The 113,197-nt window shown below is 36.9% G+C and overlaps 4 protein-coding genes across 7 annotated transcripts; 3 read left to right on the forward strand and 1 right to left on the reverse strand.

Annotated features, from left to right (window-relative positions):
- Positions 1 to 18,952: 18,952 nt before the first annotated feature.
- chga (chromogranin A) lies at positions 18,953 to 29,216 on the forward strand. Of its 3 annotated transcripts, none has more exons than XM_041264959.1 (8): positions 18,953 to 19,240; positions 19,782 to 19,831; positions 21,871 to 21,964; positions 23,133 to 23,201; positions 23,447 to 23,539; positions 26,562 to 26,939; positions 27,300 to 27,790; positions 28,951 to 29,216. In XM_041264959.1, exons 1-8 carry the CDS (start codon positions 19,195 to 19,197, stop codon positions 29,029 to 29,031), a joined length of 1,302 nt encoding a protein of 433 aa, XP_041120893.1. In that variant the 5' UTR covers positions 18,953 to 19,194; the 3' UTR covers positions 29,032 to 29,216. The 3 variants fall into 3 exon arrangements, with proteins under 3 accessions (XP_041120893.1, XP_041120895.1, XP_041120892.1); XM_041264958.1 differs by having other exon boundaries at positions 18,957 to 19,240; positions 26,559 to 26,939; positions 28,951 to 29,215; XM_041264961.1 differs by lacking the exons at positions 23,133 to 23,201; positions 23,447 to 23,539 and having other exon boundaries at positions 18,956 to 19,240; positions 26,559 to 26,939; positions 28,951 to 29,215.
- A 6,652-nt stretch (positions 29,217 to 35,868) lies between these two features.
- LOC121324402 (inositol-tetrakisphosphate 1-kinase-like) lies at positions 35,869 to 90,586 on the reverse strand. 2 transcript variants are annotated; one of them, XM_041266231.1, is made up of 11 exons: positions 90,308 to 90,586; positions 89,586 to 89,769; positions 73,957 to 73,981; positions 56,794 to 56,919; positions 54,052 to 54,169; positions 43,113 to 43,211; positions 42,579 to 42,619; positions 41,412 to 41,577; positions 40,125 to 40,192; positions 38,412 to 38,574; positions 35,869 to 36,420 (listed from the first exon to the last, which is right to left on the reverse strand). In XM_041266231.1, the coding sequence occupies exons 2-11, from the start codon at positions 89,678 to 89,680 to the stop codon at positions 36,089 to 36,091; spliced, it is 1,233 nt and encodes a 410-aa protein (XP_041122165.1). In that variant the 5' UTR covers positions 89,681 to 89,769; positions 90,308 to 90,586; the 3' UTR covers positions 35,869 to 36,088. The 2 variants fall into 2 exon arrangements, with proteins under 2 accessions (XP_041122165.1, XP_041122166.1); XM_041266232.1 differs by lacking the exon at positions 90,308 to 90,586 and adding an exon at positions 90,012 to 90,030.
- Positions 90,587 to 93,331: 2,745 nt separating this feature from the next.
- Positions 93,332 to 95,464, forward strand: tmem251 (transmembrane protein 251). The gene is made up of 2 exons (XM_041266645.1): positions 93,332 to 93,479; positions 94,845 to 95,464. Exon 2 carries the CDS (start codon positions 94,860 to 94,862, stop codon positions 95,259 to 95,261), a length of 402 nt encoding a protein of 133 aa, XP_041122579.1. The 5' UTR covers positions 93,332 to 93,479; positions 94,845 to 94,859; the 3' UTR covers positions 95,262 to 95,464.
- Positions 95,465 to 99,400: 3,936 nt separating this feature from the next.
- ubr7 (ubiquitin protein ligase E3 component n-recognin 7) lies at positions 99,401 to 108,809 on the forward strand. Its single transcript, XM_041266549.1, has 12 exons — positions 99,401 to 99,563; positions 100,602 to 100,731; positions 101,354 to 101,487; positions 102,172 to 102,232; positions 102,469 to 102,564; positions 103,034 to 103,087; positions 103,746 to 103,851; positions 104,314 to 104,498; positions 104,849 to 105,013; positions 105,137 to 105,305; positions 107,230 to 107,291; positions 107,732 to 108,809. The coding sequence occupies exons 2-12, from the start codon at positions 100,603 to 100,605 to the stop codon at positions 107,822 to 107,824; spliced, it is 1,254 nt and encodes a 417-aa protein (XP_041122483.1). The 5' UTR covers positions 99,401 to 99,563; position 100,602; the 3' UTR covers positions 107,825 to 108,809.
- The last annotated feature ends 4,388 nt before the right edge of the window (positions 108,810 to 113,197 follow it).

A 113,197-nucleotide genomic window follows, 5' to 3' on the forward strand; every position in this document is an offset into this window, starting at 1 on the left:
CCTGCAGCAGGAACAGGAGGAGGATCACCATCCACATCACAGCTGACACCACTGGAGAGGCAAGCTGAGCACTAGTTAAAGTGTTACCCTTAATCCTAACCATGGAGCACAATTTTACTCCAAACCTTTAATTTAGGGGAATTTAAGATACTATTGCTGCCTGAAATTAACTTCTGCAAAAAGTGCAGCTGAAACATAGTCTGTTCACACTCTCCAACCTAGCTTCACACGAACTGAAACACCAATAAATCTCCCAGTAAGGTATTTTATCTACTACAGCACAATCCCATCTCTGAACATTGAACAGATTAAGTTTTGTAGACCTGTTTTTATCATCTGGCATGAAGATACCATTTTAAGAAGCTTAGTTTGTCCTCATTGGGTATGAAATATCACAGGTGACTCTAGTGACTATGTACAGTATAATGTAGATGGTAAGATGAGAATGACCCAGCCAGTGCAATACAATTCAATTCAGTTTCAGACCCTTGGGAGTCTCATCTCATTTACTATTCAATGGAGTCAAGGGAAGACTGCAGTACCGAAAGGACACCTGCTAACTGGGTTACACGTTCAAAGAATTCAAATTACCATACAATGGAAAACACTGCATATATTTTCCAATATACGGATACATATCTCAACATGTTTTCCCAATATATACTCCAATATATTTCATTTCCTTAAGGGTCCTTATCAATAAAGTTGGGCCCTTACAAAGCCTTTATTTCAAACTGGTCTGAGCATTCACATCTGTACAGTGTTCCTTTTTTATTCTGTTTATTTTTTTCCCTTGCATAAAAGGAGAGCTAGCGTCTGTACAACCTTGAAATCGGGTTTCTAAAACAAACAGGAACCCAGCCTCTTGAACATATTTAATTTTGTGCAAATAAAACAAGCGGCTGACGCAAACCTTTTTTTGAATTATTATTTCAGGAAGCATGCACAGATATCAATCTGTGTTGCAGGGTGGAAAGGAAATTGTAGCTTACAGACATTAATAAACCATCTCTCTGGGTTTCCTTAATTCCATTCTCTTTCATCTGTCTAATTAAAGGCCCAGGTTGGGTTAACCTGCTTTTTATTAAGGGGACAGTTGTGATGTTATTTATTTATTTATTTTTTAATGTTATTCTACTGAATAACTGAGTAAATATTGATTTTGATTAAATGTTTTAACTGGGGTGGAAACACCAAGGTTCTTGGTCCGTATATTTTATTTTTTATGTAAATAGAAGGATAAATTGTTTCTGGTGAAAGTGGGACAGTGCAGCTACAGGCTGTCCCACAGCTGAAGTTCATTGTAACGTTCAGCTCATTTAATACAATGTCACTGCATTGAAATAATGAAACCTCTACTTCATTCAAATAACATATTTTTTAAACCATGTAAACCCTATTTTTCCTAATCAAAACATCTCATATTATGGCAATAATGAAGCCTGTTTTGAAACGGGGCACTTTGTTTTAAAGAGACACTATTTTCTTAAAGCAACAGTCACTTTTAGTACTTCAGTGTCACCTGTGGCCTGACAAGTAAATTATTTCCAGAATGTTTTCTGTGTTTCTGAACTACAGTACTTAAATTTTGAATTACTTACTGTAACAGAAACAATACGTTTTGCTTTGGGCCCTATTACCACCCAAGACAGTTTTTAATGCCTGGTAATGCCCTTTGTATTAGTCCATACTGCTTAATAAAACTGTTAAATACATGGCCCAGTAGGCTGTACCACCAGAGAACAATAGCAGATATCCTTGGCTACATTTAGCTGAAACCATCTGCCATCAAAATTTCACCTGCTGTTTTATAAAATTATTTACATTTTAAAATACCAATTTAATCTCTATCCTGTACCCATATTTGCTTACTGTGATTGTTATTTTGCACCATCATCTTGAATTACAGTAAAAACTACATTCTAGGCTTAAGGCAGGATATGGGCAACTATAGGCAACAAAGCTGTTTTGTTATACATAATAATACTGTATGAACAACCAGTGGTGTTTTTAGCAGGGACCAAACCAAAAAAAAAAACATCGATCCCCCTCGTATTTTTATTGAAAACAGTAATGCAATATATTTTGTCAAATGTTGATTATTTTTATTATAGTTAAAAATTGCATCCTCTTCATTTTTTTCCACAATTGAAGATAATCCCTTACCACGACTTTTATACCACTGAAATTTGCAGATGTCCCCTTTATGGGTAGTAAGGTCACTTGGTACCCGACCAGAGACCCTAGACCAAAAATGTACAACATAAAATAATCAAACTAGGCTATTGGTGTGTGTGCATTTGTCAGAGCACAAATAAATTAGTACTGAAAATTGAAATAGATGCACTGCCCTGTTAGTGGTCTGCAATGCCAACTGACACCATATAGAATAAAACAATAATCAAGCTACTCCAAACTTGGACTCTCTGCTTTTGTGCCCTTTGCCAAACCAAAGGACTGCTGGTAAGAAACAGGGGTATTTAATTATTCACTACTAAAGTTAATATTTTTCTCCATCAAAAGGGTATTCTGCATTCTGTGCAGGAGCAGTGAGGACTTTGTGCCTCTTTAGGAGGGCTTTTATGTCAAACAAAAGCACTTTCTTGAAACCATGTAGCCACTGTGCCAATAGAGAATTATTTTGTTCTTTGATTGTAATGTCATACTCTCCTTCAATGTCTGCTTAAACGCCTGCTATGCAATCAAAATGGTTATTATGTGCTATAGTTGTCTTGTTTGTGCAAGCCTGGCAAAAAAAAAAAAGAAGAAATTGATTTATTTTTTTTTTGTGAACAAAACAAAGCATCTCTGGTAGCATACTCAGGGATTCCCAAACCGTGCGCCACAGCACACTAATGGAGTAATGACTTCTGTATCTCTAAAAGCACTCTATAGTGTGCCTGGAGAAGAAAATCAGCTAGTACTGTTTATTTTCACCTTAATGGCCAGATGAGCTGGCATTCATCCTACAGGGGACAGTAGCTCTGGGTGTAAAAGTCAATTGGCTTGGTCGTGGTAAAATTTAATGGTAACATTTAACAAAAACATTTAACAAAATGGATAAAAAGGAGTAAATGAATTGAAGCATTTTTTTTTTAAAAGATACACTCGAAATATTAGTAAGGGAAAGCACGTAATCTTGGCTTTGTTTTATTACCTATAAATCAGCAACAGCTTTCCTACACAATTGTCGAAGTCTGTAAAAATCAGCTACCAGAAGAGTGAGCTTTGCGCAGTCCAGTTTCTGCCCGCAATGTAATAATATGCTGAAGCTATTGGATATTTCTTGAACATGTTTCCTCTTAGTGGGAAATCTTGGAAGCTTGCCATAGCTCTTTGTTTACCTGACCCAGAAAGCTGCTCCATGCTGCGCGTGCCTTTTCCAGCATATTCACGAGTGTCATGTAAGATGTAATTTATCAACCCTAAAAAAGAGAGATTATGTGTTAGTGTTTTCAGTATTATAATATGAAGTCATATGAGGTATCAGTATTTGTAAAGTGAACCAGTATAACAGTGAAACGACCTTGCCAAACATACAGTATGCTTGCATATACAGAGTATTTGTGTTTCTGTGGACTTTTTCCCCCCTTTTACTTTAAAACTAGGCCAGGCACTTATACAATCCAGGAATGATGTCATCCTCCAACAAGCGCTCAGCTTGATAAAAGGATATGCCGTCAGCATCACTTTCACTTTGTGACCTTTGATTAGTAATATTTTTAATTCATATTTTAATGGGATAAATTAGAATGTATGGACTGTAACCTAAATATTCTAATCAAGTTATTATTAAAAATAATCTTGCTGGGGCTTTTCTTGTACTTTATTAATAGTTGCAATATTATTATAAACAATATTTTTACTGTCAGCAGAAAAGAACAATCTGTAAAAGGCGTAGCCTCGACCAATATAAGTGATTCTTATGCAGAAAAGCAAAGGACAGTTGCCTAGGCCCTCGTTTTTTGGTTCAAAGGGAACCCCACGCAATTCAAGTATGACCTTTGTGATAGAGGATAGAAAAAGAGATTGAAGGAAGGATGGAAGAAAGGAAGGAGGAGAGGAGAAGAGAAGAGAGATAGAGGGAGAGAATCTTAAGAACATTAAGAATATTTTTGAAAAGGCAAACTATATTAAAGCAATATTGTGGTCCTTAGAATTGTAAGAAGCTCCCCATTCACAATGATGACTAACCTATTGTTTAAAGTTCAAAGTCAAGTAGACTAATGAGGGTGCTAAGCAGTATGGTTGGCTTTTGGATACACCCTGTACTATACACTACTACAACATTACCAGTTACGTACCTTGTAACTGATGTCAGCACACACATATCCAACCCTATAGAATTGTGACTTCAGTGAGGTTAAGCGAGCGTGACGCATATCTGATTATTTCATTTTGGCCCGTTCCAACCCTTGTCTATTTTTTCAGGGCACACAAAAAAGATACAATGTTAAGAATACATAGCTGAAAGGACTTTGTTTTAAAATAAGTAGGCTTCCATTTAGATGTAGTTGGTTTTGATGGTACAGTACTATATTTGCAACAGAAGAATTATTTGAATTCAGAACAATAGGACTCTGAAAATAACACTTGCCAAAAGAGAAGACTCATGGACTGTAATTCAATACATACTTTTAAATCTGTTACGTTTTGATGCAGTATGTGAAATTCCCCATTAACGACCCAACAGCAAAAGTAAATCAAAATGTTACCCATGCACAAAACTGCACACAGCATAAAAGGTAATGCAATTTAACAAAAGATTAATAATAATAATTTAAAAAAAATCAGTTTACAGAATTAAAACAGTATCCAAAGTCAGTATTTAAAATTGCAGAAAACAGTGCAGACAAAACATTTGTTAACCCCTTAGAATTTTCACATATTTCAAACCTAAAATATTATTAGATCTTAATCTAAGTCCGAATAAAGATAACCTGATTAAACAAATGACACAAAAACATAACACTTTTTCAACATTTATTTATCCACAAATGATTCAACATTCAATATCCATGTGTGAAAAAGTATGTGAACCTTTAGATTCAGTAACTGGTGGCACCCCCTTGAGCAGCAATGACTTCAACTAAGCATTTCCTGTAACTGTTGGTCAGTCTCTCACATTGGTTTTGAGGAATTTTGGCCCATTCCTCCTTACAGAACTGCTTCAACACGATGACATTTGAGGGCTTCCTTGCATGGACAGCTTGCTTCAGGTCCTGCCACAACATTTCAATGAGGTTTAGGTCCAGACTTTGACTATGCCATTCTAAAACGTGGAATTTCTTCTTCTGCAGTCATACTTTTGTAGATCTCCTTGTATGTTTAGGATCATTGCCTTGCTGCATGACCCTCACAGACATTCAGCTCACAGACGAATGGACTGACATTCTCCTCTAGAATCTGATACAATGCAGAATTCATGGTTGTGTCAATGATGGCAAGCCGTCCAGGTCCTGAGAAGAAGCCCCAAACCATCACACTCCCACCACCATGCTTGATGGCCTGCAGATCCTTGGATGTTACTCTGAGGTTCTTTGTGACTTCCTTGATGATTTTCCAGTTTGTTCTTGGAGAGATTTTGGTAGGATGACCGCTCCTGGGTAGAGTGACTGTGGTCTTGAACTTTCTCCATTTGTAGACTGTCAGACAAATAGTCTACAAATGGAGTGGATTGGTGGAGCATCAAATCTTTAGAAATGGTTTTGTAACCATTTTTAGACTGATGAGCATCAATAACTGTTTTACTGAGGTCCTCAGAGATTTCTTTTGATCGTGGCATGACGTGTTTCCACACACCTGTATGGTGAAGACTAAACTCACAAAGTTTCTGATATTTATATAGAGTGGGGCCTTCCAAACTCACCCCTAAAGATCTACTTAATTATTTAAACACCTGATTCTAATTATCCTCTTAATTAAGCTGATAAAACCATTCATCATTTTGTTTCAAAAGACATGGAATTGGTTAATATAAGCCCTATTGGTTATTTAAGAAAAGATTCTGATTCAAGAAGGCTATCATGGTAAAACTATGGAATTTCCATAATTATCATTGGGGTTCACACACTTCTTTCTCTCTGCACTGTATAGTGCTCAATAAGGCCCTAATACCACAGTTCACTCGCAAATAAAAATGCACAAAAGCAACTAAAGATCACAGATTTTAAAAAATGCATCACAGTTTCTAAAACTGCAATGATTAACTGTTACATTACAGCAGCTTGTCTCTTTGGCTTTGTTTTTGCTGTATTTTTGTCATGTGGAATTGGAGGAAGCACTGTGTAACTGCACAATAAAGACAGACTGATTTAGAATGTGTAAAAAAGAAAAAAACATAGGCTGTGATGGAAAAAACAAATACACTGTAACAAAGAGATGTGTTTTGTATCAACAAACTGGTGATGGAGTCAGAAATCATGTGTGAGATTTATATATTATGGTTTATGGAATATAACTATAAAAATGGACTGTGTACCTAGTATACTAGTAAGCAGTTCTACATAAATGTAATATTTTCCAATGATGAAAACATAAATGGCCTCAAAAGCTACAGCTTTTGTGGGAAAGCTCAGCTCATTACATATAACCGTGGAGACTGTTATGTGAAGCTGTTGTCTATATTGCCATCGATAGGGAGCATGTAATGCCATGCTATGAAATTAAACATTCAATCTTGACATTTAATAATAATACATACATTTTGGTTAGCGGCTGCCCTGTTTTTTTAAGAGCGAACCTTAGACAGCAAAATTCACTTGGACAAAGCCATCCTTTGCATTAGGTCAATAACACTTCCTATAATGTCAGTGGATTAAAATGAAGCCCTTATGAGCTGGGCTGCCTTTAATTGTATTGAACCATATTAGATTGCTATGGTTGTTACTGAAGCAAACCCTTTCACTGCTTTTCTGGCACCATGACAATTAATCTGGTTTGTTCACTTTGATATTGTATTTATTGAATCTGCATCCCTGCATTTGTTGAATGATATATGTAGAGTTTTTGATGAATACAAATGAGCATGAGTTTATTGATTCTTTCTGAAGAAGAATGATGAGAGTGTGACTGTGAATGTCCCTATGGAAACTCTTGGTAAGCCATTAAAACTGACTGTTTGGCTCAAATTAGTTTTTTTTAACTTTTATATTACCATAGAGACTACCTTCACTACACACAATTACTGTATGCTGGTCAGCACCTCTTCAATATCAAGCATTGTTAAATGACTCTGTACACAATACAGTATAAATATAGTGCTGTACTTACTGTTTTCTTATTTAGATCAGGTAGTGTTTGTTACCCTGAACGTCTTAAACCAGGTTCCATTAAACCTGGTTGACTACGTCATCTCATAGGACAGGGTGTTATTTTACATAGATCACACCTATTGCTTTGTAGGTTGCAGTCTGTTGCAACCTTTATGTTGAAAAATATATTTATGATGAGACCTCTCATCATTGGCACATTAAGAGACACGGTAATATAGCGAGACCTCTCATCAGAGGCACTGAAAAGACTTTGAAGACTCTGAGAAATTTGTGCCACTTCTGCCAGAACTTTTAGAAATCACATGAAAGCTTGTTGAAATTTAAAAAAGGACAAAATGTAGCGGCTTTATACTATAGAAATACAAAGTGCCAAAGCTGTACAGTTGCTATAAGGATATCAGTGCAATAATTAAAACAGGGTTCATTGTCTCCTGTATCCATGACCTTGACAATTAAGCTCCCAGGAGGAAAAAACTTTTAACAAATATACAGTAAATTCAATATCTGGATAATTGTTTATGAAAAATATACACTATAATTGTTTAATATCCCAGTCTGTTCCCTCCAGGTCTGAGGTAATTAAATTTTATATAACTAAATCCAGATTATTGTTTGACGTGGTTGCTGGGCAATTTAATTTAATTTATTTATTTATTTATTTATTTTCTAGTAAGGATGGGAAGTTTCAATCTGGACCTTCAAACCAGTTTGTAAAAGTTTATCTCATCTCCTTCCAAAATCAATATCAATATAAAATATCACTATCAAAGCTACCAATTCAGTCCAGTCTACTATAGACATAAAAAAGTGTGCCTATATTTTAATCAAGTTTTTGGTATAATTCCAATTTATAATTTCTGTCATCTAACTATAATATTTGCATAAGAGCAGGTGCTTTTACGTGAAACACGGAGGAAATTAGCTTGACGTTCTCTATAGTAGCTTTAGTAATACTATAATTTGCGCTACCTGTGTTCTGATCTATGGAAAGGTCTTCCATTGGCTGTCTGTAAACTAATGCCTTTAATACACAACAGCAGCTACCTTTCCAACCCCGTCACAAAGCTTGTTGAGTGCAATGTCTCTGATCACTATTAAAATCTATTAGTAACAGTGTTGGGGAAGTTACTTTTAAAAAAATAATCCATTACAGTTATAAGTTACTTCAACAAAATTGTAACTAGCTGATGTTCTTACGTGCAACACAAAGAGCATTGCAACTCTGCCATGGCCTGAACAATCACTGGACATGAACCCCATTATCCTCAACCAATACCTGTGAGGCGTCTCTAGACTCACTTCCCAGGTCTCCCTAATACAGACTGTTCCAGGAACTGGCTGCAATCATGCAACCAGGATTGCTGATCCTGGCAACGCAATGTGTGAGCGCATTGCTGCCTTGCATAATAAGGCAAAGGGCTGCACTACAAAGCAATAAATCTCAATCATATTTTGCCAGTGTTAAGTATGGGTCCATAAAACAGGTGTTCTTTCAAACTTGGTTGTCTATTTACTTATGTCAAGTCTCTGTAGTAACCTACAATAAACTATATAAGTTTCTATACAAACTGGAGGTATAACCAATAAGAACCCAATAAACACTTTTAATTTCCTCAACCACTGCTGGTTACTAAAAATACAGCAGTTTCTGGAATTTCTAGCACCCAATAAAACATCCCACTGAATCAACTCAAATAACTGTTTTTCAATGCAAATTATTTCAACAGGCTCATTTTTCTGTTATATACTCACACGTAACTGCATCTGTCGACTTAAAGGCAAAACTGGTCAAAGTACGTAAAAGCAAACATGGAAAAGTAATAACTTGAGTTTAATTAGTGGTTTCCAAGCGATGTTTCCTGTTAATATAAAAGTTAATCTTTAAGTAAACAAAGCTGTGTCACAAAATAAAATTGATCAGCCTTTGTTCTGTTAAACATTTCTAAAAATGAGGCAACTGAAACCATTGACTGTGTAAGAACATCAACAGATAGGATCAAATAAATGTTACAAAGGGTTAGTCACCGACCGCATGAAAACAAGAGCTATGACTCCAACAATATCGCTCCCCTGAGCAAACAATTACATTTCCCATAACTGTAATTTATTATGAATGAAAACACCCTCTGTGCTTTCAAACCATTTCAATTATGAGCATAAGAACCTGATACATTCTAGCAACAGTAAAAAAAAAAAAAAAAATCACACATCGGATAGGTGTCAGCTTTATATATGAAGTGATTAAAGCAAACAAACTTCTATAGATGATACAGGTCTCAAGTCCATGGTGGTTAAAGGAAAGGGCTTGTAAGCAGGAGGACCCCGGTTCAAATCCCAGCTCACTCACTGACCCACTGTGTGACCCTTAGCAAGTCACTTCACCTAACCTCCAGATGAAATGTTGTTATAAATGACTCTGCAGCTGATGCATAGTTCACACACCCTTGTCTCTGTAAGTTGCCTTTGATAACGGTGTCTGGCAAATAATAAAATGTGTTGTGTTTAAAGAAACACATGTTCTTATAAACAAGTGTTTTTATTTCAAACATCAGAACTTTCTTTAAACGACTGTAGTACCAGATATTATAAAATTACATGTACACATTTGCAAAGCAGGCAAGTAAAAGTGCTTGGAATTGAAATGTTAAGTACAGTCATTTTAGGAGTGTACTTCTCCATTTTATTAGTATATTGAGAAATATACTAATTGGGAAATTTAAGAGCATTTTTATTACGACATGCATGAGAAGAGTAGGAATACGCAAGAGGTAAGAGGCAGATGTGACCAGGTAATTAACTAGTAGAACACTGGCATAGCGGAGGGACTAGGCATTAGGCCAAAACAGCATGTTAAGAATTTTTGACTTGCAATCTAGCTAAGCATCCCTACTTTTTTTTACCCACATCACTCAAGAGATCTTTTGATCACATTTCAAGTATTTATTATTAAAAACTTCTTACCTCTACCCAGCAAATGTTGTGTTTCTGTCTTCCATTTTCACATATGAATGGAGGAAACATCAAGAGAAATGTATTTAGTGAATGTAGTTTTAAACCTTGCAACTATCACTATAAAGGCTTCATATGTCAATGTGGAGGTACTGAGTTGGCAGAACCCCCCTCAGTAGCCAGTCTGTGGTACATATGACAGAACAGTCAGACAGCTGCCTCCTGAGTGTGCTGTGTACTGGCCCCATGCTGTGCCCTCACCTGGCAGTGAAAAGTCATTTGGAGGGAGTCAGCGAGGTGCTGGACAGGGTATTTCTCAGATGAGAGATTGCTGTTATAAATATGAAAAACAGCATGGATTAACATCCCTCAAAACCTTCCTCACCTTGTGGAATCGATGCCATGTTGTGGCAAGGCTGTGATCAGGGCAAAATGTGGCCCAACTACATATTGGTTACATGTCCTAATGAAAATACCTGACAGTGTATCACCAATAAGAAGGCCAGGGGCTTATAAACATGCATTATATGTAAAAAACATGTAAAACAATAAACTGGCAAAGATATAGCTATTAAATGTATCCAATGTGGTGTATGGCACTGAATAAAACTGCCATTTCTAATCATAATACATTATCGACAGTAAAGGCCAGGCCTTGAAATTTGACACCCTAATTTGATCATATCTGTCTGAGCTGCACAACTTGTTACCCAAACATGAAACCTATTATTCCAAAGGGAACGGCTTGACATTCTGTACTGATGGAGAGCGATTCTCGTTTGTCATTGAAATTACATACAAAAGGGTATGAGAAAGAGGAACAAAAAAGAGACAAAACATGATAGGAGAAAAGAGAAACGGGTACAAGGTGCAACTATAAGGATCCATTCAGAAAACATTGTAGGATATAGACCGAGGAGTGAGGAGGTTTTATCAGGGAAAAAAACAATTTTGTATTCACCTGTACAGCTCACCTTGTAGCAAACAGGTGAATATTTTTCTTCTTTAAGAGGAGTCAAGATACAGAACACAGTTTATCAAAAGCTGATTTATATGTCACCAAAGTCTCTGTTATGTACAGTTGTGTGTTAAGTAGAGATCTCTGTTATGTACAGTTTCTTATTTAATTGTATCCTATATATATATACATAATACAACAAAGCAAAGAAGCATTGTGAAAACTGACAAATGTTTTATGTTTTGACATTAAATCTAAAAACTATGATTTTGTTTTCTTTCTCTCAGGCAGTGAAATATAAGTGGGTTTGGTTATTTGTTTTGCTCCATCTCCACTCTATCATTTCAGTTTCAAGAGGAGCTCTTTCCCGTCTTTAGCCCTCAAGCTATTTCTGTGTGGGAATTCACACTGAGCAAGTCTGCTGCCAGTGCTTGTCCAGCCAGATCATGTGCAAACTCTCCTGAGCCAAGTTTTCTAAACAAATCATCTCTTTATAGCACAGAGCAATACTGTAGATATGCAGTGATGCTAAGAATGTGTCAGACAATACATTTTACACAAGGTGGGAAAAAAGGAATATCTTTGATAACCAAAAGAATAGAGTTATCAACATATGTGAATTACTTTATATAAGCATGCATAGCAGTGGATATTTATATGCAGTTTTATTATTGCTGTTGTCTTTTGTTTCCACAGCAACGGATGTCAAATGATGTTGTATAAAAAGAGTGGAGATCAACTACATCGTCGCCATCCATACAATTGTAGAGAGAAACAATTGAATTGCTCAGGACCATGAACCACTACTAAATGAGATTAACACAGCATTGTGTATCTCTATATCACATTTAAATGACAGTATGTGGGAAACAGGAGGCTGTTTTCCATTTACCAAACAATGGTTCTACTCCTTCTAAAAATAAAATAAATAAATAAATAAATTAGAAAAAACTCAACCTCAGTTATTTGAAAATCAAAGCCAACACAATGACTTGATATAGCAATGTCAGCAAAGTTCTTTGATATAACATTATTATAGTTGTAGGAGCCAACTTTTCACCTCTGGAGGCCTGGGTTCAAAACTGGCTCAGTTTACAAGTGAAGTGAAACCCAATATAAATGTTAAACCACCACACATTTTCAGCATATTAGATTCACTTAGGACACTGGATAAAATTAGCACAATTAGTAAAAAAATATATACCTCTTCATAAACCCTTAATGCATGTTTTTTTTGGGCTCAAAAATGAAAAAGAATCAGTTAATTTAGTTATGAAGATCAAACAGTTCCATGGTTGTGTTGCATGGGATACAGTAGATTGTTCAATTAGCAGAAAATAAGCCAATAAATAGCAACTAGATGAAACTAACGGCATGCCACAGCCACTAAAAGAGGGTTTACAGTATTATCCATGTACATTAAACACTCAACAGTGACGGATTTAGAAATACTAGAAGAAAGTAAAATTCAATGACGAACATTTAGACTAGAAGTCTTTTTTTATTGTTTCAATTGACAGCATTCCTACGCAAATAGTAAGCTTTCCATCAAGCCCTGGCCAGCAACAGCTTTCCATCAAGCCCTGGCCAGCAACAGTTTATTAGGGCACCCCCTGCCCTGCATGGTGTGGTATTTTATAATTCAGTACTGAAATTGTATTATCTTGACCCAAATGTCTGTTTCTCACCCAGACCCTTTGTTAGGCTTGCCACATACAGTCAGTCACATGCAGTTCTTCACTATGCAATCCTGGATATTTCATGCTCCTTTGTTTTCTGCATTATTGCTGCCTAGGCATTATTTCTCTCTCTCTCTCTCTCTCTCTCTCTCTCTCTCTCTCTCTCTCTCTCTCTCTCTCTCTCTCTCTTTTTTTAAATGATTGCTAGAGTGTTTCCTGTATAGGTATTACATGTATATTATCGTATTGGGACTGGATCAAGTTTCTAGATCATTCTGAGCTTTTTCATTTATTTTCATTATGTAAATTGTGCTTTTTGTCTCCTGTCTGATATCACATTCTGGTCCCAAATCCTATTGTTCCTTTGAGGTTCCAGCTTAGTGCTTGAGATAATTATGACAGAAACGAATGCCAGGGCTGTTAGTCTGGACAAGAAACATGTTTTTAATTACTATCCACAATGAGTGAATGAGTGAGTCAATTAAAAAGAATCATACCTTTACTTTAAAAACTCAAGTTGTCACGTTTCACCTAAAGAATATAGTTTGCTAAATGGAGATGAATGTGTGTATCTCATAGTACAATACATTATTGATTTATTCAGCACCCTTAACAGTCATGACCTCCAATCACTCTACAGTAAAAACAAAATTAAACCTGGTTTGTAAACAGGTCCTAAAATGTCCCACAATGTTCAATTTTATCCAAATAGTTTTCATCACTTACTTGCTGCAACTTCCAGCTTGTTGAAAAATACTTGGGGTAACAACTATCTCAGTCTAATAAGTGCATTTGATTGAACAATTTGATGAACTTCCATTTCATGAATAGGCATACAAACAAACCTCTCGTATGGTCTATCTACATGTTTATTGAGAAAAGCAAGGTGCTTCATGTTATGGATTTTCTCCTTGTTTCCTTAAGATAAGAGCATAGTGAACCTCTACAGAGGCCTGCCGCTGCTTTCAGGTAGCTTTGTATCGCAATGTGAGGATCTCACTCATGTTAATGGCTGACAGATTTTCTATGAACTAGAAAGGCTGAGGGAGAAACCATTGAAAACAGATGTGAGCTCAGCAAAAGAGAGGCAGCTGTGTTTTCTGTGGCTGTTCATTCATCTCCCAAACCACTTTGACTGCTATGCTTTCTTGGCCTCACTAACTACAACTTAGCCACTGACTTGCTTTCTTACCTATGAAGAAAATTATTGGACTGTCAGTACCCCAAATGTAAAATCAAGTACTCTTATCAGTAAGGCTTACCACAGATTTCACAATAAATGTACCCATTGCCATGTAATATGTAGTTTCCTGTGAAAATTCCCATTTCTGAAAGTATAGTGTAAATATGCAAAAAAAATGTATCAATTAAAAATAAATACAGCACATTTGCCTTATTGACATTCTACCTGTTACACCTCATTCAGGATACTGGCAGCTGGTTTAGTTTGCTTCCAGTAAATGATTGAACACACGGCATAGAGCAGTCCTACTTATCAGTGTTGCCATTGATGCTAATGCTGTGGTCTGATGATGTTTCTTCAGGAGTACACACTGATATTAATATGCCAGCAGTGTTTTTTGTAAAATGTTAAAGGGCTTGTGGAAAAAAAAATGCTAACCCTCAACTTGGCTAAAGTTGTGATATGTACAGAGCTTATGAAGGATTCTAAATGGAGAATGTTCTGTTCATCCTATAGTCCTAGACCCGGAAAGCTGGTTTATTCTAGATGTAGTCTCAGACATTTTAATTCTGTAAAGGGTAAAATATAAATCCCAGAGTACAACTTGTAGCACAGCAAGGCTGCCAAGGCATACCACTCTATTTAATTCACCTATTTATGCATTTATTGAGAAAAGCAAAAAGCTACACGTTATAGATTCTCTGATTTTTTCTCTGGCGGATAATGAATTTAATTATCCTTTACAAAACAGATCTGTCCTATTTTTATCAGTTATATAATCCCCCTCCCCCCACGTTTGTTATTTAATCTTCTGAGAATAAAGGCCATTCATACATACAGTATGTATTAGCTGTGCTTGCAGGCAACCCATCTGGTGCTTTCTCCACAGATTGTACTTCAAACAGGCCTATCAGATAGAAAAGGCATTTTAACTGTGTGTACGTGTGGCTCTGTCTGTGCCTTTCCTTAACCTGACAAAACACAATGGAAGCCTAACAATAAAAATGATGTTTCTGAAGGCCTATGCAAAAAAGGGAAAATAGCACACAGGGACAATATTGTGTGGAACTGCTAGGAAGATTCGACTGAGTATTAGACTCCAATCCCATAGTCATAAACCAACCAGGTCCTATTCAACAGCTCTACAAAGCTGATCTGTATAATTCCACAATAACTTTTATTAAATCAGCCTTTTGTGTACCAGCAGTAGGAAAATCAACAGAGCATTTGAGTCTTTAGTGTATTTTCCATCAGTAAAACTAAATTAAAAAAAAAAAAAAAGAGAGGGTGCTATTTTAAGGATTTAAACAGTATAAATCTGATTATGATTTTCTTAAACTGCACCAGCAAAATACTGGAGTTACCTAGGCTTCAGGGAACAACACAACCCTAATATATAGACATAAAAATTACTGTGGGGAATTTGGACTCCATAACCCTATTAGTATATTACATGGTAAAACTGGCATATTTAGATCCAATCCCAAATACAGAACCTACATCCGAAATGAGATCTTTTTCACAGCACACAATGCCAGCTGGAGAGATGGTTTTCTCTTTTTTTTCTGTTGCGTGCTGAAGATTAACATGACTGGAAAACTGGGACATGTTCTCTAATCTGAGATTGATGTCTGCAGGCTTTCTGTAAGTAACATTTTTGATTTCCCTTACTATCAATTGCTTCTACCATTATATCTGCCCAGGGGTTAGTACAATAGCAGTAATATTTTACCATAAAAAATAACTTGGTAAAGACTACTGGGACAGTACAGAGTATAGTCTCATCTAAAATGAATTATATACTGTGGCTCTGGTATTAATTAATGGTACATACAGTAAGGAAATACACTTTAGAAATCTTTTCATCTGATTTATTTTATTTTTTCTTAAAAGGTTTTTCTGGTACATTTTCGAAAATGATATTTCATATTTCTCGATGATGCACTTTAGAAAACAATCATACAGTGTCAAGTCCAGACTGGAAGAGCATTCGCTTCAAGCATTAAATGTGCTGCTGCTGTAGTACACATTCTCAAGCTCTGTTCATTTATACTGTGTTGAAAGGGTGGCAGCAAATGAGGATAGAATAATTCCATGATGGGTATAGCTGATGATTTCAGAATATGGCATCTTAGCGGTAGATTCAATCACAAAAAGCATTGCTTTATAATCCATATTGGGTAACAAGTTCAGATAAATGTAATTTGATAAATTCAACATATTTTCATATACATTTTGTCTGTATGTGATAACATTACTTGTGTTCATAATGAATTAATGTAACATTTATATGAATTCAATATGTATCAATTATGTATGTATGCACTATTAATTTATTATACTACTTAATTACTCCCCTGCATTGTTTCCGGAGACTTTAGAGACTTCTGTATTCAGATTAAAGTCCTTTAATTTGATTCAGAAATAATATAAAAGAGAAACTACATAGTCTATGGGATAAACCAAATAACCAGTCCTGTGCTCTGAACATGGGGAGAGATGATCTTTTATTGTATGTTCAGTAAAAAGCTACTTCTTCATGCAATAATACACAATGTCCTTTCATGTCACGTTCAGTGCAATAATATTTGTATTTATTTGTCCTTTGAAGCTGTAAATATTTATCTCATAAAAAGTGATATTTCTGAAATCCCATTGTAATTGTATTATATTATTTAGGGTGCTGCAGTAAACAAGTTGATATCTACCACACTCGAGTGGCTGGCTATGACTGCTGTGACCTTGAATCAGGTAAAAATCAGCTTGTATCTTACAAAGCACCAAATATTATATTCTTATACTATGTAGTTTTAAAAAGTATTGCAATTAAATAAAATAGTTAATCCTAATGAGAAACCATTTCCATCTGATACAAAGACATTATACATACACTGTCTATTGCATACTGTAATACATGGTATCTCTTACATACTGGCTGGAATGGTGCCATTAAAACTAGGAAGCAGTGTCATTTTTTTTTTTGTTAGAATCTCTTAGTAAAGTTAAGATGATGTAGACACATACAAAAACTAGACATATTAATAGAAAAGGTCTGGGGAGATAAGTGTATGATTTGTGAATTTGAATGTAAATGTTAATAAGTCAGATGGTGGGTACAGTGAAAGAGCAATAACACCCAGCTAACACAATTGCTTCCTTTTGTTTTTTTCATTGGATAACCACAATGGTCAGTTATGAATGAGCAGTTTGTATAATTAAAATTGAAGTGATTGGGTTTTTAAAGAACACGGGGCTCTGAATCTGCACAACAGTTCTACAGTTTTTACAGGCTTTTCTCATGGTTATATTACCTCTTTACTGTCATTTACTATGATTTGCCAATGTTTTTTAATATGCTTTCTCTTTGCTTTTCCATTTTTGTCTATTGTATGCTTTACCATGCTTCACTAAGCTTTATTACATTTTACAATGTTGTGGTAACATTTTATAAGGGTGTATTGATGTTGTAATATTATACAAAACCATCTCCACTCTAACCATAATATACTGTACTCTCATATGCTTTTTATAACATTTTAATTACTGTACCAACAAAACATGTTAAATGTCTTCCTGTTAAATGAGTTTCCTTTTAAATTACTTTGAATACAACTATGCAAAACTATAATAGCCTGTGCAATTATTATTATTATTATTATTATTAGTAGTAGTAGTAGTAGTAGTCGTCCTATTTAATAGTCAATATGCAGACTACACCAGCTGCCCACTGACAGCTGGTGTGCAACGGCTGCTCAAAGGCAACTGGTGAAAACATTCAGTTTAGCACCCCCTAAACAAAAGGGGTTGCTAACAAAGACTGGCCATTAACTAATTTAACAGAAAATCCAATTCAGAGGACTGTAAATTAAATATTCAAAACAAAAGGTGTGGGGGGGGGGGTGGTGGTGGTACAGGGCACACCACCCAGAGACCACTGGTCGATAAAGGCCAATATGTCGCCGGCAGACTCTGCGTGGGCGCGCTCCAAATTAATCTGGGAACAGACCAGGGCCCTGAACATGGTTCTGCAGTCAAAGAGACCCTCCCCGGTGATTTTACACTTCCTGACCTTGTAGATGGTCAGTCTAGCAAGAGCCAGGAGCAGATTCACCAGGAGGTCTCTCGCAGGGTGCCCAAAAATAAGGAGGGTAGGTGAAAAATGCAGCCAGAACTACAGAGTAGTAGTAGTAGTAGTTAATGATTTATTAATAATTCATTGTAATCATGTACTGTTACTACATTCATTTTGCCTAAATCTGCATTCTTATAAAATAAAAACACACTGGACAGAATGATGAGATACATGATTTTGATTTTGTCACAGCACTTTCAATTCAATACAATACAAAATCAAATGGAAACAATGTATGTAATCTAGTTATTGTCCAAAAGACAGCTATCCTTAAAACAGGCCCCCTCTTGTTATGATAACTGGTAATCCAAAAGCATGTATTCTGAAGTTACACCTTTTGAATTCCCGCTTGCAAATTAAAAAGTCACATACACTGTTCAAGACAATGACCCAAAATGTAACAATTAAAGAAACAGCACCATCTGTTTGGACACATGCCTGGCATGACATCCAAACATTAATGCTATGCCTAAGTGAAAACTATTGTACTAGGTGATGGACTTTTATAATAGCAATGTGTAGTGGAAAACAACAGCTATATAATGAAAAGCGGGTGACAATTGTCATTGGAAAAAAAAAAATCATTATGGTACGGTTATAAAGGGAAAAACATGGAATTGCCTGCAACGTCACACAAAAGACTAGGGATAACCTACGCATCGCTATCAGGTTCCTGTATGTCCACCACTAGCCACCTTTAACCACAAAATAGTTATTGAGACTAATACTGTTTCATTTATTGCATTGTTTGCTCCAGCCAATGCCTGATGTCACATCCTCCTCTATAGCTGCCATATAAAGCAGGTGTTGCTGCATTAAGCTCAGCCAGACCTTCACGAGAGGCACAGGGAAACGTACTGCTGCATATCTGGTTAAAAGAAACCGCGACCTCCTAGCATAAACAGCAGCAACAACAAAACATAATATTATCTCAACAGATTTACTGAAGATATTTGAACATTACAAGCGACTCAGAACCAGAATCACACCAGCTTTTGTAAAACATATTCCGTTGCAAAATGTTAACAAGAGGCTGTTTGATCTTGACCTTCTTTGTCTACCACGGTAAGGGAAATATATTTGTTTTACTTGTTGTGAGCATGTGAGATTAAATAATGTATGTGATTTAAACAGAAAAAAAAAAAAAAAAAAAAAACGATTTACAATTTAAATTGCCGTGCATAGAGGAGGTCGTGCCAACCGTCCTTCAGCACCAAGGACAGCAACGCTCATCCTAATGCGAAAATATTGATGGGAGATCAAATCAATTACTGTATTTAATATGTATACATAATGCACAGGTAACGTTAGGATACACTGATCCTTATTAAGATAATACACAGTGTTCTAAATATATTTTTTAATGCAAATCAAATGTTTACACCGATCAAATTACTCGCAATAAAATTCTCACTAAATCAGCATTCAAGGTCATCCTGCAGAGCATATTTATTTTAAAAGGGTTTCTACTTGAAGTGCTGATTTCGGGTCCTTGACAAAGCAAAGTCTCTGAAGTGAATATACAATGTACTTAGAAATGTCCAGGGAATACGCGATAGGTTGATGAACATAATTTGATGCATGCATTTGTTTTTTTCACTTACAGCATTTTCTCTACCCATATCCTCCGATCATGAGGATAAAGAGAAAGCAAAGGTAAGCTTTGTATTTTATGTGTGTGTGTATATATATATATTGCTATTGCATCCACATCTTAAAAATATAAAGGTTATAGTCCGTGTATTTTCGATTAAAAATTAACAACGTGAAAACATTAATTGAGTGTTGTGGATTGATCAAATTAAAAAAAATTTAGGGACATAATTGTCACCGATATGGTTTACTAATCATTATTCAGTTTAACGAGGTTCAGTGCAATTGCCATGTTAATCGCACTTAAACACACACACAAATACGAAGTAATTCGCGTATTACTTTTCAAAGTAAAACCACCCAAAGAGACCGGCAAAATCGTCTTTATAGCTAGAATACAGCAGTGTTCTTTACATTCCAGTGATGTGCGAAGGGAAATAAGCACGCAGAGTTTAACCAGTGGTCGCTGTACAGGGTTGAATGTAGAATGGAATGAAATATATATAAAAAAAAAACTTTTAAATAGGATTTATTATTAAGATATAAGCTGCACATGTTAATCTAGTTATTTATTCTTCTAAAATGACCATGTCAATGACTTTTATTTCTGTTTGTTTTGCTCACTGCAGTATTGTGACTATTTGACAATGTTTATTATTTTACTCAGCTCAAACTGAAACTAAAGAACATGAATCACTCCAAAACGTAATTTTAACAAGTGTTCAGGGCTGTTTGGACATGCTGAAAAGGTGAAACAGTACATGATACAAGATATAGTAAACTAACTTTCTCTCAAGTGCAGCTAAACTTCCTTTTAAAACCGTGGTCTTCATTTAATTGTGATTGCTCTGGTTGTCGATTAAGGTCATCTGTTACAGGCGAAAAGAAGCAGATGTTAAATTCAATTCCACCTTTGAGAAAATAACATCTATCAGTAGGTGACTGTGATTAATATCCCAGTAATCACATTTATTATGAGTGCTGGTGGCTCAGTTTCTGGATTAATAACAGCTGTACAGTATCTCATTGGCTTTTTTCAGATGGTTTACAAGACTGTGTGATTTAAGCATTGCTTATTTTTTAAGAGGTTACACATTTTATTTAATTATTTTCTAGGTGGTTACACGTCTCATTTAGTACTTCTGGGGACATTGCATATATCTATACCATGTGCACTATAAGATAAGCCTCCACACTCACTTGTCATAGAGGTTTCTAGATAGATCTCTTGATTAAGAGAGTATTATTTTAAGGAGTAAGGAACTAAATGTTAGGAGTTGTGGTAAGACAATCCTGAGCCTGTGCCATGATAAACATTTATACATTCCACTTTGTCAATGCACACAAATTAGCATAAGAAAGCCTGTTAACCTTTTGCCTGAAGAATAGCTTAAGAAAATTGAAACATACTCAGCAAATCAGTTTTATAGCTTTCATTAAAGCTTTTATATACCCCTGACCTACCATTCTGTTATAACATGGCTTCATTCACTGTTTCTTGAGCTCCAATTAATCTAATAGAGAAAGCATGTGATACACTAGCTGTTACAAACTCGATGCAAATTGAATTGCAGGTTGACACACAATTCAATTTAGTATAGCCAAGTATTTTTCATTAAACCATTCGAATCAATTTCTTAGTTACAAAAGACGACACTTCTTGAAAGTAGTATTTTAACTTAAAACAACATTCTTGCATCAATAGCTGCAATTGAGGGTAGGGGCATGTTTTTCTGGACGTTAATTTCCTGGTTGTTGGAATCATGTAAAGATTGTAATATCACATAAGTAATTAAGAGGAGACACAGCAATTGTAACTAAGGATACTGTGTTCTTTCAGTCTTGAAAACAACGAGAAATTGTCCCTTTTGAGTCACAATGTTACAGTGTCCACTGGGGATAGGCTGAGACCACCAAACTCACTTACTGTTTGACCTGAGCTGGATTCGACATGGAAATATCAGGTTCTGAAAAGTCAAGATACTAATAAAAGTCAGATAAAACATTTCAGCTTCTACTTCTCAGTCTCTGTTTGGCAAGAGGAAACAGCTACACTGTAGAATTCAAAGTCTCTCATATACTATTGTGTTCTTATCATGCAGGTGATGAAGTGCATTGTGGAGGTTATTGCAGACACACTGTCCAAGCCCAGTCCTTTACCAGTCAGTCAGGAGTGTTTGGATGCTCTCAGGGGAGGTAAACATATTTTAAGATGTGTGTTTATTTAACTGAGGAACCTGATTCTACTGGCAACATGCAACCTATTGTACCATAAGTAATCCGATACATCTTGGTTTTCACTGAATCTTTCATTTACTTTTGAGTCATGGGATTGTTTAGAGTGACTCATGTATCCCTTTTATGGTGTGATTTTACTTTTATAGGAAATCTGAAATACAAAAAAAATGTGCATACCAAAACACACATTTAACAGGCTTTGTGGTCCAGTGGTTAAAGAAACGAGCTTATAACCAGGAAGTCCACGGTTCAAATCCCAGCTCAGCCACGGACTCATTGTGCGATTCAGAGCAGTTCACTTAAACTCCTTGTGCTCTGTCTTTCGGGTGAGATGTTGTTGTAAGTGACTCTGCAGCTGATTCATAGTTCACACACCCTAGTCTTGTATCTTGTAAAGAGCTTTGTGATGGTGGTCCAATTATAATAACATTTGTTCAATATATATATATATAATATATATATAATTATTAATTAAAATGCTCCTATGTAAAAAATGAATCTCCTAATTTCACAAGTAAAAGAACCTAATGGAAGGTGGGAGATACCAATGTCACTGGTCACAGGCCTGGGAATCTAATAAACACGTGGAAACTGACAATTGTTCCCTGGAACAGGAGCCTGACATTAGAATTAGCCTAGAAGAAAATCTTGTCTATTTCACAGATACTGTCGTTTCTTTGGTATTTCTTTGCGATGGTGGCTACTCTACAACAAGTTAAGACTTAAGGCCTTCAGAGGTGAAAAGCTGGTTTCAATTCCTTCAGTTGGGCGAGCTATCATGGAAGACATTTCTTGAATACATTAAGAGCAAACTGCCTCTAATATTCTCTTACACATTTATATAAAATGTATGTTCACCTATCGCTGGGTCAGCAGAAAAAAAATGCTTACTTTTCCCAAATTTATAGAAACTCCATTCCTATTCCCTGATTAATTGTCAGTCTGCATTAGACCGGGACAGGTTCCACAATACAATCTGGGCAATTAGCTCTGGGAAAAAAAAAGGAAAACAGCTGAACCAACTGAAATCCAAGATGTGCTTCACAGAGCAGCCCCAATCATTAGAAAGATCTGAAGACATTTTTTGACGAATATTAAAAAAATAATAATAATCTGTTTGTTTCAGACGACAGAATAATTTCAATAATTCGCCACCAAAATCTTCTTAAAGAACTGCAGGAGCTTGCTGCTGAAGGTAAAGCAGACTTTTCTTACGATTAAATATCTATATTGTGGCACTTTTTAGTTAAAACACATTTCAGATTAAGGACACACAACAACATAGGACCAAGAGCCAAAACCATGCTGTAATGAGTGGCATGTCTACAGAGTTGTATCAAAGAGTCACTCTTTAGATGCGTATTTTGTTGTACCCAAATGCATGTTTGTTGTGCAGAAAGCATCTTTCTCTCATTTGCTATGGACTCGATATATTTACAGGTACTAGCGAAAGAGCCCAGAAACAGAAGAAAAGCAGCAACTTGGCCGATCACATTTCTGGCGTCCTTCACAATGACAAGGATGCTGAAGCAGGTAGGTGTCAGGATGACCAGGAGTATCATATTACACTCTTCAGAACACTGAACACCTCCTCAACAGCCTTGTCATTTCTAAATGGATTTCAGCAGGAAAAATGCTTATCATAAACAACCATAGTATATATATATATATATATATATATATTATATATTATATATTATATATATATATATTATATATACTATAATATACATCCCAGGACACAACATATATCACACAAGAAGAAGTTAAACTTGTTACATAAACAGAATACGCTAAGAACATTTATAGAGAGCTGTTGGTTATTTCATGAGCATAGCCAGAGACAACACCTTCAGTTATCCTCATCAATGGAATAATTACGGTACTCCAGAAACATCTTTGTAATGGCAGAATACAGGGTGTGTTTTTGCTTGAATATTCATACCATGTTCATCACTTCATAGTGACATGCTTTGTATTGGTTTGGTATTAGGGGTCCTGGTTTTACTAGCTCATGTTTGGGTAGCCAGTCTCTCTGGTGTCTGGTTTAATTTATTATGATTATGTCTGTTAAGATGATTTGTTTGCTTGAGTACATTCAACACACCACAATCACATCAGAGAACAATCTACACATGGTAGGCTATATTCACCAGTATAAATTTGCACATATGCTTTAATAAATCCTTTTATACAGCAATGTAATCTTTCAAATACTACATGCTTTTTGCATTGGAATTTTTTTTATTACTTTTAAGTTAACAATTTAGATTAAATTAACAGTACAGCCCTATTTATTAAAGCTTTGTATTTCTTTAGAAGGAAAACATACATGGTGAGGTATATACAGTAAGGACAATGTGTTGAGAGCATGTGGTAAGGACCAGCACAGAGCAACATCTCCACATCTACTCAACACAGCATCAGTCGCCATCTAGGCATGTTCCTGAGGTGATGATAATCACACAGTATTATTTTTTAAAGCCAAACTTGAACGATAAAACAGACAATTTAAGCAAGTAAAAGTAGTGTATTTATTAAAATGAATTGTTTTAATAGTACCATAGTAAATATTGTATGATCATTGTTTTATCTCAGGGGTGGGTCTTCCAGTCCAGTCCACTACTTTGTTCCAACCAGGTCTTCATTATTTAATTAACCGGGACTTGAAGAGTCAAAGACACCTACCCCTGTGCTGTAGCATAGCAACAGGGGATACAAAACCAGAGCCTGTTGCTGAGGACCTTTAGGACTAAGGCACACTTTCACGAGTCTCATTTTAGTGTTTAATAACCCCTGAGGGAGAATCACAAAGACACATTGGGAAGTTCCTAGTAAAATCTTCTTTAAATACTGCTAATCTTGAATTGGACTGCTGTAAAGTAACGCTAGGTTGTGGTTAGAGTTCAGGCACTGTTGTTTTTGAATAATTATTCTGTTGGCTAGATTAAATCTGCAGCCCAGATTAAAGAGAAACTAAGAAATTTCTGAATTGAATCTTTAGTGAACCCTGACTAATAGCTGCTAAAATACAAAGATTACCGTGAAATCTGCCATCCATTTCCATAACATTATCCATTTTTTCCATTACAAATAATTATTTATATCCTCCTTCACCGACCCCGACAGGAGTGATTCAGATGTAGATTTCTTAAAGGAAAATTAATGTAATATTCTCCCAAAAAACAGATGATGCAAAATAAACAAAACCAAACATCCCCATGGAAACCATTATTGTCGTGCATATTCTGCATCTTTGTTGAGATGAATAACTGCTGGTACAAAAACAAGACCATGGGTTGAATTGTGCATCATGCATGGGTATATTATTCGTGATGTTGCAACAGACTACATCAATAATTTGTGCTACTATAATGACAAAGCAATATACAACAGTAGTTTATAAGATAATGCACCAGGATTTTGGTTCCAAGCATCCATATTAGTGCTTTCTTTTTTAGTTTCGCAGAGTGCCTCAAGGTAGGACAAGAAGTTTTGTCTTTCTAATGGGTGGCGTTGTAATATCCAATGTGTCAGAATAAGAACAGTTGTCTAAGTTCTGCTTCTTAATGTAATGAGGTATCCCTTGTGAAAATTTAACATAGTAGGAGCATAGCAAAGTGTAATAAAGAAAAGTGAAAACATTGTAAAGCCAAGAGCATATTTAAAAACATGACAAACCATGGCAAACTGTGGTAAATTTGAAGTATAATCATGGAAAAAGCATGAGAAAACCACATAACTACAGTGCAAATTTACCATAGTAAACTTTTATAATAATAATCTTTATTTTATATAGCGCCTTTCATAGTGGACTTCCATCACAAAGCACTTTACAAGATACGAGACAAGGGTGTGTGAACTATGCATCAGCTGCAGAGTCACTTCCAACAACATCTCACCTGAAAGGCAGAGAACAAGGAGGTTAAGTGACTTGCTCAGGGTCACACAATGAGTCAGTGGCTGAGCTGGGATTTGAACGGGGGACGGCCTGGTTACAGGCCCCGTTCTTTAACCACTGGAACACACAGCCTCCTTTTGACAGATCCCTTTTGATATAAGGGATATGTCAAAAGCCACCATTTAGAGGTTTAGCTTTTACAGATTCAGCAGGTACTATTATAGAACTGTTTTTTGTTCTGATCAAATTGTGAGGGATTATTGTGTCCCTGTCCAGCTCTAGCACCGACACTGTGACTTAGAGCTGGAGTGACTTTTACTGCATGTGAACAATCCTATTTTAAAACTAGACTGTATGCTGTCATTTTTTTTTTGCACTGTTAATTTTTATTGTATGACTTTTATAATACTTTAGTATTTGAATACAGTCTATGGTTGAGAAAATAATTTAAGTACAATAATTTAAGTACATTTTCACAAAAAAAATGCAAAAAAACACATGGTCAGCATCAGCAGACGTTATTTCGTAATATATTGTCCTTGAAATTGTATTCACTCTTCTCTGTATCAGAATTTACAACCCAGAGAGCACATTAACCAGAATAGCCCTTTTTGTTTCCAAAGCTTACATTTCCTCTATTGATTTCCCCAGCAGATCAATCCATGCTGGCTGTGCTGGGGCTGCCAAAGTCATCTGTGGACAAGGAGGAGAAGAGAGACGAGTCGCAGGAAGAAGAGAAGAAAGACACACAGCTAGTCAAAGACCTCACTCAAGACAGTGCCGAGTCTCTGCAGGACAATGAGCTTGAGCAGAGCGAGAAGGATCAGAAGAGAGAAGATACTCCTGACAACCACATCACAGACTCTGTGAGCAAGGAGGTCTCAGTTTCTGAGGAGAAGGACAGCACACAAGAAGAGCCTGAGGACACCAGGGAAGAACCATCCAAACCCGACAAAGAAAGAGAACGCTCTTCCCAAGAGGAAGAAGAGACAGAGAATGAGACCAAAGAGGAGCAAAGATTACATAAAGACAGTAAGAGATTCCCTCAATTATCTTTATTGAATAATCACAGCATTGTTATTCACTGCATGTATTGATTTTGAATGATGAACCACAGGTAACACTGGTAAAATGCATTAGCTTTGATGTATTTTTAAACATGTAATTCCTGATTGTCATCAGTCATCAAACTCTTATTCTATATAACCACCTGCTGGCCACTAAATGCATTACACCTGTATTATATATTGGTCCAAGTCAAATGCTGGATAATGAACACATTGCTTTAGTTTTCTTGGTTGATCTCACAACGATAGCTTTGTGGATCTTTGTATCTCGGGTGCAGGTAAGAAAAAAGGAACACAAATAAGCTTTGTTTGATTCTGTCTAAAGGTTCTGAGAGTGACTATTCCAAGAACATTTCTGAGGAAGACAAAGACGAGAAGATCTCCAAGAAAGAAGATTCAGAAGAAGATAAGAAATCCTCAGAGGACAAAATGGAAAGTCTCAAAGCAGGGGAAGAGAGTCTCCATGGCAACGTGGCCGAACGAGAGGAGAAGAGCAGCAAGGCCGAGGTTGAAGGAGAGTCCAAATGGCTGAACAAAATGGATGAGTTGGCTGAGCAACTGTCCTCAAAGAAACGCTTTAGGGAGGAAGAGAAGGAAGAGAACTCCACTGAAAGATTGCAGGCCCCCCTTCCCAATAGCCCACTCCTCGATGGAGACCTGCGGAGACATCTGACAGCTGAGAAGCACTATTCAAAGGAGGCCAGTGTGGAAGAAGATGGCGCCAGATCCTTTGAGCCTACAGAGCTCCAGATGATGCACCATCCCGACGTGGAGGAGAAAAGGGAAGAAGAAGGCAGCGCTAACAGGAAACCTGAGGTGGGTATTTTTTATCAGTACTGGCTTGATGATAAAACTGCTGAAACTATCCTGTTTATTAAACATCATTGCTGATTGCAGAGTCCCAGTTGGTTGAAATCACCAGCAGAATCTATGGGGACTTTTCCATTTCAATTATAAGAAGTGTGTATATTAATCAAAGTAATCTGTAGTATACTAAAATGGTGTTTATTAAAAGGGAACTAAAAATGTTACAATAAAAAAAAACAAACAAACATGTATTTAAAGGCTTTGTTCCAGTGCAAAGTTTGGAAAATGGTAAAGAAAATTGCACCTACCATTGCTTGGAAAATAGTACATTGTTAAACATGTGACTTCCCTCTCAAAAAAGTGGGGAATGTACATTAATTAAGAAATACTCTCCGTCTTTTAAAATAGTAAAGGAAAAAAAGGTTATAATACTTCAAACACCAAACACTGCTAAGGGAAACCAAACTAAACCTCTTATCCTCATTGACAAATGGTTTCTACAATACCCTCTACACTACCAGCCTGAAATTAAACCTCAGTTAGTGGCTTTTTGTGTTAATTCCTTTTTTTATGGGTATGACCTTTCTGGTTTCTACCAAAATGTCTCGTTATGCCCAAGAGCAAAGTCTTAATTAAAAGTACTCTCACCAGAGCCTATAATGGCTCTACTTGAATTCTGTTTACAGCCACAGGGAGACTCATAAAAAGAGTTTTATTAGCCAATAGCGGTTGCCTTTTCAGACACCCTGCTTGGTTAATAGCAGTAGAACTGATCAGCATCATCACAATCTACAATCACTAACAGTCGTGTACAGCCCATGGTGTTTGGGGTGGTCCTAGACAGGTAGAGATAAGAGGTGTTGCAGATTAATGACAATACTCTGTGTACATTGCAATTTGACATTATTTTTAGTGTTCTATTGAGGACACATGGGCGGTTTAAATTTCACCACAATGAGTTGACTAACAGAAAATTAAGCTAAACAAGAACAATATAGCGAAGGAAACTCAGATATTACACACTCACACCAAGTTACTCTAAGATAAACTGCAAAATAGGGAATTGACTTGATATATTTTTTATATGTACTTCATCGTATTTTTCTTCTGAATGGGACTGTACCTGAAACATAAACTTCAGTAGCAGATGCTTGTTTCTATTTTTTCAGGAGGATATTGAAAGCCTGGCTGCGATTGAGACGGAGCTGGAGGACGTGGCCCAGAAACTCCATGAGATCCAGAGAGGCTAACCTCCAAGAACATCTCATCCAAAAGAACTTTGACTTCCCATTTATCTGACACCCCGTCTCCTCCCCCTTATTTTGAGCTTTGCTATTTGCCCGCTTATGAAATCCTTTTGCACTCTGTAATAATAATAATAATACAAATAAAGATTACAATGATACTACTACCGTTAGTAATAATAATAAAAAAAAAAAAAATCAGGTGATGTATTCTTGATGTATTACTTTAAAAAAAATACTTTCTAGAATATTGTACCTATAAAAACTTATTCTATACTTATGTTCTCAAAGACAAAAAAAAACATGCAATAAATGTAATAATTTTTAAAAGGTGACTGATTTTACTGTAATATATACTGTATGGCATTTATCTAAGAAAAAAAATAAAGTGGTTGGTGATGTCTAATTGTCTTTTGAAAGTTGTTCATGCATTTCTATAAAATAACTGTATTGAAGAAATAAGACCAAGCTCTGAAAGAAAGCTTGGTGCTTCCCAGTACTGTATTTGCCTGTAGCCAGTATAACCGTTCCTCCCTACAGTGTTACTATTAGATCCAGCTCAGATATCCTTGTGTCCACAATTGTTTTTATCGTCAGGACTCAGGTTGACAGCTGCTTAAATGACAAACACTAGCAACAGAATAACTGCTTGACAAAGACAAGGCAATTAGTTTTCTTCATAAAAAAATTAGAGAATACAAAAAATACAGTAAACAATAAATGACAGGAGTATGAACAATATGGAATATCTAAATCCTGTTATAAAGCACCAGAAATACAACTGAGCCTTTAGGTGATCCTATCAGATCCCTGCTGCGCCTCCCCTCTATCTCGACATTTCAGTTGGTGTTCCAGCCTTCCAAACATTGCCTGATAAAAAAAAAAAAAAAAAAAAATGAAACCAATCTATAACTCTAGCTGGACCAACCCTACATGCATGCTAAGCCAATCTAGATTAAAAAAAAACAAGTATTGCCAGTTAAGGGAATTTACAATAATAACGTGACTGTCAATACAGCTATTGAATGACTACTGTTGAGGTCAATATTTAATTAGGATGATGATCAGACAGTGACAGTAAATATATAGGATGGAGTTTGTACCAGCGATCTCCAGGCTATAGGGCGCATCCTGCACTCCAGGTGGAGTGCCTTTACTGGATGTGTCACTCAGGAGCCACTAAGAGGGGTTATTAATAAAAATGTATATTAATAAAAATAATGTTTTGCATTGTGAAGGCTGAAAGAAATTCAAATTTGGAGTATGCAGAAATTAAAGAGTACACACACAGAGTGGATAACCACATGTAAACTATTCTACCTGAATGCAGGACTAGAGACATAATAAATAAAATATAATCATAAAAAAGTACAACTGGAAGTGGAAGTGAACTTGACGAGCACAGAGACTGAACCACTCCCTCACCTGAGGCATGCTCATAGTGTCTGTGCCAGACATACACTAGACAGCACTTTAGTCTCCAACACTTTACAAGCACCAAAATACATCACATTACAAAAATCCTAAACTAAATCCTGTGCTAAATGACATGAAGGAACACATTGCTTAGGAGTGTCTATCCCTAAATATTCAAAAAGCCAGAATTGCTCATCAATAAATGACTCAGTCCACTACGAAACAAGTTTGCTGGTCCCAACTTAGAGCCTACATCACAGGCACCAAACAATTTGCAGCTTGAAAGACTCAGGACTGAATAGCAAGGGTCCTGCTTTTTATCCCTTAATAATAATAATAATAATAATAATAATAATAATAATAATAATAATACACTAAACAATAAAAAAAATACAGATAAAATGTGCACAATAAAACAATTGCATGAATCTTTTTCTAGCCAGGGAGACGGCTAAAACATTTATTTGAGAATATAATCTTGAAACATAAAATGTGGAAAGATAAAAAGATTATCAGATGTAAACTGATCATAATGCAAGGACAGGTAAGTGGCACAGAGCTTTTTGTTTTTAACAGAAGGGTTAGTGTATGGATTTATTCTGATTCCATTCATTGTACCCAAATCACACTTAAACACGTTGAGTTATCAAGTGACAAAACTGCCCCCGAATGTAACAACGGAAACAGTGGCAATGGTATCACAAGGGCAGCTACACGGGCATGCATCATTGGTAGACTGGTACCACAGTATTACAGCCTACCAATGGTATCACCATGGTACCATGTCAACACCAGTGTGCCGTATTTCTTCCAGATCTATTGTGGCATTTGACACAGTTTCACTGTAATAAGAGGCAATCCCCAGGAAATATCCTGACAAACCACAAAGCACAAGGGACCCAAGGACTGGAAGGATTGTATGTGAGTTGAATGTCTCTGCATGGCTCATGTGTTATCAGATCCTTTTATTTAATTTAAATACCCCTGTATACATGTGTCACTATCAATTTATTTTACTTATATATATATATATATATATATATATATATATATATATATATATATATATATATATATATATATACACACACACACACACACCCTACCCCACAACTTCCAAAGAGAAAAAAATATTCTAGGAATTTATAGAAAATTAATTAAAAATAAAAACTGAAATAGCTTGGTTGGATAAGTGTCCACCCCCCTTGTAATAGCAATCCTAAATTAGCTCAGGTGTAACCAATCACCTTCAAAATCACACATCAAGTTAAGTGGCCTCCACCTGTGTTAAACTGTAGTGATTCACGATTTCAGGATAAATTCAGCAGTTCCTGTAGGTTCTCAACCATGAGCACCAAGGCACTTTCAAAAGAACTCCGGGACAAATTTGTTGAAAGGCACAAATCAGGGGATTGGTATAAAAAAAAAAAAATATCAAAAGGTCTTGAATATCCCTTGGAGCACGGTCAAGACGATTAAGAAGTGGAAGGTGTATGGCACCACCAAGACCCTGCCTAGATCAGACCGTCCCTCCAAACTGGATGACCGAGCAAGGAGGAGACTGATCAGAGAGGCTACCAACAAGCCAATGGCAACTTAGCAAGACCTACAGGCTTTTATGGCCAAGACTGGTCAAAGTGTGCATGTGACAACAATATCCCAAGCACTCCACAAATCTGGCCTGTATGTTGGGGTGGCAAGAAGGAAGCCATTACTCAAGAAAGCGCACCTTGAATGCCATTTGAAGTATGCAAAAAACACACTCAAGAGATTCTATAGCCATGTGGCAAAAAGGTTTGTGAAACTAAAATGGAAAATTTTGGCCTAAATGCAAAGGGTTATGTGAAGCATGGTGGTGGCAGCATAATGTTATAGGAATATTTCTCATCAGCAGGGACTGGGGCACTTGTCAGGATAGAAGGGCAAATGAATGGAGCAAAGTAAAGAGAAATCCTTGAGGAATACCTGCTGCCCTCTGCAATAAAGCTGAAACTGGGGCAGAAGTTCACCCTTTCAGCATGACAATGACCCAAAGCACACAGCCAAGCTACACTGGAGTGGCTAAGGAACAAAAAGGTAAATGTCCTTGAGTGGCCCAGTCAGAGCCCCGACCTAAATCCAATTGAAAATTTGCGGCATGACCTTAAGATTGCTGTCCATCAACACTCCCCAAGGAACTTGACAGAGCTTGAACAGTTTTATAAAATATTGTCAAATCTAGGTGTGCAAAGTTGGTAGTGTCCTATCCCAACAGACTCACAGCTGTAATTGCTGCCAAAGGTGCTTCCACCAAGTATTAACTCAGTGGGGTGGAGACTTATCCAACTATGATCTTTCAGTTTTGTATTTAATATATAATTTTTCACCTTAACAGTATGGAGTATGGTGTGTAAATAAATGGAAAAAAAAATCCTCATTTAATTAAATTGTGAGGCACTGTGTGTGTGTGTGTGTGTGTGTGGTGTGTGTGTGTGTGTGTGTGTGTGTATATATATATATATATATATATACACACACACACACACACACACACACACACACACACACACACACTATTCGTTATTTATTTATAAAATCCATATTATTTGATTCACAATATTTAAATGTAATACATTATTTTAACATACTTTCTTTTTTATTATTTTGTAAGGAAAGAGCTTGGTTTTCAATAGAGGCAATGTAATAAATAATGTGAGTACTCTCTTCTCTATATGTTAATTTAGCCTTTTGCATACTTTTACAAAATATATTTCTTACACCTATGTTTAAATATTTGTAATGAATATTACATTACAAAGATTTGTGTTTGCTGTACATTTACATATATGTGCCAGGCAAATGCAACTGCAGAAATCCTGAAGGAAAGAAGCAAGAATGCACCCGACCAATTAAAACAAATAGTAAAACCAATTAACCAAGGTTCAGATAATGGCATGGTAACTCTGACATTGTTAAAATAACATTCCCAATCAAGAAACTACAGAAATAATTAGAATGCCACTGCTAATAACTTAAAATATGTAGAGTACTGTACTATAAATACCAGAGATGCATGTATGACAGAAAGGTGGAAGCGCATTGCACAGAACATTACAGGTTATGGGAGCAGCTTAGGTTGGACTGGGATAACAGCAAATAAGAGGAAACAGGATGCATGATTACAGGACAGACGCTTTTGTTCACATTTATTTTTCTAGTGCTTGGTGGTGGTGTTTGTTTGTTATATAAAAACTTAACGTCTTTAATTGATGGGTTCAACAGTACAGAGCAATGCACAATTTCCACATATGCTGCAACTTACATTGTTTTCTCCCATTCAAGAAGAACAGATATATCTTCTGCCTACAAACCTTTATTGTATTGTATTTGTTCACCCCCCCAAACATCAGCTTTAAATCTCAACAAGACAACATACATTGTTTGTTCTTCAGGCCTATCAACTGTTTAATATACTAGCATTTATATCACCCATATACACTTGCCTATTTCAACTAAATAATTATTTAAAAAATATATGTGAAATACTAAATTAGATCTAGAACAGCATGCTCCTTTTTTTCTTTTGTTGAGTAGCCCCACTTTGACTTGTACCATGCCAATAATACACGCAGACACAAACTAATGTTCTGTTCCCTCATCAGGGTTGCTGATAAGCCTTTATTCTGCACCCAAATCTAAAAAAAAAAAAATCAACTTAATTTCTTCATGTACAGTATATATTAATTGATTCAAAATAGCTACTGTCTTAATTCATTATGCAAAGCAAAATAGAGGGAGTTTTTCTTTCAAGGCAAAACATATATCTCATGTAATATTTTAAAAAAATGCCCCTCATCTGAAAAACAGAACATTATGATAAGAATTAAATGCTGTTGGAATTATCAGTTCAAAAAATGAATTATATTTTCCTCTCTTGTGGGTAAGAAACACTAGGAGTTCTGTTGTACAGTAAATCAAATTGCACAACAAAGCATTAACAGCTTTTTTAAAGAAGTGAAGACTCAATTCCTTGAAAATCTGCAAACTAATCCTGAAAACGACCTAATTTATAAACTCAAGGCTTTTCTTACCATGTTTTATGTTTGTAGCTTCGCCTGAAGAACTAAAATGTATTTTGTCTGGTATAAAATGTACCAGATACACAACCTGACAGATATAAGGGCTAAAACAGTGACACTTTACATGTCGTCAAGGTACCTAATCAAAAGATTAATCTGAAAGAACAGGACAAAGGCAACTGCAAATCTAGTATCAAAAACAGCAAATAATTTGACCTCCATTTCAAGGGTTTTGGTGAATTATGAGCGTTCTCCTCACTTTATTATTTTAGTTAATTAAATTACTTTTACTCTGCTGCCTTCACTTCTCAATGGAAAATGTGGTTTATTCAAAATAAAGATGTTCTCTGCTATCTTCTCTTACAGGATATGAAGATATCCAAACAGACACACAGAAGCAGCACTTCCTTTTCATGAATGTATTTACTCTTCACCCATTTATGGGTCTTGGATAAGTACGGTCTTTAAATTTGAAAAACAGCTGAAGGAATTTTTGAGTTTGGTAAAAAATGGGATTACACACCCCAAAATAGCGCCATTTTAAACTATGATGGCGACAGGCTATATCTACAACCTCATCTGAGCAGCACGGTACCCTTGAACACCATGCACAGACAAAATCTACCCCAGAATGAGGAGCTCCTTTACGGAATCGCACCCTAATATGGCTGGGGGTTTCCTTGAGGTCTCTCATACTGACCAGGCCCAGCCACTAAGATCTGGCTGCTTCATAATTCATTGTGATTTCACTGCAGGAACCTATGGTCTGACTTATGTTCACTGTCCTTTCGCTCTATCAAAACACATCAAGCTGTGATGTAGTACCACAAGCAATACAGATCAGTTGGGAACCTTCTATCCTGAACTGGGAATTTAAGTAAAAGAAAATTACATAGCTTCCCAGGGAAAGATAATGAGAAGCAGCAGAGAATACCAAACTAAATCAACCATATTGAAAATAATAGAACAGCTCAGTTCTGCTTGTGCTATATTACCTATAACAAGGAGATGGGGGCTATATATTTAATTATATTTCTATAGAATACACAGCGGTATCGTCCAGATTGCAGACTGCCCCCTACTCAGCCAAAAGCAAATGTTACTCAAAATTCATTCAGTCTCTGTTTCTCCTTTTGTTATGTTAGTTTTATATGTGCCCTGGGTAGCAAATACCCAAAGTGGCACAATTTCAATTTTCCACCATACAATGTCAATTTCTTTAAAAACTGTAAATATACTTTATCCCCAAAAATAAAATTAAAACAAAAAACAAAATACATGTACGCAGCATTTTGTCATAGATTTGTACATAATGCACACTATGTTTACTTTTCAAAAGGCAATGTAAATTTTCTGCCCACCCCACACCCTGGTACCATTACTCAACCTTTTCCACAAAACAGTGCATTGGACTGATATGATAAATTAGTCGCCTATCCTTTGGAGCAATAAGTGATTCACAATGATTTGCAAAAGTGATGGGGAAGAGAGGTTGTCTTTTAACTGTATAAAAACACTCCTAAAATCAGCATCAGGTGGTCTGTTTTTTTTTTCTTTCGTTTCCTTCTATATATCTCTTGGAAAACTGGTCATTGGGAAGAAGCTTTTGTAGACAGCGTGGCCACACAGTGCTGCTGGAAATTGGGCGACATGGCCGAGTTGCAGCCCAGTCTCTGGTGCGAGGCCTTCCTGCCTCCACTGTCTCCCTCCACAATCCAGGGATTGGCGTCTTTTCCCAGCATGCTGCAGCAGCCCGTGGGAGTGCCACTGCCTCGGTCTGCTGTGTTCACCACAACACTGGCCACCTGCTCTGCTGCACTGCCATTGTGTGGAGCGGCTGAAACCTCTGAAGTTTGCCCCTGAAGCACAGCAGTTATGTGGTTCAGGAGGTCGCTGAAGAATTTTGGTACACCTTCATAACCTAAAACAAGAAAAGGGAGACATGTTAACACGTTATTGACCAATATAGAGGGTGTCCCATAGGCCAGGCAATACTATCGATTAAGCCAATTAAGCAAAGAGGAACAATTCATCATTTTGATAATCAATTTATTCCAAAGACAACCAATAAAGAGCCAACCAACATTAAACAGCTATTCCTGTGATACCACACTTACTGTATGTGATGTTCTGTATATGACTAGAGCCATCAGTTTCATGAAAAACTCATTCACCATGATCCATATCTACTGTATGCACATGTATACATGGACAGATGCCTCCACACACACCCCCCCACATTCTGATATGCAATACTCATGCTAAAGAAACTTCTAATCAAGTTCTAATATAACTGAATTAACATTGTGTTACAAATGTTATAAATCTATAGAGGAAAGGTACAGCGGTGTTAATAGCTTTGAGTTTAAACGTTATCAAAAAGTTTATAGATGTTGGCTTTAATTAGGAGGGTTTTTTTTTTCTCAATCAGTTTTTATTAAATCAGGGATGGAAAGAAGATAGTACGACCCATTCCAGATTTTACTATGAACTTGATTAGCCACAGTGTATAGGTAACAAGCTCAGTTGTGTCTAATGAAGCTCACACTAAAACAAGGAATGGATCAAACTGCTATGCAGTCATTTATCGGTATTTAAAAGTCTGCTGGAGTGCTTATTGCTATTAGACATCTGTTTTAAAAAAGTGCTTTACATTTTGAAAAAGCTGAACCCGTCATTAGCAGTGGTCGTTATGCGTTTAATATTAGTAACAGAATCCAGCACCCCTAAAATGCATAGGGTCGCTTGAATCAACACTCACCATGCTAAATCTATAAACTGAAGTTCAGATGAATAAGATGTGTGTCTACTCTGTGTGTTTCAACTTCGGATCAATCCTCAATGTAATGTAGAAGTAAAACCAACCCTGGTTAATCGGTTTTGCACCATAATAATCAGGAGGGTAGAGTTACAGAAACCTCTAAGTCCACTGGTTATGCTCAACTGAGCATGCCCACGGAAAGCCTCAGGGTGCTAAAGAACGCCCGTTCGTAACCGAGCAATGCTGGTTTCTATAGAAACAGCCGATTCCCAGGGTGCTTTGTGTCACCACAAAGCACTGAAGAAGATAACCCCATGGTGGCATGTAACAGCAAACAGGCACAAACAACCTTTAACGATGGGCTTTCTTTTCAGTAATAATGACAAGGAAGAATGTGTATTATGAACTTAAACAGATGTAGAGGTCACAACTTGCTGATTTAGTAGAAATGTAGACATAAAACTTTTATTTATGTCTTTTTAAATGAATATTGTTTGAATCCATAATAGCGAATGAGTGCCTACACGGAGATTCTGTTTCTTGTGTCCTCAGGACACAAATTCTACACATCTCACAGGTAAACTACCTTAATTACAAAAACAAACGTAAGCTTGCCTCGTGTTCAAGGATCTCTGTTTTGGGGAGCACACTGCATATAAACAAAGCATAACAGCCACTCTGTAAAATGCCAGAGTAAAATCTAGTTGTTAAATGCATCCCTTGTGCTGTAATACACTTATTTAATACTGATTTCAACCCCGTAAAATGCATTTCTGACAAACACACTGTAAGGCTACAGTTTACTTTATTTAGAGTCATAAGGGAGACACCTAGTGGTGTTAAGCTGTTAAGACCTGCCAGGCAAAAGGTCACGTTTTTATTTTATTGATTCTCAATGCGATTAGAAAGCCATTGGATTAGAAGACCAGATGGTAATTACCAGGACCAAATTAACTCCACACCCCCTACAGTTGAACTGGGGGTGTTTATGCAGGACTGGTAAGAAACATTACTTCCCGATCTGAACTGCAGGCAGACAACTTTGAAAACATTTTTAAGAGGTGTAACATAACTAACAACTTAAAACACGCTAAAGGGAATTAACATAACAATAGACAACAGTAAGTCAAGAAACAGGTTCAACAAATTACCTGGGAATGCATTAATGTCAATGACGGCATGCTGGCCGGTTTGGTTGTTGATGATCACATCGATTCCAAACAGGGACACACCAAGCGCCTGGCACAGAGACCTAGACATCTCCCTGATGACATCATCGCTGGGCAGCTGGGACACCCCTTCCACATTGTCCCTCTGTAAAGTGAGACGGGAATAAGTCAAAGCAATGGGTTTTATCCACATACCATGAAGTAAAGGTCCAGTCTGTGTAGTTACCACAACCATAACGCACCTTAAAGCTGTTCTTAGTCTGTAATATTATTCTGTATATAGCACCCCATCTACCATGGCTAGCACTGTTTGTTGGAACTTGAACACTATGTTCTGACTTTAATAAGTATGTTTTTAACCTGTTACTTTTGCCTGTATTTTGCCCAGGAGAACCCTTGATGATTGTGATGCATATTTCAAGCATGTTATCCTGACCCTGTTAAATAAATACACTTAAAAATACAACCCCTACGGTTGAATATACAAGATGAAACTTTCATGAAAAATCCAATGGCCTATATGAACAGTACAGTATGTGCCTGAGCTATAAAAGACAGACCAACAGGCAGACAGACACCTCTTCACAGATTCCAATACTCTCAATAACTTGTGGTAAAGAATGTTGTAACCAAGACTAATTACAATAGAAGATATAAGTATTAATGAATTATATACTGTATAAAGTAAAAGCAAGAGATTTCGAGCAACATGCCGTTTGATTCATTGTTGTGGTTGTCTGAGGAAGTGCAACTGGACAATCAAGTTGACCACCTTTGACAGTCCTGGCTAGATTTAGCTGCACATCAAAACAAACCTCTCAAAAGACATGCGGCAGTGTTAGGTGACAGGGTTGGGAAAGATTATTATTATTATTATTATTACTTTTATTTTTTTATCAGCTTTTGTGATATGGGAGTAATGACAGGAGGTATCCATGACAGATTTGTAATACCGTTTCTCAGTGGCAACAAAGCTGTTTCAAACACTCAGACAGTGGCATAAAAAGGACACCCGATGCCCAGGCAGTGGACTTTTGTGTATTTTTTTCCCCCTTTTCTTTTTCTATGCCTAGAAGCTGTGCTTTGGTAAGTTTGATGCCTAGCAGTATTACATTTTTTCACCACTTGAACAAGTGTTTGTGTCTGGTTCAGACATCCAAAATCTCATCTATTGTTTGGTTTCCCAAAAGATCTAAATTGATATACATCATCAGTCATCTTTATTGCGCATTTAAATATGGCTACCGTTTTCTTTTTTCAAAATTATATAATAAAATGTGGTTAGTCATGTTTATTAATATAAATTTAAATATGGCTACCAGAAGTTTTTTTTTTTCTTCTAAATTCTAGTGGCGTATGGATATCTACAAGTGATTGCCCCTTTTTGAAAAAAAAGTTTCAACCCATGGGAATATGCTGTGATAGTCACACCCCCTTGTGACCTGTTCTGACCAATCAGGATAAAATATTTAAAAGACCCATTTTATAAAAAGACTTGTATCCACATATTCTGATATTACAAGACATATACATAAAACTGCGTCTGTATGGGATATGTATTGGCAATTGGATTAAAAAAAAAAATCCCAATTCTTGCATCACTTTCTTTTTATATCATTAGCAAAATCAATTATTTGATCAATTATTTGATACATATTAAATAAAACAAACAAAAAACCCAATGTTGTTACTTACAGATGTCAGGTCCGAGGATGACTCTGGCTTTGAAACGTTGTGACTATTGAAGAATATTGTTTTTCTGTCTGAAAACAGGAGAAAAACGAAGTGTTGTTTCAAAAAGACATGGTATGGAGGAGTCAAAGTCAAGCTACACCTACATAGCAGTCTCAGAGACATTAATCAAATGTGTAGAAGTAGAGTAACTTAACATTTCTGGATGGTTATTTCAAAGGGTTATCTGGTCCAGCAGTAGGGGGCAGCATGGCAGTCTTAAAGGCACGCAAAGCTATTGCTACAAACTACAGGCAGACTGACCGAAAGAACTGGTCTGTAGCCATGAGGCTACACAAATATAATAAAACACTATAGTCAAACACCTCTTTGATTATCATGCGGGGCAGTACTAACAGTTAACAAAATGACCATTTAAAATCTATCAGTTCCGGGATAGCCACTAATAATAAATATTTTAGGAGCAACATACTAAACTGGTACAGTAACTCTAGACTTCCATAACATTGTTTGTTGCAAGTTTTCCACAGATGGTTTTATTAATGACTATTTAAAGACAGAATGTACCCCTGTGTTTAGGGCCACTAGTGACTTTTTATAAACACTTCCATTACAAATTAAATTGCACAACCCATTAAAATTGCCTATCAATGTCATTTGCCTGTATTTATTTATTTTTTTTAATCGTCGCTGACGTCTTTTAGTTGTATATTACTGGCAGTTGTGTTATTTAAAAGCAGGTCAACCAATGCCAGGCATTGGCTCCATACAGATGAAAAAATATATATCTGCTTTTCACGCAATACAAGATACTAGCATATTTCGTCCATTTTGTGTAAGAATTTGGAAAAAAGACGAAATGGTCCTCTCTGTATTGCATTCTAACAGTGACCTAAATCAAATTCTTAACTTTGTAGGAGTATTTTTTGGAATGAAAACCAGTACAAACCAGCCTTTACACCTTCTGTAGCATATTTTCAAAACATTTTACTCTAGCTGGTATCTCAAATTACCACAGTACTGCTGTTAGTTACATAAAGAAAACTGTACTACAACTAAGTGATATCAGTGGCTTATATAGATACAAGACTTAACAGCCACTGTGTTAAGTGGAGTGATTTTGCCACTTTTGAGGAGGTTTTTTCTTTGGAGGTCTGACGTGAAGAGGGTTTATCAGAAATGGAAACTGCTCGTAACAGGTTGAGGGGATTTTTTTTTTTTTTTAATGGAACACGGATTCAAGATAAAAGCGTGTTTCTCGGCTTCCTGCTGACTGGCCCCTACTCTCACCTGCAGGCCCAGCTGGAAAGTTCTTGAGGGACGGCCTCTCCACCACTGTGTAGGACTCTCCCACCACGAACACCTTGTACAGCACGGCATTGTGGTTGATGAAGCTCTGGATCACACAGGGGGGCTTGATGTCCTTCAGACCCTCTTCGTTGAAAATGATTGCCATCTACAGGACAAACAAGTACTGTATATAAAAAATAGGATTTTTTTTACCAAGACTATCAGGTGTGGAAATGTACCTGGGTAAAAGTACGAAAGTCTTAAGTTAAATAGAAGAGACGGCAGTACAAGCCTCAACTGACATCTGTGTCATGTGGTGACAATTTTGTTATAGCTTGTTTATGGTACCTAATGTTTTCCCTACAATAAGAGCAGCAGCACAATATATTATTATACAACACTAGAGAATATATTTCTTGTTCAAAAATAAATACACTGGTTTGATATGTATACTTGTCTCTTTTTTTTTAAATGCTGTTACTGATATGATAAACAGGTAGTACAGAAAGACTGAAGGACATAACTAAAGATCGATACACATGCAAAAGACTCATGCAAAATGTTCTTCCGTTCAGGTGAATATTGCTTTTAGGAGTTCAGTTGTGTTAAAAGGGCGAATACAATATTTATTAATTTTTTGTTTTTTAACCTTTTCATGTATCATTTATAGTACTGCGATTTCTGAATGAAAGCTAATGTCACTGCAACACCACAACCAGACACTGCTTGTACAGAACAAAGAAGGGAACACAAGTGATAGGATCTAGCAAATTACTATCTGAACTCAAGGTTCTGGCTGCAGTTGCTTAAAAGATAATTCACTGCTAAACTACTTCTGATAACTGCACCTAATCACAAATGAATGATTTCTATAGCAACTACAAGAAAAAGTGGGTGACTGCGGGCAACATTACCCAATGCCACAGGCTCAATGCAAGGCAAAGAGTTTTCACTCTGTGAAAACTGCAAGTCAACACTGGTTTTAAGAAATCACTGACTGCTTCATCATGTCACAGAGTTCTTTGACACTTGACTGTTGGCAGGTTTGTGACAATAACACTATTTTGGTCATTGGACTGAAGAACCTGCGATCCACCACAATGTGGTTGCTTTTCTTAAAGACGACGAGAGAGGTATTTTTATACTAAGGGACTAAATCTTACTTACCTCATGAGAATTTGTACCATGTGCTACTCTGGTTTTGCAAACTACAGGAAAAAAAAAAAAGGAAGATTACAGGAAGATGATCATTAATGTTTTACCACACTGGGTACAGCATATATAAGAGAGACAATAACTTCTGTCTGGTTTAATAAACTAAGTGTAGGAGCCTTTGAAGTTATCTACAGGTCATGTTTCTCCAGCTTCAATGTCTGTGTTCTGTGTTCCATTTCAGTTCCTTTACTCAAGGCATGTTAGTATTAAAGTGTGATATGATATTAAAAGTTAATGAAATCATTCATTTCTACATATTCTGTATTCTCGTGTTGCATCAGTCAGGGCTAAAAGGACTGGTACTCATTGTTACTCAGTACCATTAACATTTAATACCACATATTTGTGATGCTTTGTGCATTGACTGTGTTGAGTACTGGCACCTTTGTAATAACACTTGACAAATCATATTCTGCCGGAGTTTTAGGGTACAGTACTAAGACATTGTCTGGTAATCCTGTAAAATGATGTGACAAGGGTACATACTGAAGGGGAATGTGAGTCTGTGCTTCTCTATCTGCTCCAGGGTATCTGGTCCACACTCGCTGGTAAGCACCATGAAGGGAGGAGAGCAGATCCTGCCATCTGCAAAGCAAAAGAGAGGAGGCTGTGAATGCAGCCGGGGGCAGGTCCTTGCAATCCTGTGCGAAGGGTATACTGTCAAAACGGCCGTTATACTTCATTCTTTCGCATTTATCTGGAGAACCGCTTACCCAATTGTCAAGAAACTTGGCATTAACATTATGTAGTTTAAGTTACAACACTAGAGGAGGGTGTATATCTGTCCATACACCCAGCCATCATGGAAATTGGTAATAATGTTATGTAGAATAGTATTAGATTGTAGGGGGTCATACGGGAGGTGTCTGGCTGTCTGTTCAGTCTGCTTGTCACTTATGCTTGCTTATATCTGGAGAAGAATCGTGTATCAAATTGTGACTGAACATTTCATTGCTACAGTGATTTAGTGCATACTAGTGCTTTTCTTTACATACTGTTGATCTGTCAGTACGCCACTTTTTCCATCACACTAATGGCTCCAATTTTGAATTTACAGCCGTGGCTGGGAATGTATATTTCTGACATACTGTAAAGCAGTTGTTTACACTAGTGGTGATCTGGGGAGCCAGAAAATTCTTAACCAAAATCGCTTCTTAAAACATCCAAGATTCAATATGAACCTCTACCGACACTGGAATTTTACTCGAGTTTCCAATCAAATTTGAAGTGCATATAAAATGCTGTCTAAGGGGTTTGATATTTTACTGGGTTGTAAGGACACCAAGAAAGGAAAATCACACTCTAACCTTGGCTCCAAATACTACTATACCAAGTTCAAAACTGACACGAGCATTCCCCATTGTTTTTAAACAGTTTAAATTATATATAGTGTGCAAACTGAACAACCACATATATAAATACCGTACAGACTATTCTCCAATAGAGTACTATTCATTAGTGGGGTTTGAGCAGTCTGAATAAATGACAGGGCGGTTCAAAGGCTATTTAATGAAATACAAAATAAAAAGTAAAAAAAGGATAGAGCCCCAATTGCTGAAAATATTTTATTATTTTGTTTCAGCAATAGGGGCTCAGATTCTTCTCATCCCTTAGGAATTAGAACTATAAATTATCATCTCCCACGGGCTCATGGCTGTTCAGATTGGCTTCTGTTCTCTCACTGAAAACACTAGATACAGTCATTAGTCTGATTTCTTTATTTTCAGCCAGACTGGGGGCGAGACAAAAGAAACTACAAAAAGGACCACTGGGAACTTTTCTTTGCTGCTAGTAAATGTTTTTCTCAATTTCTTGACATGCAGTCAGCCCAGTCAGAAACTTCTTTGCGGTCTAAAATGTCTAATTATCTGTGACACTCTTTGAAATTACTCTATTTAAAGTCATCTGTAAAGGACCAAACTTATTCTCAGAATAGTGTTTTGATATAGTCCTTTGATCCCTATGAAACAAGAGAAGCCCATGCTTTCAGCAGCATTGTCAACACACTGAGACAGTCCCAATAACCCCAATTTTATATTGGGTTCACTTCAAGTTGAACGGGTGTTTCAAAAGAACAGTATTTAAAATGATGACAACGCGGGCCATTGTGCAGAATGACAAACTTTGCTCTCTAACTACATTAGGTTGTAAATCATCAAGGAGGCAAGGTATCCCGTTCCAGGATTCAATACCTTGGAGGCTTGTCATCACGTACAATCAGAGATGCCAATGGTGGCCCGATCTTCAGTTATTTTCCCCATTGTTAGTGAGAAAACAATGTAAAACCTTGACTTGCGTTACACCCGATTAATTGATATATTGTACAGGGTTTCAAATGACCAGAAAAGAGGTTAACTACAAGCTCCTAGTCGCACAGTAACACGCAAACGTGAGCTTGTTGTGTCCATACCCACCCACAATGAACAGAACTGTTGTGGTGTTTGTCTGTTAACACTGCCGCTCCAGGAGTCTTGATGGACTTGCACTTGTACACTGAGGGAGATGGCTACTTTCCATACAAGCACAGTGTATATCACCAACTCCATTTGTGTAACAAATTTTAACCTCAGTAATTTGATAGACAGAATGCTACGTACAGTATTTTAGGTGTTTACATTTTTGCACACCCGCATTTACTGGCATGCTGACCCTACAACATTGTACAATAAACAGTTTCACATTTAAAATGCTGAATGACTTTACAAGTGTCCCCTTTAAAATAAAACTGCAATTTAGGTTTGCCTGCTCTTAAAATTATTCCAATGCATTACTAGGAAACCAAATCAATATATTTAACTCAACAGCTGAAGTAATTCTGGCGCAGTGAAGTAATCCTTATGAACGCTCAAGAGCCGTTTCTCTTAAATCAGAGGCTCTTTTTCAAACAAACCTTTCAATTACCATTGTGCTGTTAAGTCTGCTTACAGTAAGCACAGTTTTTCATATTTTCAATTTTACATCTATTATTTGTTAAGCCGAAGTGACCCTGTTCTGATTGCTCCGGTTTCCTTGTCAAGACATCTACTATAGTCCCTTCTCTGGAAGACCCTTAGCCTTATTTCTGTTTTACCTACAGCAGTTTCAGCCATTTCTTCACAATGGCAAAGTTCAAAATCGTAATACAGGACACACCCCTGCTAGATACAATTCATAAATAAATTATATGTGTTGTGAATTTAGTGCTGGTCTACCGTCAGGGTCAATGACACTGGTTTTGGTCAAGGAGAATTCATGCAGGCATCATGGGAGCTTCCCCTCACAACTCTGAGAAAGCACTGAATGCTGACCTGGGCACCCACTGCCATCCAGTATGGGCCGCTCTCTAGCAATTGTACTGAATTGTGTGTCATAGCAGTAGCTTTGTTAAGTGGACCAGCGCTGCCGCAATTACACATTTTATAAAGCACAAAATAATTCAGCTGCTTTCGATGCTCCTAGCTGCTTAAGAGAACAATGCCCGCTACGGTTTAATGAGACAGGGCCTGAGAGGTGAAACTGAGTTAAGTGAGAACATCGGCTCCAGACTGCTTCCTGTTTTGTCAACACAAAAGGCCCAGGCTTATCTGGGGGGGAAAAAAAAAAATCATAAAAACTGTTGATACTATCTATCTCTTTTCTCATTATTGCTGTGTTAACACAATGAGCCACGTAATTCGCACGAAAGGCTGAAAGAAATAACCAACAGCTTTGTTTTTGGTTGACAAAGCACCAATGGTGCTTCTAATATAGTTTTTACATATTTACACTGTGCCCAATGTGTTGCTCCCAGTGCACTGTTTGAGTGGAAAAAATGAACCCAATGTCCAAACTCTGCCACAATGATTAGAGTTGTTCTTTCCTGTGGTGTTTCTTATGCAAACATTGCCATTAATTGAATAAAAATATTTTGCAGCATGCCTTGCCGACACTGTGCAAGTAGATGCAAGGAGACAGTGGAGGGGAATGTCCTCACAGCAAGCTTGCTTGACCTCAATGTGATGCTGTCAGCATAGGCTCCCGTCACTAACTGTGTGATACTGGATGAGTGGCAAAAGGACTGAGCCAATGTGCTTGCTGGTTATCATCTATTCTGCCTTTCTAATGTGATTACACTGACAATGAGATTTAGCAGGAAGCATGGAAGGCCCATGGGGCAGACTGTCAGGACTGGGAAATGACCCTGCGAAGGTCACAGTATTTGTAACAACAGAGCTCCAGGCATGATCTCCACACAAAACAGCTGAGAAATAAACAACCTCCCTTATTATAGGATCGTCTTTACTAGAGCACAAAGAAACATGACCTGGTTAGGTTGTTTTAATTTTTATTTGCAATATTACACTGAAATGTACATAATGATCTACAACAGAAAACAATGACTTCTGAACTAACCAATTATCCTACAGAAACCAAAAGCATCTCTCCAATATGAGAAACTGTTGTGGTTTACATGCAAAGCAGACACAGAAAGTGGAATGACATCCAAGGCAGGATACCAAGAGGACTAGCACACTATTCATGACCAAAACACAGGGATTGGAATGGGTTAAGTGGTTTCATAAACAGATCCCCAAATTAAATTAAACTATTCCACAGGTCTGCCATTCCCAATAAAGCAAAGCGTATGTATTAATGCTCATACAGGATCTCCTTTCTACCCAAGAGCAGCGTTTGCTTGACGTTGCCCTGGCTCTGCTAATTGTTTAGGATTTGTTTGAAAAGTTAAAAGGGAAATCTAGCATGCCTGAAGTGCAGCCAGAAGGCTCTTTTAAAACACACCATTGCTCTTGATCACAAACATTACAGCTGATGTTTATCAGAGCACCTCTCCTGTTCTACCAGTAACCTTTAAGAAAGTCACCAGTACAGTACATCACACTAGAATTTACTATGTCTAGGTTTGCCTCTTCATAACTCTGTTATAATGGAAGCACAAGACACTCTGCTGTATGGTTATTATGGGCACTTAGTCAAGTGTTATTGCAGTTTTTCAGCAGCTTTAAAATGGACCAGTATAAAAAGACAGCACTCCACGGCAGCAATTAAATTGATATTTGTTGTAAATGGTCATATTGATAGTTTTATTTAGGCTTTAAATAAAAAAAGAGCATTTTATTTCACAAGCTTGAGTACACAGACTATACGTGCTACACTTAGAGTTCTACATTTTCAAGTTTTATCTTAACACATTTTTCCAGGGAATTTTACAAATATTAAAATAGTGATAAAATCCGTAGAAGCATTGGTAAAACATTAGGAAATAAAATTCTCAGTATACAAACTTTACACGTGGAATATGATGCATAGCAGTTCTGGTTCCTGATTACGTTTTGAGATGTATGACAAAGCAGAATGTGTGCAAGCCGAGACCCAAGTTAACGTTTGGGCAATCACTGTGCTGACAGTACTACTATCTGCAGAAGGTATGAAAGTGACATCAGCACAAAACAAGCCAGGTTTACTAGCCTTAAACAATCTCTGTCTGTGTACAGATATACATATGAACACAAAAACATTTTTCTTTAGTATATACTAACAGTAGACCATTCCCATGACAATGAGCTGCTGTATCCTGGGTCAGTGTAGGGCTGCTTATTACAATGTCAGAGTCAAAATAAAACAGCATTTTAATCAAAATATTGTGCATTTCCTAGAAAACAGTACGGGGAAAATACTGACTGGTAGACTAAAAATCAGTAAAAACCGAGGTTCAGCTTTTAAAAAAAAAAAATCTAAATATGGAACACTAGGAACACTGTTTGAACTTGCTAATTCAATGAACCTCTTTTATTCAATTGTTTTGAAAAACAACTAAATCAGTTCTGCCAGTAAGTGCACGTGGTCAGATATAAAATACTGTATACCAGTCTCATTACAGAAACAAAACAAACTCGGCTTAAGACATGGGGGATATTGTTTAACATGTTTATTCCAGTCTTCAATTAAACTAGAATTAAAAGTTTTTCAAAAAGGAGAAAACCCCACATTACCGGAACGATGACACCTGTAAACTCCCCTTTTTATAATACCCCCTGGGCAACTACAGTAGGTTTTAAATCACCCCCTGTTTATTCCCTAAGTACAGTACATCACAAGTGACTTCATGATTAGAACATCAAGACTTTGAGAATCCCAGGCGTAAATCGTTAATTCCTTTCATCCTTTAAGTAGATTAACTTCCTATTTTAATTATGTAGTATTAATCTAAATTAATATGCATGGATCATAAGACAAATATTATGTCCACTTACGAATATTAAAATTGTAATAGTTTGCACAGATAAATGGCTCTGAAATGTTGTACAGCTATCGCAAGACGACAAAAGTTTAAGGGTACAGCGTAAGGAAACTGCTTTTCTACACACTGTAAAACACTATGGATATTGAAGTTGAAGTAATATCCATGTAAAAAGTAAATTATGTTTGACATTAACTGCCTTTATTAACAGGAAGCAGAAGTACGATTTTATTACACATACTAAGTTTGTATTACATGTGGCTGTATTAGTCACACCATGAGGTTTGGTTCCTGTATAACAAATGGATGCATTTTATTTATGTACCAAATGTCATTAGTCAACAGCACAGTAGTTGGTCTTTATATCGGGATCCTATCATTATCAAAAGCAGCTGCTCTATTCACTGTCATTCATTACTGATGAACAGCATTCACTGCATCATCCTTTTGCAAATATTATATTATCTTCAGGTAAACACCATTGCAAAACATTAAAGAAAAAATAATGTGTATGTTATTACTGTATTGGGTACATAAGCTTATTATTAGTTATATTAACCCTTTAGGGGAAGCCAATTTCCATTCAGCATTGCTGAGGGGACGTACGTGTTTTACGCTTGAAATAACACAGGTCAGTTTTTTTGTGCTGTATTTTAAGAACTGCATATTCCCCTGTAACTGAGTGTATAATAAAATATGTCTTTATGGTTACCGGCTCTTATCGGTCAGTATTTTATTAGTTGTCATTTTGCTTGGCGTCATCTTGCACAATCCTGAGAGTCCAGCTGAGTTTTCAAGTGACAAATCATGCATACAGTTTGTCTCACTTTTGATAACACAAATCATTCTAAAATGTGTCCTGCTTGTCTCTTTCAGTGTCTAGTACGAATGTTTGTTTTTTTTGTGTCAAGACAAGTACTACAGCCCTCATGACCGTATGCACATAAAACTGTACAGTATTGGGAAACGGGTGACATTTTATCCCATTTAGACTATAAATAATCATTTCACCTCAAAAGCAAATATTATTGGCATAAGAACACAAAGCAATGTGACAATTCCCACTGGGCCAGTTTGATCCAGTTTTGACCAGTCAAGCAGTTACAACAAGAACAGTGATGATGTCACCTCAAATAATCTGAACACAATGGTAGTGGGTTATTGTAGTTATTACATGTATCCTTAGGAACCCATACTTTCACAGAACTAGGTTGGCACACACGCACACATATTTCTCAAATGAGTTACCTTTTTGTTAGCATGCAAGAACAATGTTAGAGAATGGGATTAAGGATGCTAGTTTTCAAAACAAATTATAAAAAACGTAATCTCAGACAAAGATCAATTTTTTTTTTTCAATGGACTGATCATTGGCATGTTTGAACCTGAACAGTACTGTATATTCCGCTTCAAACCAGCCTTGCTAACAAACCTGCTGCTCCACCTTCCACAAGCATCCAGTCTCGCCGCCTTAATGGCAAAGTAGGAAATCAACCACAACAGAGTATGCTGTATGCTTGAAACAATGCAGGCTATTTTTTGCACTGCATATTAAAATCTCTCTATATGTATAGTATAATAAAACATGTCTCTTTTTGGCCAACTGCACTTACCAGTCAATATTTTGTCACTTGTAAAACTGGCTTGGCAACTTGCACAATCCTGAGATGGATCTGTACAGCATTGTATATTCAGCTTCAAACCAGTTTTCCAGCATTACAGACTTCTCCCACTATTAGCTAGAAGTGTTCCGTGTCTTAAATACTTGTTGCCCAATGTTAACAAGCTTTCCTATTGGCAACTGTGTTTTTTTCTATTGTAAACACAGCTGATCATGACCATCTCAAAATAAATCTCGGGGAACTAAAGAAAGCCATTGTTCACCAAGTGTTGCTTGCTTCAAAGCTTAGTTTATGACAACCTGGGTACCAAGGAAATCAGCTGTTTTAAAGGAGGCTGGTGTTCAAAATACATCACCATTTTTTTTTTCAAGACACAACCCTTATAGGGTCAAGAGGCCTCCAAAAGACCAGAGAAATCATAAAAATTGACCAATAGAACTGAAGGAGTCAGGCCAGCCCTTAAATCAACCAACAGAATTGAAAAAGCGTCTTCCTGTAACTCTTAATGCTGTGGTGTGCACTGTGCTTCATCGGAAACAAGCTATTATTGGCTTACTTCGTTACAGCTACACATGCGTGAAAAAACTGTTTATAAAGCTTAGTCAGTCCTGATTCAGCCAAGTCAGCCCTGACTGCAGTAAATCCTACTCATTCCCATGTAGAACTAATTTTTTAACATACTTCTAAAACTCACCTAAGTCACAAAACAGGTTGCTTAGCAACATAAAACAGGAGTTAAAACATGCTTGCTTACCGGGATGCTTGTCGCGCGGTTCTCTCTACTCCTTACTGATTTTATCTGAAGTTAATTATTTTTGCATTCTTGTCCACTATTTTAAATGTCACACCCATCAAAGCATCAGCTATCAGCTCATTAATGTCTCCACATAATGAACACAGCCCAGGGTCTTATTCACAAGAAGGAGCTTCATTTACAACATCCTCAAGCACCGAAGTGCCCCTTTTCCTTCAAATTTAAGGTATGTGGCCCCCAAAATACTGCATCATAATAGGGTATCATGTCCTAAAATCACTGCAGACATCACTGGCAACGCACTTGTTCACTGATTTGTGGCACAGCTAATGGTAGCCATAACAATAAGTTATGACAATGCAAAATTACATTTTAATAAATCCTTGGCCATTTGCAAGGACTACCCACCTGGTTCAGTGCCTGGTTCAGAGTACAGAGAAACTAAGAATAAAACTAAGCTAGGAAAGTAAACATCTAAGAAGCTGCTGCAGTATTACAGGGGGCTGTAAAATGACTACAGAATGTGGAAACCATCACTAGACACATCATAAAAGACTGCACGTTCTGGGTAACATGGAGATGAGTGGAAAATCCAGAATACTCAGCAAACCACTTGGCTTCAACTTAAAATGCAGCACTATTGTATTATAAAGGCATCCATGTCACATAAACTTGCTAAAAATTTCTGACCTGTGTTACTGAACACGCCAATGAATAACTGTACACAGATTACTTCCAGTGATATGTCAGTCCTAGTTTCTAGCATGGTCACTCTATTTCAAGACAGCTGGCTAAATGGATGTGCCTCACAACTGCACAGTGAATCAATAAGCCGTTACTCTTGTTAAATTCATGTGATGAAAGTCCTGTAATCTGTACATGTACCTATTCCGGTGTCCCACTGAGCATATGTACATTTTGATTTACATACTTGATGAAAGGGAATAGAAAACTGGGGCTTCCCACACTAGTAAGGGCAGCACATGCAGGCGACCTGCAGCTGATGCTTCAATAAGCTACAGCAGCTGTGTTACTATTGGTCAGTAATATCTCATATCTTTTATGGGGTTGTGGACCAGAACAGTGGCCAATGAGGACATTAATACAGATAAAGTGGTCAGTTTTTTTTTTTTTAAGTAAAAGTCCCTGGGAGTCCTATTCCTTGTCAGAGAAAAGAATGATAACCCCTGACAAGGAAAGGATTGATATTAATCTCCCCGAATCTGTCTCTAAATGGGCTTCAAAGTCAAAGAACAGACCCCTAGAACAGTATAAAAAGGAAGTTTGAGCTCAATGGTTGTGTTCTTGTTCTTCATCAGCTAATTTGCCTGGCTAATCTGTGACGCCACAGCCCTGATATGACAGCAGCAAGAACACTCAGAGCCACAGTATTTTAAACAAAGCATTTCTGTTACAACAGCAGCCGTAATTGATGTGGCATTCAAGGGCAGTAATTCAAGTTAGATCTCAACAGATCAGTGTGGAATGCCAGGTCGCAGGGCTGCAGCAAATGTGTAACAGCGTCATTAACTGTCTGGAAACAGTTTGGAATGGTCCAATAAAGGGAATTTAACTGAACAAGACTGAAGGTCAGGGCTGTTTTTATGATTTAATAAACAAGGGGATTCTGTGGAGGTGTGTGTGTGTTTCCTCATTGTTGTAGTTGCAGGTATTTTATGGAAAAGTCGATGCTCACTGAAGGAATGTTTCTAGTTTGGTGTGCTTCACACAGCAGACAGAATAGTGTATTTGATCCTTCCAACACAGAGAAGAGGTGTGATCCTTTTTGTTCTGTGACCAGACTATTTCAAACCACCAGAATTTAAGGGTCACAGAATCACATGACATTTTACAATGAGGAAGTGACTCGCAGTAACAGTTTACAGCTAGCAGCGCACTTTGTAGCTCAAAAGCTTCGCTCAGGGAAAAAAAGTGTTCAATATAAATGCGCTCACAACACCTTAGAATGAGTGAATACACATGCTTGAACCACATTTGACATCATAATTCCTTGTGACATTTTTTGGGAAATGTCCAGCAGGGGAAAAGTTAATTAATCATTAAACAATACTGTGGCCAAACCCGAGTCAAGCAGACTTTGGTTAATGGAGTCATGTTATATGGCTAGTCACAGTATATTTTGATTTACTGTTTTGTATAGAATTGTGGGGCATTTGACAGAAGACAGAACATAACAATTTCAAAACGAGGCTCAGGTTGCCGTTTGTCTTGGCTGAAAACTGGAAAGAATAAAAGTTGCTGGCTATACTGGTGCATTGAGGACCTGTGGCTGCCAGTTTTACAAGACTGGGCATAATTTAAGACACACACTGTTTATCAGTTTGAGTCATTCCAGCTTAGTGAGTTTAAAATCAGGCACACCTTAGCTCAGCTGGACACCATTACCTGCACCAAACAACGTCCAAACCACAGAATCCAATTTAACCCTCCCCACTGCATTCTGATAGTCGTGCTAAAAAAAGTTTTGGAAGTTTCATTCTAACTGAATACGTGGTTCTCATACAAACATTCCCCCCTCCCCAGGTTGTGATTCTGTTATACTCACTAACTTGTATCAACTTGTGCTAAAAAAAAAAAAAATTGTAGCTAGTTTTACCACAGCATACTTATGTAAGCCCACCTCCACTCTATTTATTGAGTGGGGATAATAGTAACTGTACTCATATTGTGCCTTAACACCAAGAATCTCCTTAACTATTATTTTTGATTGCTACATACTTAAGTACTACCTTACGTACTGCACGTTAACTTGAAGCGTATGCTCTTCAAGTCATGAAACCAAACAGGTAAATAAACAGAGAGGCCCCAAACCTTGCATGCGGTCTTCTATCCTGTGGATCAGCTCATAAGACTTGCACCGGTCCAACAGGGTCCGGATAGCCGGAAGGGGGTCAAGGACAATGGTCTCTGGATGGGCTTCAATGTAGTCCTGAAATCATTCAAAACATATTGCTAAGACTTTTAGGAGCATGTTCTTATACAAACTGTGCATGTCATTAAAACCGCAAACAAAGAACAGAAGTAAAAGAAAATTATAAACACTGCGATTCTTCAATTCATTCCTTATTGCGGACTACAAAGAATATGCAGAAGAGTATGCCACTTCTCCTGTCCCCAAAACTACTCCCTGTGAATGAATGAATGAATGAATATGCAGAACAGTATGCCACTTCTCCTGTCCCCAAAACTACTCCCTGTGAATGAATGAATGAATATGCAGAAGAGTATGCCACTTCTCCTGTCCCCAAAACTACTCCCTGTGAATGAATGAATGAATGAATGAATAAATAAATCATATTTTGAGGCAACAGGAGAACAGTGCTGTCTTGCAGGCCCCTCCAATCCTAAGCCTTTCTTTTTAAAGGTGTCCAGTGCATGCAGTGGCTTCTGAAAATGTAAACCAAACTAAATCTCAAAGCTGAAATCGAACCCAGGCCTCTAGCAACAAAACAGTGCATCACTCTGCATCTGTCTTCCACAACACGATCTTGCACCTTAACCAAAGAGCAGACTGAACTCACAACATTACAGTACATAACGAATCCATTCAGTCCTGCTATAGTGTTCAAACACTGCAAGAGCTCCTGCAAAAACAATCAAATCATTCTGACCAAGACACCATCCAAACAAACTGCAGTGTCAGCTCTACTCTATTTCCACAGGCTCACTGGGAATACTGCAGCTGAATGAGATAAACTACTACGACTATTACTACTACTATTAATAATAATAATAATAATAATAATAATATGTAAAAGCGTTTCAACATGACTAGGGAATAGAATTGGGCAGTTCCAGAAGTACTCAGGTTTCCTGTTTTTCAAAGCTTCCTTTATTTTGAATCCTTTACCTAGCCGTGATCCAAACCTGAGTTCAGCCAAAAACTCAACAGATCCTCGTAAACTTTTTTCCCCCCTTTTCCTTAAAGCAGCACATAACAGAACCATTTATTATTAAGACACCTACATATTCCACAAATTCTAAATTGATATCATAAATAAAATAATAAAAAAAAAATTTAAAAAAATTTAAAAACACACATTTCTCCAGCTACACTAAAAAGATAATGAATGACGGGAATCCCATCAAGTGAAACAACTTCTGTAGAGGCGTTTCTTGTTTGTGGTTGAGGACATAAACCACTAATGTGATTGAAGAAATAGTGCCTGGGCAGGTGTCACGTGCTTGCCAACGAAAAAGCTATGTCAGACAAGGTGAGAAAGTCTCTGAAGGTGATGAAAAAGCCCTTATTAAATGTCACCCCCCCACCCCACCGAAGTGGGGGGTGGCCTTGACAAATAGCGCTCTTGTCATTTTAAAACATGTTTCATGGGCTTTCAGATGAAAAATAAGATGCCTAGAAACGGTCTGTTTGCTTAAGATGAAATGACCCATAAACCTACTATGAGCTAGATACTGTCAAGACACTGGGTCAATGAACATCCATCATAGTTTAGTCACAACTGGACTTTAATCAACACCTGAATCACTTGTATGGATTAGGTCACCTGTGCGTCTCAGAATTGTGTCACACTAACCAAAATGTTTGTCTGCAGGTCTTAAGTTTCTTTGAAAAATAAAAAAAAACACACCTGTCCTTCAAAAGAAGGAGACAGACATTGTGAATTGCACAAAGAGAAGTTTTCAAAAACAACAATGCATTCTTTATGTATATAAAACAGCAAGCTGGCCAAAATACAGACTGCTCTGGCTTAAACTAATGCAGAAGAATGAACATAAGGCCTGCTTTTAGTCTAATACAGACATTGCATTTAATATATACACCCTCAGAGAAAATTTGAAATAAGAACTTAAATAAGTGGTGCTTTTATTCCCAAGGAAAAAAATATTGGCTTCAGTCAAAAATTTAATTGGATCCTTTGGTAAAAGCACAGCCTTCTTACAGCAAGAGATGCACACGCTTCGTTTCCACCAGTCTGTTTATTTTTTCTACAAGAGTCATTGACCGTTTAGTGGCTAATTTTCTTCCCCACAGACAGTAGGTCACAGACAGACTAGCCAGATAAAAGTACAGCCATAAGCACTGTTTGAGGAAGCAAATGTTTCAAAAACAAAAACAACAAAAAACAAAAAAGACAAATCTACTTTGTCCAGGATCTCCACAGTAATTCCAGCACTTTGTGACTGCACTTGTTTTTCACTAATTTTAATTGTAATCATGCCTTTCCTGTTTTACCCAATTTATCTCAAATTCAATTGATGAAAATGATCTGAAATATAACTATTTGGCAGTATAGGGCTGACATAGAGAGCTTTCTATTCTAGTGAAGGTTGGGAGCATCACAAGAATGGGAAGTTAGGCCAAGGGTGCTTATAACGAGCAGCCCTTATCTTGTGGAGGCCTGATCCCTCCTGCTTACCAAGGGTCTAGAGCTGGTGTTTCTCTACAATATATGTGAGGTGACCGTTTTGCATGGGAGGGTTAACTACAGACCCCTTTCCCAGTTTGAAGCCCATTGTAGTAAACACACAAATGAATTCTATTTTAGTGTAAAACGTTTGAGACAGCAGCAGCCATGTTGACTGTCTTACCTGGAAGCGCTGGACAAGCAGCAGAGACTGAGTGTCGTTTTGGTCTGCCTCGAGAATGAGATCCGTCAGCTTGTGGATGATCACGTCCAGTGGGCCCTGCTCCTCGATGGGTTTCGTCAAGTCAAGCTGAGGAGGCAACGAGAAACAGGGTCAGTGAAACAGTGTTTATGCAACCATGTCTGAATTTAAACAAAAACGAACCAACTAACATTACTTATTTAAACAACTGTATCTAACACTATTGTCAACTCCATAAAACTAGAAATTGAACAATTCAGTTTCAATACATGTCACTTCAATCTTAAAGCACTCTTTGTGAATTGTTTCTTTAAAAAAAACAAAAACCCACAGGAGCAAACTAGAAACAAGAGTTTTTGTGAACAAAAACAAAGCATCCCTGGTAGTATAATCTTAGGCTATGTCATATCAGATTAAATGGCAAAAAAAAAAAAGAAAAAAAACTAAAAAGGTTCATTTTTGCTGGGCACCAACTGCAATGGACATTTTAGGTTATAAATCATAATTTCTAAGTCATGTTTTCACTACCATTAATTGTGACTTAGTATATTAGTCCTTTCTTGCTCATAGACCTTTTCCTTCTTTGTCTTCACATGAAATTACTAAGCAATGAAACCTACAAGTCATGCCATTAACATAGACAACCCCGAAGGACATAAACACACACGGAATAAACTGCAAAAAATGTCTATGCTTCAACTTTGGCAAGGGGTTCTGAAGAAAATGTATATGAAGACAAATTTATTAGAAATACAGTATGTCCCAAGGTGCAACACTGCTTCCCAAAACTGTACACAGTGAGAACGTAATAGACACATAGGCCTACTAACAAATGGGTTGGCACTTGCGACCAAACTCAAACCCATAACCTCAATTCATATTACTTTATGTTAGTGTTCAAATAGCAGCACTGCCTTGTGATGCAAAACCCTTTGGTTATTTAACAGAAAAAGCTGTTACTGTGCCAGAAGCCAGCCAGAGGGCACTCGGGGACAAAGTGAAATTTACAAGACATTCTTTGTGACAGGTATACAAGTTCTGCTCTGGTGAAGTAATAAACAATGTAGGCCAAGAACTGTGACAGCAAGCTGGAAAGCTCACCAAGAGCAAAGAAAAAAACAGCAGGAAAAATGGGCCTATTCAACCCCCAGCACTGACAACCCTGAAGAAGAACATGCAAACCCCAATGCCAGAAAAACAAATAAAATCATCTTCACCCACTGAGAACTCAACACAATTTGACACCTTAACGAGCTATGGCAAGAAAATATTCTAACATTATGTGGGTGGTCCTTCCTTATTAAAAGTTCACCTTTTAACAATTTAATGTTTTATTTCTTATCTGCTGTATACAAACAGCACAGACCTTTTTTGAATTTTAGCCAGGGCCACACCATGGAAGAACACCTCTGCCAACATCTGAAACAGGATCTTTAAATGTCCACAATGTACACTAGAAAAGACCTGTGGTTGCAACTAACACCATGAATGGGCATTGGTTAGGGAAGTGTGCAGAAGCTGGTGTTTATTGAAAACCAGACCCAATCTATAGTAGCTCACCCTCAGAGAGCAGAAGGCAGTAGAGTATGGCTACAGGCAAGCAATGTGCCATATTATTCAAAGCCAGATTATTAAAACCAGTTTATGAAAATATAAATGTGACAAGTTGCAAGGCCATTTCTATGTCAATAGAATAAGTAACATGTACGAGCTCCCTTTTATTTTTTTGGCAGGTTCTCCAAATGTTTGGTCAATGTGGGCTGCTACTGTGCATGTGAGAATTGAAAGATATGGTCACGAAGCCAGGCCTCTGAAAACTGTCCGATTTCATACTTTAGGAAGACCAGAAATTCATAAAGATGGCTGTGCTGTTTTCTGAACAGGTGAAACTCTAAAGGAGAAAAATATTAATTGATACAGAAAACACATTTTAAGGGACCATTATGTACAGTACAGAGACGTGCCTAAGACAGGTAAACGCAGAGACATGTCTAAGAGAGATAAACACACATGGATTGTGGGTGGGGAATATTTTCACTCATGCACAGGGAGCTATGAAGAATGTGCAGGTATCTGTGCATTATGAATATTGGCCAATAAAATACATATACATGTGTCAGCATACAGTATTTTAGTGTCTGAATATTTATTTTCTCTCTAGATATGCTATCTGTACATCAATATTGCAGTCTTCATCAAAATTGATATTTCTTGGGGCCTCCTGAATTGTAAAAGTGTGAAGCGAGTCAGGTTTAGTGCAGAGCTAGGCAGCTCGGGCAACCTTTGGAACTGTGTGTTCACAACAGACTGCCTCCCACACAGTTTGAAATCCCCACTGCTCTCAATGTCCCTTCTGGAAAGCAGGCTTATCACTGCTGGCAAGCTATTAAAATACATCTCTTCTCCCAAGATTCATTGCCTGAGCAAACAAGCAGGCAATACGAAGTTATGAAAGAAGAAGTCATAAACTGGTAGTGTTGAAAGAGTTCAAGGAGGAGAATAAAATAAAGTATTAAAAAGAAATAAAAAACGCACAAATCAAGTTACGTACAGGCCAATGCAATTCCTCGAACTTCAATAATAAAATTACAAAATCTGTAACAACTGGGAAGGTATAGGGATGGATGCTGAGGGATAGGTGATGGCATGCTACAGTAGGTAGATGTGGAAAGTTGTCAATGTACTGTAGGTAGATTATGCACTGTGGCTTAACACAGTTGATCAAGCAGGGACAAGTATGCAACAATAAAAGATCTTTGCCATGACGTCTGCTTTTACATTGTGAATCTGCTCAGTAGATGAGCAAGAAAATACTTCAGTCCTCAGGGATGTGTGCTGTAAATGTAATATGGATTTCAAAATATGGGCCCAAAAATAAGTAAAATAAATCACACACAGACAAAGGTGAATTGTAATACTTTCAATAATCTCTTGGTTGTCTGCCCTTCAGAAGCTCGACTAAACTCTGCCTTTTTCTTCACAACCCAATTCCCTGCCAGCTCAGAACAGTTGAGTTCTCAAAAAAAATAAAGGAAGACGATAGCTCGGCATAGCCTTCAGCCATGCAACTCAACAAATCCAGTCAAACACATGAACTGTTTCACTGAACTTCCTTTACGCTACGACTGGCATGCAATCCTACCCTGCTTACACAGTAGATCAGGTACTGTACTAATGACATTACATCACTTCTGATAAATGTGTCATTTTGTGCAAGTCCATAATAAACAAAAAACAGCAAACCAGCTAAAGAAATCTTAAACTAGGTGTATTTTTTTTTTAATGCAGCTTTTATAAAAGGTACTGGGCACCCTTGTTACATACAATTAACAGGATGACTGAAAATAATCAAGTGTAAATAAAAAGCCAAAAGCGGACTGCGTACCAGTGAGATGCAAACACAATGTTGTGACCAAATTTTAAGATAGTTTCTGATTGTTTATTTACCTGGTGGCATGCCAATATTACGTCCATTGCCTTGTTAGTAATGCAAGTTTATGGACGTGCTGGTGAAAAAATAAGCACCATAATGCACAAACTTGGGAGGAAGCAACAAAAGACCATGGGGAAGAGGATGACATGACTGCCCCCTTCAATCCTAGGGGGAGAGGTCATTGGAGTGCTGTCCTAGCAAGGTGGTAAACACATACACAAACTATACCCAAGCTTTAAGTCACTATGGTGTAATCTTTTTACTTGTTCCAAGCAGGAACCCATAAAGAGACGACTTCTGTCTTCCTTATCACTCAGCATGTTTATTAAAGCATTATCTTTCCACAAATAAAACAAACTGAGAACATTTAATTTGTCTGTTTGTACAACAGTGATGTGATTAGCAATAGAAATCATATTTATATTAAATATTGTACTTCATAAGGTTGTCAAGCAGCTTTGCATTTTAAATCCTGGTATTTAGAAGCACTGGGGCTAAAGGAAGTTCAGCAAAACTGCAACATCTGTGTATTTAAGAATACACCAAGTTAGCTAAACCACGTAACAATGATGAACTAAACAGAAGACAACAACACGTAGTTGCTTGGTAACAATACAACTGCATTGTAAAGTGGACTGCTTAGTGCCCAACAAACTTTAAACAGAATAACGATCTATTACAGATTTATCTCATTACAAGGTGGCCACTTCTACCACAGAACAGACTACAGTAAAAGGCAGTACTGTATGGTCAAAGATCTTATTTGCTTAAAGAGTGACTTTGTATTTGGTGTGACCTATCCTCTTGTTTAGTTTAATTTTGTATCTAATTTTTCTGTCTTGTTCACATTATAAAACTCAGAGGGCTCAACACCCCAGTTGTAGAACTTTCAAACATGTACAATATTGTACAGCTGGTACACCCATGTGTACCCATTAACCTGTCCCCCTGTAACAGTATGCCTGTCCCTAGTGCATGTAAAAAGTACATTCGTGAGAATACCACAAAAAACCAACAACAAAAAACAAAAAAGTGGTACTTTTTACATCCACTGAGGGCAGAGTGCTATGGGAGACAGGTTCATGGCACTGGTGTTCTGTAATAACTTCGTACATACACGCAAGTGTACAGTACATGTAACCGTACAAAACAGTATGATTTACCACCGTTTCAAAATAGGGTCCAGTCTTAATGGAGTCCTGCTGCATAGCAATAGTCATTTCTGCCTTTCTGCATGGCAACAGAGTTTATTATCCTCTACATCCTTCTCTATGGGACTCTCCCTCTACAGCCCTGCTGGCATTTTCATTATCTTGGAAGGAGTTCTTCAAGACCTAAAGTACATATTGTACTGTGGATTTCATAATGACATCATTGTAAATGTATGAAATACAGAGTAACAGAAGTGACAATGCAAGAAACAAAAAGGCAACTGGCTTGTTCAAACCAGTGTGTTGTTTTTCTTATATACACAGGTACAGTTTACTGTAAATGAAAAGGTCACTCTCAAAGTTATCCCCTCTCAGCGATTTTTTGCTAATGTTACATCACAATGTGTCCTAGTTCATCGTTGGATTAGCATTTCTTGTTTCTGAGAATAAATCTTGGGAGGAAAACTGCTGGAGGTATGGACTCAAATTGATAATACACAGTAAGAGAAATACAGAAATAAACTTTGTACTTTACAGAAACAAAAACACAAATAAATGTAAATGTCTCGTTATTCTTTACTGGGTGTTGCATTACAGTATTTACTGTAAAATCTGACATCAGCATTTTATTACTTTAAATTCTGCACAGGTGACACCAGCGAGCTCTGTTTTCCAGCCTGTCTTTGAAAAATACCAGTACCATCATATACAGTGTATGCTTTCCAAGCACATACAGATTGTGTCATTGGATAGGTCATTGGTAGAGATTTACATCTACAGTAGTCTTCAGATAACTTCCATCAATTACTGGACTCACAAGTACTGGACAGACCAAGTTAGCAAGGCTGTTACCATGTTATGTTAATTTCTTTACTCATCTGCACACATGGATCTCATTGCAAGTACATTTTCTTCTGTGGTAAACCACTGCACTGCACAGTGCAGAAAAAAAACAAAACAATGTCATCACAGGAAGTTTCTTTTCCTCAGATGCTGTTGCCATGGTTGTGACTACAAAACAAACGACAAAATGCATTTTAACCAACGGGAAGCATTTTCAGTACGTTGCCATCCTCCAAAATAAATAACTACATAAACAAAAAATCCATCAAAACACAAGCTTGTTTACCAACTGCTTTCAAATTTCGTCAATGTTGTTTAAGATACAAAATAAATATATTAAAAAAAAAAAACACACACACATACATGCTATACTCACATACTCAGTGTGTGTGTAGACAGAGAGAAACACAACATAAGCTCTCTAATTAAAGTTTTAGGCTATAACAACTAAAAAGAGATTGCTATTAAAATATGTACATTGAAAATAGTTGTTAATACCAGGTTCTGGCAAAGTCAAAAGCTAGAAATAAAAGATCAATTGCAAAAGCCACAGTATATATATTTTTTTTAATACAGCTGGTTTCCCATGGCAACTGCTTCATATAATTCCCTTAATTTATATTTTTTTCTGACAATGTTATTACAGTACAGTATTCTAAACACCACGACCGTTTGTGTATATTGTTAAATCACTATCCAAGAAGTTAAGGTCTCCACACACCGGACGCAATGCTATTTGTCTTCCGATAAAATGGTACTTCGCTGCACGCTACCTTTCACACCAGTGGCAACAGGCTCGCGCAAGGTTGTGTGTCCTTTATTGTACATCTCTGGGTATTTTAACACTGCCATTGTTTACTGAAGGCATGCAAGTTCCTCATTGGTCAGTTCCCTAGCTACCACACTTCAGTGTCACCTTCGTAGTGTGAACGGCATGTATCCAAAATACATGTTTTTTTTTGTCACGGTGCCGTATGTCGTACGACACATTCGCTTGTTGTTGGATAAACATGCACTTTTAAGATTATTTTTGTAGTACATTGCTGGAGGAACTGATGCGCTCAAGAGATAACACAGGTTAAGCATAAAGGAACAAAGGGCCACTCCAAGAAAACATCATCTCAGGCAGTGAGAGCCAGAACCAGTTTTCTTTACAACACGTACGTGAGAATCTCCGCAGGGGGTTGCCCGGGGTGACTGAACCCACTAAAGAGAAGAAAGGATGGTGGGGCTGAGGTCGGTGGCTACTTAATTAAGGTGCGCTCAGCTCACTTCTCTCTTTCATTAAGACTAGTATTGGAGACTTGATCGAGATCGAGAAAATCCTGGAGGATCAAACCTACAGTATTGCATTGTATTATTTTGTTCTGTTATGTTTTGAACATAAGTTTTGCACCATGCAGTTTGCATATGAAAGTCTGATCTGTACTGTTTTGCTTTGAGCGTTCTTTTTTTTTTTCCGTAATTAAACCTGCAAATACTGAAAAAATCAAACTTAAAAATCTGAAGGACTGTACATTTATTTCATCAAGAAACTACTCACTACTTTTTAAAAATTACTTTACTTGCCACATTGCATCCACTACTGTATCTTAATGAATTCAAGCCATCAACAGTGTTATCCCACTGTACAGTATATTGTTTATAACCTAGTGGCAGCAATATCCTTTGCATTAAAATGAAAAAAAAAACTTTGTCAGTTTTATAATGAATTCACTTGGAACTGGAACAGATCTTTCACAGGTAGCAAAACAGGTATTAAAATCACACCCACACTTAGAGAGGGCAGGGACCACTTACCGGTAATAGCCTATATCATTGACAATCCACTGAACCCCAAGCTCACCAATACAGATGTTTTTTATCTTTCAAAGGGTCAGAACTAGGCTTTATTAAATAACTTTAAAATAACACACGGTCTAAGTGAGTTACGATTGTAGAGATATTTTAACAGAATGCACTGCAACAGCTGCTAGGACAAATAGTTCAGTCAAATAAAAATATTTTGATATTATCCACAAGGTAGCAGCATGCAATTCATCTTTTTTTGTTGCCAAGTATTTCCTCAAGGAAGAAGCACTCTGGTCTGTTCCCTGAAATTCATCACTATCCAGCATTCTCTCTGGAACAAGGAAACAAACCATCTGCACCATGAAATATTTAAAACTCAATCTGATCTCCTTCCAATATCAAACTGGGGCAGCGGCTAGATCCACCTGCAGTCTACAAATGTAGAATTTAATTTGCAACGGGACATTGTACAGAAGTCAAAGATCACCTGTATTGATCATGTTTTTATATCATTACTATTTACAGTATGAATTCCCAAACCTACACTATTTCCCTACATATTTTTTCCTGTTCACAATAAATGCTCAGTAGGCAACTTCCGCCATCAACGATCATGAGTGATCAAGTTCTGCAAGGCAGATATCTTAACTGGGCCAGTTGAGTTCCAACTGAAATCAACTCAGTCTCAACCTCCTGCTGAAGGAAATGAACAAGTCTGACTTGAAATCGCTTTCAAGTCAATCGCAGCGAGATGGAAACGCGTCTTCTTTGACCAAGCAAAAAACACATTTCTAGTGACAGGTATGGTAAGCATTGCTATGGCAGGTGTGAACGAGTACTGTAGAGCAGGCTGGCACACCCTCCATGCCAGCACCAGAGTCATCACCAGTGTGTACGTGTGTGTGCGTGTGTGTGTGTACGTATAACAGCCATGACCTCCAGATTAAGCCCATGTGAAGATTACAGTGCATAATGCTTTTATCAGATTACTGTTCATCATATACAAGGTACGTGAAAGAAGAAACAAAAAATAATACAATTGGAAAGTAAAAGGATACATTTATAAAACAATGTCTTTTTACAGTACATCTCATATTGTTATGCAGAGTCTGGTTAGCAACTCATTTTTGATGGTCGTTTTCTATTACCAATTTAAATCTTTATTGGAGAGTTTACAGATCACTTTACATTCTTGGACAACAAGTTAGTCTTGACAAGCTTTAGATCGAATACAGGAGATCAGGAATATTTGACTTTTCTGCCAAAAGCATCAACCAACATTAAATAATGTCAAGTCTCTTTAGTATTAAAGCTTTACTAATGATCATATTCCACTAGCCTCACTGCCCCTGATCTGAGTTTTGTAAAGAGCAACGACAAGCAAGAGACTGAAGGTTTATGGACATTGTCTGAATTAAAGCTGTTTTTTTTACCCATAAACATTTTCAGTTTTACATTAAATACAAGATGACAAGTGTTTGCCAGAACTGTAGCTGGAGACAGATGTTTCAACAAAGAAGTCTTTGTCGATGTCTTCTGTTATTTTAAAACAAGGAACAAGGTTTTCTTTAAGTTAAAGGAGAAAAATTCAAGAGAGATAGGCCTCTATCATGCAATTAAACTCAACAGTACATTTTGAGAGCTGGTCTACATTATGTTTGGCATTAAAAGGCTCAATTAGATCTGGTAAGACAGATATTTGCTCTTTCACAAACAGCATTCCCTCTAAGCTTTTTAGATACTGAGAAACTTGCCGTTTTGACTGAGAAAGGGTAAATTATCAGTGAGAAACCTTCAGCCATGCATGAACTCTTTTAATATACTTTTGTTGCATTACACAATTTTGAAACAATATTCGAACAAGTATCTCAACAATTTTACAATTTATATAATTTATCACTTGGCTCACTGCTGGCATTAAAATAAGCAGGAAACCCTAAGAATTAGATTACAACAGTTCAGAAAACCAAATGTCCAACACAGTGGTGAGAATCACATTTACACTCTTCCACTAACACAGTAGTTCAGTCTACAAATAAAGGTGTTTTGAAAAGACCTCTTTAGCTTTTTGCTGGCATTTACAAAAACAGTACAAAATATGAAAGAGTTTAGTAATAGTCCAGAAATGTCATGTGAGGGTAATCCCATGTACAGTACGCCACACATTAAGTTTAGTATTTTACTTGCATTATAATAACCTGGACAAAATATGAAACACTGATAAAGGTGTGTTGACTGATTTGTATTACAGTCAGTAAAACAGGTTGACTGCTATGTATTACTCTATTGTAATTTAAATAGCGCCCCTTTTAATCTAAATGTATAATTAATTATATCAATTGTTTCTTTCCTAATTCTGCAGTGTTATTTGCAAGATTTAAAGAGGTGTGTCTCCAGACAGAATGTCTTTATGAAACCAACGGTGTGCAGTGACTACATCCTTTACACAGTAAAGTGATCCATTTCCTTTAAGGATTGTAGAACTAGAAAAATAGTTTTGAGCTCATTTCTTCGTCGTCAGAAAACGTAATTCAATTAAGAAACGGCCATCATTTAAAATGGCTAATTATAGCTCCATTAAAAGGCAGGTAGCAAGGAAAGAAATAAACTGAACAATAATGAAATACGCAATTAATTTAGCTTGCTTTCTTCGAGAAAGCTCCACCTTGAGCGCAGTACCTTAGTCTTAGTATTTCAGCATAGAATGCAATGCTTTGCCATTGTTGCCATTTATTTGTTTTCTTATTTTCTACGTGTTTACGACTGGCATTATATTTAATGGTACTGACTCGTACATGATCACGCGAATTACAGCAAACGGAAATAAAACAAAAACAAAGTATGAGTACCGTGATTTTTATTCATGTTTTACCGGAGTATTTATACTTCTGAATAATGTAGGAAGATTGTGCTTCACTGATATTAGTACTCAATTACACAACAGGTTAAAAACTGTAAAGTTCATGAGCAGCACTCTCTATAGAGACAGAATCGCCAGACACTTGCTTCGCCCACCCTGTAATCACTGGTGCCCGAGCAAGTTCTTCACAAATGTGAAGTGCATTTTACAGAAGGAAATCAGAGAATCAGCTGCAAGACAGACACAAATATGCTTATGTTAATGGTTTGTAAGAACGGTCTCAAAGGTTTACCTCGAGAGGCTGGAGTCTCGATTTGAGGTTGATATTTATGATAATAACTTGCGAAAGTTAGTAAACTGAGTGCAAAGGCGTTGCCAGTTACTGCGAAAAATGCGAGCATTTTAGTCTTACCGGGAACGCTGTTCACAAATATTTCCTCTCCAATCAGTAGTCAATAAAAAACAAAATGATTTTAGGAAACACAGATGTGGGACAGTCAGTATCCAAAAACCAATGCTCTTTATTTAGCCCAAGGAATGACCAAAATCATCCACAGTAAGCATATTTCACAACTGGAGGCTAAATTACTGTTAAATGAGTTTTCCTGTTATGCAATGTAAATTTATCACCTGGTTAAAATTTAGGGCAAAGTACTGTGGATCTTGACTTTGTAAGTAAGATGCACTTTTAATCAAGTTTGGTTGCTTTCCCATCAGCTACTGCCATCTACTCTACAGTCCGCTTTAAAATAAACTGGTATAACCACTGTACAACAACAAACAGGGAGTTTGACGTCTTTTTAATCTTGGAGTGGGGAAATGTTTTGTAAAAAATATCTTGGCTGTCTGGAAAGCGTTTGTAAAGTTGTCCTGGGGGTTAATGAGTCACGCAAGCCTAAGCAATGACAATTTCCATCCAGCCCTGCTGTTGTTGGGCTATCCGATAACTAGTTTTTATTAATTTTTTAAGTTTGAACTTTATGAAAGTGGCACATGCAAGCCACTGTCAAATGTACAAAAGCAGTAAGAGAGTTTAAAAGACACTGTACTGTAATTGATGCACTATATGCAGTGGACTGTGAGCAGAACTAGTTATTTCACACCCTAACACCAACAGTCTCTAAGCTGCATAAAATATGTGTGTGTGTGTGTGTGTGTGTGTATTTATATATATATATATATATATATATATATATATATATATATATATATATATATATATATATATATATATATATATATATATATATATATTCAATGTGGCTTGCTATTCACAGAAAAAACACAGCCTCAGATATGTTTGTAAGGTTCTGTTCAACCTGTGAATCATTATAAATGAACTCTATGAGGGACGACAGAAACCTTTTACAAATCAACGAGCACACAGGCATGCAATTACTTTTAATCAAATAACACTAGCATCCAGTACAATCTGTTGCCTCGTGTTCAGTCACAGGATAGAGATTTATCTAAGCAAAGTCAGCTGGATTGCATTGAGCTGACATTGCTTAGGCACTCAGGAATATCCTTGTTACAGTGACATCATACACGAAATCCTCATTAAATATTTGCAATAGGTATCTTGCCTCATGAAATATTAACAAAACCAGAGCGGTCTCATTAAACATTAAATGGAAGCAGATTGGTAGAGTTCAACCCAGGTGTTTCTTGAATTATGTCCACCCACTAAACCTTTTAACCAGGATATTTAGGAAAGCCCCAGTATTTTTGAGATTTCTGTTACAGGAATAGTACTTTTTCAATGCTAGTTATATGGAAGTGAAAAACGTTCAGCAGGAGGTTTTGGCAGAAAAGAGACCTGCAGTATCACCTAATAACAATAGGGAACAAATTAAAACATTTTTAAACATTCCCAGAACAATAATGGGAGCCATCTGGGTTAAGACACAGAGAAAATAAACAAAAGGAAAAAAACATGATGAAAACAGGATAGAAATGGCTTTGAATCATTCCCTAATTGGAAGTGAACCAATGACTTTCATATTCCACCAATCGATACCTGGACCGTGCTTTGTTGTTGTCAAACGTTATGTTTTTTTTTTTTTTTTTTTTTTAAATCAAAAAACTTTGTAAAAAGGCTAGAATGCGGCACCTTTTGATCTGAAACACATACTGTACTATACACCCTGCACAGGATATATAGTACTGTTGTAGCAAAACAAGTAAGTCATAGTATTTTAATTCATTTTACAAACAAGCACTGGGAGGTCCAATTTTTCATTAAAATGAACCCGAAAAAGGCCAAGGGCCATAATACGGGCATCTGCTAAAGAAATATTAGGAAATACCTTTACTTTTCTCTGCCCTCCACAGTGTTGTAAACAGTCTCATCGCATTATATTCTAAATGCTGCACGTATGTACTCTGTTTCCATGGAAACCCCATAAACAGATCAGTTAGTGGGAACAATTGGTAAAGCACCATGAACAGTTGCTTTACTGAGATTTACTATGGAAACAGTTACTAATAAAAGACAAGACCTGTCATTTATTTACTTTTAAACTTGGCATATAGGACCAAAAATAGGCTTCCGCTTGCTACGTTGGTCTGTTGGAACTAATAACCACAGACAGCTTTGTATATCAGCTCAACCACCAACTCTGTGGGGTTGTGCGACATTGGGCCTCACAGTACCAACGACATGGGGACTCAGTTGCTCTATATTGATAATTAAAAAGTTCTTATTTGATGCCAATGATAAAGTATTTCAGAGTATCTTTTTTTTATAGAAAACATGGATCCAACAACTTTTATTAATTGCTTTGTTTAAAACACAATGCATTTCAAAACATGATTTGCATACTGGTTTCCTGAAGATCGTGCATTAGGAGTGTATACTAAGACAGGGATGGAAGTAAGAATCCTACTGCATTGCAGTGTCACCCATTCCAGGTTTTGGTGCAAGCTTGATTAGCCACAGTGTATAGGAAGCAAGCTCAGTGTGTCTTATTAAAAATCAGGAATGGATCTTATGTCCATCCCTGTTAAGGTGATGGCTGGCACCTGGAGTTTTTTATAGTAGTAAGTTAACCCATCCATATTTATTTTGCTATTATTATACAATATGTAAAGTTGGTTAAATAAAACGTTTCCCAACTGTAACTGTACAGTTACAGTTACCCCCCCCCTCCGAAAAGCAGGAGGCAATTTTAAAGACACCATAAAGGAAGGAGTGTTTCAAGTAGTAAAAACACTATTGTTCTGTAGTAAGGCGCATTGGCAAACACAGTTTTCACTAGAAGTTAGGATCCAAACGTTCCTGTGTAATCTTGATATCTAATAATTAACAAACAACTGGCACACCTGCAGTCTTTTATGCAGGTGCATCTGCAGGAAGCTGCCACCTATTGCTCCAATGACCTTGACCGCCAACTACCATGGAATGGAGGACAATTAAAAGTCAATTTCTTAGGGCACCAAAACACATGTTCAAGTTAACTGCAAGTCAAGCTGCTTACGTACTGTATGTGAGCATATAGTACCAAATGTACAAAGTGTGACGGAAATGTATTGCTTACTCATGTAAGCAAGTTAACATTTTATGAACACTGCCAGATGTATCTATCTTTGGAGTGTCCATGTTACTGGTTACATGTGCTTTCATCTTTTTATCACAACCATTACTTTACCACAGTTTTTTTTGTTTTTTTCAGGTCTAAACTCAATTAGCAACAGAACGTACTCAGTCACTGCAACTAAATCAACTACCTTTATCCTTTTCTTCAAAATGACTGCTTTAAAAACACATGTATTCACTTACACTGCGGTTAAACTACGGGCTGTGAGTTTTGTGGTAGATTTGTTTGGTACAATGCTAATAAAATGTTTTTAAAAAAGAACACAACTGTGCATCTGTGAAGACTGTAGGCCTTGCTTAACACAGAGAGATTCAATTTATTAGGATGTAAATGAGTCACTTTCCTCTGTATACTTTTCATTTTGTACTAAAATTACAGGAGCCTGTTTTTGTGCTCACTGGGAGAACCTCATCCCCATTGGCTACAACCGAACCATGACCATTACACAGATGTCTGGCAAGACTAGGCTTAGAACATAACTATTAACTTACAATGAAATACCTACTACTACAACATAAATCATACCACTGATCTCAGCACTTGGTACAGATTACTGGACTAGAGGAACATTAAAATGCAGGGTTTGGATATGTTGAGGTGGAATGAGGAAACAAATGTGAATTCCTTTCCACAGTGACCTTCCCTCACCTTATTCCTTGCTGTAAACAGACTCCATTTATACTGCTTCAACCATTAAAAGGAGACCAAAATGCAATGTACACACCTACAATTAGAAACCCCAAATCAAGTTCACACACTGCTGCACAGTCAACACAGTGTACATGGTTGTCGTGACAACCTCTGGTTCTCATATTCCCAGTGAGAAAACCATCCTGAAGGTCCTTTTCTTTAGCCCAAAGCAATCCCTATGCAGACATTATTTCTAGTCTGTGTTCAGAACGACGTAAAAGATTCCATGTAATGTATAATGACGTAAGTAGGCTCAGAGGGGTCCACATCATACAGTTTACAGTTCATTCAGGTTATAGAAAGGACAGATGCTTAGAGTTCAGAGTTCATCAGCCACTGGTACTGTAGCATACTCAAGCTAAAGGAGGAGGCGCCATGGCGAGTATGAAGCTTTAGTACCAAAACCAAGGTGTGCTATGCTTGAACTGAACTATGGTACAGAACTGCTGTCTAATTCAACTGTTCTGCAAGTTTCATCTTGGGCTAACATATAACTGCATGGCTACAATTACACATTTACTGTAGCACTGTAGCATAGTTTGGCCAGGATTTGTGGTGTTGCTGCATATTACTTGAATGGCTAGCTGTGCTCAAGTTAGCTGAAACCAACTTGAGAATGTTATACACTTGGGTATGCACTGTTTTCATGTACTAGCCCCTGTGCTTATGTCTACATGCAAGCACTCAAACGCCTGATGATACCAGACATGTTGCCCAACATTTATAAAACTGCAAAAGCGCACAGTACTTTAAGTTATAGTAAAATCACATTAAGACATTTAAAGACACAAGTCAATTTCTAATAGATTTTTAATTACACACTGTTCATACAGCCATTTATGTGCTTGTATTGTGTAAGGATACACTGTCTGGATTCCAAATGTTGTTGTTTGCGAGTATGGTATTGTGCACCTGGACATTTTCACCCAACACACCTCAAAGGAACACATTATTTTATATAAGAGACAGGGACACTTTACATAACAAAACTGGGGAACCAAGTAGAGTTGGTTTCAGTGAGCAATTCTGAACAAGGGGAAGGCTTACCATTCCACTTTGCCTTCAAGCCAAAACATAAGCCTATAATAGTGAATATGCATTCCTACAGTATGAAAGGCCATTTCAACTGAGGAGGTGGATCAAATACAAAATATATAATCCCTCCAATATATCCACAAGAAACAGTACTATTTTTAGAGCAAATCCTTAATCCATGGTTTACAGAACGATCTAAACGTCTATCAAACTGTAATTGACAGTGTGTCCTGAAATGTCTCTTGATTAATGCCCAGGAGAATGTTACTGTTAACGAGGCCACAAATTGTGAATTAAAATACACTGCAGTCCGCCTGGGTGATCTGTGCTCACTCTTTAAGCATAACGCACAGGGCTGTGCTTAAACCTCAGTAACTCTGGAGGAACATACTAAAGGCTTGCTCAAAAGTGCAATGGCCCAACAGTCTCTAAAGCAGCCAACATGTTTGTACGATAGATATGAAATGTATTCTAGGCTACTACCATTCAGGACCAATTAAGCGAAGGTGTTGAGTTATCCACCAGTCGAGCTAACCGAGAGAGTTTGACTATACTTAATTACACAAGATTAAGTCTGAGAGTGTGACGCAGACCCACTCATAACTATCAAAGGACGGCTTCAATCACCTGCCCCGCAGTTTCCTTTTCTCCCATCAAAGCCTGCTGATGTGGCACTGCTAGGGCACTTCAAAGGGGCCGACTCAAAGGTTAGGAACTTTAGATAGGGCAAGCATCATTGATGGATCTCTACAAACCTTGATCTTGACAGCTTTGGACAAGGACACTAAAAGTCCTCTTTCACAACAAGCATCCCAGGACACTAAAAGTCCTCTTTCACAACAAGCATCCCAGTATGGCGTATCCCTTTCACCACAGCACACCAGTAAACTAGTATGTTGTGCCAGTTATCCTTAGTTATCTTTTAGAATAAGGCTATCTTTCAACATGCTGTATACTATATGACATTCTGAATGCTTTGGACTGAAAGGAAAATACACCAATTGCATTTCTAAAACATATAGTTTGGTAACGATGTTGGGTGGGCGATTCATTGTGCTAATGACAATTGTGGAATCTAGCCTATAGTGCTAGAATATGCTGAAATTAAAAAGGATATTTAATCCAAATATCCAGAACCCTTCAGATTACTCTACTAGTGCCCTTCAAGTGCCTAACGTTAAATTTCAAACTAGCAATGTAAACACAAAGATATTAATTAGTACTTTATAATTTGCCTTTTGAAAGGCTACACTTCTATAGAGCATTTACATGGCAAACCTGGACATAGCCTTGGCAACAGCAATGTACTGTAGTAACAGTATTAAATTAGATAGATACACACACAGTAGAGGAATTAAATGCAGGACTAATAAGAAAGAGATTCAGATGTACTCATCAATCACAGCTCTCCTACAATATGCCTGCAGTGTGTGGGTGAGAATGCACTTACTGATATAACAAACTCATTTAAAGATTAAAACTTAAAATGACTCACGCATGCACAGTAAAGTTAGCTATTCAGTCACCAACAGCAGAGAAATGTTTCAGTGATCAAAGATGAGGGTAAGAAATTACAACACAGAATTTGGGGTACACACTAGGTTACAAAGAACTGTAGAGGGTGTCTAGAAAGAAGTGAATTGTAAAGGTTAGGCTGAACCAGTTGGATTTATTTATTTTTTTACCTCTACCTTAGGGCGAGTTTTTCCATGAAATTCAAAACAAATGAATTATAAGACTCACCTGCACCACTTCTATTCCCCTTTTCCTGTAAAAAAAACAAAGGACATAATTAAAATGAAAAAAGATAGATAGAACATCCTAAAAACAGTGTCTGTTAAATCACACTTATTACATAGGGAAGGGCCAAACACCCTACCCAATGTAAAATACCACCATGAAAGTGCCAAACCTAACAAAATGTTTAAGACATTAGCCAAAATGTTATCTTCCCAACTTTTTAGTTTCTTAAAGTTCTACCACCAACCCTTTAGTTGTTCTGTGAGAATACACTCAGTAGAATACATATCTGAAAGGGTTCTTTGAAGTAGAAACGTCCTAGATGTCCAACCTAACCGTAAGGTGCTTCAGAATTGGGTTAAGTTGGTGCAACAGCACGCTTCTAACTTAGTTTCTGTGTCATTGAAGCCCAGCAGTTGGATTTGTATCATGTGCAAGAAGAATCTAATAAGCCACTATGAAAGTTTGCAGCTTTCTCCCAGGTGCAGGAGACTCTCTTAATACAATGTTACAAAACGAAGACTGTGCTGTTCCTGGCTCTACCTGGATTTTGCAGTACAGTACCTTGGGATGACTGCTGCTTTCCTTATTATTGGGGTGTCTTCAACAGCCTCATATGATTTTACCATATGATTTACTGCAGTGTAATACTGTACAGGACACATTATAATTGAAAGAAATTAATCACTCTGTTCTCAATAGGTTTTAAACCTAGGCCTCTGCTGTGCCATTATACTCCCTCCACCCTGCGTGCACGTTCTTGCTATTGCTATTACCTTATCTTTAAAACCTGCATTCTTAACCTGCCAAATTCTGTTTTCAGTTTTCAGAGTGCAGACAATAGATATGATTTGATTCTGCCTGCTCCTAATCTGTTGTGACTAGCTGAACGAACTCCCCCTCACTCTGCTTCAATTTAGCAACTCCAAGTGACTATTCTTTAGATTTAAATAAGTCTGACACACAACTGGTTACTAAGCAACTTAAAACAACATCGGAATGAAAATATTTTGTATCTTACAGTAAGGAAGAGCAGACACAAACAAAGTACTTAATAGCAAAAAGTATACCTAATTATTCTGAGACCAGTCCTACAAAACAAACAGACTCAATTATAGTCAGCAATGCTGATTTAGCTGGAAAAATTAAAATTTCTCTCGTCTCAAGTTTGTTGTCTTCAAAAGTATAAAGAGAAAACTCCTGGTTAATGTTACACACACCACCCCCATCAGTAAATACCATTACAGTAACAACTCCTGTATTAAAGCTATACAACCTGCCCTTTTTTATAAACTTACCTTATCTGTGTGTACTAAAGGCCTTAATTTTGGTTACAGGTGACAAAGATATACTCTTGAGAACTAAAATGTATTAATTGCACAATGGGTTAAACTTCTCTTCTCAAAGTGTTTATAAATTCTACATCAAAAGCACCATCTTTAATACCTGCACTTTAATATTAGAAGTCCACACACACACACACACACACACACACATACACACAACACTGTCACTGCCTACATTTGCAGTTCTTTTCACAACCGTGCTTTTCAGTGTACAGACAAAACCAGCCTACCAGGGCTGGATGAAACAATGGTACTTTAAAAGCACTTTTTTTTTTCTTTTTTTAAATCTGTTTCCTTGGTTACACAACACTAAATCGAACAGCTGCTCCACCAGGGCACAGTTACAAGCTTACCTCATTGTTGTTAATGTAATGCACAACACCACTGCACTGACACACAGTTGCAAGCACCTGGGATTTTAAATATAAGCTTTTTACATTTAGGTGTATTCACACATTTGCCTTGTGTCTATCTGCTTTTATTTATTTATTTATTATTAAATAAACACATTGATAAATAAAACACAATAGGCCCTACTCACAAAACAATTTTTTAAAGGTACTCTACGGACCAAGGGTGTGCAATTTCTAAAAAAAAAAAAAAAAAAAACACACTGTTGTCCAACTGACAAAATACTAGAAAAATCTACTTGCCCCCTCCCCGTAACAAAACACACACACAACAAAAAGTAGAATATAACTTTTTTCTTTTTTAAATAAGATTTTGGTTTTACTTAGCAGTTAACAGATCAACCAATTACTGATTAACAGGGGCGGGTCAAACATGCTAAGAGTACAACTGTAATGAGCAATATTTGGGAGTTATTATTCAAAAATAAAAATAGCTTCGGCCTGGTTTTTTTCCCACTCTTAGCTGAATCCAACTCCCGATGTACAGGTATTATTTTATTCCATCACAGACACGAAATCACCGCCAACTATTACTGCTGCTTTGGGATTTTTGTTGCTGTACTTTCAGTTCTGTAACTGCTGAACCCCAGATTTTTAAAGGACTTGTGTATAACCTGTCAAGCTTCTCTGCATTTTGTACTGATTTTCTACACAATCTTTATAGTAGGCACCATCAAACTACTCACTGAACACTACTCACTGGAGAAAAAAAAAAAACATAAAATTACTTAATACATAAAAACATTGCCATGAAATGAAAAAACAAATCTTTACATTTTTTGCCAGGGAAAGTTGGTCTTAAAATGCTTCTAAACAATAAACCTAACTTTAAAAAAAAAAAAAAAAAAAACACATCCCAACAAGTACTGTACAAGCTTGTCCATAAAGTTGACTATGGTGTTTTGTTGTTGTAACTTTACTAGATTGCTGCATTTAAACGTCAGGTTCATGCAGCAGCGTCAATTATTTGCCAGTTTACAAAAAACCTTAAATAATACCTTAAATTTAAAAGTTTAGTCTGTGCTTTGCCAGATGCTCACTTGGCAGCCATTTCTGAGTTTCTTTGTAACCAATAGAAGATCAGCTTTTCCCAGAGCTAGCCAATCAGATGTGATACGGTTGGAATGCAAACACTTTTTAAAATGTTTGTGTGTGTGCTAGACTTCCACAATTCAGATTTCAGAAACTTGCGGGACTCATTAGAAATATACCCAGAGTGTCTTTCTAGCAACAGAACAAACATAGGAAAAATAAATAAATAAAAAAATATTATGTCCGACGGGCAAAGTATAACAGCAAAACTTGTTGTCCCTCACACAAACAATCTTGTCCGGAGCGTCGGGTGATACGAATTGCATACCCCTGAGGACTGTTTTTCTATTTTCCAACAGTCTCTTAAACGGTGCTTAAAATTTTTGAATAAACCCACTCAAAATCAGTTGAAAAGAGACTAATGGACTACAAACTTGACTGATTTAATTAATCAAAATAGTCTTTAATTAAAAAAAAAGCTTTTTAGAATCATTAAACACTTTATTCCTGAAACTATAGGCATTGCTCAACTTCTTTCCCTGTTTTCCTGTAACAGTTTCTTCAGCTAAATATTCTAGAACACTTGAATGCGAGATACATTTACAACAAGATCCAACATACATTTACAAGACCCAAGTACATTTACAGGAAAGCCTGTTCCCCAGAATGATCTAGAGTTACTGGCCTACTTGATAACCATATGAAAATGCCTACCAGGCATCTGTCAAGATCAGCCAGATTGGCTGTTTTGAGACAATCAAACTCTTTCACTTGTGACCGAAGCCAGAATCTGATCCTGGAAGTGTAAGATCGGTGCAATACCCTGTGACTGAAATGGACTTTAACAGGGAGTCTATTTTACTACTCCAAAGAATTGAGAAATATTGAAAGGCGTTTATATTAAGCATTGTAAATCCACAAATTCTGTATCGAAAAGCCCCTCTAATTAAAAATGTCTCTGAAGTGGCATTCATTTACATTTAAAATACACCTCTGAATATCCCTTAATGATTTAAACAATCTATTACAGAACAATTTTCAGGGATTCCAACACAACAAATAACCCGTGACTGCACACAAACGACAGTACCGCAGTGTGCAGCTATTGAATTTCAAGAACCACAATTGCATCAAAAGCTGCATGTGTTGCTTCTGACTTGATGTCTTCTCACATTTTTTGTAGGCACAGATGTATGGTGCTTGTGGGTACAGTGGGTTAATGGACCAGTGTCTAATTTATAAAGAAACACACTGTATAGAGTTGATCAGAGAAAATATCTGGATTACAAAAATCTACAAAGCAACCACTCACAAGCATAAAAGTCCTTTATTAATTTCCCTATAAATGTTCCATCTATTTGCCATTTACTTGGAGAAAGCTGTGGTAATGTGAGCCTGCCAAGGCTCGCTCAAACGGATATGCTGAGATGCACACTCCAAGTACTGCCATGTGCGTCGTGGGAAGCACAGTCAGTGCTGAGAATAGCCTGCAAAGAAACCAGTTGCACCCAAATGGGTGCTGGAGGGAGAGCTCGCCTTGCACGATGCAGTGTTCTTGTTATCCTGGGATTCACAATGTTTAATTGTTATCTTAACAATGCACACATTTGTCTGACTCACTTACTTTCTTAAATGCGACAGACAGACCCCTCCATTTACTTCTAGATACCACGTCTGCTTTTAAAAGGGTTAAAGTTCATTTGGTATGAAAATACACATTTAAGCTAGCACAGTACTGTAGATATTTTCATACATGTATCTGAAACCTAGACACACATTGTACAGCTTGTATAGAAATTGTAGCCCTGAATTGTCAAAATGAACATTTATCTCTAAACTTGTTAGATTTGCTACATTTCTTCAATGTAATTTGCATCCTGTCCCTCTAGAATTCTCAGACCTAAAGCGAGCAGTTTGTTGTGTACAGTATAAGTTTGTGAAATGCAGCGTGACAGTTCTCAGCCAGTGAAGCCAATGTGTGTGCAGCCTAGTGAACTACATGCTGTGTTCCAAGACAGCATTACGGACAAGCAGGCAAATACTGCACAGTCATGCTAAAGTGAGTTTCAAAAACGTGATTCCCTGACCTTTCGCAATGCTCTGAAAACAGCACACTGTTTCAGTACCACAAAGGATTTCTTAACATGCTTGTCTGAAAAATAAAGGCTTCCTGTCGTACAAAAAGCTTTGACTCCCAAGTTATTTAAGCAATGTTTTTTTCAAAGTCTACAAATTTCATACTTAGGGTGTCTAGTATTGTATTAGAGAAGTATGGGCGAGACTCCTTTCACTTAAGAAAGTAAGAAAGTTTACAAACAAGGGGAGGCCATTTGGCCTATCTTGCTCGTTTGGTTGTTAGTAGCTTATTGATCCCAGAATCTCATCAAGCAGCTTCTTGAAGGATCCCAGGGTGTGATCCCTGAGGATTTACAAAACAAAGAATGCGTCTCTTGTTCTTATGTACTGTATGCATTACAGATTTAGGTCACGGTTTAGCAAACAAGACATGTTTTAACAACAAAACTAGCAAAGGAATATGCCCAGAATAATTTTATATCATTACATTTGTTCTATTAATTTCAGAAAATGTGCAATTGTGTTATTGCACTTGTTGCTAAACTGGGCCCCTAATCTTGATTCTTTTTAAGTGTCAAAATGTGTACACTTACCATCTGTTGCAGAGCCGAAATCACGCTAGCTCAATATTTTCATTTTCCTTGCTCTCTTCTTCACCACTTTCCACTTTATGTGCTGAACTTCTGTTATATAGTACAGCACATATAATTGTTCTACAGACTTGTGTACAGCATTGTGATGAATGTCCAAAGGCATTTATAGCTACAGTTCTACTAGTCCAAACTGTTTTTGAATGAAGAATAAATGTGATTTATAGTTGGTATGAATGCATGCCTCCCACCCCCTTCTCATCTGAGTTCTACCTTTTAACAAACTAGTCCATCATTAATTATCATTTGATCTTATTACACGTCATACAAAGAATTTTAAAACAATTCATTTACAGTACACCTTATAATTCATGTAGGACATTTCATAGCCATAGCGGTATGTGCCAACGTCACAGACAGGAGGCTGGGCGCGCACTGGCGAGTCCACAAGCGAGCATTTTAACCACAATGCACTCATAATTTTAAGAGCTTTTAACCTCATCTCACCAACTGGGGACAAAATCCATAACGGCAGTGCATCACTCAACACTGCCTGTCACACTAACATCTGTGCAGTCACTACACCTTGAGCTTACTAGGACTTTTTTGCACCACAATTTCACTGCATTAAATAGGGCCTGCAAATGTATTTAACTGAAGTGTATATGTATGTATATATATATATATATATATATATATATATATATATATATATATATATATATATATATATATAGACACACACACACATTTTAATTAAGCAATTAACGACATTAGGAGAAATGCCACACATTGCAAAGCAATTTTGTCAGCATTATGAATCTTGCATAATTTCCCATTTTAATCATTAAGCACCCTTGGCCTGCAGCAACACTTTCTTCCCGCTGTGTTCAATGATTTCCCGCTATTACCAGGTAGTTACTTAATCATTGCTGGGAAAAACAGGAATGTGTGGGGTAGGAACGAAAAATACAACATGCGTCAAACAGTAGTGAAAAGAACTGAGATGACACCCTTGAAATCACTGTCAACACCCACAAATACACTGTGCACGGTACACCAGAAAAGGAGATGAAAACTAATCCACTCCGTTCTGGTATTTATAACTGATAAACTGATTTCAAATCAACAGAAAACAAAGTGCTGAACAAATCATCCATTTATCAAAAACATTCCTTTTATACCCCTTCCTTATTTCAATTTAGCCTACTTGGCCTTAGAACATGCTGTAATGCACACTGTACAGGTTTAACACCCGCCCCTCGCTCTCTTTAATGTAACTTCCTCCACCACAGAGAGCTAGGATTGATTTCTGCAAATCCACCAATCGTAACTGGGGTGGACACAAGTCAATTCACACCTGCTAGTTCTGCTGTCATGTAAACGTATTGGACTGGTGGATTGGTGGGGGTTTTGGATACAAAAAGGCCATATCTGTAGCTATACAGCAGTGGTCTTCAAAGCTATACCTATAGGAAAAAACATTCTACAGCTGCAGAAGTTTACGACCGAGACCATTAATAATAATAATAATAATAATAATAATAATATAACATAATTTTGTTATTTTAACATCACGTAGAAACTACAAAGAAAGAAAGAAACTACAAAGCAATATTGCAAAAGTCGACCAGAACCCATAATTGTAGTACAATATTTCAAGTTACATTTTTAAATGTCAGTTTTTCATGAATTATATGGTAAACTACAAAGCGGTATGTAATTCAATATGTTAGCATAACATTATTCAGCAGGTTTCATTCGACTTTATGAAGCAAAATGTGTTCATTCTATAGGGTGATGCAAAACTTTTGGCCATAGCTGTAGAATACAGCAATAAAATACAGATGTATAATTTTCTGCTATGTTATTAACATCTACTCTATTCTAAAATCACTGCTTTGGTTTTCAATCTGATAACAGAAAAAAAAAAAAATCTGCATTCCACTTTACATTTTGGAATAAGTATTTGGTTAACTGTCATAAATAATCACATATGTCCTACAGCCGAAAAGAAGCTTCAACTCCACATTCTTTCACTCGATACCAACACTCTTAAACTCCACCTGATATACACCCTCTTAACATAACCACATACAGTACAAAAAAAAAAATGTCCACAAAAAAAAAAGGATGTATACATTTTGACGGTGGTATTAAGATCCACCACTGTTTAAAACCATTAAGACTGCAGTCTCTTTCAAAACAATTCTACCTTCAAAAGAAGTCAGCTGTACTAGATACTCAAAGCAATGTGGTCAACATGGAAATCTAGCCATCAATATCTGAAGAAAGCAGAGCAAGCTCAAAACAGGACAACACAGGCTACAACCTGCATGTTTCACATTTGAAAGATGCTCTTGTGACGTATTACAGATCAGTAAAGACAGCTGAGAATCAAGGAGAACAGCCAGGCGCTTCACACATTACAGTCTCCACACAAAGGGTGGACTCAGTGTCTGTGGCAGGATGGCTGCATACAATAGATATTAAAAGTAGGTGTTTGTAATCAGTATAATCACCCATTAAACTTGGCATGAGAAATACTTGTGCCCTTATGCTGTTCACTGGCAAATTATCAAACAGCAACTTCATGAAGACAATGCAGGGCTGACTTAATGCAATCACAGAGGGAATCTACTTGTTATCCTGCAATTGCATATAAGCAGAAGCATTCTTTCTTCAGCATGCTCTGGATGATTCTCAAATTATACATACTATTAGTTAAACATTATCAACTACAATATGACCACAATGAGACACAGGCTTGGCAACTGGATATATTACAATGTACTGCAGGCCTAATGGCATTTAATATCAAGACAGAAGTAGTTGTATGAGGTTTACAGATCTCTAGTGGCAACAATGACAGTAGAAAAACGCAAATCTTTTAATTTTTGTATATACTATAGATGTAGTGCCACTTGAAAAGCTGTTACAGTCATTAGTAACTGAAGTACTTCTATTGTAACGCACTATTTCATTTTTGCCAACTCTGTAAAGTTTTTTTTTTTTTTTTAAGCTCTCATTTAATAATAAAACATTTTTAAAAAGTCATGACAAGGTGAATGTTCATTCTAGCAAGGGGTGAGTTGAGTCCATGCTGTACTTTACACAATCGCACCTGTATTTTAAACAGGGAATCCAAAATGGCAATTTAGGGATTGGACAAAACATAAAACACCTGCCAAGCAATGGGGTGTAGGGCAGCTGTGGGGTCCCACAGATCCACTGTGTTCCATGGACAAGTTACCATTCCTCAGTAAAACAGTAATCACTTCTTAAACCTATAGAGAAGCTGGACTAGAAATCTGTCCCACTGCAGTCATCAACAATTAAAGAGCACAGTGTAGTCGTGGAAACGCCTGCAAACGCAGTGCTTGCTATCAGCACACTATCAAAGTCAGATATGCTGACTTGCCAATCTTGATAAACCGACTGGCTGCAAAGGAATGCTATTCACTACACTATAAAATACGTGTCAGGCCTTTGCAAAACTAAATTAGCCAAGTAAAATACCTGAAGATACTACTGGTATTTCACTTAGCCCGGTAATACGCAACTTCTTAAGAAAAAAATAAAACTAACATAAATAAATAAAAAGTATTCCGCTGTCCACAGCAGAAGTTAAAAGACAAGGCTTTAGTTGGGTTTTGAATAAAAACAAATTTTAAAAAATAAAGTTATACAGCAGCTTAATTATCTTCAAAAGTGTTCAGTAATATTCTGAAATAATAGCACAGTTAACATTGAGAGAAGACATGTTTTGCTGCATGAACCAAAGTTTGGCAGGGGCGTTCGGAATTAAATGACAATTAAAAAACAATTTTATATATATATATATACACATATATATATATATATATATATATATATATATATATATATATACACAGCATGGTTTAATTCAGTGCAAGGGGGAATCAAATTGTTTAGATTCAGTGGGGAATTTTAGTGGGGGCTACTATTACATGTGTTTTCTTAAAAAGATCCTCAGGCTGACTGCACAGCCTTCACAAAGCCTGGCCTGTCTCGTAAGCAGGGAAATAATTTCAAAAGAGAGAAAAAAAAAAAAAAAGAGGAAGAAGGAAGAAAAGTACATTTGGAGGTATTCTGAATGGTGACATTTCACTACAGCAGATATCAAGCAGAAAAAACACTGCACTTTCCTCATTCATCAACCACAAACAATGGCTGAACTTTATATATCTTTTATATTTTACTTGGTTCCCGGACATAAAAGTAATTAAAAAGAAAAAGATGAAAAGATAACGTAACGTTTCGACAGTCAAAATGTCTTCAGAGGTAACTGACGTACAAATCTGCCATTATGTTCACCCATTGTTTACACAAACAAGCATTTCTAATTCTCTAAATTAAGGACACACAATATCAAAATACAGATTAAAATCTAAAAGAACTTACTACATACAGTACACTCCAACCCCAAAATGATTCAAGTAATTGCAGCTAACAAAACAATGCTATACATTTCACTCAAATGTGTTCTGCAAACATGAATTTTCATTTTAAAAAGATATCTGGTACTACACTTGGTTTAAAATATATATTTGCAGGCTTTTTATATGGAGTAGTCTTGAAGTTTCATGGCAATTTCCCACCCTTTCAGGGTCTTCTTTTCTGTCAGTAACCCACCAGTTGCTTCCCCTGCTTGGCAGTCGGTATGACGCTTGACCCCAAAGACACTGCAGAGGTCAAATAACCTAGGAAATGCAAGCGTAACTCATTTCCTGGAAGACAACAAACTGAGAACTCTCTTTCACCTAGTGTAGTACTGGATGTCAATTTTGAAAACGAAAGTACATGTTTGCACATGCGAGACCTATATACTTCCAAATTAATAAAGTAGCAACTTTTTCCTTTCATGTTATCACTACATACTGCTTTCCCCAACACAGCTGTACAAAATCAGCTGATCCCACCACTTTGGCTATACCATCACTAGATACCAGAGGCAGCAGCCTTCAATGTAGGGAAGCAGTAGTCAGCTGGAAAGGATTACCACGTAATCCACATAACATGTTTAATCTACATTGGTGCAATCAGCCTGCTTTGTGAGTCTACAGCATTGTGCAAGGTGCAAATCTCCTGCATACTGTGCTCTATTGTGCAGAGATGAATTCAAAGCAATAACTGCTTTGCTCAGTCTGGAAAACAAACAACATTTCTTCATTTTCATTGAATTGTCTAGATATGAATATTGTCAACGAAATATCTAGGAAATATGTATAGGCAGCCAGCATCTAAACACAAACCAAAAGGCAAACGTTTGCACTGGCCAACTGTAATCATTCCCAGAGGTTACCAAGTAATGCTGCTTGATGATTTTATTAATGCAATGGTTTGGATGATAAAGTTTCATGTTCCTTCGATCTGTGGGATTTTAGAAAGGAAAAATGTGAGCCGATATTGAAGGAGGCAGCTATGGATCTTTACTAATGATACTGAAATGTGCAGTGTTTGATCTGAACCGTGGCACACAGGTTGCATCAAATTCAAATGTGATGCAGGTTTCACCTGGGGGTTGTAGTATACAATAGATGCATGGAGGTTTACCAATAGAACTGGTTTAGGATATGTTTACATTGTTTGGGTTGTATTCGTACTGTTGCTGCATAACAAATGAATTACTATCTGTGATCCAGTTGCCTGAAAGGACCTTGAGTTGTAAAAATTCTAATTTGTGCATGCATTGCTGCTTCCACTATCCTTGTTCCTAATGTATTCTACTTTAAACTGGTTTTCAACTACAGATATATAGTATAAAATGCCCCCTCATGCACAAACAAATGTCCATTTGCCCACAAAAATCTGTGTAAGGCAAAACTCACCAATACTCTCTGCCTACTTCAGCAACATATTGTGGTTACACATTAACTCTTTCAAAAATAAGCAACTACTGTATACATAAAGATTAAGAAAAACTGATTGTATGCTATTGTCCCAATGTCTTATACTGAAAGGGGCATAAAGATCCAGACAGGCTAGTAACATTTCCCACCCTGTAATATCCTTCTGACTGATGTTAAAACAACCATGCACGCTGTGTGTACATTAGTTTTGAACCCAATGATAACTGTACTTTGAGTGTTGTTTGAAATAAATACAGTAGCTTACAGTGGCTCTTGTGGTCTTGTAGATCCGCAATAAAAACACAAAAATAACTAATGAGGGAAAAACAAAAAGGGTTCTACCAGAAGTGCTACAAAGTTGAAGAAAGTGTTTAAGTATGATAAGAGGCCTGACAAACTAGAAGGAAACAGACATTTCCTTAAAAGCATCAACTTTCCTAAGCCACCCACATGTCACTGTCACAGCAAAGGTTAAAAATGTGCGTGGACAGCATGCTGCACTTTATCAGGATTAATCACTCACACAGTGTGTGTTCCTTCTATAAAGTTCTAATACTATACATGGGAAACCTATTAGAGGAACTACTGCTGGGGTGAGAATACACTGCAAAACTTCAAATGCAGAACGGTATGAGCCACTTCAGATTTACCACTCTACTGAGCTTATAGCCATCTGAACTTATGACCTCTACAGTATATGACGTCTGACTAACTCAAGGACAAATAACGCCTACATTAAAATGTGGACTTTCTTGGCTCAAACTGCTATGCAAAGGGCGTCTCTGTCTCTTTCTCTGAAAAACAATTGTTCGGTATTTTGGTAATCAAAGAAGTCTGATTAACATAGAAATCACATAATCTAGTACTTTACTTTAGTCACGCTCAGGCATTTGACAGTACATCTATCATACATTATTCATTTCACACTGAATAAAAAAGGATCCTGTTACACAGAGGAAAATGCTACTGTACTGTACAAACAAGAGTTGGGGCCTTCTAGAAATACTGGGAGATGGTGGCAGACAATTTGGTTACTTGAGTTGATTTGGTATAGCATTCAATATCTTTATGGCTGTATTATAAGGTTCATTCGCTAGCCAGGAATTCGAAGATTGCTTTAAACCTTCGAAGGTTCGTCAGACGCCATTCACGCACTGTATGTTTTTTTTTTTTTTTTTTTTTCTGTTAACAGAAATCCTTTGACAATGTGTGAATACTATAAATCACACATTAAATGTCACTCACATAGACAATTCGACCTTTTGATTTGTATGTTGCATATTACTTAAACAGAAGTTCTGGTATTAAAATCCACAACCAAATAATTATACGTATCAACTCTATGTCGTTGCTGCCATGGATGGAGCAGGGTATTATGCTAAAGCACTTGGGGGAGGGGGGGGGGGGGAACCTATAGCGGTTGCATTGCTTCAGTAAAATATGTAATGAATACATAGTGTACAAACAGCGTAAGAGAAGTGCTACAGCAGAATGTCAGAATAAAAAATATACCCTAACACTAATAATTTAAATTTTGAAAAAACTGAGCACTGTCCGTCCCTCCCCCCTCCAGCTGGGGTTAACAACAGGCACATTTCTTAATTCGTCATCTCGACAGCAAAGCGCTGTATAGCGTTAGCTGTACTGAAAGAAATGTCTCGAAAGCGCTCTGCTGTTTGGGATTTTTTTCTGTTAAATGCCCAGACGACCAAAAAAAAAGTTCAATGCAAACTGTGCAACAGACTGTTGATCTATCATGGAGGAACATCCAATCTCTGGGGTCACTTTACAATCGTAAATTCATATTTGTAGCAGTAGTAGTAAAATGTGACTGACTGATAACCTGCTTGGAACGCTGACTAAGTTTTTGCCTGCGTCTGCTACAGTTAGCGCTGCTGCAATGCAAGCTTACTCGCAAGCAGCATCAATTACATGTAAATAAACGTGCATTTTTATTTAATTATAAAAACATGATTACTGCTCCATATAATATATTCTTAAACTACATGTGAACGTTTTACTCAATTTATATAGATTACCTGTAAAATAATAGCGTTTTCAATCAAATCTAAAGTGGCTATGGTGATGTCACCACTAAATTATGCAAATTAGTACCATCAACTGTTCAAACCTTCATTCAGTAATGTGTTCCGAACCTTTGAAGGTCAAAATGTATCCTTCACTGCAGCCCTATATATCCTTTAAAAAAACAAAATCTAATGTCTGGGAATACATTAATTGCACTAATAGGTGACTCACTACTGACACAATTCTAAATGAATTATTATTTGGAAAAACAGCTTTGAAAAGCGACTTTTATAATGCTACAAATTATAAAACCAAGAATATGAGGAGTGGAACAGCATTTTCTAATTCTGTTTGTGAAAGAATGTGCCTACATCATATACATTTTAGCATAAAAAAAAATCAAGAAAAGACTATAGCTGGGCAACAGTCTGTCTATTCAGGACACCTTTACAAGAGTCACTGTGCAACTTGAAAACAAACTCATTCTGCTGTTTTGGTTGTAATCTTGATATTGAGAACAAATTCCAATAAGGTTTCCAATTATACTGGAAAGGGGATCTGGCAGTCGCTTTATCATACAGTTAAAGTAATTCAAAGTCACTATTTCAAACTTAGCACAGACAGCAATATTAGACTACACAATTAGAAGACAAGTGTAAGCAGGTAGCAGAAGGTAGGATATGATTACTTGCTGAAGGAACAAATAAAACACTAGTGGTTTGTTTTACAGACCCTGATTAGGCTAATCTTGGATTACTTTGCCTAAAGTAACATTAGGTTGTTCAAGATTAGTGCCAACATAGGTCTGTGAAACCTGCCACAAGAGTATTATTAGATTGTTTTGGGACTTGCTATCATGGGATAAACCTCAGTGTGCTGAAAGCTTTTCTGGTTACAACATTTAAAAAGTACAATTAAATACTGCTGGTTAAACTCACAACATGGTGTTGGAACTGTGTTTGCTTTGTGGAGAATCAGATTTCTTTGATTGAAACACACAGTTGTTTTCCCTACATCAATGAGGAAATTAAAACACTATCTCACATGATGGATATGTTTAAATAATGTTAATTTACTGCTATGGAATTTAAGCATTTTATTTTGTACTACCCAGGATTGAGCACTACAATAACACAAGTGAGTTCTATGCTAAATCGAGTGGCTATCTCTTATTTTAAGGCAATTACAATTACAAAGGTTATAATTTGTAAACTATAAAAATGAGATCTGCATGTTACAGTCTGTTCTATTACCACTTCAGTATATTTGAGAGTAAGGTGCACTAATGTGAAAGCGAAAGTTCATTCATAATGTTTAGAATTTCACAATGAATGGTGATGTGACTCTGACACATTATTCTTAACTCAAACACCCCACTACTTTACAAAAAATAACTGCCTAACAGCTTTTGTATGTGTTACCCAAGTATGCAAATGTTAGCTTTTGAGGCTGGCCTGTAAACACAATACATGGTTATTGTATAGAGGATGGCAGTGAAATTGACTTGCAACTGAGAGACTGTTGTTTTTGTTTGTTTTTTTTTTTTTTTTACAGCATACAGTATACCTGATGTCACTCATGTTATTTGCATAACAAATTATAAGGAAGCCGTTAACTATAGCAACAGCTGTACTCAAAATGTTTAATATAGATGACAGAAGGTTTTTTCTTGTTTGTTTGTTTTTTTTCAACCCCAGTAGTGTTTCTGTTGAGGTTTTAATATTATGTTGTACAGTATGTTACAGCGAGCCTATACCGCTTAACATATTTACTGTAATGTGACGGTTAACTTCCCCTTTCCCTTTGTCATACTAGAAAACAGAAATTCCCAGTTCAATATGCATGCCCCAGTTGTTATGAATAGGGAAACATAAAAAGGGTTGTATTGTAACTTTTCCCCTTGCTCTTACAAAATAATACACTGAAATATCAAAGTTAGTTTAACACAGTATTATGGAAACAGTAACTTTAATTCAATGATATGCTTCTGTACTGCAGTAAAAAGTATTTCAGTAGTATTCGCATTAATATTATTAAATATGACTGATGGACCGTTCTCAGAAATCTGTCGTTCTTTACCATTACAATAAGCGAACTGTAACCTTCATTATTATATTAATTTATCAATGAATGCCCCACCACGGCTAGCGCATAGCGTTTCTTTACTTCACCAACAACAACAATACTGCTAAATGTTTTGTAGCTTTGCGTGTTTTAAGTTGTTTCAACCCCCACAAAAAATAACATACAAATAATTAAGGAATGCAAGAACGTTACCTGCACATCTCTGCAAAGGCCTGAAAATTGAGCTTCTTGATCTTCTTTTCACTCAGCCAGTATCCGACTCTTCTACCTTTAAAGAAGGTCTGCATCTTGAGTTACTGTATCATTCAAATCCAGATGTGATATATAAAGTTAAATTGGACTCGAGACAAACAGGAATCCGACTCTCTTCTTAACCCTAGGGAGAGCAGAAAACATGTGAATATCAAAAGGCGGATATGCAGGTAAAGTGAAACTGTCACGGTGTACAGACACCTGACAAAACTATTGAAATGCAGCAACACAATACGATTTTGTTCTCTGCATTCACCAGTACATACAAACTGGCTACAATTAATGTAGGCGTTCCCATTCTCATCTTGTTTCTGGAAGTGGAAGAAGCGTTTTATTTCTACATTTTACTAGTGGCTCTTAACTTACACATTGGTAGAAAACCAGTAAGTCCCTCGCCCTGTTTTTTTTTTTTTTTTTTTTAAATCAACACAGGAGTCTCTTTCGAAACGTTTTTTTTTTTTTTTTCGGGGGGGGGGGGGGGGGGGGGGGGGGGGTTTGCGGGGGGCATGGGATTTAAGCAAGAAAATTTTGAGAGTAGAAACTAACTTAAACTGATAATGAAAAAAATTGACGTAAATTGAAATTCTTTCTAGATCTCGCCTTTGCACGCGACGTGATGGAAGTGTGGCTTACTAAAATAACTAAAAAAAAAAACAACGTACCCGGTTTTGCATTCTTTCTCAGATCTCCATTCCCTCTGCCTTGATCGAAATATCCAGAACGTTCTCCGCACTCCTAAAGACTGTCTGTGCTCTCGTGTTTTCAACCAGATTTATTGCAAATATGCCCCCTGACACACCCTCCCAGTTTCAATTCTGTTCATTTATTAGTGAAGGCAATGTGCAGCCGGATCAGCCATACTATGCTGTGTGTCTGAATTTGCACACAGCAGCCCTTACAGATATGAGCTCTCCTCTCGCTGGAATGAGAAAACAGAACCTTCTCAGTTCAACACAGCACCCCTAGGTGGCGGCTTGTGGATTTTCAACTTTAAAAAAACAGCGCCTCGCTTTTCCTGTTGCAATACTGTCTGTATACAGTGTACATAGATATTGGAAGGCTTAGATTGGACACGCCTATACAAACTTCCTAGCAGCAATATGTACATTGGGCGGCCATATTGCCTAGGTAAGAAAGCACATTCCCTATAAGGCAACAGCTAGAAGAGAAGATACAAAATAGGTGTTTAGTTGTTGTTTAAACTTTGATTTATATCAGTAATACATTAAAATGACCAATATTACATGAAAGTTTTGATTAACAAAACGATCTTTAAATACAAGCCCATGCTGTCATTGAAATTGCAGTACTGTATCGTTTAAGCACTGTTAATCTCATTTTCCACTTACTATATTAAGTGAAAATGTGCTAGTTGTCGTACTTGTCATAATCATTATGACTTATTATTTTACCTTATCAGACATAAATCGCTTTTGATATGCTTGTGTATAACCTACTGATTATTTTCAACGTTGCCCACACGATTGACGTTTATTTACAGGCACGAACACCAATAATTTGTAACTGATAATAGCTATTATTCTATAGATGGACATAACATTACAGTGTAACATGTGAACATGAGTATAACATATACATTTATTTAAAACATGCACGGTTGAACTTTAGTGGTCATTGACCTTGAAAAAAATTTTTTTTTTTTTTTTTAATTTTTATCAGAAGTCTGTGGATGGACGGCGATTTTCCATTGACTTCTTCTGAAAGGATTATTCGGAAATCTAAGAATATTCAAACACACTCAGAAGTGAACATAACGTAGAAACAATGCCTCGCTTTTCCTGTTGCAATACTGCCTGCATACTGTGTAGTACAAGGCCGCAGTTATCTCAAATTATCACATTACCTAACAGTAATGACTGTATGTATACGTGCACTATGACAATATCGTCTCTTGTGTGCGCAGTGGAAATACCTAAAATGTATATTCAGTTAAGAGTTAAATCTTTAATGAGACAGTTAGTGATTTAATTCATACAATGGTATGCAGTTAATAGACAAATTTACTATTATTTAAAAGTACACATAGAAGTTTTGGGAACGTTGTTGAAGCTGTTGTGAGTAGTTCTGGTTTAACTATGTAATCTCATTCTTACCACCAGTGTGTCATCACTTTTCATACCATTTCATGTGACAAGCAATCACTGAAGCACCTGCCAATCTGCTCCTTACCAAAGTCTGATCATCTGCATGTGATAATAGGAGAGAGAGAGAGAGAGAGAGAGAGAGAGAGAGAGAGAGAGAGCTCTCTAATGCAGTACTTTGTATCACTACAAATGCAATTCTAAAGCATAGGCTTTGTTGGCATCATTAATAAGTAAGGAAGTAGTTTTACTCAGTCCTAAATTGAGGGGTTTTGATTGACTGCCACTTTTCCTTAGTTTATAATAAAACACAGAAGTGAATATATACATGTTTTCTTTTAATTATGTTACCTTTTTTATGGTAGAAGCAAACAGAAAATGAGAAACCACACCTTCCCTAAAACTAGGAAGGCCTGAGCCAAAATGCAAAGCTCTGGGTTGTGCTGCCAATCAGTGTTGTCATTTGAAGTAGCCTTTCACATTACAGACAACAAAAGCAGAGTCTAAAGTTTCCAAGCTTCAAACTGAAAATATAATCATCTGAGTAAAGACATGTTGAGTTAGGGAGATGTTTTTTTAGTGTTTTATGTTAAATGTCCAATGACCCTCATTCAAAAATCTGATTTTGTATTTGCTCTCTGAGAAAAAGTACGGAAAATAATATCACACTCTACAGTTTTGAGCCACACATCATCCACGTATGCTCCCAAGGCTGTCTGAATTGGGAACAGTGGATGTTTTGCCTTTGTTTCTCGGGAGCTTAAACCTCCAAACATCCTCTACCAGAAAATCTTTATGCCTTGTTATCTAATACCAATTGCCCTCTACTGGAGTGAAGTTTTGGTCCAATCACCAACCAGGGCTATAAAAAATGAGACAAACACCCCACAGAAACCCTGCATGCAGAGTTCTGCAAAAAACATAATAAAGTTACAAAGAAAAGCACCAAAAAATGCATGCAGGACTGAATTAGACCTTTATTGATTTATTATTAATATCCAAAAAAGAGCATTAAAATACTGGATTAATCTAAAAAAACTTTTAAAAAATGTTGAGCCAAATTTTGACGGGTGGTTTATATTATAGAGCCTCCTCTTTATAAAAAGCCCTGCATGCCTTCTCCTTTAATGCATTTACTGCCACGTTAAAGCTCCCTGAGGCATTGATGGTTAGACCCATGTATATGTAGCTGGTGGTGTGCTCTAGGGTGGCGTGGCCTAGAGTGAATTGGTACTTATTTACCTGAGATCTGGCTTTCTTCTGAAATATCATGACTCTGTTCTTGTTCATGTTTACTGCCACGGCCCAGATCTGACAGTACTGCTCCAGCAGTGACAGGCTCTGCTGCAGACCCTGCTCCTGTGGGGGACAACATGACCAGGTCATCTGCGTAGAGCAGGAATTGTATTTCAGTGTCATGCAGAGTGAAGCCAGGGACTGCAGACTGTTTCAACACTGTGGACATATAGACATCTCTGTTTGAACACAATGCCTCCTAGGCGTCCCCCCACCCCCCATGATGACGTTATATTCCTGTGACAGACAAGGACCAATCAAAACGCGAGACTGTTATGCGGTCGAAAACCGGGCCTGTCATACCTCGATTGGGATGAGCAGCAGCAGCAGTAGTGTGTTGGGTATTCTACGGTAGAGGTTTGAAATGAATGGAAATGTATTGGTGCATAGCGTGAACAGTGCCTGCTGAAGATTTAATTGTGATAAATTAAGAAAGGTAAGAAGCATATCTAGTATATTTACTGTATATTTGGTACCGTACCAAACACATTGTAAACAGCGGTGCCGTATTGTATTTTAAAGGGTTGCAGTTTTACGGAAGTTGGCTGTATACATTTTTTCTGCTCGACATTGGAAAAAAAAAAAAACAAACAGTATTATCATTATTAGATTATATATTATTATTGTATTATTATTTAAATATTTATGTATAAACTTGACACGGTGGGGGTGAATGACTTAAAAATTAAAAATACAATTTAAGATGGAGAAGGTGAGAACAAAACCTGGATAAACGACTCGCTTCCTTTTTTGTTCCCTTTACTATTTAGTTTTTTGTACAGCGTTGAGTAATAATATATCGCTGAGCTGAGGCTGTTGTACCTGGCTGATAAAGTAAACACATTTTTACCGGTCGTAAATATTGCTACTTGCATATTGGTTGGGGTTTTCTATTTCTGTTTCGGATGGTTTTACAGATCCCGTTGGTTTTGAATTAGTCTTGAGGTCTACCTATAAATAACACTGGTGGAAAATATAGCGATACTGTGTTTTATTGTTGTTGCCAGGTGCATACATACATATGTCACAGTAGTCAGTTTATACTATAATCCACGTTCTCAAGTGACCGATATTCTTTAAGTTGCACGGGTTGTTAAAATAGTATGTTTCTAGCAGATGTTAATTATAAACAGACGACACAGTAGATTAAAAAAGTATGTCACGAAAACAAAGTTGGATAACTTGGTAATACTGCACAGATCACATTTTTATTGCTATTTTGTCTTTATTATACGACTATATTGAAACGGATTTTAAACAATTCAGCATCGAATGTAACATGCGGGGCTAGTACAGGCTACGAATGAATGGGAATTATTCTGAATCAGTATCACGGGTTAAAGTGACGTTGAATAAAACTTGTGACAGACCAAACACATGCGATTCAAATGATTCTTGAAAATAATTGGAACTAGTCCACTAGAGACGTACAGGGTGCATTTATTTCAGTATTCCAAAGTAGTGTAATGCAAATTGTATTTATGAGTCAGGCACCTTTTTGTTATTTAACCCTTTGTAAAACAGTGTAACCATATGGTAGGGATTCTTACACATTTGTAAAAAGCAAACAAAAAAACAAAAAAAAACCCACAGTATATTCTTTCTATAATGTATAACTCACATTATAACAGAATGTGAAACAGTGATGTTGTTTTTGCACTTTCGGCTTCCGATTTGAAATCAGAGGCATTATGCCAATGAAAAGATTGTTCTGTTTGCAAAAGTATTCTGTATTCAACAAATTTTGCAGAAGAGTACAGGCAGGTGTCTACATTGTCAACACTGCAGTCTTTTGTTTCAGAAAGGAGTATGGAGAATGATGAACTTTCGTCAGCGGATGGGATGGATCGGTGTGGGGCTGTATCTGCTGGTTAGTGCTGCTGCAGTTTACTACGTCTTCGAGATCAACCAGACATATAACCGGCTCAGCCTAGAGCACATCAACAAGCAAACTCCCGAGAAGCCCCAGCCCGGGGAATCATCGTGGGCTCACAGCCTGAAGAGCCGCCTCCTCTCCTTCCCCTTCTGGTTATGGGCCACCATTTTCCTAATCCCCTACCTCCAGGTCTTTCTGTTCCTCTACTCCTGCACTCGAGCTGACCCCAAAACCGTAGGCTACTGCATCATCCCGATCTGTTTAGCCGTCATCTGCAACCGACACCAGGCGTTTGCCAAGGCCTCCAATCAGATCAGCAGGTTTCAGCTGATTGATACGTGAAATTAATAATAAAAAAAATGACCAGTGAAGGATTCTGGCACATGAGAAAATCAACGTCATGCTTAAAGGTCCATTGCAGTTACATTCTGGGATTATGCTGCGCTCTGACTTCTGGAAGACCAGTGTTGACCTTTGAAGGCCAATGAACCAACTAGTGAAACTGCTTGGGAGAGGGAGGGGGATTTTAAAAAAAAAAAAATAAATAAATTTATATATAATATATATATATTATAATATATATAATATATTATATATATTATATATTATATATAATATAATATAATATAATTGTGTGTGAGTGGGGAAGGGGGGAAGGGGTTAAGTCTTGTTCTCTGTAATACCCACACTGAAACATAACACAGGAAATGGAACAGTTATAACGGGTACAGAATTTAAAAGCATACTGAGCCCGAGATAACTACTTGTTATCTACCAATTGAAGGTACTTTTGTGTTGTATGTTACAGCAACAGTGAGAATCATTGTTAACTTTTCTTCTGTTAAATTACCTGCACACTCCAAGCATCACCTTCCCTTTTTTTATGATTTCAAATTTCCGATCTTAAAAAAAAAAAAAAAAAAAAATAAGAAAAAGAAAAGGGTTGTTTTGGATGATCCAAGATAAATGAGACACTGTCTAACCCACTTGTGTTTTTTGACACAATACAAAGCAAATTTAAAGTGAGGAACCTGATCATAAAGCTTGAGCAGTCTACTAGCCAGGCTGCAGTGTACAGTGCCATAACCACTAAGCCCAGACTCCCCAGAATCTCTGCTTTTATTATGCCTTATGTTTATTTTGTGCTACATTTACTAAGCTTTTTGTGCATCATGCTCTGAGGTTAAATGGTTTTCAACAAAAAATTGATTTTAATTAAACATTGAAATTATTTCGCACAGGCATCATTTTATTCTACTTCATAAAGGCAAATTAGCCTAGTAGCACTTCATTTTGAAAGGCAATTTATGTTGGTACTGTATTTCAGTTCAAAAATAGAATTTGAGATTTAAAATTGTTAAAACATTTCTTTTTTTTCAGCAAAAATTATACACTGAAGTTAACTATTCATTATGACCACATGAAACTGTGTTTGTGTTAATAATATGAAAAGTGGATAACATTTGTCATTAAGGGAAACGATTGCAAATGAAGCATTTGAGTGATTATGAATGTTTCTATCACTGTCAATGTTAACTCACCGCTCAACAATTTAGATTTTATCCAGGCAGTAGTGTATAATATGATTAAAAAAAAAAAAAGCCGTAACCGTGTTTCTTTTTTAAATTAAGTATGCTTAATATTGTTTGCCTCTCTTTCCTGATTGCGTTGGCAGAGAATCGCGACATGTTTTGTAAAGGAGTGTTTTACCTGTTGTATTGTAGGGTATGGACATTCTACGTGTTTGTTTTGATAACTTTGCATTCAAATATAAGGACAACTTTTGGTATCATTAAAGGCAAAAGCCAGGTTTAAATCCTCAGTAGTGTTCACATGAAAGCATCAATGTTTAATTTTTTTTAATTTTTATTTACAAATATGTTTCAAAAAATAAAAATAATTTTCTCCTGTTTTTATTTTACAATACTAAAAGCATGAATGTATTATCAGTAGAGCAGGGTTATGTTGCTCACTGGGTAAGGGTTCCTGCAAGGTTTTAGGACAGAGCATGAAATTCTGAATTGGCTTTTTTGTGTCTAGTATTCTTATAAACTGAGGTGACACTGTTTCTGCTGTAAGAATTGGTATACTGGCTGATTTCTCAGTCACCTGATTCAGATGTTTCTTGAACTTCCTAATTTAGGTAATGACTGTATCCAATTATTGTGACTTGAGGAACATGGGCTACCAAGCCAGCTCCTGTGGTACTGACTGTGCTATCCAAGTATGAATAGTTCCTTGTGTATGTGATCAAGGCTGTATGCCAAAGATAATGCTTTTCATCTTACAGTACCATATACAACCTGCCATTTGCCTTTGAAGATATTGCCCTTTTTTGGTTGGGGGGTGGTGGTGGTGGTGGTGGTGGTGGTGGAGGTTTACTGTGGGTTTTAAAAGGAAAACCCTTTACTGTGTTGATGCAGTTCATTATAGAATGTCCAGTTTAAATCAGACTTCTATTAAGACTTTTGGAAAAAGGGTTACCATCAGTATTCATGATGATAAAGATACTCATTTTGGGGAACTTTGTTTTCTGCCCTTTAAAAATAATTGCACTGTGATAAAATAAAACTGCTTTTGTTTCTTTTAATAATAATAATAAAAAAAAGTTTCAGAAAAGTTTTTTTTTTTTTTTTTTGTCTTTTTTTTAAGCAAAGAAACAAATGCTGGAAATTCAATACAGTGCAGGACTTGCCCAGTAGTAATCTTTCCTTCTGCAGTTTGGACAAAAAGGAAAATGCTTGGCTCTTCAATCAAAGCTTGGTAAATAGACAGCAGGTCTTATTTTCTCAAAATGGCATTGATAAGTAAACATGTTCATGTTACATTTGCGTTCAATGCGAGTGTGGACCGGGTGATCACAACATGTAGTTTCCATGTAAACAAGCAAAGTTCAAGAAATTGTGGGGCAAATATTGAAAAATACTTTGATATCAAGTACACATGTAAAGTATAAAATACTGGTATTAATCAAAGTAAAAACAGATACAATGCACTCTTTGGAAAAGTTGCTACATTGACAGTGCTTTACAATTTCAACCAGTGAAATTTCAATTTCAAACAGTGAATGTATGTAATTCAACACCAATATCTGCTGTTTCTTTAACTTTGTTTTCAGGATACTGAAACTACAGTATTGGAAATTACTGGAGCAGAGTTTGAATAAAAAAGTGCAAATAGAACATTAGTCTAGAGACACTTTACAGTGATCCTAGCACGATCACATTGACGATGTTAAGGTAGTTTCCAATATGTTGTCCAACTCAAGAGTTTATTTTAAATAAACAAATAAGAACATCAAATGTGTAGATTTGGATTCATGGATAAAATGTTCTACATTATTCATGAAAAAATTTTCAACACTGCAACATTAGGCCAAATGTAAATGTACAGGGTAATATGCCACAGTTACCATGGTGACTAGTTTAACTGGTCATTAATTTGAGTGTCAGTAACCAACTGCAGGCATGATCTACAGAAGCTTTTCATTACAGAATCTTAGCTCTTAACTATCCCTTTTTGTCCAGTCTACATCGCAATGCTTCTTAGTTGAGTCATGTCACAATTTATTATTTAGGAAATGTCTCCATGAAATGAGTTCTGGAGGTCTCACTTCCAAACAGACAGGTGTCCAAAACAGGAGCAGCCATTATTACCCACCTTTGCTGGCATAGGTGGAGCTGAACTGCCTTCTTTATTCAACCTAACAGAGACACTCCAAGGACAATTAAAGTAAACTGACTGTGTACTGCACTTTGAAACAGCATGCAGAGTGAATAAAGTGGCATAAGTCTCCAGTGCAGAGTACAGAAAATATTCAATACAACAATAAAAGAAACAAGTCTCCTAAGGGACCCTGTATGTGGCCACAGTTTCACACCTGCAGATTTTTGGTTCGTTTTGCAGGTGGCTCCAGACTAGATGCTTTCGTCTTGGGTTTGATTTCCTCTTCATCCTCTTCACCGTCACCCTCATTTTCATCTGTAATAGATTAGGATGAAACAGATGTTAGCATTAAGTAATGCTCAGTTTTACTTTGAATCTGCCTGTATTCTTTTTTTTCTGGAGTACAGATTGATCACCTTATGTATTTATTCATTCTTATGTTAATTATGCACATTATATTTAAATCCCTATTTTCTACAAATGCAAATAGCATAATAATAACTAATGCTTATTACATAACGTAGAGGTTTGTCTGAAGCAGGTCTGGTACTGCATTATATAAATAATAAAATATTAGCAACGATAATCATCCCTGACAGGGCAGTGTGCAATGAAACAATGTATACAAAGACTTCCCATCGCAAACATGGCTCCAGGTAGAACTGAAATAAACATTTACAATAGGTTAAAGAAAAAAGACAACAAATAAATACTGTTGTCATGGGGATAAATGACTGCTACCGGAGTATGAACTCTGTGACGTAGCCTATAGTATATATTACATCATTGTGACATCTGTAAGCGTGTATTACATCACATCTGTAGATACTGTTGGGAAAGTTACCACATGTTGCAGAATAATTAAACTGTTAATAATTTTCACTTATAAAATTTTAAGTCGGTAGGTTATTCCGATTGAGAATCCATCCTCAGCTCGGAAGGTGGAAAGAACACTTCGAGGACCAGGCGTCTTCCCAGGTAGTACTAGTTCAAATCCTATGCGTTTTTACAGTATGTGCCACAATTCACCTTGCGGATCAGTCTTCAACGGCAATGGAACCGATGACACATCTACAAATACTTAATATTCAATAGGGTCGGTTTTATTTTTTGTTTGTAAAAGAGCGTTCATGTTCATACTTTATGGGGGTGCCAGGTGAAGATCACCCTTGGTATTCAATACTTGGACGAGACGCTGAAACTGCTCGGAATGTGGTAAAGACTAAAGAATAAAATAAAACGAGTCGTTTCAATATGGGAATATAAAAGCCGTAAGAGCTGCACGTATTTGGTACTAATCCAATTCGTACCTCAACGTTTACATGCGTTCTGTTTAAAACAAATGAAAAAATATATTTTAACATGCTTATGAGTACTAAACCACATACACTTACCGTCTGAGACGTCATTGCCATTCCGAGAATGTAGGTTCTCGTTTTTTTCTTGAATGACCAAGTCACTGAGCACCACCGACACCTCGTCTTTTAGCTGTTGTACCCCACTTAGGATCGACTTTATGTTGGGTTCAGCTTTTACAATGAACTGTTTGGTGTCCCCGTTTCTGTATTTCAGCTTCCCTCGCAGCTCACAGCCTGCCATGATTATATCACGACCTCTCAACTCTGAACCTTAACGCCAAAATAAACAGTCGTATTTTATTACTATTTTAAACGTATTTATGTATTTATTTATTAGCAAACAGGGTGTACTTCTGCACATGCGCCACAATACGAGCCTGCGCTCAGACAATAACAATTTACATAACAATTACAAACTGTCATAATTTGCCAATGTTTCTGTTTTGTTCAAGAGACCGTGTCATAAGGAAAGTTTACTGATGCATTTTTATAACCCCCAAAATCTGCAAAATGTGACTCACCCGAACTCTCTATCCCACGACCCTTTGCGCGCAGCGTGGCGGAAGTATCTTTGTATATAGAATATTTTTGACGTTCTTCCACTGCAGGCTTGACCTGGAAGTACTAGCAGTTTTTTTTTTCTTTCACTGTTTTTAAGGATGGCGGTAAATGAAGGAGATGAGGTTGTTCTTTCTATGGTGGATGTCCTAGAAGAAAACGAAGAGTTAGAGAATGAAGCCTCCGCTGTGTTGGGGGGCAGTGATCCTGAGAAATGTTCATATCCCAAGGTACTGTATTTAAGAAGCTGGCGCAAGTTGCAGTAGATAAATCAAATGCGAGTATTTATTTTTCATCTTAAATAAGAGTCCCCTCCCGTCTCTGTTTGTAAACAAATAATTTCCTTCTTGATGCCTTTTTATTTATTTATTTAAACTAATAAATACACAGATCAATGTCATTTGGGAAATGACAATGAACCTAACGTTTTATATTATGAATATTAAAAAAAAAAAAAAAAAAAGTTCATTTTCTGTGTAAGCAATTGCTTAATTCGTAATACTTTTTGTTAGCAGTAGCACACAGCTAGGACAACTTAAAACAGTTTGTCACCTATTTTGGCGAAGGCACCCCGCGCAGTGTTGTACAGTAAACGTGAGCATGAGGCCCTAGTGTGGTCCTTATACGTGTTGCACAGGAAGTAAACTTGGACTTCTAGTGTTTTGGCAGGGTACTTTACCATAGTCAGATGGGAAATAAAGTTAAGAACTCTTGACTATTCTTTTGCTAATGATAGGTAACGAAGTGTTTTTAACGGTGTGTGGTATGCGCATTTTCCCAGCACATTTTCCATTTGGGGTTTCCCTGTGTTATTGGATCCCTTACTTTCTGCCTGTCTACCTTTTTCCTAAGGGTTACGTTAAGAGACAGGCCCTCTATGCCTGCAGTACCTGCACACCGAAAGATGACGATCCAGCGGGGATATGTCTGGCCTGCTCCTACAAGTGTCACGAGGGGCATGACCTCTATGAGCTGTACACCAAAAGGTACGCTTTACTTCTGCACTGTAGGGTGGAGGTGTCGTGACTTGTATTCACATTGTCAGTGCAAACAGTGCATGTCTTGAATTCATTATATGAACTCTGAGTAATCAAAACTGTTTGCAGCCTTTTTGTATAAGCACATGTTCAAATATGTACTGTGTAAAGCAAACCAAGACTCGTAGATATTTGAATGCTAAATTAAACTATTTATCTTTTGAACTATAGTATGCCTTCTGTAACTACACAAGGACCAATATAAAAACAATTGTACATTTGTTACACTTATTGGAATAATGGTAAGCTCAATTTTGTGGTGATGGGTCTATCCTAATGCAATACAATATGACCCAAAAAAGTCTTGCGCTTGCCCGGTAGTCAGGAAAGTATAACGTACTTATCCAGTGACATGCTTTTCCATGGAATGGCCCATGATCTGATTATACCGTCTGTGCACCAAGGTTCACTATTTCTTCGGTATTATGAATATAATTTTGGGGTATCTGCTCAGTAGTTAATTTTGAAAGTAAGGAACTAAAGGAAGACTGGCCCCTGCAATGCAGGCATTACAGTAATCGAGTTAACCCTGTGATCACTGTAATTGCATTGAACTGTACTTCGTAGCTGGTCCAGTGAATATAGTGAGCTTGGACCAATCAATGATTGGGGATTTATTTATTTTCCTTGTAGGAACTTTCGTTGCGATTGTGGCAACAGCAAGTTTAAAGGCTTTGAGTGCAAGCTCTATCCTGTGAGTACTTTAATTCCCCTGTACTGTTGTTGACAGTGAATGCATACACCAGTCTTTATTATGTTTTGATTTTATGTGTTATGTTTTTATAACTGTTAGCCATATAGATAAATTTAAAATATCTCCAACTACATATTTCAAATACATAGATGAACATGGATTACCATCTGTTGCAGTAAATCTTTTTTTTTCCTTTAGGATCCAATTTAAACACTGCTTTTTAATTTTTTTTGTAGGGAAAAGACACATTGAATACCAGTAACAAATACAATCAAAACTTCATTGGTTTATACTGCACCTGCAAAAGGCCTTATCCTGATCCTGAAGATGAGGTATGGATTTGTTTGTTATGGTACTGTTGCAAGAGTCAGCTGAACACAAGATTCTATATATACAGTAGTGGACCCTGATAATATATTTCTTGTATAGGATTGAAATTGTGATATTAGGTTAACTATTTACTATTTTTATATACAGTCCAAATGGGGTGCAATAAGATTTAGAGGGTACACCATGAACGAACATGGCAAACTGTAGTTTATTCCATGAACAATGAGCCTTGTAGCCCACCAGCTGCCATCATATTCATATGTACATTCTCAGAGTACTGGAACTACAGCACAGTATGCTATATTCTGTTTTAGCACAAGTATTATGTATGTATGAAAGAATGTATGTATAATCCTAGATTTAACAGCTGCACTCTGCATCTGCTTAGCTAGTTTTTTTTTTTGTTTGTTTGTTTTTTTCTATAACTCAGCCTGATGTGTTGTCAATATTAAAGTGCATTTCTTTTGTCAGGTTTCAGATGAGATGATCCAGTGTATTGTATGTGAAGACTGGTTCCATGGCAGGGTAAGTAGGATTACCTTTCAGGAACATGGATGGGGAATGTATGATCTAGTGAAAAGGGGGGTTATAATGGAGGATCCTGTACATGTAACACATTGAGCTGGAGACTGATCATCCAGTTACAATGAAACTGATGTTTCGTTCCCCTAATTCCATGGATTCAGTTAAACCATTGTTTGATGTTGCTGCACTTAACTAAAGGGCAGGTTATGCAAACACAAAGAGATTTTGGATCAACTGCCAACCTTGGAAGTTATCACTTTTTACTCCACTCTCACCTTCAAAGATTTACACAATGGTTTCCAGTGTAAAAATAAATAAATAGAATATTTAAGGTTTTCTAACCTCCTATTTCTATAAACCTTGCATGGATTATGCTGCTACAGATGTATAATGAAATTGCATCACAGTGCAGTAATGCCTGTCATGCGTTATGTAAACAAGATATTATGGAAGAGCTTTTGATATTTAGTGTCTTTTAAAGAAGAACCTTAACAAGTGGTCTTTTACAGTTAATTTCGTGTGCCGTGGTGTTTGGTACTACTTTTAAAAGCTACTGTGATATAGATAGATAGATCTATATATCTATCTCTCCCCCCATGCAGCCCTAGTGTTTAAAGTTGTGGATGATGTTGCTCGCTTGCCTTGTTCCTCCTTGCAGCATCTTGGTGCCATCTCTACAGAGAGTGTGGAGCTCCAGGAGATGATCTGTGTGTCCTGTACAAAAAGAACCCCCTTCCTCTGGGCCTACGCAGCACAGCTAGCAGGTATTCAGACACCTTCGCAGTATGTTCTTGTTCTGAACAACTATGGATGGTTTGATCTATTGAAGATTTCTGTTGCTTTCTGTTTCATTAATGAAGACCCCCCCAAAACCTACTGTAGCTGTTGCTAATGAGATGAGCTGATGGATTTTAAAGCCTTGGTTATTCCCTCTAGTCCAGTTATAATTGGGCTCAACCTGAAATTGGTCTGCAAAAATACTGCTTCTCTACATCATTTTTTTAAAATTTTTGTTGTAAGTGCAACATGCCCCAAATGCTGGTTATCAACACCCATAAAAGCTGCACCTTTTCAGAGAAGGAAGAAACCAATTTATAGGGAATGTTTCAGTAAAATTTAAACTAAATAAGTATAATTGTATGTTGCTGGAAAGCAACATTTTGCATACAAAATTAGAAAAAAAATTAAAAAAAGGCTAAATTGTATTTTTGGTGGTGAACCTCCAGCTCCTTCTGTGACTGTAATGAGCCCCATTGAGGCTGAAGTGGACATGAGTATGGAGGAGACTGAGGGAAAGAAGGGGGTCAAGGAGGAGACTGAGAACAAGACCCCTGAGCCAAGCGCAGAGGAAACTCCCAGCTGTAAGAGTGAAGGACAGCAGCCTTCCACCAGCACTGCTTCGGACCAGGAGGTAATATCTGTAAAGACTAATTGTATCTCGGCACATCTTAAACAGTTTGAATGTTGCCTCATTATACCCATCAGATATTTCCTACCTAATCCAAGGGAGCAATCTCTGTTTTTGGGGCCCCCAGCCAAGATCGGCTGATATGAGAATCATGTACCCTGGAATCTGAGTCCTATGCTACTAAAGGCAATAGCTCTCGCGTTGTTCATTGGATATTTTTGGTTTATTCCCCATGCTTTACTTATAGGTTATGGTGACGTACTATGAATCCGATTGTAAAGTGCTCTGCATTTCCTTTTATAGGGAATAATACATACTTTACTAGTTTTGTTTTACTCTCCTTCCACCTCTAGCTGATCGTCAATGGAGAGACTGCCTGCAAAAGGAAATTGGATCAAGCCGAGACAGAGACTTGTAAGCTAGAGAAACTGAAAGCAAAGGCATTTGTACAGAAAAACACTGCCATCTACTTGCCATACAACTGGCGCAGCAAGCTGTGTACCTGCCAGAGGTGCAAGGTATTTCTATTGTATATAGAGACATTACAGTTTGACTGTTTTCTGGTAGTGACATCAAGGAAGCTTTCGGAAGGAAGGTAGAGAAGTATATTAAGTGTGGTTTTCTTAATTTATTGTTTTCAGAAAACCTATGCAGAATCTGAAGTGCCCTTTCTGCTGGATGAGTCGGACACAGTACTGGCCTATGAGAAGAGAGGACAGTCCAGTCAGGAGAGTGACACAGAAAGCAGAGATCCTCTTGTGGCAGCTTTGAGCAGCATGGACAGGGTCCAGCAACTGGAGATGATATATGGTGAGAAAGTGCTGGGTGATTTATAGCACTGGGCTGCCATGTGCAAAGTAGCAGGTTTGAGTATCTAGGTAGTTCTGGCCTTTTATTTATGCCTTATATAATAATTAGTACAAGTCAAAAGTTTGCGTACACCTGCTTGAAAGCAGGTTTTTCATGATTATCTATGCTTTTATATAACTGTATAAACTTCTCAACACTTAATATTTCATTATATGATATGTGTACTTTATATAAGCTGATAATCATAAGTGAATTGCATTCAAAAATTTGATTTTTAAATGAAAATGTAAATCTTGTCAATTTCAATGAAATGGTCACCCAAAGTAAGGGGATTTCAGTCTGAAGCCCAAGTCAGTTAAAAGTCTGAAATGTGTATAACACGGTGTTAGAACACTTGTCTAAGTATAAAAGTGTCTTTGTTAGATGTTCTCTGAGTTAACTAGCATGTTAGCTAATTAACCTTTTGTCACCACTTATTGTTAACAGGTGAGGGTCCATGATTACTATTAATATAGGTAGCATAGGCGCAAGTTTGTCATTCCTGAATGTAAGGGAGCAGAAAATGGCCAAATATGCACAGTTAAGCAAAGAAAAAAGTCTGTAATTACTTTAAGAAATAAAGGTCAATTTTTAAGACAAATCACAAGAACTTTGCAAGTGTCTGTAACTGCTGTGGCCAAGACCATCAAACGATTTGAAGAAACTGGCACTCGTGAGGACCAAACAAGGTCAGGCAGGCCAAGGGTGACCTCAGAATCGGAGAACAAGTTAATTCGAATCACGAATTAACTTGTGAAACCAGTGATTAACTGCCCCTGAAATACAAGCTTAGCTAAATGCTACTAGAAGTACAGATGTTTCAACATAACTGTTCAGAGGAGATTGCGTGAAGCTGGCCTAACTGGAAGAATTGCTGCAAAGAAACCATTGTTAAGAGTGCAGAATAAGAGGAAGAGACATGCCTGGGCCAAGAAACACAGAACCTGGACGTTTGAGGAATGGAAGTCTGTCTTACGGACCGATGAGTCAAAATTTGAAATATTTAGGTCCAACGCAGAGAGGATGAGCACATGAGTTCTGCATTTGTGGTTCCCACTGTCAAGCATGGAGGAGGCAGTGTCATGGTCTGGGGTTGCTTTGCTGGTGATCTTTACCAAGTCCATGGCAAGTTCAACCAGCATAGCATACTTCAAAGGCATGCCATTTCATCAGGATTATGGCTAGTTGGGCTGTCCTTCATTCTTCAGCAAGATAATGACCCGAAACACACCTCAAAGTTGTGCAAGAACTATCTGGCGAAGAAGGAAAGTGAAGGACAACTCAATCTAATGACCTGGCCAGCCCAGTCTCCAGACCTCAATCCCATAGAACGTGTATGGGACAAACTTGACAGAAGAGTCAAAGCAAAGCTATCCACAAGTGCCCTACATCTCTGGGAATTGCTGCAGAAGAGCTGGGAAGACCTGTCGGGTGATTTCCTGCTGAAACTTGTTAACCGAATGTCTCGTGTTTGTGAGGCTGTTATTAAGGCAAAGGGTGGCTATTTTGAGGAATCCAAGATTTCGATTCAATTTTCTTGAACATTGCTTTGATACTCCTTTTGTTTTGTATATTGTAGCATGTGTTTTCATTTTCAAGTATTTACAGAAACGTATACAACGTAAAACATTGTCAATTATGAAAAAAAAAACTAGTTTCCAGCAAGTGTACTCAAACTTTTGACTGGTACTGTATAATAAATATATAATTTCTTGCTTATACAGATACTAAAGCTATGTTTGAGAGTGTGTATGTATAGGCCTTGTAGAACAGGCTTGCACTCAAAACAATAAAGATTATATTATGAAGAGTCCTCTGTGCATAATATGGCAGAAGATTCTGTGCAAGTTTCTTTCTTTTGATCCACCTGTTACTCCCTTTCCAGAGTACAACGACCTGAAGACTGAGTTGAAGGATTATTTGAAGAGGTTTGCCGATGAAGGCAAGGTAAGTGGTGAATGCAGTAATTACACATACTTGTACTTGATATACAGGAAATGGCCTAGAACCCTGACTTGAGAGGCATCCTGTCACTGCACACCACAGTTCCAGTAGCTGTGCACCATTAATATAAAACCAGATAAACTGCATATGGTTACAGTATGTATAGCTTCTCACACCACAACTATACTTATTACTATATTTATGGATTAAGTAACATTCAGTAGTGAGGTAGACAATGAGATTGTTGCTCCAAGGAGAAGTTTGATGTTTTTGATTGCTTTTGTAGTTATCTTGAACAGAGGCCCTTTTGGCCTGGTCTCCCCTTTTAATACTCTGGATTTAATCTCTGGCAATCCCTGGATAGGTAAAGGGTATACTATTAACTGTGAAACACAGAGGCAAAAGCCAGCTCAGTTTAAAGACTTGTATTCTGTTCTCTTCAGGTGGTAACCAGTGAGGACATCCAGGAATTTTTTGAACAGCTACGGTCCAGGAAGAGAAGAAGGGTTGATAACGACCACCATTACTACACTTGAGCAATTTCTCTCTCTCTGGCATTCAAGCAACACTTTTTCAAACATTTCAGATTCTTTTCAAGTGCTTCTTTTTTTTTTTTTTTCCCTCTCCTTAGTCTGCTTTTAAATAAAGATGTTGCAATAGGTAATCGAATGGTCCTTCAGGTTTCCCATTTAATATTTGGAGCCAGCACTGTGGTTTTTAGACTCTTCAGTTTAATGACTTGGTGTAGGATATCTCAGCAGAAGACATAGAATGCATGGATTATTAAACTCTTTTTTTCTGGTTTGTACCATGAGTGTATGGGCTGGTATGTGAAACCCAGTGCAACACTGCACAACGTCTGTACCACAGTGTAAAATAGAACTTGATAGCCAGGCTTTATAGGTGGGCATATGAGTTTAATGTGTACCTGGTTAATGTGCAAGTAGCACATACTATTTTAGATGTTTTGAGTCATTCTTGTGTTAGCTCTGTTTTTTTTATGTATCTTTTGTTCTTTTAAACTTTAAATCTTTTTTGTTGTAGGAAGAAAATGTAATGCTAGGTAGATCTTTGGTTCCTGGTTGTATTTCGGAGGATTGAGATCTCTTATCTAACAAGCTGTTTTTGTTTTTCCACAAAGCGTGAGCTACAAGAAATTTAAATAGGGGTGAAATATACTGTGACAAAAAGACTGTCTGAAATTGCACAAGCAAATAGTTTTAACAAAATGTAACTTAGCCTTATAACAGTAAAAATGCATCTTTGTGCTATTCTGTATTGTTTGATACTTGTAATTGATTTAAGATTTTTCTTATTTTCATATTTCTGTTAACCTAGACCAGATGTACTTTCAGTTTAGACAAGTATTTGTTAAATTGATGTTTTATTCTCTCAACTGGATCTTTGTGTACTATTTGTGTAAAACAATATGATTCTATTTTGGTTTAAGTACAGCACTTATGTTGTTTATAACCAGAATAAGGCATAAGTAGGTTTGAAATAAAGTGTACATTGTTTGTGTCTTTTGGGTTGCCATGAAGTTTTTTACTTTATTATCCCCCTCAAAAGACCTTTAAATCCTACCAGATGTTGCCTGTGAAGATACAACTTAATTACTTTTTGTGTGTGAAGTTTTAATAGTAACATTTTTGTTCCTAGAGTGAACAGGTGTAGTTAAAAGTCCCATGTTGCAGTGCATTTCTCTGTAGCACCAAAGTGATTAACTGTATGACAACCCTCTGCTTAGAGGTAATGGGGTAGAAAAATACAGAAGAATTGACACCAGCACCAGGAGCTTTCTATAGAAGCAGTTTATTTTCACAATGCCAGCTAGTTGCAGACTTATTTTTATCACTGTTACGTGCCTTTTCTGGGTGAACAGTAGAAAAATAGAACCAGTGAAACTTTGTACAACAACGTGTGATGGTAATCTACAAGAAATGTTTCATATATATATATATATATATATATATATATATATATATATATATATTATATATATGTAACCACAAAGTCTGGAGGTTCTGTTCAGGAGTACCTAAAAATTAAAAAATATGATCTCTCAAAAACACTATATACATTGAAGCATACTAGTTTAGAAATAACTGGTTATGCAGGTTTGTAGAAAACACTTGCATAGGACATAAGATCACTTCAAGAAATTTCTGAGCCTTTTATGTTGAAGGCACTTGCTTGGACTATACAAAGCAAACTTAAAGAAATGACAGAAAAAAAACACTGAAAACAAAACATCCAAAAATCTTAAAATAAACAAGTTACACATTTTTAATAAGCGTGTACAATGGATAAAAAAAAAAAAAAAAGTTTTATCCAGCTGCCACGTAATTGAAGTAACACTGTAACTACTAGCAAAATAAAATCATTGTTGTAGTCTAAACTACAAAAAGATACCTGTGTTAATGCTCGAAGGCTTAAAAAGATAGAGCAACCTAAAGTGAAAATCTGTTTTGCAATGAACAACTTGACAAAGTGAAATGTAAAACTGGCATGTAGAAATAGGGCAATTACATATGGTAATTTATATGGCAAAGTAACCATGAAGTGCAACAAGTTACAGAAAGTGTTCTGTATAAGATCCTAATTCGAAATGCAATTCTGATCTAAAGCTTTGTAGTACTGTCTGGAAACTGAGGTGCTACACAAATTGTGTTTATTTAAACAGAAAGTGAACATTTTAAGCATTAAAAATGAGTTGCGGAGAGTACTGTAGGTGACTAACAGACATGACATGTGCTACCACGAGAAAACAAAGAAGCATGCAAGATGGATGCAACTTTACAAGTAACACAATGCAACACTTAAGCCAGAACAGCACATACACTAGGTAGTCAGTCACACAACGCTCTGCTGTTTGCCTGCCCTGGAGTACACACAATCACAATTCATGTGTGCACAAAACCCTCCCGCAAAACAAAAACACACACTGGGGACACATTTCATCAGGTTGAACTCATCCACGTAAACAAAATGGGAGGAAACTGAAGGATTTAAGTTACATTGGTGGGAAAAGGTTAGGCTTTGTCTGAAAACAACACCGACTTCACCTTCCCACCCCAAACTCTCCTCTGCCTCCACATAAACAGACACAGTACCCTTTTCAGTCACTCAGAAGAGATATTTTACTTTCAATTTTGAAATTGCCAGGTAATAGATTTCTTGATCATGTAAACTTATACATGTTGGAATGAAATGAGTACTGACAGAAAATCAAAAGGGAGAGTCCTGCTCAAAACTAAAACCCACACTGGTCTTGGGCTCAGATTATTCCAAACTTCATTTCGAATCCAAGTTCATCAAAATCTAACTAGTACTATTCTGTTTGTGGTGAGTTTATGTTTGATTATTTGCATATTCTTCTATCCCCAGTATTATTTAAGAATACCCCTATTGCTAATGTGCAGCGAAGAAAAAAATCAATTGAAAGATACAATATTGCATAAACAGTGTCATTTACCTATGTGTTCATCTTAAAATGCAGTCTCACTTTTAGTTACATTAAAGTAATTGTTTTAAAACCTACAATGTCTTGTTTTGTGTGAAGTTTTAGAACCACCAATGATTACTTCATGTTTTCTGTTCTGCAGAAGCTCCTGCTGGCTGGTTTTGGGTTCTTTGGTGCACAGAGTTGTATATATCCTTGGGCACGTGTAGACTGTAAAAGCATTAAATTGTCTTACATGAAACAAAAAATACATATACAAAAATGTATGACCTGTGCATTACAATTCTCTTATTACAATGTTTTTTTTTTTTTAATACTGAACAAGGTGATGTGCCTTATGAAAGCAAAGGTAATATAAGCTTGACACACAATACACTTTTCCCCCAGGAGATAGTTACCTGAATTCCAGATTTGACACAGCACTGTTTTACACTGTAAGATTAACAGACCACTATTAAAAAGGTTATTTCTTGTGCTGTATGCTTTATCGTGTTTTAAGATTGAGGTTGTGTAGCAATACTGAGAACAGGGCCTAGTATACCTTATCTGGTCAGGATTTGTTTTGGTGACATCAATGCATTCAGGTATCCAAAAGGTCTCCTGTATTCAAGGCAGCCAAAAGATAAGCAGCTAGATCTAAACGTCACTACGGCCCAGTATCCAAGCAAAAACCTCAACACAAATATATCCAAGCACAATTCCATTTTAAAAGCAAAACGCAAACTTATGGAAGAGATGGCCTAAGGAAGTAACAGAGATGACTAATTAATTAGGATTATGATGTTCTGTTATGCAAAGGCAGTTTAGTACAGTGCTTAGAGCTATGGGTGCTGAAGATTATCCTGGTCACTCGTGGGAGATGACTGACTTAACAAATGCCTTTGAGCCCAAGCAGCTGTGCTGAACAGAATTACATCAGGAAACAACTAAGAATGGGAGGCTGCAATTCAGTTGAGACACTTGATCAAATTATATTCATGAACAAAAAATGTGGTTCTATTATTTGAAAGCCCTACTGCCAATAGTAATTACAGAATTACTAGAAATATTTAAACTCTGCAGACGCACGGTTCATTTAGCAAATACTGAAGACTTGCAGATGAGAGTTGTGAGCTGAGTTTTACATATTGGCATTGAGGATTCTGGAGAGTGAGGTTCAATTTTGTTTGAGGTTTACAGTTCCAGAAAGAGCTGGCTAGCCACCCGTCCAGAGAAGAAGAGAAAAAAAAAAAAAAAAAAAAAAAAAAAAAAAAAAAAACAGGACTAGACTTTGTAGGATGAAATCAGTCCTCCAGATGGTGTAAGGGAGCCTATTAGGTGTGGACAAAAGAATGATTCTATATAAATTCATGAATCCCCCTCCCCCCCTGGATCCACAGCATATCAAGTTTATATTCATGTATCTGTTCAAACACACAAGTGCAGAGGATACACATTTTTAGGCTTTTCATTATTTGTTGTGGCTTGACACTGGGTCCTTTTAAAAAATAAATAAAACACTTTTTCAACATTGCAGGCTTGTACAGCCATCAGGCCTGCAGTGTTGGAAACTTTAATATTGCTGTATAGGGAACATAACTGCACTCAAACCAGCAGAACACTAAACTATTCTTGTGGATGCCCATTTTTATTATATTTCGGTACAAAACATCGAAATCATTTCATTAGTTATCTTAGGGCTATCATTCTGCAAGGTTACTTCGTGCTGATAGAATTAAAGATGCTGTTGCATTCAACAAAAATGTTTTTTTTTTGTTTTGTTTTTTTTTCTAGCCCAAGGCTACCTAGGCTTACACCAGACGACGTGACAAAGTTTTTTTAAAACCACAATTATGTTAGATTTCTGCCTCCTCTTCCTAGAATGAGGATTAACAACCTGTAATATATGCAATGAAATGAATCAATATGCAGTGTTTTCAGCAGCACTCAGCACTGTGGGCTGCTGAGTTAACTATGATGTTAAAAACAGATAGCGCTAATGAGCTGAGAACAAATATAAAAAGCCTATTTAAACAAATTTAGTCCAATAAAGGGTTTAGTTCAGTAACTGAGAGCTCAGTTGGAATGAAAACCAGAACATAATGGGGTCTCACTGACTGTATTTCAGAAGCCCTGGTTTACATCAGCAAGAAGTAATCTTCTTCAATTATTTTTCAAAAGTTATCCACAGTTAACAATTATCTATAGTGAAATGTGGCTTTGCAAAAGTTGTCTATGCAGAACAAAAAACACATTGGGATAATGGTGTAGATTTTAGAACTCATACAAGCCTTGCTCTCTCCTATTAGACTAACATTAACATGTCAATAGGCCAATAACTGCATGGCATTTATTACTCTTTGTCAATGCTTTTTCCCAGACAACATTAAGAGTACAGGCACAGCAGAGGGCAGTGTGTGTGTTTCAAAAGATTTCATCGTGCCAAAAAGTTAAAATGACACTCCTC

This window comes from Polyodon spathula, chromosome 12, assembly GCF_017654505.1.
Source record: "Polyodon spathula isolate WHYD16114869_AA chromosome 12, ASM1765450v1, whole genome shotgun sequence".
NCBI lineage: Eukaryota > Metazoa > Chordata > Actinopteri > Acipenseriformes > Polyodontidae > Polyodon > Polyodon spathula.

Coding starts and splice junctions, on each gene's coding strand:
- chga (XM_041264958.1), top strand. CDS start 19,195: ATGTTAACAAGAGGCTGTTTGATCTTGACCTTCTTTGTCTACCACG. Junction 19,241..19,781: donor GACCTTCTTTGTCTACCACG/GTAAGGGAAATA, acceptor TTTCACTTACAG/CATTTTCTCTACCCATATCC. Junction 23,540..26,558: donor TGACAAGGATGCTGAAGCAG/GTAGGTGTCAGG, acceptor TGATTTCCCCAG/CAGATCAATCCATGCTGGCT.
- LOC121324402 (XM_041266231.1), bottom strand. CDS start 89,680: ATGCAGACCTTCTTTAAAGGTAGAAGAGTCGGATACTGGCTGAGTGAA. Junction 43,212..54,051: donor GATAGAAGACCGCATGCAAG/GTTTGGGGCCTC, acceptor TTTGCTTTGCAG/ATGGCAGGATCTGCTCTCCT. Junction 36,421..38,411: donor TGACATTAATGCATTCCCAG/GTAATTTGTTGA, acceptor TTCTTGTTTTAG/GTTATGAAGGTGTACCAAAA.
- tmem251 (XM_041266645.1), top strand. CDS start 94,860: ATGATGAACTTTCGTCAGCGGATGGGATGGATCGGTGTGGGGCTGTAT.
- ubr7 (XM_041266549.1), top strand. CDS start 100,603: ATGGCGGTAAATGAAGGAGATGAGGTTGTTCTTTCTATGGTGGATGTC. Junction 101,488..102,171: donor TATGAGCTGTACACCAAAAG/GTACGCTTTACT, acceptor TTTTCCTTGTAG/GAACTTTCGTTGCGATTGTG. Junction 104,499..104,848: donor GCACTGCTTCGGACCAGGAG/GTAATATCTGTA, acceptor TTCCACCTCTAG/CTGATCGTCAATGGAGAGAC.